Source organism: Molothrus ater, chromosome 13 (genome assembly GCF_012460135.2).
Source record: "Molothrus ater isolate BHLD 08-10-18 breed brown headed cowbird chromosome 13, BPBGC_Mater_1.1, whole genome shotgun sequence".
Lineage (NCBI taxonomy): Eukaryota > Metazoa > Chordata > Aves > Passeriformes > Icteridae > Molothrus > Molothrus ater.
The window spans coordinates 10,471,164-10,585,678 of NC_050490.2; the positions used below are offsets into that span (position 1 = coordinate 10,471,164).

At 40.7% G+C, this 114,515-nt stretch overlaps 5 protein-coding genes across 9 annotated transcripts; 4 read left to right on the forward strand and 1 right to left on the reverse strand.

The window, feature by feature from the left end:
* Positions 1 to 3,041: 3,041 nt before the first annotated feature.
* USP50 (ubiquitin specific peptidase 50) lies at positions 3,042 to 6,718 on the forward strand. Its single transcript, XM_054516271.1, is given in 5 exon segments — positions 3,042 to 3,229; positions 3,637 to 3,832; positions 4,448 to 4,645; positions 5,131 to 5,273; positions 6,333 to 6,718. Coding segments are annotated over 5 exon segments (1,095 nt in total). The 3' UTR covers positions 6,703 to 6,718.
* A 1,289-nt stretch (positions 6,719 to 8,007) lies between these two features.
* USP8 (ubiquitin specific peptidase 8) lies at positions 8,008 to 29,253 on the reverse strand. Of its 2 annotated transcripts, XM_036389709.2 has the most exons (20): positions 29,147 to 29,253; positions 24,455 to 24,625; positions 23,651 to 23,795; positions 23,053 to 23,138; positions 20,405 to 20,549; positions 19,753 to 19,810; positions 18,882 to 19,026; positions 18,459 to 18,621; positions 17,152 to 17,296; positions 16,769 to 16,962; positions 15,039 to 15,650; positions 13,714 to 13,803; positions 13,013 to 13,093; positions 12,382 to 12,644; positions 11,558 to 11,770; positions 10,891 to 11,101; positions 10,327 to 10,563; positions 9,666 to 9,808; positions 9,166 to 9,298; positions 8,008 to 8,947 (listed from the first exon to the last, which is right to left on the reverse strand). In XM_036389709.2, exons 2-20 carry the CDS (start codon positions 24,556 to 24,558, stop codon positions 8,762 to 8,764), a joined length of 3,354 nt encoding a protein of 1,117 aa, XP_036245602.1. In that variant the 5' UTR covers positions 24,559 to 24,625; positions 29,147 to 29,253; the 3' UTR covers positions 8,008 to 8,761. The 2 variants fall into 2 exon arrangements, with proteins under 2 accessions (XP_036245602.1, XP_036245603.1); XM_036389710.2 differs by lacking the exon at positions 13,714 to 13,803.
* A 3,553-nt stretch (positions 29,254 to 32,806) lies between these two features.
* GABPB1 (GA binding protein transcription factor subunit beta 1) lies at positions 32,807 to 52,998 on the forward strand. 4 transcript variants are annotated; one of them, XM_036389807.1, is made up of 9 exons: positions 32,807 to 32,828; positions 39,503 to 39,610; positions 40,421 to 40,588; positions 41,050 to 41,244; positions 42,333 to 42,444; positions 42,824 to 42,937; positions 44,562 to 44,747; positions 46,031 to 46,146; positions 51,190 to 52,998. In XM_036389807.1, the coding sequence occupies exons 2-9, from the start codon at positions 39,503 to 39,505 to the stop codon at positions 51,340 to 51,342; spliced, it is 1,152 nt and encodes a 383-aa protein (XP_036245700.1). In that variant the 5' UTR covers positions 32,807 to 32,828; the 3' UTR covers positions 51,343 to 52,998. The 4 variants fall into 4 exon arrangements, with proteins under 4 accessions (XP_036245700.1, XP_036245698.1, XP_036245702.1 ...); XM_036389805.2 differs by lacking the exon at positions 32,807 to 32,828 and adding an exon at positions 32,993 to 33,066; XM_036389806.2 differs by lacking the exon at positions 32,807 to 32,828 and adding an exon at positions 34,620 to 39,163.
* Positions 52,999 to 55,762: 2,764 nt separating this feature from the next.
* Positions 55,763 to 65,349, forward strand: HDC (histidine decarboxylase). Its single transcript, XM_036389681.2, has 12 exons — positions 55,763 to 55,790; positions 56,555 to 56,727; positions 57,759 to 57,872; positions 58,620 to 58,742; positions 59,545 to 59,679; positions 60,574 to 60,717; positions 60,964 to 61,030; positions 61,840 to 62,002; positions 62,103 to 62,193; positions 63,358 to 63,456; positions 64,132 to 64,233; positions 64,419 to 65,349. Exons 1-12 carry the CDS (start codon positions 55,763 to 55,765, stop codon positions 65,178 to 65,180), a joined length of 2,001 nt encoding a protein of 666 aa, XP_036245574.1. The 3' UTR covers positions 65,181 to 65,349.
* A 12,538-nt stretch (positions 65,350 to 77,887) lies between these two features.
* On the forward strand, positions 77,888 to 90,641 carry GATM (glycine amidinotransferase). The gene is made up of 9 exons (XM_036389929.1): positions 77,888 to 77,977; positions 78,420 to 78,635; positions 82,821 to 83,016; positions 84,158 to 84,348; positions 85,613 to 85,750; positions 86,041 to 86,205; positions 87,865 to 87,928; positions 88,029 to 88,145; positions 89,596 to 90,641. The coding sequence occupies exons 1-9, from the start codon at positions 77,909 to 77,911 to the stop codon at positions 89,706 to 89,708; spliced, it is 1,269 nt and encodes a 422-aa protein (XP_036245822.1). The 5' UTR covers positions 77,888 to 77,908; the 3' UTR covers positions 89,709 to 90,641.
* Positions 90,642 to 114,515: the final 23,874 nt, after the last annotated feature.

Sequence of the window (114,515 nt, forward strand, 5' to 3'; positions counted from 1 at the left end):
TAGCTCTTCACAATGTTTAATTATGAGCTGCTTCTTCTGACTGCATCACCTCCTGTTGCTGGGAGGGAATGGGCAGATACTCCAAATGTACTTGCACCTTTCTAATGCCAAGTAACAGCAGCACCGAGTCTGTAAGTGTGAGTGGCTCTGCAAATTGAGAGATTTCCAGAGGAGTCTCTGGTGTTTTGAAAATGTGACCAAATTTCAGTGTATAAAAGAAGAAAAACATTTTGAGAAAATTGCAAGTAAAAGCTGGCAAACTTTGTTTCTTGACAAATACTTAACTACACAGTTATTTTTTAGCTGTGTTACTGCTCTTTGGTAGTTCTGTTTGTGACTCATTTCTTAGCAAAATAAACAGATGTGACCACCTTGTGATGGGTGTGAGTGATCATGGGGAGTACTCCTTCTGCTCAGTCTTGCAGTGACTCAGGCTTGAAGCTTTTTCAAGACCAAAAGGGACAAATATGGTTGGGAAATGCCTGTAAGATTTGGAGTGGTAACCACTGTTCATATTTCTGTACATCTGCCTGGCATGAGCAGTAGCTTTCTCTGTGTGACTTACAGCTTGAATTACATGAGAAGTGTATGTCTAAACTGAGGAGGGAGAAATGTGTAACTTTCAGAAGTGATCTGCCTCATACTTGCAGGGAAAAAAATCAGAAATGTCAAGTACCCTTTAGGGAAGGAATTGGAAAAGTGTGGTGGCAAAGGACAAAAACAAGTTGGTTTGAAAAAAAAGCCTGACTCTGTTTGGACAGTGCCACCCACATCCTGCTCCTGTTGGGCAGTAGGAACATGAAAACTATTCCATGGAATTCAATTTATTTGAGAACATCAAGTGTGGCTCCTTTGCTGAAACCTCATCAGTCTTGAAATGCTCTATAAATAGGGGGAGTTGTGATCTTTTAGCTTTTAAATTTCCTTTACCAAAAAGGAGAAAAGTGATGGAACTGGAACTTCTGATAACTATTCAAGAACTAAAGTATTGGCATGTCTTCTTAGAACCTAGCTTTTAAATAGAGGGATATAATTCAAACCCTCTCTAATTATTTTTTAGTCAAAATCTGAAATGCTTTAGTGAGTTTCCAACTAGGAGGGTATTTAAAAGGGTATTTATCCTATAGGGAAGCAATTAAGCTACATAATTTAGACTTTGGTGGATTAATTAAAAGTCATTGTTGACTGTTTTCTTGCAGTATTTAGGTGGTGAAACATTTCAGAGAAAGCCAATCCCAAATGCATTGTGGCAAAATATATACAACCAGCTCCTGGGGAACTGGTTTTTTAGCTGCTGCTCAGCAGCCTTGTGGTTTGGAAAAGGAGGAGTTTGGTTTTTATGCCTGACAGTGGTTTCCTACATGTTAAATCTTTGTGATTGCATCTCACTTAATGCCATAACTCTTAACACTGCAGGAATTTTGAGAGGGAAAAAGACTACAGCTGGAGACTTAGTAGTAACAGTTCATATTTACTGTTCCTAAAAGACCAGGTGGGAAAAAATAGGACTTTTTAATATGTAACAAGACCTCTGAAAAAGTTCTGATGGTTTAATATTTCTTTTCTCGATTAACACTTTTCCTTGCAATAAGGCACTTTGTGGTGAGAGTAATGGGAAGTTAATTCTCAGCCCCAGAGCTTGCAGTTGGTGGCACCCATGTGGATTTGTGTATCTTGTTACATTAAAATAGTAAGTCAAAGTCTTGATTCAGATTCCACAGAAAGTGGGAATAAACATATCCAGTTCCATTTACAAAACTGAACCAGATTTTTAGGGGTCAATAGCAGTAACAGCTGTCCCAGGAGTGCTGGAGACATCCTTTGCTTGAAGTTTAACAAGATGATTAGGAGGTTTTTTACATCACTTCATGGGCCTCTTCTGTGGGTACTTGTTACATTCCAAGTTGTTAAATAGGGAAAAACTGCTGCTCTTCAGTGGCATATGGAATTTAGAGATGATCTGCATTAACATAGCTAATTAAAAGCCATTTGCCATACCTTTTTTTCTTCCCTCAGGGAAATCCTCATAACACCCAGAAGCTAATTCATTATGATGTTTTGAGGTAGCTCCATCCCTTTATGGTCAACACCCTCGGTCATCACTGCCCTTCCAGCAGAGCATGGCAATAATAAATCCTAATCAAAGTGAGCAAACACGGATAAAGGTGTTGGGCCAAAGCTCCCTGCTCAGTGGAATGGGTGGGTGCCCCTCTCTTCCCAAAGTTTTCTGTTCTGGCTGGCTCAGGGAAGGAGATGGAGGCAGGTGTGGCCAGGTGTGTTCCCTGGCCAGTGTTACCAGGTGACATCACAAGGGGCTGGGGCAGGAGAAGCTGGGGTGACAGGATGGAACACGGGACTGAACACACGGGGCACTGCTCGTCTTTGCTCTACGGAGCTTGCTGCGGGTTTGGAGTTCTCTGCCCTGCCTCAGAATAGAACATCAGCCTCTAAAAAAGAACAGCAACATTGGTGAGCAGATGGGGGTGGTGTAGAGTCTGTGTTCAGCATCTCAACTGTCTCACTGGGGATGGGGACACTTAGGTCCAGGACAGACTTTTGCAGCCAGAAAACAAACATACTAAAATTTTCCTAACATGAATTAAGTAACATTTTAGAGCAAAACTCTGAAGAACAACCTGCTTCTAGTAGCATCTGGACTGCAACCAATGGTTTTAGAAAATAGGTGAGTACTGTACCTGAGGAAATTGAATATAATGTAATATGCACTATTAAGCATTTTGCCCTAGAGATGGCTATTCACAAGTGGTGGTAGTTTTTGAGTAACTGAATGGAGTAAAAGACTGAATGGAATTTTAGGAATAAGTCTTAAAACCTCATGTATTTAAATAACACCTCATAATGATGTATCTTACCATACTGGAAAGAGCTTAGTGGGGAAGATGAAGAGTCTTCACCACTATAAACCTGGTGAAAATAAATGTGAAGAAGAAGAATAAATGTGAGGAGTAAATGTGAAGAAGAAGAAACGGCAGCATTTTAGATTTCCACTGTTGTGGATTTTTCTCATAGTAGGTGGAAGGATGGCATGGAAATGGAAGTACTCCCCCAAGGAACAGCTGGAGGATATGAGCAGCCTGCACCCAGGGCTCACAGGGCTGCAGAACCTGGAGAACACGTGCTACATGAACGCAGTGCTGCAGTGCCTCTGCAGCCTGACCCCGCTCGTGCAGTATTTCCTCTCAGGGAAGTGGAACACAGCCCTGCACGAGTGAGTTGGTTTGTTCACAGTACTGAGGGCTTTCTGCTTGGCACTATTTTCCTGCCAAAGGATATGTTGCCATGAGAATGTCCAAGGCACCTGCCAGCTTCCCCCAGGCAGTTCCAGTCAGATTGGCCACCAGCTGGTTTCCTTCTCCTTTGAGAGCCCAGCCCTATTCCTTGCTGGTCCTTCAGCCACGATACTTTTCTTCCCATATTGATGGTAATACCTCTTAATGTTGTCTTGATGATGATTCCTACCACTTTCTGGGATCTGCAGAGTCCCTCAAGCCAAGTGACAGCTGCCAAAGTTGTACTCTACCAGCATCTGTTTTCTGAGTTTCTGTCTTGTGCTCCCACTTGAAGGCAGACACTATTTTTTCATCCATCACCTGAAACTCTCCCCTTTTTTCCAAGGGAGATTGGAGAGTCTGCAACTGCCTTTGGCTGTTTGGTGTCTGACATGTGGCTTGGAGAGTTTGACTTTGTTTCCCCTGAGGCTTTTCACTCTGTCTTTGGGAAGCGGTACCCAGCTTTTAGCAGGAGGACTCAGCATGATGCACAGGAGTTCCTCATCTGTGTCCTGGATGACCTCCACGAGGCTTTCAAGCAGGTGAGAGCCCAGCTGTGGTGCTTTGGGAACTACAGCTGTTTCCTCTGCATTTTATGACTTAGCATTTCATGTAATAATTGCCTATCATCCTCTTCTGAACTCTATGATGGGGCCACTAATAACTTCCCTTTTCTACCTTTATTTCAGACCCATGTACACACAATTATTAATTTGCTTCTTATCTAATACTCCATCAAACTGCAGCCCCATCTAAATGACAATGCTGGTGTAGTTTCACTGTCCTAACCTCTTCATCTCCTTTCTCCTTCCACAGTTAATGTTCTACCACTTTCTCATCTGCCTGAAAACTTCACGTCTGCCATGCCCCCATGACTTTATCCCCTCCAGAGCCACTGATAAAGAGCTTTTCAAGCAATTAATGCTATCAAATGTCTGAATTGTTTTATTTTTGTTACTTTTCTCTCAGAAAATGAATCAATCTTACTCTACATGTATGAACCCTCAAGTAAAGTAACAGCATTTTAGAGCCATGTTCTGTTCAGACTAACAACTGATCAACCCAGGGAGTGGGCAGTACCTATTAAAACCCAGTGAGGGCACTTCTCAAAACAATTGCTTATCTACATTTTGTCAATTTTTTTTCCTTCTATATAGCCAAGCCAGGAAAGACAGAGCTCTGCTGCAGGAGCAAGCACAAGGAGTAGCAGTGGCACATCTATTATAACACACTTATTTGAGGGACAGCTCAGTTATGCCATCAGGTGTCTGACGTGCAAAGCCCTCAGTGACAGACCCGAGAGCTTCACTGTCCTCTCCCTGCCCATCCCTTCCACCAGAGTGTGCTCTCTGCAGGTACAACAGCCAGCACCTTCCTGCTGGTTTCTGCTTCATCTGGGAGTAGAGGCTTAGACTAATAGGTTTTATTGAAAAAATGCAGGGCTTTAGTTACTTTGGTCTCCTGGGCACTAATGGAATGTCTTGGATCTGTCCCTAGATGTGGGGTGTCTTTACTGGTCTCAGAACCATGTCAGTTGGTAAGGTTACAGGAGCAGTGCTCACGAGGTGCCAGGGGATGAAGGCTATTGAGATCATTCAATAGAAGCCATGAAGGTTTCTTCCAGTCATCCAAGTATTTCAGGCTTCTCCCAGTCATCCAAGTGTTTCTGCCTTGGTGGGGAAAATGGAAACCAATATTGGCTGCTTTGTCTTACAAGTTTGTAATGTCAGCCTTGCTGCATCACACTTCAGTTAGGGGGAGCAAATTCATCTCTTAGCACCTTCATGGGTGGAGGGAGATGTGTTCAATCAAGTGATGTTTGGCTTTTTTCCTTTGACAGGACTGCCTGGAATGCTTTTTTCAGCCAGACACACTGACTCAGAACAACCAAATCCACTGCTACTGGTGTGGAAGCAACCAAGATGCAACAGTAAAGGCCTCCATAACCAAGGCACCACAGATCATCATCTTTCATCTAAAGAGGTACAGTCTAAGTGAGGTAGGACATAGCCAGCTCCTGGGTATTGTGAGTCATGAAGGACAGTCATTTGTGTTTGCCTGAAAGGAAACTGATCTCTGCAAATAAGTGGGTTTAGTACTTTAGATACCTGAAAGCTAAAAGGGCATTTATACAAATACAGCTGTCAAACATGCAAGTTGCATTCCTGAATTTCATGTACAGTCTTCTGCCTGTGTCCTGCAGGCCATCAAATTTCTCCCTATACTTGGGATCTGCTCTCCAGAGGGAAGAGAACTCCAGCAAGCAGTGACTGACTACAGCCCAGTACAGTGGCTCATCCAGTCCCTGAATGATCCCTGTGAATCAGTTCCTGGGGCAGCTCAGAGAGCCTGTGGCTTGGGTTCCAAAAGCAGGACTGACACAGTGCTTTGCTTGCTGCTACTGCAGTTGAGACACTCTGGTTTTGTTTATCCCTTTACCAAATCAGAGTGGTGCATCAGCAAAGGAGCATCTGGGTTAACAGATTTCACTAGCCACACATAGCCAGATGCTGAATTTATTCTAAAGAATTTTTTTTCTTAACAACTTTCCACCTATAAAGAAAACTACTCTGGGATGATTTGACTTCCCAGAACTATGTTATTTGAAGTTCTTATTTAATTTTCCATTCAGCATCTGCTTTTCTCAACATTCTCAAAGGACATGTGGTCCCCAGCTGCAGCTCTTGGCCACACTGCAAATGATTAAAAAGTGCAGTGATGTACTCAAAGTTACAGAGGAAGAGGGATGAAGTCTGGCATGAGAGAAGAGCTGACACTGGCACTGCAGTCCCGTCCAAAATGTTTAGGACACAGAGAGTGACGCACAGATATGACTTCAGGCTTTGGCTGAAGGATCAGGAAGCAAGAGCTTTGCTTTTCTTGCTGGACACCTGCAATACACAACATTACCAGAGATCTTTCTTTCAAATGCTGGGTAGTCAGTTGATGGTTTTCCCTCCTCCTAGGAAAGTCAGTTAAGCAATCACCACAACACAAATAGAAGCTGAGGCTCATTTAAAATAGTCCAAAAATTCATTTCAGGTTTGCCTGGCAGGACAAGCACCGAAGGAAACTCTCGACCACTGTCTGCTATCCATTCAGCGATCTGGATCTCTCTCCCTACCTCTCCACATCGTGTCACAACAATACAGAGTACAGCTTGTGTGCTGTAGTGGTAAGCATTGCCCTTCCTGCTTTTATTGGGAGTGCCCTGCCTCATGGAGCAGATGAAGCCTGTGTTGGTTTGGACTTGATGTATAAAGATTTATAATTTAATATCTGTTTTGTTGTACGCTTTTTTCTACCAGCCATGGACATAATCCAGTAACAGTACGTAACTGAAGGACAGAGACATTATTTCTCCTTCTTCCCCAACATCCCAGTTTTAAAAGAATGCTCTCCTGGCACATAATGCCTCTTCAGAGTAAACTCACAGGCTGATCCAGCATGAATCCTGGTTTTAAATAAGGACATGGCTCACAACAATGGGGTCCTCTTATAGTGACTTGTACCAGGGCTAATAGTTGGGTTGCAAATGTAATTGCAAAATAAATAAGCATGATCATCATCCATTTACTCTGTTTGAAAGAATTTATTTGAATTAACATTCCCTGCCCTAGGCCAAAAGGGGCTAAAACCCTCTGTGCCATCTTTTCCAAGTGCATTCATAAAACCATTGCCAGTTCCTAGCTTTGCCTGTAAGGAGACAGAACAGGAGTTTGGTTTTAACAGACTGTGTTGTTTGTTACAGAACCATGCTGGAGATCTGGATTATGGCCACTACACGGCCTTCTGCAAGCACTCGATCACCCAACACTGGTACAGCTTTGATGATGCCCAGGTCACCAAGATCCCAGACTCTGCAGTGCAGGCTGACACAGCTTACCTCCTCTTCTACATCTCCCAAGGCTACTGACACCCTGTTAGTCTTGAAAATGAACACTGGGTAGGGCAGCACCTAGAATTCACCAGCAGCATTAGCCAACTCCAGTTTCATCAATAAACTAGAGCATGTGCACCACTGATCAGCTGTCGTGGTCTTTCAGGAAGTGACTCCTAGAAAGGACAGTGACAGCCCTAAGCCATGAAGGAATGTGCATCTGCTCCATGTGCACAAGGGCCAGGGTTGTTTTCCATGACAACCTTCTTGCACCCCTCAAAGCAACACAGATGTTGAGCACACAGATGCACTTACCTGGAAATTCTTGTTTTTCTGCTGGTTAAGTATAGTAGGTTGTTCTAAGCTGCCTTTCAGGAACTAACAGAAGGATACCAAAGTGAAAGCACACAACCAGACCAGACTGTGCTACAGAAGAGAGGATGGAGTGACCATTAATACAGAAAAAAGAAAAAGGCATTGCTCTACTGATGTCATTTTTGTCTCTCCAGCACTTCAAACTTGTTTGCAGCTTGCAAGCTTCTGGAAAACAATCAATATTGGTCTTAATTCCATCAGCAAGACAGACACAGACAGACAGGTAAAAGCTCAGAATTTAAGACTTTTGAATGCCAGCCTTATCAGAAAAGGAAAACTAACCCTAATCCATAGCAGAGAAATATGTAAGATGCAACTAAAAGTTTTTAAACTAATCACCTCTATGCAAAACAGTATTTTTATGTGGAGAACCTTTAAACTGTGTAAGTATGAGTCAGACTGTTACTATGTACAATCTTGATCATTACATAACAGCTGAGAATGAAAAACCAAACCCAAACGTACATTTAACAGGATATATTTTTAAATAATTTCTTCATTAAGGTTTTTAATGCATGTGTACATGAAAATTTATATTAAAAAATTAAAAAGGAAAATCTTGTTTAGAATAACTCTGAAGTGCACAAATATTGACAAAAGCTAACAGAAAAAATAATACAGCTCTGCTTTTTTATTAAGTAGTGTTGCTATTACTTAGAGCTGGCAAATAAATGCAATCCTCTGAGTTTTAGAGATTCTCACAAAAAGGACAACATTTTATTATATACATAATTCTGATGTGCAAGTATGCAATCAATATGTACACTTACATTCCTAACTGTTTACATCGTTCTAGAGTATTCACAGTAGAGTCAAGCTTAAGGTTAGAAATGTGAAAAGGCCATTAACAGTGAAAGAAAAAAATAAACCAAGATATGCCTTGGGATTTTAAGACATTTTAAACTACTTGTTAATAGATTTCAGATGACTAAGCTAGAATTTAATTTTGGAGCAGACTAAAAATATAGTTCTTTTTTAAATAAACAGTAATGCAAGTATGCTCGTAAATGGTTCCACAGATGGCAGTATGACCACAAGCATTGCCCATTGGTCTCTGATTGTGAAGCACTGCTACGGCCCCAGCGAGCCCTGCTGGCAGACACCCTGCTCCTCCCACCCAGTGACTGGGTCTGCTGCACTTCTGCATATTTATATGCATTCCCAGGCCTACTTTGCTCTTGAAGAAAGAAAACCACTTTCCTTAAGCCACATTCCTTTACGTGGCCATGTCTACTGCTCGCTGTTCATAGGAAGTATAAAAGAGAATGTAAGCAGCTGAGGACTTCACCGAGGACGCCGAGATCTCGGACACTTCGTGGTCATCAAACTTAAACCAGCGCTGTTTTGAAGCATTTTTGCAGTAGGCTGTGTAGTGCCCCCCGTCCAGCCCACCGTAATGATTCTGTGAATGTAAGGCAAGGGTTAGTGGTCTTCAAAGCTGCCATTTCTTCCCTGGTTAGGGAAATAATCTAGAACATGAAATTTTTACTAAATCCCAATTGTTCTTTTTCAGGATGCAACTTAATCTGTAACTACAATGCAGCCTGGCTGAATCACACAGGCCACCCTGAGTCCTGGCATAAAGTGCAGCTGGAGTTTGAAATGTGACTGGTTACTCACCGATACTGAGAACAGATTGTATCTCTTCAAGGAAGTCTTTGGACCAATAACATACTGAGAGAGGTCAAGAGTTTCCAGTGGAAAATCAACTGAAGTTTGAAGCTTTTGTTTCCATCTTCCATCGTAGGAAAATCTAGAGAATTAAAAAGCACCATGAAAAGTTACAGGCTGTTCACAAGCTACTCCATTGTATTAAGCATATTCGTTTTCCCTGTTTTTAAGCAGGATGTGATCTCAACTAAAGCCCCCAGTTCTGTTAACATTTGCTCATGTGTTTCTTAGCAAAAATAACAAGAGATCACTTGTGAAAGTACCTTGGGAGTTACAGCCTCATAAAAGAAGCATCAGATGAAAATCAATTTCTTGCAACATTACAACTGGTAATGTATCTGTGACCTTCTCTAAGTTAAAATGCTCAGCCACTGCCATGGAACAATCCAGTTCCACCAAAGCCTGGTCATTTCATCCTAATTAATATCCACCAATCACCATTTCCTTACCGTTTCAAGTGCACAAGAAGAACAGGTGGTAATTTCCAAATTTCTATTTTTTTCAAAGAATCCCTTCGAGTTTTGCAATGGCTACAGTAAAATCTATTGTTATCAGTGAGCTTTTCTTCTTTGGAGAACAATCTAAGGCATTCCTAAAACAAAATACAGAGATTGTGAATAGTAGGTGTTTTTGCAAGTATAATCAAAATGCTTGTTTCCCATTTGGTTGTTAACCTGCATTGGTTACCTGCATCCTCCATTTCACTGAGGAAAAGTGACTTAAATCTATGTGTGGAAGCAAATTTTACTGCAGATATTAATTAGTGTCCTTCAAAATGTACAGACAATATTTTGTTTAAAACCACAGAATACTTACATTGTGACCTACCAAGCAAGTAATATACCAAAGCAAGTAATATACAGGCTGCTATTGCAGCTTCAGTATTTCCATCCTGCTGCTAACTTAAAACTTTTAAGGAATGACCTATTTCTTTAAACTTTAGAAGAATTGAAAAAAAAAAAATGCAGATTCAGATCTGTTCATGTTTCAGGTCAATGCAAATTAAGCAGAATGCTGACCAACCCCTTCAAGCAGAGGGTGAGCAGCAGCAGCATCACAACCAAGTGCCAGCTGGCACTGCAGGAGCAGTTTCTCTCCAGTTGCCCATACCTGCAGAGTGCATTTGCTGGAGGATGCAAGTGGTAATGAGAGATACATGAAAGCCTCGAAGGTTCGGGACCTCTTGTGACACGTCAGACACTGCACGGTGGATTTGAACTGCCCTTGGAACAGTGCCACAATGATGGACTCGTTGAGCTGTTTGTGCTTATGCCAGGCTATTTCTGCTGCACTTGAGTCATCCAGGTGATCGTTATTTTCTTCCTTGTATCTTTTCCTGTTGTCAGCCTGGATAGCAGAAGTTTAAATACCACAGCAATATATTAGCATATATGTAAGTAAGAAATCTCATATAGGCAAGCATATGATTGATTATTCACAAGAATATTTAAACATGTCAGTGTAGCCATCCAGTTCTTGTCTAGTGAGGCTTCTTCTGTGACTCCCTCCACCACCTTATACTTACTACTTCAGAATTCCTACTTTAATTCTGAATAATCACATTTCTCTATATATAAGGTTAAAGTAACATAATCTTATGGAATAAGAAAGTTTTTTAAAATTTTCTCTTGCTCTTCTGACAGATATATAATTTCTTTTAAGTGTATTGCTTACTTTATTTAGGTCCTCATGCAAGCCATCCATTAGAAAGAGAAGCAATTCTTGGGAGTCCTGTTGGCTATATCCTGCAAATTGGTCATTAATTTTCCCAATTGTAATTTTGAAGTCTTTTGGACTGATATATTTATACTGTCCTGCCCATAAAGCTTTCATTATTACACCAAACTCTTCAGCCACTTCACCTTTATGTCCCAGAAAATTTGACCTATAAAATAAGAAACAAAAAAAAAATCTGAGCCATTCAAATAACTAGGTTTTAATATTAATGTTTTAAATTCAAAACATGGTCCCAATTTTAAAATAATTTCTTTAGACTAAGGAAAACTGGCTATTAGACTGAGTTAAATTTTCATCTATGTCAACCCTGTAATTTGGTACCATATTCCAGATGGAAGGTACAGCTGTTTTCAGCATAGTTTTGTGAACTATTTAAATATTCAGTTTGGTTTTAAGAGACTCTAGCACGCATGTATTTTATGAATGTGGTGACCATAATATAATTATCACAGTCCAGTAAAACCTATTTAGTGACACAAATGAATTTTGAAAATGTCAAGGTGGCCAAAAGTTACCATTTGGCTCCTACTTAAAAAAAAAAAACCAGCCCCACCAAGTGATCTTCTTGAATTGGCCAATATAAAGGCAGATGAGAGATTGTTACCTGTTAATATCAGCTTGATACAAGTTTCTGTTGAAATACTCAGCCAGGTGAGGTGCATTGCACAGACACTGTAATATGGAATTCATGTAGCAAGTGTTCCCTAGATTACGAAGTCCTGTCAGAGCTGGTCCCGATCCCCCAAACACAGGATTGAGATTGCGAATCTGCGATGCAGAGAGCCTGGAAATTTCTGCTTTAGTGTAACAGGCAGGTCTATAAGCAAAAAATTATTTTTTAGGAGTCTCAGACTTGACAAAGTTGTGCACATAAACCAACAGACACCACACCTCACCCCACCACCCACAGGGACTGGACCACCCTGGCACCAAATACCATCATTTAGGGTACTCAAAACCAGCCAATGCAACAGTGAGAAATCCATATACACTGGCCTATAATGAGGCTCAGTTTTAGGCACTATCAGTTGTGAGATTTATATATTTTTTTCCTTTATTTCTTTAATTCACAGATGAAGAATTAGCTGTTTAATACAGTTTAAAATCTGCAATCTTGCATTTCACAAACTGTCAGAAGATAGACTTTTAGTATGTTAACACAAATAACGGAACTTCAAATGCAACTGTCATCCAATTAATAGACTGTGGCCTCTGAAATTCCTGCTAATACATAACTATGATACTGATTTCCCAATGAGAACTGCTCAATACATTGAACTTCTAGCAACAAAATTTCAGTCTATTACTCATGCATCCTTTCAAACCCACTTAGAAAACAGTAAGGAATTTCAGTTGCTTAAACACAAAGAAAGTCCTTTGTGCTGTCATACTGCCTGAGCTGTGATCTAACTTATCAAACAAACATACTTATTGTCACGATTGACTGCAGGAGTGACAGGAATTCTTTTCTTGTCTTCCTCCTGGATGGCTTGGGTGATATCTGGGGACGAGTAGGAGCGCTTGAGCTTGGAGTGTTCCCTCTCCCGCTCAGCTGCCACCTTTGCCTTGGCTTTCCGGGTGGGAGGGGTTGATGGAGGAGTGGCTGCAGGAGCCATTTCTGGTGGGTACATCTGAACAGTGTTGGTTGGTGAGTGATAGTAGCGATAGGTTCCAGTGATGTCATCCAGGAACTTGGGGGAAAAAACCAAAATAGTTTCAAACTCAAGTGAAAATCCATCATTAACTTACCTATTAACAACAGCACGAGTTTTTCAGACATTGGGATATTAAGTTGTGACTGGCCTCAACACTCAATGGATTAAATTTAGTAGAAGGGAAATTTTCATCAAAATGCCTATTAAACAGCAAAAACCAGGAACAGCAGATGAACTGTCCTAGTTTCATTACAAATAATATTAAAATTCAGAAAGTAACTGTGTGGAAGTTAAAGGGGAGTAAAAAAAATGATACAAGGTTTAACTTTAGAAGTAAGACACAACTGAAATACAGGACAAAACGACACAGAACAGTTTGATTTTCATTTCAGAAGAGGAGTTACCTTTACCCAACCTGCAGGCAGCCCTGGGACTATCCTTCCCATCTCCTCACTTCGTGCTCTCATTAATGGCTCCCGCTGGGACTAATAAACAAAGAGAAAAGTAAGGTATGTACAGTTCCTAAGCTGCCTGTGACTTCTCTATGGAGTTACATGATTCAGTGCAAACAGTACAATAAATCCTTGATTATAGATAGAAATAAAATGTATTGTAATGGTAATTTAGTATTTTATATTGCTCAATCTAAACAAAAAAACACTGGAATCTAAACAAAACGTTTGCTGACGCATTCCAAAAAAACAAGAAACAAACCAACCATTTAGTCTCATGAAAGTCACAAAACTCAATTTTTCCCCTGAAGAATCAGGAAATAGTAGGAGTATGTGCTTCTGTTAAACACATTAGGCTGAGCTTTTTTCCCTCTTAAAGTAGCACTTGAAGGTGTGTGCATGAGATGATGAATGCATGGAGAATGTTTGTTAGTGCCACCAGAAATACATCAAGACTTATAATGGAGGTTTCAAGTATTTTTCATATGAATATGACCAATGAAAAAAAGCAAACAAACACTGTCAATATGGCATAGTCTTTTCTTAAGATGATGACTTTCAAAATTGAAATGAAATGGAGTTTAACATAATATAATAATCATAAAGCATCTGTGCTTGATTATTTTGACTACATACAATACATTTGTATTTACTTTAAGTCTTTCAGTATCTTGTTCAGAATCCTCTCTAAGGGGTCCTGGCTTTTGAGCTTCACTGTCTGGTTGTCCTTTAACCCCCATTTGCTGCAAAAGATTTTGAAAGAAGGCTTCAATTTTCATCTGGCATGTCAGTAAACAATGCTGATAGAGTTATAATTTCTTTTTTGGTTGTTAAATGCATGTACCACAACAAAGTGGTTAAAGCAGGTAATTTTTATTCCATCTACATACTATAGGCAATTCACTGGAATAGTTTTTGAAACTGAATGTTGTATTACAGTTTGTTCTGTAGTTTCAACAGCTCAGAAATAAAGTGCAGAACTTCCACCTACGCTACTTTACACCCTAAAAGTTGTGGGGTTTACAATTTGTTGTTAAACATCAGGCTTTTTTCCCTTTCACTCTTCACTTGCCTTTTCCATGGAGAGGTCAAACCTCTCCATGGAAAAGGCAAACTGTGAAGCCAACATGAATTTGGTTGATCATAGGCCGTCATTTTGGGATTATGTGACATTTCTCTGTCAGTCAAAAGCTCATGAATGACTGTGCTAAATTTGCACAGGAAGATTTATTTTTGCTTTCTTGTTCATTTGGATTAAACAAGCATCAGAATATGATCAAATCACAACTGCAATTACAAAAGCAGAGAAAAATATTTTAATTCAACTTCTTGAGAAGTGGTTGTAAAGACATCTGTTCCATTGTTGGCTTGCAAGTGGTTCCTGTTCTATGATCACATGATTTGCACATTGAGAAATTTTGCAATTTTTTTCAAGAATGAGGAAAGAAAGAACTGTGACACTCCTCCCTTCCCCCCAAGGTTTGGAACTGGACTGTTTTCAGCAAAAATCCTAGATGAGGATGTTGCTTTGCTTCCTGTGCCAGGTAACAAAATCCTGTTCTGTCAGTGTTTCTACAGCTGGGGGCACTAAAGGGTTCCTTATGACACCATTGTGTCCTTAACACCTCATACAGGACCAAGCTGGCACAAGAGATTAAACACCACCAGGCTTGTATTTTTGAAACGGAGGGTTGCAGTCTATGAACCATCATCCCTTCTAGCTCCATGTGAGTGGGAAATTTTGTTATCCCGTGGGGATTACATGCTGTCCACCTATAAGAAAGAAACAAGTTTGCCTTGGGCAAAAAAAAATCTATTTGTGTCTTGGTTTTAACTCTCTCCTCTACTTTTATGTAAAATGTGGTCTAAATACATATCCAATTATGTATTTCAAATTGCTAGATTAAAACTGGACTATTCAGAATGATTTAAGTGCATTACTACCTCACACTTGATGATGATTTTCTTTTTCACTGACCTTGCCTGGAACAGTCACAAAGGTCTGAGATGCATCACCCAGTGCCCGTTTCTGTGTTTCTGGTGTTCGAGTTCCTTTTTCTCTTTCTTCCATGGATATTTTGTCAATCTCAATTCTTTTCACACCAATGTTTTCTGGTTCATTTTTATTTTGCTTTTTTGCTTCTACTGCTTCTCTGTGTGCTCTTTCTTGTTCCTTTTCCTCCTGTTCTCTTTTTATTTGTTCATCTCTCTCCTTCTGCTCTCTGTCCTCTTTTGATTGCTGTAGCTTTTCTTTGTGTTCCTTTTCCTTCTGTTCCTCTTTTGCCTTTTGTTCTTGTTCTTTTTGCTCTTGTTCTTCTTTTTCTCTCTTGAGCCTCTCTCTCTGTTCCTGCTGTTGCCTCTCCCGCAGTTCCTTTTCCCGTCTGTTTTTCTCTAACAGAGCAGCAGTTTCTGCATGGACCCGACTTTTTTCTTCTTCTGTCAGAGTGTTCCTTCCATCATGCACAGGCTTTGTGGAGCGGTCTGGAACTATTCTTCCACTCTCACCAGACTGGCTGTCACTGATTGTACTTGCAGGTTTTGCTCTGTTATCACCATGGATTTTTAGTGAAGGCTTTTTAGAACGATCCACCTGTAACACAGGTGCAGAACAATTCACTACAGCTACCACTACTCTCTTTGCTAAGCTCTTCCTAAGTGAGATTTGTAAGAGAATAAAGATTATATCAAGTTGACTTCTGCCAGAGAAAGAGATCTTTCAATTTCATTAAATCTTCTCATTCAAACTGCTTGTTAGTAAAATTAGGTATTCATTCCAGGTGTGAACTAATAAACAAGCCCTAAAGAATCATAAGGACAGCATTATGCACTGATTACCACAACCCTCTATTTTTGTGTTTTCAAAGGTGGATATTTTAGGGCAATCAGGCAGCCTAATTTGGGCTTGACCCTCTCAATCATGTGACAAAGCACACGTTCAAGGCAGATCTGCTTGATGGGAAGGGGTATTTAAGAATGGCTTATGCTCAACCGTTGCCAGTAGGTTGTTTTTGAGGCTGGAGTGAGTGTTCTGAAGAAATAAAAGCTCATCTGGTTCAAGGACAAGCAGAAATAAGGTCTCTAAATTTTACAGTATAGGGTCTCTTGAATGAGATCTATATTAAAGGCTGCATATAGAAACTGAAGAGCTTTTAGCCATGTCTACTAAGGTAAGTATTATTTTGGTGTAAGAACTCTACATAGGTGTTTTTATAAAGTCTTATTCACATGAAAGGAAGAAACAAATTCCTATACTTTCACTACTGGGCCCAGAGTGACAAACCACCTAAATGTTTTATTATTTGAATGAAGACACAGTGGCTGGAAATCAGACCTGTGGAACAGCTAAGGTAAACCATGGCTTAATTGTCCTCTCTGTATTTCATCCTATGTTGCTTTAAGTAGAAAGATTATATAAACTTTCTGAATTAGTGATCAATTGCTGACCTTGAATTTCTCACATGCTCACATAAAAATATTTATGAAAACTTCTGCAATTCTGTTGAGTGTATTTAGTTTCATATAGTTCTGTAGATCAGTTACCACAGCTTCACAGACCACCAAGAGTCTCTGTACCAATATACTCATGTACAAGGCTTAAACAAATGTATTGAGTATGTTTACTTGTGGATTTCAAGTTCTGGGTGTGGTGGGTCTCTAACACATTAACCATATACTAACTGAAAGAAAGGAACAGGTCAAAAAGCTTACCTCAGGGATACTTCTTGTAACTGACATGGGATTAACTACAAAGGAACTGTCAGATTTTGGAACAGCAGCATCTTGTATGTTTGGTCTGTTAAGTGATTTTAGTCTCTCTTCCAAATTATCTCCCATTTCTTCATTTTCAGCAACAACAGGTAGCACAGGAGCTGGCTCTTCCAGAGAAGGATATGTAAAATCCACTGCAGGAGGGAGTACAGGAGGGAACCATAAGAGAATTCTCAAAACAAAACCACAAAAGCAAGATAAACCCCCCATTCCAACCCAAAATTTAGCTTTTAGCCATAATAAAGACTTTCCTAAAAACACCTGAATGAAAGACTCATCCAGTAAGTACAAATGCTTGGTGGGGTGTTATCCTTTATACTTACAAGAAACAGTCACTGCTTCAGTCCTGCCATGCTGGGGTGGAGTTACTCTAGCATTTGTTGTATACTGTGGAAAACAAAGGAGCCAGTTTTCATAACCTCCCTCTAGAATTAAAGGCTCATTCTGCAGGATGGTTTTGCTTTCCCACTGTACGGAAAAAAAAAAGTTTAAAGTTAATTGATTTAAAATAGAAAGTAAACTTTTAATAGTGTTGTTTAAATTCCTGTGCCTAGTCGTTAAATTGAGAGATTGTTTTTTGAGATTTTTAAACAAGACTTGGAGGTTGCAAAAATAGGGATCCTCTCTGTGTTTGGAGAATGCCCAGCACAGTTGGTTCCTGGCTCTGCCTACAACAGGGTGTGAATATTTCTAGCAGAGAAAGAACCACTTACTGCTACTTCACATAACAATCCTCCATGCAGAAAAGTATTTTTATTACAGTATTTGCTTCAGTTTCTTATCTGGTATGTTTGCTGAGGGATTAGTGATTTAGAAAGCATAACACTGACTTTCTGAAACCCCTTGAGAGTTCAGGGTTCAGACTGCCCTCCTCCTGCTGTCCTCAGTACTAGTACATGAACAAGGCAGTCTAGAGAACAGAGTCTCTAAAGCAATTAAGATGGAGAACTGCTGAACTATCTCTGAAGCCCAGCCCTGAATGTCAAGGTAACAAAGATTTGCAGTCTTTCACAAGAGCCACCACTGTACAGAGGAGAGACAACACAGCTACAGAGAATTTGACTCGAAAATGCTGGGCATCTGCTCACTGTGGAGTCTATAAGCTTCCTGCACTATTGAAACTCAAATTTAATTTAATGTTTACCTAAAAGTTATATTCAAAAATGCAGAAAAGTTAACTGTGCTGAAAATATTTCTGGAGCCTCCTTCATTGCAGCCCCTCCACTGTAGGAAGTACCTGGCTGATAGGACTGCAAAGTAGGTGGCCAACCACTTTCCAGGGATTAGGAATTACTGCTGCTAATATAGGAGAGAAGGTGACTGTTCCTGGGAGACAGGACTGAAAGTACTTTCCCAAATAACTCTGTCAGCAGAGAACTGTAAGTTGATGAGCTGCTTATTGAGGAAGTGAGGTGAATCATTCTGCTGTTCACCTGTTTGATAAATTATACTGTCATCTACTAGAGTACAGTATGAAACTTCAAACTACACTTCTGCTATCAAAACAAGCAGGTTTTGAAAACTCAACCAAGTGTCATTAAGGCCTCCATATACACACAAATATAAGTGCTTCAAGGCCTTATTTACTAAGATGAATTAATTAATGAATGAAAAGACGAAATTTGCCAACCTTAAAAAGTGCATCTTTCAGGCTCTGTAGAGTTGTTCCCAGCTTTAAGTCTTCAGCAGAACTAAACCAGTCTAGCAGTATAACATAATGGAACTGTCCTCTCCTCTTCCATGAATCCCTAGACTCCTCTGGGAGTCTAGCTTCAATCAGGTAAGCAGTATCTCTGAAATGAATTAACATGCATTTAAAGATTCATGTACAAGTACCATTCTGTCCAACAATAAATAATCTATAGATGTTTATGTGCTGGGATAAAATAAATATGCATTGTGTTGAAGTCAGTACATGCAAGAACAGAGCTGTGCAGATACATCTCACCCACTGGTATACAGCAGGGATTCTGACACTAGGTGTACAAGCTTTAAAAGCATGTACTTTTTTAGAAAATTAAATATTTCACTCTCATTTAACATCATGTCTTACCCAGGATGGATAGCTTCTTCTGGGACACTGATGGATTTTGGAATACAGGATTCCTGATAGTCCTTTGATTTTCGAGCATCCATTATAAGCAATTCAATATTTTTGTCTGACATCATTGCAAACAGTCTCTCAGGTGTGACTGCTCCTTGAAAGAGAGAAGCAATTACACGTAAGAAGCCACATTATAAATGAAGATAGCTATGAATGGCTATGGTATCTGACTGGTGCAATCAAGACTGCAAACAGATGACAGAACTAAGAAATCCCACAAAGTCATGGAGGTGAGATGTTACAGTGTGGGCCTTTTGCTCCCACTGCTGTAGTGATCAGCCCCTGATCTGTTAGATTAGACAAATACTGAATATTTCAGTGATAAACAATTTTAATGTATTGTGGTCTCATTTAAATCAAGCTATATAGGCGAGCATTTGTGAACTACATGCTGCAGATATTCCTCTTGAGAACTCTAGAGAACATTTTCACATACTCATTACAAGAACAAAAAGCAGAAGGTTGTAAGGAGAATGGAAAAATTTTGTATTTAACTGAGTAAGATGTCATATTTCATCCTTGCCTATCAGCAGTAGAGCTGTTTTTCTTTCTAACCTGACCACTTCAGGACTAGTTCATCTTCCATTACTGAACAGTTGAAAACTAACTACAGATCTCTAAGTTTATGAGAAGTAACGAAGGCTTTAATACAGAGTTTAATGAATTACTGATTTGTTATAACTGAAATGCAGGATACTAGAATTTCATCAAAATATTTTAACTGTGAAATAACTGCTGAGAAAGACTGCAGCTGTGAGGTGATTAGTGCACAGTCATACAGAAACATTTTTCACATTTGTGTGAGCACTGCATCTCTTACCACTCAGGCTATCAGACTGATCTTTTCTTTCCAGTGAATGCTTTGTCTCACCATTAATCTGTATAAGGGGAAAAAAAAAGTTTAGCATGTAATACTGAGAACTAAGGTGGCTAACAAACGAAACTTATCAGACAGTTAAGCCACAGGAACAAACATAGCACAAGGGAGCTGCTTCTGAAGATGTGCTGACAAATGTACTCAAAAGATACTGAGGTTGCTGCCCTGCCTAGACAGAAAACAGTAGAGGTAATATAACCTAGGATACCATCATCTAACAGAAGAAATTCTTTAAGTATTTGTGGAGAATTAAGTGTTAATTGTTTCCACATTACTGCTAAAAAGTCAACCTTCCCCTAAAATGGAGACATGTTATCCTTAATATCAGTTTGTCACCATTACCTTGGGTTTCTTGCACTAATTCTGGCATAAAACAGAATTTGACTTAATCATAAAGCTCAGTCTATCTTACACAAGACTTGGAGGCTACTAGGACTTCACATATTCCAAAGAAATGTCAAAGAAGGGTTATGGAGAGTGTACATTACTTCAAAAAACCCCCGCCTTGATTCTGAACTGGAAATAGCTACTAGTAGAGACTAAATTGAAACTATCCATTCAGATTGAATTAGAGTTTGTAAACATCTTCACTTACCCTTTGGCTTTTTCCTTTGGAATCCACAGCACTTTCTGAGGAGTTTTTGGCTGAGCTCTTTCCATCATCTTTTGGTTCTTGCTTTTTCTGTAGCTCCTGTCTGTCCCTCTCTTCAAGTTTTTTCCGAACTTCGGCTTCCTCGTATCTATTGGGGGAAAAAAGTGCCTTTTTTTTCAATACTGTGGTTTTGGCTAACCTTGGATTATTAATATCAAAATCACTAAGTCTTCAGTCAAAAACTTTAAAAGAAGGATTTAGAATTTTAAAAGTAAGTATTGCCAGTTTTTGTATTCCAACAAACTCCATTTTGCTTCCTAACTATGTGGTCTTATTTCTCCCACTTTTGGGTTGGTTTTCTTATTGTTAAATCTTGGTTTGAGTCCTATTACATAGCCACTGATTGTAAAGCTATTTTTTTCTTAAAACCTGGGGTCATGCTTAGCTATGGTATCTCTGAATGTTTTTCACTTTCCATAGACAACTATAGGTACTGGTGACTTACAAGTAAACTCCAATATATTACAACAGTCATCCCAGGTATTTTATTTCATTTTGCAATCGAGCCAGTGAAGAGTAAGTTAGCTCAGATATCTAAATTTGCTTTTTCTGGGAAGTTGGATCAGAACTGCTTTTACAGTAATCACCTTCAGAATGTAAGTTGACTCCATGATGTGCTCACCTGTGTGCCTGGTGCTTGTTTCAAACACTGGGCCTACAGGGAAGCCAATGCAAGAACTGCAAGGAGTTTTGGGGGGTGAGGTCTTGCATACACCTGTCCTTTTCATAAAGCCTCAGATTTGAAAATTACCCTCCCAGCCTTTCACCACTGGAAGGACAATCATGGTATTGTAAGCCATGATTGATCTCCAAACTACAGTTTTCAGATCACCACTGCAGGTTTGTACAGTCACATCACTGTTCAATAGTATTCACTTACATTTAATACAACTGAGTAGGTTAAGGGTTACTAGTATCATAAAACAAAAATAGAATGTTTGACCTAACAATTTGGATGACTGAAGCAAGAAGTAAAACATGAACTCAGAACTGTGTTAGTAATTGCTCATTTTAACCAGATGTTGCGTTATGAGGGTTAAAATAACAGTGACAATACAGCTGTATGTTAATAACCTAGATCATTCAAATTCCACCTCCAAGTCTACTGCACTAATTGCCCACTAAGAGGAAGGAGGCAGCAAGTCTGTAATTTTATTTTCAAACAGGCTTCTTGATTTGGCACAGCCATTGTAAGTTAGAACTGAGTATTTTGTTCCCACTTGGAGTTAATGACACTAAAGCATATTTCAGATTTTAGTTTAATTTGGTCAGTATGAAATATTTACCCATCAATTTCCTATTTATACTTCTGAAGCACGTAGTAGGTCATTCATGTAAGCATTCCTGCCCCTATACAAGTTTCATCAGCTCTCCTTTTAGTTAACAATTAACATTCAAACTATTTGCTGGCCTACTGCCTGGGGAAGAAATTATACAAATAATTTCCTTGAAACTACTTCTGTAGTTACACAGGGAGTCATGTTTCATTTCTGTTACCTTTAAATATTTACACATTTTGCCAGAGTAGTTAAAAGTTACTGCATCAACTCCAAAACTCCGTTCCTTTCATAAAAAGACATAAGTTACTTAAACAACAAGTCTCTACATTTTGGGTTTCTCTGATTCTATCAATCTTTACTCTTAAGAATGAATTTGTAGCTGTGTTTAATTTTAAGACTCACCTAAACAAAGAAAATCTAAAGATTGTTTCATACACAGTGTCATGAGCTCTTTGTGAAGTCACTTTTCACATACATGTAACTACACTCACAGTTCACCAAAACTAACTTTATAGATTTAGCACTTTGGAGGTATAAAATACACTTTCACAAGAATACTTCGAAGGAGGGGGGTGGGACATGACACTTGTGAAGGGAAATGTGCCCAGCTGCAGAGAGAGAGAGTGAGAGTTGCTAAGGATGCAAGAAGCAGAGAAGGCTGGAAATAAGAACTACTGTGCTAAATATCACCTAAAGATAGACCCTACCTTGCAACTTACTAACACAATTTCGTGGCTTATGGCACAAAGATTAACTTGTCAGCTGATAATCAGGTACCCAAAAGCCCATTAGCATCTGCTCATCTACATACTGGCAGAACTGTGCATTCCATACACACATCTGCAAGCGGCTAAAGAATCAAAACCTGGCATTTCTTAGTGGAAACTACATCCAGACTAGGGGGATTTTGTAGGCTATCTGATTATTAGGAACATTCATTAATATATTTGGGCTCAGATGACCTTGTGATTAAAAGGCTGAGGAGGAAATTGCTCTTGATCATCTCTCCTGTATATGTACTTCAGACCTTGTGTCTTTTTATGTCAATTAACTAAACTAGGAGACACTGTCAACAAACCAAGGAATTAGCAAAAAGTGTACAAAATGACAAGTTATTGGAGTGTGTGGTAGTGAAAATTATCTCTAGTAAAAGACTTCTGGGAATAAATTTAAGCTCTCAAGAGTTTCAGGTACCTATGGTTTACTCAAGTGCAATTGCTTACGACTAAATAGCATGAAAATCTGCACTTGGCACAGATACAGGCTAGAGGTAAAAGGAACAATGTTTTAGCCATCAACTATATTACATACCTGAGTTTAAGGCTGTCTGACAGTATTTCAGCTTCATCAAGAGCTTTTTTTAAATTTGTAGGTCCCAGAATTGAATGAAAATAATCCTAAAATGACAAGCATCACATAATATAAATATGCAGTTTAACAATGCTTACTTCTATGCGTGTCAAGAGTCACTAATTGTATGGAGAACTGATATTATAATGATATTAATGCTAAAAAAAAGAACTAGTTTGAGTCAAAACATTTTCCATTGAAATATGAGTTTGTAAGAAAGACTAAGTCTAAGTCTAAGACTTACTAAAGACTTACTTGTCTAGTCTAAGGACTAGACAAGGCAACTTCACCAAAGAAGTCTGACTGGTAAAAATTACAGGAATACTTTTCCATGAAAAAATATTCACAGATCTGACAATTTGTATAGTTCATACATAAAAAGAAAACAAAAAAAAAAATTAACACTAGACTTCTCAAAATCAAGAAAGAAAAAAATAGCACCATAAGTGAGACAGTTTACTTAATATCAGTGTGATCCTTTGAATGTGAATTAGTGTAATTCTCTGTACTTCTCATACTTTGACCAATGCAGAAGAGATTAGCCAGAAAGCTTTTATACCTGCTGCTGCTTAAAATCAGGTCTCTTTCTAATAAGGTTATAAACAGCCACATATTTCATGTATAGGATGTAAGCTTTTTCTTCATCTCCATCCAGTCTGCTTTCTTCTGCTGCTTTGAAAATCTTAAGGGCACTCTGCACATAACTGAAACCAAAGAAGAGGAGTAAAGTACATAATTGTTGACTTGTCCTCAAACACCTTTTCATTACAAGATGCCATCTTAAGTGTTTACAGACTTCACCCATATATTAAGTATTTGATTTTACCACCTTAATAAAAGGCTTTCATTAAATATGAATTGCAATCATGTTCCTCCAAATAATGTTTATCTTTGCTAGTTTGTTTACTAGCCTTATTTAAAGTCTTCCATAATTAAATATCATAGTGAGATATGGAAAAAGGTACTCTTCCCTTCTAATAATAACTTTCTTTCTAGGAAAAATTAAGTTATAGTAAGACAAAATTAAATCATTGATTGTCTAAAAATGCTAGAGGGAGGCAAAGCATTCAGACATTTGCTAAAGGTTTTGTTATTTTTACAGATTTGCATTTATGTAGCCTTTCCTCTAAGTATGTGGATTTTCGTGGGCATTGTGCTCTGTCCAAGTCATGCTTTGTCAGTATGCCAAGTGACTTCTGAAGGGAGTAAGCATATCCAATGTGACAGTTGAGAGCCATACATAAGACTATTGAAGATTTTGTATCTAGCAGAAATAATGAAGGAAATTTAGATCCACAACAAATTTGTTCTGGAACCACTAATATTTTAAGTATTAATTCAAAATCAATTATAACATATATACCTTTTTGTACTGGTCTTTTCAGGTTTTACTTCTGTCTTCTTGTTGAGATCTTTCAATGAAGTAGAGAGGTAGAGCTCCTTAGGTACAGATGCCACAGCAGGCATGTTAATATTGTTACTTATGTCCCTTCTAGGATGTTACAGCTTCTTAGAAGTCTCTACCAATATTTTTCTGGAGGAGGAAAAACGGTAGGAAGAGCCAAATTATATTCCAATTACTTTTAGTACTGTAGTTATAGTTACCTGTGTAGGTTTATTACCTAATTTATCTCACCTTATGTGAGCTAGCAAATAGAGTGTCTGAACAATTAATAGTATAAATTAATCTTTCAAAGTGACAGAATTATTTGAAATCACTTCATGTATTGATCAAGAATGTCTAGCAATATCTGTGCTAACGGAAAAATTAAAAAAAAATGCTGACTCATGAATGTTCAAAATCATCATATCCAGCACATTTATTCTACTGAAATGCCAGCAAGTATACTATCAAAAAATAGCTGACTCCTCTGTACTCTGCAAATACACATTACCCCCTCTGAAAAATGACTTCTAATGTCTTGCTAAGAGATAAGCTGAGAACAGAGAGGCTGCTACCATTAAAGTCTACTGAAACATCTCGGACACCCTGCAGGTCTTCAACTCCTGGGTGCCATTGACTTTGTGCTTTCATTTGGAAGCGCTCTCCAGGCAGCCATGAAATAGTTAAGCAGAATTTGGTCACAAGGGACTGTTACATCATGTTATCTGAGAAAGGGAAGTCCAGGAAGTCTCCTGCAGACAGTCTAACTAAAACTCTCTGCATCTAGTACACAGTGAGCTATTTTATTTTAGCCTTGGGGGTGGCAGGGGAGGAACTGAGCTCCCTCACAAGCAAGAGGGGAGACATTCAGATGTGAGCAATACTGAAGGAATGAAGGGGACTCATTAGAAGACAGACACTCAAATGATATCAGCAAGGAAGTTATTTCCTAGTAGAGAAAAGCCACATGGCTTTTGAGAAGATGAAGGTAGAGCATTTCTCTTTCACTCTCAATGTGATCAGCATCAAGTGTGACCAAAAAAAACCTGTCAGTGACCTCAGAGGGAAGTTTCACCTGACCAAATTGATCAGTAGCCACTCAATGAGGTAGTCCCAATCTCCCTCCCTCTTTCTCATGCTGGTCTGGTACTTCTCCAACCTCTTCTTGAGCCAATTCATCCTGCTGAAGAAGCAGAAAGGCTACACAGCTTGTGCAAGGGCAGCAGTTGGCATGTGCAGTCAAGAATGAGAGGCTAAGGTGGGAATGGGATCCTTCCAAGGCTCAGAGCTGTTGTACTCCCTGAAGTATTACTGCACAGAGCATTGCCAGGCTGACTCTTGTTGGGCTAGGAATTGGTTATCAAACAAAGACACTGAGTTAACACAAACATTTGGTCTAAGGTATGCCAAGGTCAGACTAACCAATATCTAGCAAAATAACTTACTGCTTGAACACAGATGCTGTATTTGCGAATTTCCTTGATAACTAGGTATCAGCTTTTTAAAACTGAAAATTTTGTTTAAAATCCTCTCTTAGTGGACTAATTTCCAGATAATTCTATAAAGTAAGTACTGAAGTCCTCAAATACTATCTTTAATACATAGAATTAAAAACATATCCCATACCTAACTCATCTTAAAACCTTGTCTTTTGTATATGATGTGTCATTCATTCAATTGTAACTTTCAGGGGGATACTTATGAGCTGAAAACAAGGCAGATAATTCATTAGAACTGTATGCAGTAGAAACAAAACACAGACATTCCCTGCCCCAAAGAAGACCTTTCCAGTACAAAAGCCTTTTAGCCTAAAACAAAGACATACTTTTTGCAACCTCATAAAGAGAGGCTTCACTCTTATTAAGATTTTAGTATTGCTTGTCTCAGTCTACCTTCAGAGCATATCTTTACCTGGCTTTTTTTTTTTTTCACCATGGAACTGTAAATAGACTTTTCCTTTGAAGCTTTTAAGTCCTTTCCAAATATATCTTCAATGTTTGCTCTGTTATGTAACCAGTATTTTCTTAATCTTAAGTGGCAGCATTTGGTTGTGTTCTGACAGAATATTGTAACTAAATACGCAGTCTGAATAAGATATGCACATAGCATTACTGTGCTGTGTGCATATGAGCAAAAAAAGCTCAAGATTATGTGGAAGATGAACCATTTAATGATGTCAGTAAATTCTCAAGTGTTGCTGACATACCTTGAAAAGGACATATCTTCTGGAACATCATCTGTACAAATCTAGAACTAGTAAGTAAAAGCCACCTCTGAGCTTTGGCCTGAAACAAAAATTGTCTTTCCACATTTTCCTATGGTCACTAAGTTATAACTGCAGGTCTTTAAACTGCCATGCAAGTTCACTGCTGAACTTTTATTTTCTGATTAAAAGAAATTTCTATGCCTTTTTTAAAACATGAGCTTCTAACCACAGTAGCTGATGAATGAGATATTAATTACCCTTTGACCTCCCACAGCATCACAATTCATAAAATATGCTGCATGGAGATGAGAAAGAATGGATAAGGAGTAACATTTTCTGAACTTTTTAAAAAATCAAATTCTCAACCACATACTTAATCAAAATACAGCATATGTGTTAAGTTGTTATGAGATTTCAGTGGCAGTTTTTAAGACATTTTTCTATACAGAATCTTAATTTTGGATCTGTAACTAACATTTTCAGGTTTATCCATCACAAATGCCCCAAGTTGATTTTAGTTACTACAGACTGACCATTGTTGACTGCTCAGTCTTAGCTTGTAAGAACCCTTTAAAATTCTTAAGCTTCTACTAAATTTTAAGATGCGCATTACCTTAATTTTCCTCATACTCAAATGAACATGGTTTATTTCCTTAATTTTTGAGCATGCTTTGGGAAGACTATAATTTCAGAGTCCAAATCAGGTCCTTCATTGATAAATATTGCCATCTGATTTTGAAAAAAATTTTTTGCAGATATCAGATTCTTAACTGGCCTAGTGTCAGTGGAGAAATCCAGTAAAATCCAGTTCCACAAATGCAGTTTGGAACTAGTCAGCATCAAAGAAAACTGGATCATAAAACCATGAATAGAAGAGACTGAAGAAGTTGTAATAGCTAAATCTACTATTAGTCGACCCATGAGGAAGAAGCAACAACCTATTTCAGGTTTGTCAACTTTTATAATAAAAATTAAGATCAAACTCAAAACCTGACACCTTTTCTACTCCCAGCTGAAGTATTATCTCTGGGTCCTTTTTCATACCTATGAGTGCTGAAAACAAGGCCAATATCCCAAAATATAAGTAAAGTCATGCTTGTATGACTATAGGCAATTGACATGCTTAGAATGGATAGTTTTACCCTGACAGAGAAACATACCTGTTGGTGACAGGTTTTTCAACATGTAATTATCATGCCAGTTTTACTAAGGATATGAGTAAGCTTTAAGTGGAATGACTACAGAAAGAACAATGCACTGAAGCAGTTACACTGCAAGCAGTGCACACACTAACACATTGTGAAATACTGACACAAGTAATGTGCATCACCAATTCAGGTATATAATCAAGTATTATTCACTTATTTTTCTCTCTAGCACTTGGGCAAATGAGAAATGGATTTCTCGTGAGCATTAAGTTACTCAGTTTTCTCAGAATTAAGTTGTACTGTCTGCACTTAGTACACAAGAGTTGGTTTTCTTTAAGATTATCAATTTGAGTGTAGAGACCAAGAATTTTTCAATGATTGAACTACACAATCAATCAGCATATTTAGTTCTGTTAGTCCTCTAGCTCTCTTCCAGGCTCTGGTATTGTTAATACTACAGGCCTTGGTCCTGTAACCTAACGTGCATAGGATGATTACAACTATTGGGGCTTCTTATGGCAAGTTCATTATGTTCACAGAGAGTACCCAAACTTGCACTGTTCTTCTGGTTCCAGAGCAGTAACACATCACGGGTCTCTCTCTGGCCACGTACCCTGCTGAAACCTGCAGCAGCCTGCACTGCCAAGCCTCACAAGGACTCTCTCCACGCAGTGAGAAAACCCTTTGACAGACAACCATCCCACACTATAAAGTTTCTTAAATACACTGGATTTTCTGCAGAAGTTTGAAAGTTATTCTAAGTAAAACCACAAATAGTTCCGCTTGTTATTTAGATAAATGAACATTTGCAAGGCGTAGGCAAACAGCAGAGGTGATAAGAAGCCGGGGAGGTGACAGGGAGGCAGAAAACTCCTTCAAGTTTCTAAGCGGGCGGTCAATAGCGCTGCGGCGGCCCGGCCGGGCTGTGGCAATCTCCATGACACCGCAGCTCGCCGGCCGCAGGAGTGCGGCACTCTGGGAAGCGCTGCTTCCCTGCCATCTTCCTCCGGCCGCTCTCGGGCTCGGCGGCGGCTCCGCCGGCCCCGCTCGCTCCTCACTCGGCCGGGCTAAGGCTGGGAGACTGCGGGCTGCCCAAGGTCACAGCGCCGGCTCCCCGCCGGGCCAGGCCCGATTCTCCTCGCGCGGCCCGGACCGGCTCCCTGCCCTCCGCAGCCCCTCGAGGGCCGCTCCCCCCGCACGGCGGGGCTGGGCCCGGGGCTTCCTCCAAGGGCGCCCGCCCCTCCCGTCACTGCCGGAGCCCCCTCCCCGCAGGCCTCGCTCCCCGCCGGCCCAGAGCCGCCCCGGCCGCGCACTCACCGCCGCGGGGACTCGCTGCCTCCGCCCGCCGGCCCGGGGCAGGCCCATGTCCGAGCGCGGCTGCCGAGGAGACGCTACGCGGCCATGGCTGCTGGGGCGGAACTCGGCGGCGTCCCTCCCTCCCCGCTTCCCTCCCTCCTGCCGGGCCTCCGATCCCCGCGGGGGCGGGGACTGTCACGGCCCTATCCGTGCCGCGGGGCCGGCTCGGGCCGCGCGGGTGCGGGGCGGCCCCGCCGCTGTCCTGCGGGCCCTGCGGGGCGAGGCAGCGCTGGGGCGGCCGGGGGACGCAGACCCACACGCCGTGGAGCTGCCTCGGAGCTGGGGTGGCTCCGGGGGCGGTGTGAGAGGAGAGAGACGCGGTGATCTCGCCCAGCAGCAGCCGGCGGCCCCGGAGAGCGCTCCGGGTTACCTGCCGTTACCTGCCGTGCCCTGCCGGCCTCCACGGGCTGCTGGCCCGCCGGAGCTGGCTCCTCGCCTCGGGAGCGGAGATTTGTTACTGTGGCCAGGGCACTAAGAGCGGGCTCTGGGGGCTGTCACAGTCTGTAGGACATGCCAGGGTTTCTATGGGGTGTTATACTGGCTCACTGCACTGTGCAATCTGGTGTGGGAACCCCAGACACCTCTCTTTATAAAAATATCGTTTTTACTTTAGAGAAAAGTGGATTGCTAGGGGACACTCCAAGTTTTCTGTTGATGACAGTGTTTTCTGTGCACCTTGTGTTACTACAAGCATCGTATCTGAGGGATGGCAGGGATGTGTGGATGTGCTGGTACAGTCATGCTAGGAAAAGGGGAGAGGCTGGTCCTGCCGTGGAGATCTTACACAAATGGAGGAGATGCTCTGTGCTGCCACAATCCTGACCTGTCCCCCAACTGTGTTGGAGGGTGAGGGGATTCAACAACTACATTTCAACCTGGTACTCAGTTTTGCCAATGGAAATGTCTTGTGAGCTGGAGCAGTTTCCATCAGTGACTCTAGAAAACAAGGAGATCTTGGAGCCTAAACAGGGAAGTTTAGAAAACATGGAGATGCCTGTCTCCATGTTCCAAAATACTTCTGATTCCTTGCCCAGGAAGCTGAATTATATCATAGCACCTAGCACAGTAACATTGGTTGGTACTGGCCACATGAAAGGCTCAGACAATTTCTCTATCTTTGCAGGGTGTGTGAGTGATAGGCATGTGAAAGGTTCTGGGAGAAATTAGAACAGTGATATGTCTCCTTTATTGTGCAGAAAGGTGAATACCAAAGTAAATCAATAGATTCCAACAACTCTAAGCTGAACTGAATATTAATAACATCACAGTCTTTTAAGTGCCTTTTTCACACCTGCTCTATGTGTTTTAGCCAGGGTGGGTGATGCCAAAAAGTTATGACAAGATGGAAGGGGTAAGTCCACTGATGTCAGAGCTTGGGATTACAAATTAATGTTGACTCTCACACTCACTGCTGTCCAAACTGGACTCAGAGAACCCCTTTATTGTTTCTCTTATATGAAAAAAATTGTGTGATACAATCTTTAGTTTTACTTGTATGGGCACACCCCAGCCATATATAGAAAAATGTTTGGGGAGGAGTTGCCTATGCAATTAGCTTTACCCCACTCCAGAGCTTGTTAAAACATGCTAATAATGTTGATTAAGTTATCACATGGTGTGGTTGCCTCAGGTTAGAACACATTTCCCTATCAGCATGTATGTTCTTGTGTAGCAGTATTAAATAAATAAAGAAAAGAATTTTAGTAGAAATTGGTGTGCTTTTTAGTAGAATGTATTAGATTATTTAGCTAAAAAAAAAATTACATCTACTAAAGCAGGGTAAAGTAGAAACCATACTTGACAGATATGAAAGGTGTTCTGACTTGCCTACATCAGACATCTAATGTCTCTCTCTTACAATACAGTTTTGCTGAATCCCATAAAAAAACTAGACATGATTATTTTGTGATCATAATAATGAACTGATATACAGTGCTAGTGGATTAAATGCAGACTGCATTGTTCACCTCTATGAAAGATTGTCATTAATATGGAAAGCTTGGCTTTTCTGTAGCACTGCTGCTAACACCACAGTCTTCCTGTTTTATCGGCACACGTCTGTGAGGACATTGTAACATTTTCTATGTCTACCATTACTGCGTAAATGAAAAGCCATAACATGACATCATAAATCCTCGTTAAGAGATACAGACGCTTGTCAACAATGAAAGAGAGGTGTGCTGAAGGTTGGATTTAAGGTTTCCATGCCCTGGGTGACCAGCGGCAGCCCCGAGGTGCTTGGATTTGTTCTCTAGTGCCGCCTTCTGGCTGAGCACGCCCAGAAAAACCAGTCCACAGGTGACAGGAAGAAATGGTTACTGCTTGGAATAATGTCATTTGTATTTTGTACAAAGCTGCATTAGGTAGGTCAAAGGCAAATAATAATGGCTCTGTAATCAGCGTTATAACAGGTATTCCTCTAATTATCTAGTGGGTATTATAATCTCCAAAATAACAGACTGGAATTTTGTCGTTGGTATGTTTTCCTGAAGGATGACGATTATGAGATCCATGCTTCACAGTAGCAGATGTATGACTTGGAACAGCTTTAGGGAGAATGTGAGCACAACCATTTTGCATTGTTGAAGCAAAACTGGGAGAGAAATGTTTCAGGGCCTGGGCTGTCAGCTTCAGTACCAGCCAGTACCTGGGACTGAAGGCCGGAGCCCTCTGAAAGAGCAGCAACAACTGAAGACTATTTTGGAGCTGTCATCCTATCAAGTCCTATTTCTATGATCCCAAAGTGGAGCTTCCTCTGTATTTGCAACTGGTGAGGCCACACCTTAGATACTGAAATCCAGTGCTTAGACCCTTAATTTAAGGACATTTTGGGGCTGGAGCTGGTCCAGAGAAAGGCAATGAAGGTGGTAAGGGACCTGGAACACAAGTCCTGTGAGGAGCAGCTGAAGGAGCTGGGGGTTCAGGCTGGAGGAGGCTCAGGGTGACCTTATCACTCTCTACAACTCCCAGATCCGAGGTTGTGGCCATGTGGAAGGGAGTTGGTCTCTCCCAGGTAACCTCCAAGAACGGGAGGACATAGTTTGGAGTTCCACCAGGGAAGATTTAGGTTGGACATTAAGAATTTCTTCACAGATAGGGTTATTAGACATCGGAACAGGCTGCCCAGGGAGGCAGTGGAGTTACCGTCCCTGGGGGTGTTGAAGGAAAGACTGGACCTGGCACTCAGTGCCGTTGCTCTAAGGTGACATGGCAGCGTTGGGTCACACATTGGACTTATGATCTCTGAGGCCTTCTCCAATCGATTTGATTCCGTGATTATCTCCACAGCTCTGCCTCAGACAGGCAAGGCCAGCCAAGTCCATGCTCAGAGATCGTACCCTCGCCTGGGAGCACAAGCAGAGCTCCAGCAGCCACGCTCCTCCACCACACTGTGCCACAGAGTAACTAGGGACAGCGACCCCTGTCCTTATTCCATAAGCTGCCTCTAGGGAGGCCACCCGGGCCCGCCGAGAGCGCGGGGCCGGCCCTGCCCCCGCCGGGCGGGCAGCGGAACGGAACATGGCGGGGCCCCTCCAGCCCGCGCTTCCCCGCCTTTCCCCGCGGCGGCGCGCATGCGCGCTGTGCGGCGGTGAGGCCGTATCCCTCCGCGCGCCCCTTTTCCCTCGATGTCTGTGTTAATAAGGTAATTCCCGCGCCCATGGTAAGTGCCGGGCGCCCCTCCGGGCCCGCCCGGGGCGCCCCGCGCCGCCTCGCGCCCGCCCGCGCGCCCGCGGCGGGGCAGAGCCGCGCGGAGCCGCGCCACTCCCCTCCGCCCGCCGTGTCCCTCCGCCGGGCGCGGCGCGGACTCTCGTGTGGGGCTCTCGGCCTGCGGAGCCCCGGGTCGGTGCGGCGGCGGCGGCGGCGGCCGGGCCGGCAGCACGGTAAGGGCCCGTCCCCGCGCCCCGTCTCTCCCTCACCCCCCCCGGGCCGGCCAAGCTTTTCCAGGTCAGTCTGCGCCTTTGTATAGGGCCCTGTTACCGGATGTGGAAGTTGATCTCTTCGCTGGTAAAAAATAATTCCACTTCCCCCGGAACCCGGCGCCGCGGCTCCCTCCGCAGCGCCCAGCCCAGCCAGGATTTCCTGTCGGGGAGAGCGGGCGGCCGGCCGGCCTTCCGGGGACCCCGCCGCGCGGGGGGCGCGGGCGGCGCGCTGGGCCCCGGCGGCGGCCTGGGCGGCCCGCGGGGCGCGGGCGAGCGCGACGCGCCCGGCGAGGGACCCGGGAGCTGAGGGGCAGAGCGGGGCTGGGCTCGTCCCGCGGGTTTCTCCGCCGGGCAGCGCGGTGCGGGCCGCGTGGGCATGGTCCCGAGCCCCGCGTGGGCCGGGGGGGCCGGCGGGGCCGCGGCCCGGGCTCGTGAGGCGGCGGGGCTGCGTGCGCGAGCTTGGCGCCAAAGGTGCCCTGGGGAGAGGCGGCTCGGGCGGGAAGGGAGCGGTTTCCCCTCACCCGGAGTCTGTAACTCTTGCTTTGGACTCTTAATAAAGCGTACGATGGGAGCATAAAAGTGGGATACGATGTGTTAGTGCGGATTGTCGTTTTTTTGTTCTGATTTCCCCAAATAGTCGAAGTAGTTTCCGTTGGTTGGACACTGGTGGCACGTCGGTGAAATCCCCTGTAGGAAGTCGTCTGTGGTAGTTCTTCAGGCATTTGTGTATTTTCCTTTAACCTGCTTGCTAAGGTGGCTTTGATTTAACGGCGAATGCTTCATAGTAGAGTTAAACGTGCTCAGAGTTGTGAATGCATACTCTGTAGTTCTTCAGCCTATTTTAAGTTATTCGTTGCTTCTGAATTATTAGTAAGACTGTGCAGTTAGCTGAGTTTTCTGTGCATACGAGTATTTGTAAGGGAACATAACTGTGCCGTGTAAGTAAGGTTAAGAGTATATGTAGCAGATCAACATACTCTAAATAGAGACTCTTGTTCATGACCTACTTTCTTTGCTGAAAACACTTTGTTTTCCAGTTGAATTTTTTTTTAGGCCTGTGTGCCAGACAGAAACTGTCGAGGAAGATTCCTCATGATAAAATGGATGTTGTTGGTAGGAGGTGGATGATTTTGATTTGATGGTATTTTCAAGCTTAATCAACCTGATATAGTCTCCTAAGGCTGTGGTACGGTTCAAAGGCTACATCACAAGCCCTTGGATGCTTCATGTCAATCACAGCTGCTGCAAATTAACCTTTTTGGTATCTAGTGCCAAATTTATTTGTGAAAACTAGATTGTTGGCAGTGCCAGTCGAAATCTTGGTGCCAATGGTTCACCCTTGTTGCATAACACTCTTCAGATGTTACAGATTATGGCCAAATCTGTGCTCTTCTTTGTAAAAAAAGATGTAGAAAAGTCTTTTTATTTGAGTTATTTGAGTTCATTGTTGATTGGTGCTTAAGTTAATGTGTGAGGCTAAGAGGAGGACAGACCTGCATTACTAACAGGCCTGGCTGTCTTTGCCACTAAGCTATTCAACAATGTTTGCTTTTCTCAGATCAGGTATTTTTCATCTGATGCATGTCTGACATGAAGGTCATGTTGCTGTTCAAGCAAACTAGAGAGAATTTAATTACAAATACAACAGTCAGAGGAAAGCGGAAAGCACTGGAATTAAAGCTGACTGCAATTAGCACATTAGTGTAATTTTCACTATCATGATAGAAATGTGGATAGTCTAAGCCTATGATATTTATATTAATATTTGAAGCATTGCTTGTGAAATCATTGTCAAAAGATGTTTGATTCATGTAGGAAACCAGACAGGAACTTTTTGAGTTTATCCATGTAAGTTGCTATAATCACTGGTAATTGATATGTATGTTAAAATTATTCCAAACTGTTCATGAGAGCTAACTACTCTATGCTGAACTTCAAAATATTACTGACCTTGGTATGGACATAAAATTAGCTGGAAATGGCTATTCTGAATTTCTAGCAATACTGTGAGATGTTAAAATCAGTAGGGTGGTAGCATTTTTGAAGGTCAGGTCTGAGGAAGCAGGTTAAATTGTTTTTTTAAGTAGTGGAAAGAAAAAGACATTCTCAAAGGGTGTTATTTTTCCAGATATAATGGATGTAAGAGATGATGGGTCTCCAGCCATCTTCTAAGTGCAATTCTGCCATCTGTCATGAGCAGGGAAAAGTGTTTAATGAGCCTTTAATGGAACTTTGTGATTTCAAATCCTTATCAGAGATACAGCATGTATTGATTCAGATACCTTTGATAAGTTGCACTGCTGCAGTCCATGCTCCTCCAGAGGAAGGATGTCCCTTTTCAGGGACAGCCTTGGGACAAACACTGGGTTGGGAGATCTCCATGCTGCCAGATGTTCTGCAGCAGCTGCTTTGGGCCTGTTGATCTTGACCAGCTGATGCTCAACACTGCAGTGGTAGAAGAGGAGCAGGTGTGGGCTCTTGGGGGCAGGACACCACTCTGAGAGATGCTGCAACATTTTGAGCCAAACTTGATTTTAATTTGGACTGCAGTCTCTGCTGCTCTGTTGTCTGTAGACTGGTGTGGTAGCCAGGCATCCCAAGTTGCCAGGTTTTTAGCTCCACTCGCTTCCCACAGAGCCTATTTCACACATAGTTCCACCTAAACTCCTGTTGAGTGCTCTTCTACACCCTTCTGGTAACAGTGTGATCTTCAGAGTTCTATAGAGGGTATAAAAACCTAAATCTAAGATGGATGCATAGAAGTAGCATAATTTTCCTCTGAACATAAGTAAAATAGCAATAATAATTTGATGTTATTTTTAATTACCAGCTAATTGTGGCATCTGGCTAATGAGACTGTGCAGAATACATTGCAGTAATGTAGAAGTTCGGGAGTTGATTAAATCAGAGAAATCTAAACCCAGCAGAAGCTCTTCCCTATTTACTCAGTTGTAGACAAAACCCTCTTCACACATTTGTGTAGGAGCTCATAGAAGTCTGAAAACATTATCACATTGCCATAAGAGTAACTCCAACAGTCTCAAGTCTTTATTTCAGAGCCAGTGATGTTTTTATTCTCCAAAATGTCCTCATGCAAAGTGTTACACAGCTGTCATGCTAGCAGAGCTTGATGGAAATGACACAGTGAAGAGAACCCTCAAACAGTGTTCAGCAGAGTTGATTTTAGCACTGTGGAGTAGCAGCAGACTGCTCTTTGAAATAGCAATCTCATTTCAATTTTAAATGTATTATTGTATCTTGCTTGTGATAGTATCACTGCACTACTGTGGTGTTGCTGAGTGATCTTGAGAGAGCAGCTGGGAAGGTTTTGTGGGATGGGAGGCTGGGACTCTGCAGACCCTTCTCGCTCTGGCCAGGACTCTGGATGAGTGTAGGGGAGGTTGGGTGCGTTGTCACTGGGGGGTTTCTTGCAGTACCATTCCTTGGAATGGGCTGCCAAGTAGAAATCAGCTTTGGGTTGACTTCAGAAATTTGTGAGTGCTAGTATTCGTTGGTTAAAAGTGACTAAATGTGCATGAGTTTTGTTGGAAATGCCTCTTTGTTTGCTGCTGTTAGTGCATCAGTGATGTGTAATGGGATTTTTATTATTTTAGTTGGACAGTGGAATTTTGTGAGTTTTTTTTCTTTTTTCCACTAGATGGCCCAAGCATGCTTCCAAGTACCCCATGAGAACTGAAACTTGATTCATTTCTCTTGTAACTGAAGTAAAAACTCGACATTGTGAGGCATATACCAACCTGTGTGATGTTTTGTGTTTGTTTAAAATAAAAACACCTTCTATCAACCAAGAGAGCGTTGGTTAATGTTAGGAATACGCAGTAATGAAAGGTTATTTTTTCCTTGATTAGAACATGTTTTATCAAGTTTAGTATCAAGCTGTTTAGTTTTGCATTGAGAAGAGAACTGGTGTGCTTTGATTGACTGTGCTCCACAGTAATTCAGGGAGTTCAGGGAGGCTCTGAAAAGATGTTGATCTGAAGTTTGTCCCTAACATCTCCTGGGACAGAGACTGATATTTTGCAGGCCACCATAATTGATATTTTTTTTGGGGGGTGGCTTAAGTTTTGCTGCATAGGGTTTTCATAACAGCTTTGCAGTTGATTTCAGGAGTGTATAGATGTGGGCAGTGGGCTCTGAACAGGCTGTTAAATGTACAGACTAATTTAATTCAGTTTAACAGACATTAAGTGTAACTTGTTATCGTAGTCTTTTTGGTTAGTGGAGGAAGATGGATATGTACTGAAGGCAGCTCCTCCATGGGGATGGTTGGACACTGGAATGAGGCTGAAGAAGTGGTAGGATGTTCATCCATAGGGAGACATTCAAGACTCAACAGGACTGAGCCCTGGGCCAGCTCTGACTGGGATATTGAACTACGTGATCTTGAGAAGTCTCCTTCAGCCTTAATTATTCAGCAATTCCAAAATGAGATTTTATTGGTTCCTTTGCTCTACTGCTGTTTAAATCAAAAATAAATGGAAAATGGATAGTTGTCTTTCTGAGCTAGTTGTAACCTCCCTATTTTGAATTAACTTCCAGCTTCCCTTTACTTCTGAGGGCCTTGATGTGGTGGTATTAGACCCCCAGAAAAAGGATGTCTGTCTGTGAGCGTACTTTTCCTCCTTGACTTGCAATCCCCACTGGGGAAAAAAAAAGCCATTTAAAGGGAGTGCTCTATTCCTTCATTTCACTGCTGCACTTGCCAAGTGCCATCTCTTGCCTTATGTTTGGTATTATTACTTCTGGTGTCTCTTTTTAACAGGTATGACCAATTTTTTCTTATTCCATTTCTTAGGATATTTCCTAGGTTTTCTCTTTTGCTTTTTTCCTTTATGGAAAAGAGACAGCTGTTGTCCCTTCCTCTGCATCTGACTGTATTCCTTTTTTCCTTCCTTTCCCCATTGTTAGTATTTGTCCTGTCCTGCCACCTTCCTGCTTCTCTTCCCTTTTCTGACTGGAGACAAATCAGTGTGTTCACATGTACCAGAAGGATGGACATAAATGGAGTATTTTGGTGACAGGAATATTGCTGCCTGCAGTCAGTTCTGCAGTCAGTGGTAATCTGCCCTAGTTCACAGCCCTACTGATCTGTGTTCAGTACTGCTTTTGCAGTATTTTGGTCTCCTTTCTAGTTTCTTCCAAAGTCAACAGCTTTCAGTTCATTGAGCAATGTGCCAGTTGAGCCAGGTACAGGGAAATTTCTAAAGATACTGGTTTTGTGATAGATTTGTATGTTCAATGGGATTTATTTCCTAGACTGATACACTCTTCACTTTGTGTAGGACATTGGCTGCATGGCCTCACAACTGCTGTTATTAGTAATACAGGCTTAACTTTGTGACTGGAAACTAAACTGATGAAAGCAATTCCATTTTTAGCATCCTGGTAGTGGAAAACATAGCTATAGGTATACTAAAATGTTAGTAGTAGTATTTCCTGCTTAGTAGCATAAGTTATGGTTTAGTTCTAATTTTTTTTTATCAAACGAATTTAATAGCAAGTATGAAATGGGGCAAGTTTAAAAAGTTGTGTTTCTAGCAAATCTTTGATGCAACAGAAACAGGTGTAATTTGTCTACATATATTCCAAGTATTATATGGAACCTTGGTGTAAAAGGGACGTTATCCAATCATGATGTGAAGGTTTTTCAGCTAGTGTCTCAGTCAGGTCTCAAAACTTTGCACTTCACATGGTTTTAGTAACTGTAGACAGTTAAAGCAGGCAGTAATACTTGTTTTCAGGCAAAGGTTTTATTTCATGTATCTGTTGTATGTAGGACAATAATATGCTTATTGTGTAGTTTTGCACATAGGGATACAGAAATTATATTTTAGGGTGAACAGAAATAGTGATGGGCAAGGTGTCAGAATGGTGTTGTGTTTCATACCTGTCTCAGTGTATTTACATAGTGGTACCCCCTAAATACATTTAAGGCATTTTGGATAAGTGGATATAGTGCCTTTGGGTGCATGACACAGCAGCCATGATGTAGAACTGTTTGAAAGCTGGACCAAGCTGCAGAAGGTTGCAGTATCAGGTGAGAGCTTTGAAACCACCTTCTGCTATAAAAATGTTCATCCAGTTCAGTTTAAATTTCGTTTAACTTTACAGCTGCAGTGGTTACAGCATTGTCATACTGGAATCTTTGCACCAGTATGAGTTCTGGTTGGCTGGCAAAAGTAATTCTAAAACCAAACTGCTTATTGCAATCAATAAAATAAAGCTTGTTCTCATGGCTAAAATATCAACTCCAGTTTCTGAACTTTTCAGAGTAGTTCAGAAATAATAATTAAAAAAAAAAGGAAAGGCAACATGTATGTATTTAAAATAGTGTTAATGTTATTTTGTCTTTATGTTCCTTTATGTTCTTCACTAGATGTCACTAGTAGATTTGGGAAAGAAACTTTTAGAAGCTGCACGAGCAGGTCAAGATGATGAAGTTCGCATTTTGATGGCAAATGGAGCACCTTTTACCACAGACTGGGTAATGAACACTTTTACAGTGGAGAAAGTCAATCTTACTTTTCTCACCTGAAGAAAGAAATACTGTTCTTACAATTCAGTATTTATATTACAGTTCTCTTGGAATTCTGCATTCACATTATCTAATGTCTAATTCAAAATTAAACGTGTCTGTTTCTTCATATGACCTCCTACTGATTTTAGTAACAGACTGTGAATGAGCTCATTCTGGTGACTTTCAAAATGAACTTTGGAATGGTTAATGGGAAAAAGCAGCAATCATCCTCCTAGTTACTGTGTTCATGCACTTAGTATAGTAAGAGGTCTGAATTATGAAAACAGTCCTAACTACCTAATATGTGCAGCTGAGAGTTCCCTGATACAGGGGTACTGAGTTGTCTTTTGGATATGCTGATTTTTGAATAGGTTATAGAGAGGGGTCAGGTCCCCAAAATTCCTAGGGCATTTACAAGCTCTTAAGGGCCTTCATCTGCTTAGTGACCTAACTTCCAAATTAACTCCGTTTTGAGCAGGAGGTAAATTGGACTTAATTGACTTCCAAAGATTCCTGTTGACCAACACTAAAAATGGGGTTAGACCCCTTGAAATGTTACATGTCAAAAAGACAAAAAAAACAGAGTAAAAAGAAAGCAACGACAAACTTCCCTCCCTCATTCATATTGTGTAAAAGCCTCAACAGCTTCTCTCCTTGAGATACAAGGGAGAAGGGTTTTGAAATGGCATCTTGACACCTGCGTTTGGTATCTTCAGAGTAAGAAGAAATGCTTTACCCTGCCATCTGTTAGATCTGCATGTTTTGTGTTCATTACAGCTGGGAACATCTCCACTTCATCTAGCAGCACAATATGGACATTACTCCACCACAGAAGTGTTGCTGCGAGCAGGTGTGAGTCGGGATGCCAGAACCAAAGTGGACAGAACTCCATTACATATGGCAGCATCAGAAGGCCATGCCAGCATAGTAGAAGTCTTACTTAAGGTACAAACTGATGAAACAAGTCTGAAGTGGGGTTATTGCAATGGTTTATGATCAGATATTTGCAATTTGCTTTTAGTCATGAAACCAGCATTGAAATTACATGAATAGTTAAACTGTGTGCATTGGGAACTTTGTTTTCCAATTGAACAGTAATTTATTTTACATTAAAATCATCATGCTTTCAGGTGAATTATTTACTGCTGTTTCAAAATAAGAATACTCCCTAATTTGATACTGTGTTTAGTAATAGATTTTAGAAGTAATATGTACTTTAGGGAATCTGTAATCCTTTTGAGGTAAATAATGTATTTGGTAGATGGATTGGATTACTTTTAAAAATACATAAATGTAAGGTAACAGCGCATTCCTCATGGAGAAAAACAATTTAGGGCTTCATTCTGTGACCAGTGTTATTTAATTGAGATGTAATGACATAATTTATGCAATGATCTTGTTTGTAGCATGGTGCTGATGTCAATGCCAAGGACATGCTCAAAATGACTGCACTTCACTGGGCTACTGAACATCACCACCAAGAAGTTGTAGAACTCTTGATAAAGTATGGAGCAGATGTTCATGCTCAGAGTAAATTTTGCAAAACGGCATTAGATATTGCAGTAGACAATGGAAATGAAGACATTGCAGAAATATTACAGGTAACTTTTAATTCCTCATGTTAAGGGAACTTGCAGCAAAGTACTTGATTACCCGTGTCCTAAACTCAGCTTTTACTGTAGCAGCTGTGACACCATACTTGATAATGCCAAACTCCAGTCTAGTTCATTTCATGAAATGAGATTAATGTTAGTAAACATTACTTGGTCAAAGAACATTTTCACTACCTACAAAGTCAAGGATAAGTATTCTTTATTTTCTTAAGTATGAGTGATATAATACACAGAGGTAGGTGGACTCCTTAAAATTGAGGTGTAAAAAAAAACCTCCCTTCTCTGACAGTATATTCTGACTATCCCCTAGTATTCAGTTAGCTTCATATATGGATATTAATTTCCTAGTTGGACTTCAGACAGGACAGCAGAGATGCCAATTTTTCCAGAATTAGAAAAGCTAAGATTGAATTGTTAGATAATTGATTTTAATGGATAATTCCATGGAAATGTGTGCTCCTTGTTCAATAGTGTTGTTAAAAGCAAAGTAAGTGATAAATCTTACTGAGAAAAGAATGCAAAGCAAATGAAAAATATCATATGCCACTGTATAAATCTGTAGCCTCCCTATGTCTTTAAATGTCTGAACTTCTGGTGTGTTCCTGTAGCCTCCTTCTGATTGCAGAAAGGGTGGAGTAAACAGAAGTTAGTAATAATTCATAGAAAGACACAAAGGCTGCCACGTCCATTTCGTGGCAATCGCAGAGCCGTCAGAGTAGCTTTTCATGATATGTATCTGCCCCAGCAGTCTTGGTTCTTCAGACTTCTCTTTTAGATAAGTGAGCTTGCATATCTGCAAAAGAGCCTTGTCCTCATTGTTTACATAACTGGTAGGGAGAAGTAGTGCTGTTGTTAAACTCTTTCACTCCAATAGATTTTCTGTCTTTAGATTTCAACCAAAAAAAAAAAAGTTTCTTATGTACTTGGAGATAGGACATGATGTATGTGTATTGCATGAGTGCAATGAGGGAGCTCCTCCTTGTTTGTGTGAAGCATGCAAGAATTGTAGCTCTTACACAAGTCAGCAACTCCTTTGTAGCTGCAGTGGGAATGATGTTGTTCCCTTTGTGTCCCAGATTGCAATGCAGAACCAAATCAATACGAACCCCGAGAGTCCGGACACTGTGACGATACACGCAGCCACGCCGCAGTTCATCATCGGGCCTGGAGGGGTGGTCAACCTAACAGGTCTGGTATCTTCTGCAAATACATCCAATAGAACAGGTATTTAGATGCCTAAAGGATAGCATGGGATTTTATACTTTCACTGATTTTCACCATTTAGTGGAAAGGTGTGAGGAAAAGCAGTGGTAAGAAGAGTTACCATATTCCTCGTCAGTGGTTTTTGTGTGTTGTAAATATGTACGTACCTAAAACAACGATCTTCACAGTCGTAAATTATCAGAAATTCTATTTGCTTAACAAACCTCACTTCAGAATAGCACTTTGGTTCAGCAGAATGCTGTTGAAAATGGAGTGTGTGCTAGAAGTTTCAGTGCAATAAAAATAGAAAAAGGGGCTTTGCTGGTTTTAAATTTATCAGCTAATTTTTTTTTCATCCTTCTAGATGAAACAGGAGTGTCTGCTGTACAGTTTGGAAATTCATCAACATCAGTATTAGCTACGTTGGCAGCTTTGGCAGAAGCATCAGCTCCACTGTCTAATTCTTCAGAAACACCAGGTTAGAAAGCTAAGTCATTTAAACTAATTTAATAAATTTAAAGTACATAACTTCAAGTTTCTGTCAGCTCGTGAAGTAGTGCGGTAAATAATGATTCTATGGATTTAGATAAGGATGGAGAGCAAGGAAGGAATAATGACATTTTTTTTTTCCTTTTTATATAGAATAGCTTCTTTTTAGACAAAATCTTCCATTTTCTTTCAAGATTTGAAGAAGTTCTAGCCATGTTTCCCTCCAGAACTAAAACCCAACACTGAGTTTGACACTGAAAGATCAGAGCTGTTTGCCACAGCACCTGGTATTGGCACTTCCAATTGAGACTTTTTTGTGACAGTGGCCTTTCTTACTGCTGAGCCTGTACTTGGAAGCCAAATCAAGTTCAATACAACACCACTTATTCATGTGGGAGTTGCTTTTTTGGTTTCCTGAATAAACACTCTGTGAATATTTAGGCAGTGTTATAGTAATCTCTAAACATAAAGATCTTCAGAAGACAGTGTCTGCAATCATTATTTCAATTACAGAGTGATTTTTCTGTGTATGTTACATTGTAATTAACTTAAAAGATGAAAGCTTCAGAGTTTTAGCTACCTTCTGTCATCTTGAACATCACAACACAGTCTATAGGGTTTTAATTTTATCTCTGCAGATAGAGAACATTTCTAATGTCTGTTATTTAAATCAAAGGCTTTGCTTTTACCATGACAAATTGAAAATAAAATACAGAGCTAGTGTTCTTGAGTTTCCCTGATTGTGGTACCAGTGATCTTGCTCTTTGTCTCAGCATCTTGTTGGATGGTAGCACAGCACCCCATTTGCAGCATAGAGTGCAAGCTGGGCTATGTGCTGTAGCTCTGAATGCAGGCTTTCTTGTCCTGCCTTGATTTGTAGAAGTGATACAGAACTGTGGGAGTTCACTGCTTTATACTCACTATTGAATCATGAATTTGAAATAGTTGAGCTGGAATTTTTCACTTTTACCTATAAAATTATATACATACAAGGTTTATTTTACTTCTTAAGCTTTATCTTTCTTCTTCGAAGGTGTAAAAATGTCAGCTCTGCTGAACTTTTCCTTTAGTCTTGTTTCATACTTTGTATAAGAAATAAAGTTGTTTGAAGTACTCATGGAGTATACAGACAAAACTTAAGATTCTCTAGGGGTCCTTTAGTCTTGAAGACCATTATATTAAGTAGAGAAATCTAAGCTGGGTCCTGACATACAGTGGCAAGGTAGTATTACAAGTTAATTTTTTTTCATTCTGCTATTAGTGTAACTTAGTCCAGCTTGTGTACAATGCAGAAGTTCATTGTGTTGTTAAAAGCAGCTGCTGTTCTTGATGACCTGTTAACACTGACCCCAAAGCATCAATTTTGAGTGAGGTATATCAATATTATTGTATTGAGCAAGGATGGTATTGCATGTAAATGTCAAAATGTGAGTGCTTTATGTTGGCCTGATAAAAGACTCTATTTGAAATATAATACATAGTAAAGTATTCATCGGGGGGGTCAAGTTATGAAAGCCATGGAATGAATGTTTCTTTAGCTGTACCAAAATGCATTTGAAGTTATAAAATTTCATTTATAAATTGACTTAATTCCTTTACTAATCTGTTGCTAGTTGTGGCCACAGAAGAAGTAGTGACTGCAGAATCTGTGGATGGGGCCATTCAGCAAGTGGTCAGTTCTGGAGGGCAGCAGGTTATTACCATAGTTACAGATGGCATTCAGCTGGGCAACCTGCATTCCATTCCAACCAGTGGCATAGGGCAGCCCATCATTGTGACCATGCCAGATGGACAGCAAGGTGAGTGCACACTTGTATGATTCCAGCTTGAGGAACTGTTTTAGCTGTAATAATAACAGTAATAGTAATGACTTTTTAGGTGCAAATAGCTTGGATCATTTTGTGTACATTTATGAATTCTTATATTAGAGAAGGCTCAGACATAAGCCTCTGCAGTTCAGTGGGTTAACATGTCAGCTGAGCCTCTGCTTTAGGACACAGAGTAGAAGAGTTACTAAACTGTGGAGGAAACATGGGACATTTAAGATTGCTTTGCCTTCAGTAAGTTTGATTTTTGCAAACTTGTTACAGAAACTAAATGATGGAGTAAAACAAAAACCTTCTTCTAATTCTTACACTATTGCATTGCTGGAAGTACTGTGGGGAGGTGAGGCTTGGATTTAGAAATCTGATACATGAAGCAATCTCTGCAAGTTCCATGGAGTGTCAGTACACTGACACACTGACCTGACAAGTGTCAGCTCTTACATGCCTGAAGTTTAGAGCAGCACTGGCAGAACCAGTGAAGCCAGAGTGACACAACTTTTTTTTTTTTGGGCTATATGTACTTTGTAGAAGCTGCTAGTGTGATAAGTCCTTTTTTGTGATGTGTATGCTTTGGGTGGTTTCTTTAAAGATCCCCTGGCATTATTTAGATAAAAATTGTCCCTTCTCTGCTTTCTTCATGAGGACTCCCAGTGTGAAGCTTGAAGAGTTGTACACAGGAGGCAAATTATTTGGTTCCCAGGTTGCCTGAGCTAGTACACCTGTTATCATTATAAGTGAGTGGCTGTAGATGGCAACTGAGGTGACAGTTACATTTATTTGTCAGATGGCTGTGTGAGGAATTAGAGTATGACTTTACTGAGAACCCTGATTTTCTTATTCATGGCTAATTACTGGATTTTTAGGTTACTTAATGTGTATTAAAACAAAAGCAAGATTTGTATTTAGCTTTTATTCAAGAAATATTATATAAATGGTCTGCTACAGAAGTTAGAGTTGACAGGCTGGTGACTCTGCTGCAGTTATCTGCCACGTCTGTTTACTCAGAAAAATGGCAGTGATATTCCACAGCTAATTACTGTAGGCTTTAATAATGAGGAATTTTAAAGTTCTTAAGTAGCATACAAGCAACTAAAGTTTTTAGTAGATTTTCACTGAGCTTATCGTGCGGTTTATTATATAGGTGTGTTTTCACAAGCGTTTTTTGCTGTTAATAAAATTACTTAAATAATACAAGTTTTATGTAGTGTAAATATTGTTGGAAATAAGTGTATTTACATGTACAAATACATTTTCAGTTTTAACAGTTCCAGCAACAGACATTGCCGAAGAAACTGTAATAAGTGAAGAGCCGCCAATGAAGAGACAGTGCATTGAGATTGTTGAAAATCGTGTGGAGTCTGCAGAAATAGAAGTAAGGAGTATGTTACGTGATCTGTGTTGAACAGTGTTCAGGACTGAGATCTGGTTATGGTTTTTGTATTGTTCAGGAGGTTAATTTCTGTGTTACCACAGAATGAAGTGTGTGAAATGTTCAACTTGTTCAGTCTCTCCTGTAACTGAAATTCATCTTTTACAAAGTTGTTGTAAAAAGAAAATAGGAGGACTGTTTGCTTGATCCTCTGGTCATGCACGTAAAAGTGACACTTGTTTAGGTATATGAGAACATTTTTTTGTTTTTCTTGAAGATCACTAGCTGGGTTTTCAAATTGGGTGCTGATACATTATCGAGTGACTTGACTCTTTCCACTAGGAGTGAATGAGAGCCCTGTACCCTCATCTTTCTGTTACAGCCACATGCTTCTGATTGTGAGATCATTTTTAGCAATGTTTCCTTTCCATTCATGGTATCTAGATAACTGTTGATGGAAGTGTGAAACAGTAAGATTCTGTGTTTGTTAATTTTTATCTGTGTGGTGTCCCCCACCTTTTTTTTAAATTCTGAAGCAGTTTGTTACTACACAACTTTGCACCATCTGTTTTTTTTAAAACTATACTGCAGAAGACCTAAGAATGTTGAGAGCTCTTTCCTTTTTATATGACAAATGGTTCAGTTTAAAATTGTAGCTTTTTTTATATTAGCCACAAAAGGTCAACCATCTCATTCCTTTTCCTGTTACTTCTAACTGTGCTGACCAGTTTTGGTCAAAAGTTTATGAAAATTGCTGTCTGCTTTGACTAGACTGTAAGTTCTCATTTTGTCAACTCCATGATACTTCATTTATCCAAGGTTGTATTCTCCAACTTCTGTTCATATTATCAAATTGTGCCTAATTGAATACTTTTTGTTGTACAGTATGTGCTATATGTTATCCATGTCTAATAACAATAATTACCACCTCTCATCATTTGCTTTCCATGTCCCTAAGTTGTTGCATCAAATACTTTTGGCCTTTGCAGCTTTGTGGTCATTACAGATTATCCTGACAGTTGAAATTTTCTTGCTGCATTTTTTAAAATGTATGACTGTTAAAATAAAAGCATTTCTTTTGTTCACACTTCTAAAAATCTGCCTGAATTATTCATAAAGGAAATTACATTTCCTTAAGCATTTTAGTAATTCTGTTAAATTAATTTTTAAAAAATCCAGATTGGTTAAGGGATAAATTGATGCGTTCTTAATTACAGATAATTGGTATAAAAATACCAAGAATTCTTTTTAAGGGAATTACCATTTTTATTTATATATGTTAAACATATTTCTCAAATACTGAAAGAAGTAGATTTAGATGAGGTACTTGGTCTTTTACTTTTAAGTGGAAGTTTTGATGACTTTCTTGTCTCTACCTGTTCAACTGGAAATGCACATACAGACCTCTGCCTCTGTGTGAAGGCCTTGTGGTGGTTCACAGGGGTATGGTGCCACCTTACTTTAGTAGCAGTGGATACTGCTGCTAAAGAAGTGCACACAAAATTGGTTCACTTCAAATTTCTTCTTCACAGATAGTAGTAAATATTTAAATTTGGAGTGGGACCCTTCCCCTCATTAAAATATTTTAAAAAATATTTTAGAATGTGGAAATACAGAAAATGTTTGGTTTTTTGCCTCGCTCTAATTCATTCCTTTATTTTATTATGAAGGTTGATTCAAGGCTGAATGCTTTTTTCAGCTGTTTTAAGTTCATTGTGTGTGAACAGTTCACTGTAGTTGTAAAGCTTTTGTAGTTGAAAATCCTCTCATCCATGTGGGGTGACAAACTTTCCTGTGAAAGTATTGTGAAACAACCAAAGCTGTAGTGGTGTTTTTAAATTTTCTATTCTGGGTCTGTTAAGTTAAAACATTTCAGCTCATTTTGTAGATTGACAGCAGTTTTCCTAAGCAGTTTGATATTTTAAACATGGGATGGCAGCAAAAAAACCCTGTCACACAGATACTCTGTTTTTCATTTTCATGCATAATTCATTAACATATATTGATCTTTATTTTCATTCTTTAATTTGACTGTTTCTCCCATGTTCCATGTTTGAAATGTGACATGCATTAGAACCAGGACAATCATTTGATTAGACTAAAAAATAATCATAATTGTGAACTAATTATATTAATGGATTCATACCCTGTGTCCTTGTGTTGTTTAAAAGAGTGGTTGGTTATTTTAGTTATAGGTATTCCTATTGTCAATGAAAAGTTACATGTATGAAGAAAATTCCCTGGTAAAATGGAAGATTTCTTTAGAGCACTGAGCATCCTCTTATTTAATTTTTGTCTGGGTAGGTGATACACAAGGACTCCAGATCTCTAGAACACTTCTGGTTGTGTTCTGAAGAATGTCCCAAGAACACTTTCTGGGTTTGATTGAATTGGTAGATGAGATACAGTCCTCCTCCCTATTCTGGATGTCAAAGTTAGAGAGCCAGTTTTGACCATTGAGTCCACAGTAGATGTGTTGCTCCTCCAGAAGCATTGGGCTCTTGCCACTGCCAAGCCACACAGACCAGTTGGCTTCATCTCCTTAACTCAATCCCAACTTAGTTTGTTGGGACTGTGACAGTCTAAAAACTCCACCTGTTAGCTTCTGGACTAATCCCTGTGCTTTGAACTGCTAGTGTGTCTGGTAGATACTGGTTTTATCTTCTGGCCATGCCTTGGAGGCTTGGGTTTTTTCTTCCATTTTTTCTTATCCTTTCCTTTACATGCTGTACTGCTTTTGGGTATGCAGCTCTAGTTCTCTCTTCTGTGGGAAATACTCTGAAAATATTGTTCAAGGACCTCCCCACCCCCAAATGTTTGCAGTGTGCCCTCACTCCACAGCAGTGATTCCATCCCCAAATGTTTGCAGTGTGCCCTCACTCCCCAGCAGTGATTCCATCCCCAAATGTTTGCAGTGTGCCCTCACTCCACAGCAGTGATTCTATCCCCAAATGTTTGCAGTGTGCACACTCCACAGCAGTGATTCCATCCCCAAATGTTTGCAGTGTGCCCTCACTCCACAGCAGTGATTCCATCCCCAAATGTTTGCACACATTCCATAGCAGGGATAGCCCCTTGCTGTTTGTAATGTACCACAGGACTTCTTGCCAGTGAACTACCAATGGTTCTTATTTCTGTGCAGGCCAGCAGATAGAGCAGCTTTGCTTCTTGACAGTATTAGGTTTTTGATGGTTTTTATGAGACCGGTTCATGGGATAGATAATGCCCAGCTCAGATCCTCCCAGCCTTCAAAAAGGAAAGGCTGCTTTCCACATGTGGAAGGTTCTACTGTTTTGACTAATTCACTGGGAATTGTCTTGTAGCTCTGTTCACCAAGGCTCTAATTCATGAGGCTGTTTTACATAAGCTGTTGGTCCCCTCATACTACAGACAGAACTTTTGGCTGGGCTGATGCTGGAGGATCATTGGTGTGTTTCAGATCCTCTGAGGTGTAGGCTCTGCTGTTCATTTGGCATCTGCCATGTTAGTTGCTACATGAGCAGACCATCTTTAAAGTTGCCTTAAAAGCAGAATCCAAATTTTCAGAGGTGGAAGCTGAACTTCCTTTTCAAATAAGTAGACAAAATCAGATGAGCTCTCATTTTGTCAGCATATGCTCCAAATGAAGCAAACCCTAGCCTGCTGCCTTCAGCTCTTAAAACCCGTTTGAAAATCAAGTTGTACTTACTGGAGTTTGTTCTGTGTTCTAGCTAATCTCTTTATAAGCTGTAAATATTATCTCCTTCACCTGCTGGTTTTGCTGTTAGCAGTGATCTGACCACCTCTGTCATTGTATTTAAGCACATTCAGCTGACATGTGACTGCTCAATGTGACTGTGACAAGTACTGAGAACAGGAGCAAGCAGAAGGGAGGCAGAGTATTTTTCTATTTTTCTTACCATGAGAATATGTGAGTGAAGAAGAATAGGGATGCTCTTAGGAGAGTGTGGGGCCTGAAACTTCTGACAACTGTTAGAGGTATTAAATGGGAATGTGATATGGAACTGCTGGGATGGGAATATGGTGAAAAGACGACTTGCTTTCACTGGACCCTCAGTGTTTTGATAAGTTGTTTCTCTGGGAGATGGCTTGTTTCTCTGGCAACGTTCCTTACTGTTCCTACTTAACTACAGTGGAAAGAATGATTTTTAAAATCCAATACTACCTTACTCATAAAAGTATGATGCACTTCAATGAAATGGTATTTGATTGAATATTTGATCAAAACAAAACTATTTCCTAAGCAAATTGCTTTTTCAATTGGGCTCAGAGCAACATCAGACAAAATGACAGTACTTGCATCACTGGAGATGGAAATGCGTTCTCCTCAGTTCCTAAGGCAGCTTCAGAGGATGTGGCATTTCTTCTGTCATTTTGCTTGGAAACCATTTTATATCCACCCTCAGCAAACTTGTATGCAGGATTTTTGCAGCTGCTTAAGGATTTCTTTACTAGCTGCTTTTAAAAGGAAAAAAAGCTTATCTGGCTAATTGCCTGTTAATTGATAAAGATACAGTGTCCTTGGGGATGTGGTTCGACCTCTGGATTGCAGAGTATCAGTCCCTGTTTGGAAACAGTTAAGTTTATGCTTTGGTCAGTGGGCAGCTGACATGACACTCTCCAGTGCAGATGGCTGATAGGTAACAGCTTGTCATTTTACTGTTTGATTAGATATACAACAGCAAGGGACAAGCCTGTTAGATGGAATGATTGGGGAAATGTTCATATATTCTGTTAGTTTTTAATCACCACACTTCTGCTTTTTTCATTTAGCTCTTTTTTGGTGAAGATTTGCATGGTACCTTTGCAGCTCAGTAGACTGGGGTTTAGTGTCTCCACACTTGCAGCCCTGTGTGGGGAGTTGGCTGCTTGATAATTGGGGTCGAATTTGCACAGCAGCATTCATACAGGTTTGCCCGAGTGAGAACTGAACAGCTTCTCCATGATACCCTAACACTTGAACTGCATGTAAAGGAAAAGTATTTGCCATTTTAGCTTGTATTTGATACTTATTTGACAAAATATTGCTGGTTCTGTTTCTAATAGGAAAGAGAAACTCTTCAGAAACAGCTGGATGAGGCAAACAGAGAAGCACAAAAATATCGTCAGCAGCTTCTAAAGAAGGAACAAGAAGCAGAGGCCTATCGGCAGAAGTTAGAGGCAATGAACCGCCTCCAGACTAATAAAGAAGCTGTTTAATAAAAAATGAACACACTGCAAAGCCTGTTACTTTCAAAAACCTGCAGTACAATCTTGAACTGTACACTATATAGGTACAGCCATGGGATTTCATGATAGAGAAGATGCTACAAGTTGATAACTGGACTTAAGCCGTGAGCTCTGATTGATTTCTTGTAACATAAAAACTCTGAATTTAGAAATTGTGAAAAGTATTTAAAATTAAATACTGTAAATAGTTGGTTTTTTTACAGTTTCAAAATGAGTTGATAAATCTTTTTGAAGGGATCCAGAAACATGAAAAGCCAATGTTTTTGTGAAATTTTTGATTTTAGTATGAATCTAACTTCTGAAAAACAGAACAGTTTTAAGGGTGATGTTGATTTAAGCTGACAATTTGAAATTTGATTATGTGACAAAATTAATTAACAGTTATTTCTACACGATAACAGCTCAACTTCTCTGAATAAGACATTTCCAGGTGGAAATCTTTGTACAGCTTTAAGTAGTTGTCTCAGATTCTCTGAAAACCATTTTTGGTTTTTTTTTTATTTTAGGTGGTGAAATTTTTATATTTAATTTCAGATATATCCAAGTAGATTTACATGTATATGAAGCTAATATTTTTTAAACTTTTCAGTTTGTACATATGCTGCATGTTTTTATAATTTCTACACATACACCTTGCATAGGTATTTTTCAGCAAAGATGAGAAAAATTATGAGAAAAATGTTTAGCCTATAGGTCATTTGAAGTAAGCTAGCAGCCAGTTTTATTGTGGATGGTATATTTCTTGGAAGAATGTAATTTGTAATTAAGGAGAACAAAAAAGTATCTTAAATTACATATTAAGAGGCAAAATTTGGTAGTGGAGGCGTCGAAACTTCACTTTGTGTGTCTTACGATTTTCCTGTACAAACATTTTAAAGTTCAGTAATGAATAGAAAGGAATGTCTCCACTGGAACACAAATAGTAGCTATTTTAGACTATCCCTATTGGTCTCTCTTCCCCAATAGCCTTGAAATGACTTCAGTGATACATTTTTTTTAACGGACTTTTGCATTTTAATTACGCAATTGGACGAGTAATTTTTTTTATGTTGTAGTGATGCTCTTCCTAGCCAGCATCATTGTTCCTCACTGTGATACTGTGTTTGTGTGTGTCTGTGCAGTGATCTATTATGCTTAAAATTTATATGGCACGTTACATCTTCAGAGCATTGTAAAATCTTTTAAAGAACCCTTACTGCTCTGCCTGAGGCAGGTAAGTGAGTGTTATTGTCTCAATTTTATAACTGGTTTAAGTGCAACATGAGGGAGTGAAATGACTGGCTTACCACCACGTGAACCTGTGGTCACCTGGGAATGGATCTCAGGAGTTCCTGGCTTCTAGTCCTGTGCTTAGACTGAGCTGCCTTAAGATTGTTCAGTGCTGTGTTACATTAAATTTTGAACTACTGTGCAGATCCGTTTTTTGTAAGATAAAACTCTTTGTGCTTTGCTTTGTTGTTCCATGTTCACTGCTTTTATGGAATTGTTTATATAAACTTAAGCAAAAAGTCTGGTTTATCTATACTGTACACGGAAGAATTACCCTTAAAACTGTACTCTGGCCTACTTTTTCTATTTTACAATTAAATATCTTTTCCACATATATAAAGTGTAGAATCAGTTCAATTGGTTTGTGTGTGAATGAGAAGGTCAAAGCTGTTCTGTGTTAGACATCTGGAAAAACATGAAAAAATAGTTTTGGGTATAAAATGGCTTTAAATGGTAGGGGGGACGAATGGGAAAAGAATTGCATTGTACCGTACAAAACTTTGTCAAACCGGTCAAAATCTGACTTGGGTTTATAGATTTGGCAGTTAGGAAAAATTCTTAGTATATTTGTATTGTTATATGTTTGGTAAATTTGATTTTGATTGGCAAATTCAAACTAAAAATAATCAAAAGAAATGGGAAATCTATGGTGATGAGTTTTAGAAGAATTGTTTTCAAGGACATCATCATGTTAGTACTAGGACTTGAAGCAAATCTTGTGCAGTGGTTAACTGGAAATTGCTCTATTTTAGGGATTATTTCAGGAACTATCCATTATGTCATTAGCAGATTGAGGAACCAGTTAACCAAGGGAAATGTGCTGCTTAGGCATTGCTGCAGTGAATTATGTTGTGATGAAAATAATGTTTGTGTCCTCACATCCCACAAATTTAACAACAGTGTAATCTCAGTGATTTCTTAATAATGATAAGAGTGGCACTGTTTGAGTGGTGATAGTGGCAACATCCAAGTGGAGAGTTTCCCACGGTTGTGACAGCAGATGTTGGCAGCAAACAATGAAATGAACCTTTTCTATTAATTCTGTTTCCTGTGAGCAAATATTCTATTCCTCATTGTCCATAAGAAAACCCTTCTGAGTGCAGTGTAGCTATAACAAAACCTTATTTATCACCAGCAATATTTACCTTGCCTGTAATCCATTATCAGCTATTTTATTTTAGTTCTGAACAGGACCTGCTGTTTGTTCTCTTCTGCACAGAACAAGAGATGAACCCAATGAAGCCGTCACCTGTGAGCTCAAGTGTAGGGTATATGTTACATTAAATATTTCTTATATAGTTTAGCTCTGAAAACATTGTTAAAAATATTGTTCCTTATTTGCTGTTCCAAATTAAAAATATAAATGTAATTAGCTACCATCTGTTTCTTTGAAACATATTTCAAAGAAATTAATCACTTGTAATGAGCTAAAATCAGGGGTTTTGAGGACTTTGGGCTCATTTTGACTTGGTCCTGTGCTTGATGCCTGTCCCTTCTTAGCTTGTTCCCCTTTGTGGGATCATTTACAGTGCTGCCAAGATGTTCATAAATTCCCATTAAGCTCGTTGACAGCTTGTTACTTTTTTCCTAATGTTTCCAGAGCAATATGAGATAAAACAAATATGCATATAGTAGTTTTTTGCACTTTTCTCAATGCCTTTTTATCAATTTGGGGTTTTTTATTTCAGTCAGTACATTAATCTGATGTGTGTGTATCAGAGCATCTTTCTCATATCTATAAAACAGTTCCTTCTCAAGTATCTATTTGCAGCAGAAGCTAGAAAAGGTTCCACACTGTTCTGTAGACAGTGTGTGTGAGAACAATGTAAAAACTTTCTAGAACTATGTAAGTGGTTGTGCTGCATTACAGTCCCTGGGGCAGAGAATCAAAGCTGCTCTGGCAGGCAGTTCTCTCCTGTGACAGAACAGCAAAACTGCTGGGAGGTACCAGACACAGGGTCTGACTAGCCTGGCATCCTGTCTCCAGCAGTGCCAGCCCCAGGCAGGAGCCTAAGGTATAGCAAAAATAGGCAAGAATTTATTGTATGGGAAATAATTTCCCTTTCTGGTGCTTCATGGACAAGTCCTACCTCTTGTCTTTTCCCAGGGCTGCCTGGTGCAGTGTGGAGCAAGTGAAGATGGATAAGGATTCAACATTGAGCAGTGTCAAAGACTGTGCTGCCACAGAGAGGTCAGGATGTGTTTTCAGGTCCTAAAACTGGAACAAGAGGCAATCTGTAAGGCTGTTCTTTCAACCTGAGAATGATCCAAGTGGAGGACTTGGAGGAATTCTGGAGAGACAAGACTAAATCCCAGTGCTTATGCATATCATACAGGAGAAAAGAAAGCAGTGAGGGAAGAGGTGTCTTTTCCCAGCTCAGTGGTCTAGGGTGATATCCCTGGAGGAACATCACCCTGCTTAGCATAACCTGCTCTGCTCTGCTCTGATCTGAAGGGCAGGACATCCACAGAGGATCGCTGCTGCTTCACATTGTAGTTCTGAAACTGGCAAGAGCTGTGAAGCCTTTCCTTTTAGCAGCATGGACTGACAGGATAAGGACTGAACACTTGTGGGAATGTAGGTATACTCTCTTTTTGGGAAAATAAAAGAGTTCTCAAAACAATTCTTAGGAAAAGTTCCTGTCTCCCATATCAAATCTGTTCTGTGCTGGTACCTTGTTTTCATGGCTACTGCTAGCACAGTAGCCGGCTATGCTGGTCTAATATCTGCTAGCTTTTATTTGGTTTTGAAAGCTCTTGAACTTTTTCTCTCCCATAAGTCTCATGTTAATATGCCTTATATTCATGGCATGGATTACTGTGAGGCTTCTGAAAAATTGATTGAAAATGGGAAAGTGCAGAGGCAGCTCCTCTTAGTGATACACTATCTTACACATCAAAAGAGCACAGATGAGAACATGAGAGATTGTAAAAACCCTCAGCTGGGAGGAGTTAGATAAACACCAATGACCTGCCTGTTAAACCTTTTCCAGAATGTGTGAGTCTGAGAGATAAAGGGAGCTATAAAGGGGGAAGCAGCTAGCAGGGCACCACCAAACTGACCACAGCTCCCAAAAGGTTGTGGCCCAGGTTTGAAGAGGTGCATTCCTAAGGAATCACTATGGAGCCTGAGGAGTACAGACAGAGAGGTGAGTGATCTGTGCCTCTTGCAAATAGGTAACATCTACTCATGGAGATCAGCTGTTGTGGGGCTGGGAGTGATACCCAAAATTAGGATGGGCTATATCCTCTTTAAGTGTGCACTTGGCCTTGAGACTTGGATCTGCTGAGGCAAAAATGTGTTCCAGGGTTGAGTTTAAACTAATGGATTTAGTGTCTGTGGGTAACTTAGCCTTATTGGTCTTACATCTAAGATGCTGTGGGAAAGCTGCAAAACTGTAATTCTGAGTAAACTTGTGCAAAGTGGTTGTGCACAATAGCTTTTCACTGGCTTCACACCCTGAGACTGCAGTCGTACTTGGGACAGATTGCCTTAAAAAGTGGAGAATAGGTGTGGAGCAATGCAGCTGATTTCAGAGGATGCAAAAGTAGGTTTGCTATAATGACAAGGAAGTGTAGGACATGAAAATTTAATACCTGTGAAATGCAGTTTCAGTTAATTTGTAGGCAAGAAAATCTAACCTTTCAGTAACCAAACAAACTGTACTTGTACCATGATTGTGTTTTAAAGGTACATTTGAACTACTCAATGATGGCACTGAAAAAGCCCTGTGAGGCTGTTTTAGAACATTATTAGATGGGACAAGTAGGGTGTGGGAGGGAGGAGCTGGGAGCAGTATTCCAATGCTATTAGAATCTCTGTCCAATGCTAAGGACAGATTGTGTGGAGTGCCTGTACTGCTAGTTAGTGTTTCCATAATTGAAACTGAAACCACTGGTTTGCCTCTTGCAGGGAAAGAGATGGTGGATTACATTTGCCAGTACCTGAGCAATGTGAGAGAGAGGCGGGTGACTCCTGATGTACAGCCAGGTTACATGAGAGCCCAGCTGCCAGACTCTGCCCCAATGGACCCAGACAGCTGGGACAACATCTTTGGAGATATAGAGAAGATTATTATGCCAGGGGTAAGAAATAAAATATAATCATGGCAGGAAAAAGCCATTACTACTTGGGGTGAACACCAAATCCTGGGAATGCACAGCTTCTGCAGAACATTGTTCTAGATAAGTAAAGTACCCAAAAATGTAGCATTAATCTTGTAGATGTTATCTTCACAGTTGTGTTCCTAACTATAATTTTAGGGGTTAGATTGTGAGTGTATTTTTAACTACTTTGTATATAACTCATTTGCTATAGGGAAACCAATTCAGCAGTATGAGAAAATCATTAGCTTCACAATGTCTCTACCTGCTGAACCATATAATCTTAATTTCAGAGATGTGGAAACTGGGCAGAGCAAGGTGAAACAACTCTTGCCCGGCTTCACGCACATGCAAGGCTTGTTTCCTGTGCTTTGAATGTAAAAGTCTACTTCCTCTTGTACATAAATACTGCAGATTCTGCTAAGAGAATTCATATTACCAAATTGCATGTTTTATGTAAGAAACTTTTTCAAAGCCCGTTCTCAAATTTTTTTGTAGATGCTAGCAGAAACTTGATCTGATGTAGGAGAGGCAATCAGATTACATGTAGTTATGCTGGTGTCCCACACACCAGCTCATTCAGGTGTATAGAAGGGTTTATATAGTTGTAAATTGCTGTGCGTAGCTAAAGGCAACTTGTTGGTTGACAAAATGAGCAACTTTGTTGCAAGGATTCTCTTTATAAAGATAACTATTTTGATAAATCTTTCTGACTCTGGTCTTTCAAACACGGCACAACATTCTTTCCTGTTCAGAATCTTTGTCTGCCTGCTTAATTCAGATAAATGCTTTTTCTTTTATTTGCAATTTATCTGTTAATAATTCAGTGTTATAATCTGCTAGTGCTGCTCCTCTGTTGGTATTATCTCTGCAGCTCTCTGCTGCAGATATATTGTTGCACATAATGTGTTGCTGTAATCCTTTTCTCTCATTTTAAACAGATAGGAACCACTACAACTCATGCAAAGTTTTGTGACATTTTCAGACTGAACTTCTACATAATTCTGTTCTAGGTAGTCCATTGGCAAAGTCCACACATGCATGCCTACTTTCCAGCTCTAACTTCCTGGCCTTCACTCCTTGGAGATATGTTGGCTGATGCAATTAACTGCTTGGGATTCACATGGGTAAATTTTTTGGGGCTATTTTAGACATTCTTCTCCTGTGTGTAATATGCAAGAGCAGGTCTTAGTCATTCTTTCTTGTTCTCTGAGTCAGTATAATTATTTGTTTTAAACAACTGTATGTTGTTGCATAAATGAAAATTGTCACTTAAAAAAAAAAACCAAGCCCAAAAGAACACATAAGAGTAAGCATACTACCTAGTTATAAGAGGTGAATGAAGAAAATATACTAGAAATGTCTATTTTCAAATTCTTTGCATATCCCACTGAGCATTGTTCCTTGTCATCTGGTCTCAGTGCCAAAAATCTTACACAAGCAGTGTAAGCAATAGAGCAGCCATCATCCATGAATGCAGGCTAGATTGGGCTCCATTCCAGTTCTCCTGCTCCTTTGAGAGAACACACTTCCTATTTTTCCTCTTGTGAAAATAATTGTTTGGTATCCTGGGCCAGAATATCTGCGTATTTGTATCCTCCTGCAGCAGCTACAGAGCACTACTTGCTTATGACTCTGCACACCACAGTAGTTTCTGAAGCCAGTGTTTTCCACAGTGCCAAAGTTGCCCAGATTTTTAGATATGTGTCTCTGTGTAAGAAAGTAGAAGCTCATAAACCTGTAAGAAATTGGTTGGTGTGGTCTCCATGTAGCTGTATCAGATTAGCTCATTGCCTCTCTTAGCTCTCAGCTGGACGAGGGATCAGTGCCCAGGGTGAATTACAGCCTGATTCTCCTTTTTCAATTTTTTCTAGGCCTCCAGCCCAGCCTGTACAGAACTGGAAATGAATGTGATGGATTGGTTGGCTAAAATGCTGGGCCTTCCAGATAAATTCCTGCACCACCATCCCGACAGTGTGGGTGGAGGAGTATTACAGGTAGGGGAGATTAGAGACGGCCTTATCAAAGTTTGTTTTCAAGTGAATTTCTCTCAGGGTGATAGTTTTCCTAGAGACAAAACCAACAAAATTTTCTGTATGGCTCTGAATCCAAATTTGGCCATATTTTCCCAAATTTTAGTATTAAATGCGGTAGATTATAGAATAGAAACTGCTGTTGCTTTTAGTGCTGTGTTATAGACAAACAGCAGGTATTCTTGTGGCCTTTTTAAGGATAAATGAGTCAGATTTCATTTCTTTAATCTGTTTCTGATCTTTCACATCACCAAATTTTGCACTAAAATGATTCTTACATAATTAGAGAAGGAATCCTTGTCACTATCCTTCTGCCACAGTCCTTAGCCACACAAGAAGTTTCTTTTCCTTTTTCTCATGTCTACTTTTTGTCTCTGAGAGGTGCAAAGTCAAGGCCTGAACTGTTACCTCCTTCCAGAAAGTGTAAGCAAGAGTTCCCTGGAATCAATGCTGCGTCTTTGTTATTATAAGGGCTTTGATCATGTTTGTAATTTTATGGGAAATACTATGTTTATTTGTAGAACAAAAGGAAAATGGGGTTTATTTACTCCCCAGAACTCAGTGCTGCACATTAAAATATACAGCAGTTAAAGGGCTTTTTTTTGTGTTGCTGGCCCAGAGAGCTGCTCATCAGCTAATGACTCTCCACTGCGTCAGAGAAAAGCAGGAGTAGCGATAAAAGAGGGGGTGGGCACTGGGCACTTCACTGATTTCAGCAGATCCCTGGCAAAATGGCAATTGCAGTAAATGAGCAATGTCTTTGCAGAGCACTGTGAGTGAATCAACCTTGGTTGCACTGCTGGCAGCAAGGAAGAACAAAATTCTGGAGCTGAAGGTTTCTGAGCCAGACACTGATGAGTCCTCACTCAATTCTCGCCTCGTCGCTTACGCCTCTGATCAAGTAGGTTCTTATGGTTCCAAGGAAGACAAATTGTTTCTGTTGTCTCACTCAGCCTTTGCCATGTGAGGTCACATTTCTGTACAACAGCACAGGAATGCCTCACAAGCATGGACCCGTTCCCCTGCTGCTGCTTTCTGCAGATGGGGAAACGGAATCAGTGTGAGGCGAGGTTTTTAGGGTCTTGGCAGTCCTCAAGAGATTGTTTCACATGACTGAGTTCTGCATTTCCTTCCTGTTTTTCACAAAGCCTTGATCCAGGAACTATGTGCTGAGCTCATGCTGCTTCTTCTCGTGTTTCTTCCCAGCCTCCTTCCCCTCAGAGACAGGCATGCTCAAGGCACTGTTACCTAAATGCTGCTCCTGGCTGTGGGCTCCACTGTTGGCTTTTGCCAACAAACTTGTTCTGTCCTCAGCCTCCTGAACTGAGCATTACATTCCCCTGGGAAAAATACCACAGGAGAGGCACTCATGCTCATTCTCTCTTAATCTAAAAGGACTGTATCTTGTAAGGTGTGTTTTGCTCTATCCAGAAGTAAACACACTTCGGGGGATTTATCTTCTTATGGCAGGGAGGAGGGAATAAACGGAGGTTGATTCATTCCTAGAGGCTCCTTTAAGAACTGAGTTTTGATAAATGTCCCTCCAAACACAAGATGAGGATGCCTGTTATTATATTTTAGAAACCAGTACCCAAGTAAATGAAGCATTCTTTGGAATTGCAGGGTACAGTTTCTTACAGTTACAAAGAAGATGCTTTCAGACTTGTATTAATAGGGATTACAATAAGGTTGTTATCTCTGTATTTCTTTCCACCACTGTCTTTAATAAAGCCATAATTTATCACAGCTGTTCAGCCTCAGAGCTTGAATTCTTACTGTTTTTCTTATTTTAAAGGCACATTCCTCTGTAGAAAAGGCTGGCTTGATTTCTCTTGTGAAGATAAAATTTCTGCCTGTGGATGAGAACTTTTCCCTCAGAGGTGAAACTTTGAAGAAAGCCATTGCAGAAGACAGAAAGAAAGGCCTAGTGCCAGTCTTTGTATGTTCAACTTTCTGGTTGGGGGTATTGACATAGTGTTATATTCTTAATGTCAACATGAAATTACATATAAAAAATTTCTTATTTTGTTGAAATACATTAGCTGAAGATTCAAATGTATACAAGAATTTCTACTTTATTAAATAAAAAGTTTTTTTGTTTTGACTGCCTGCAATAAACTGCCCACTTTTAAAGTGCTGCATCCAAAAGAAACCAAATCCGTTATAACAGATTTTTTTTCCCTAGGTTTGTGCAACTTTGGGAACAACTGGTGTCTGTGCTTTTGACAATCTCTCAGAACTGGGTCCAGTTTGTAAGTGTCTTTTTTTTCCCCTGATTTTATTCTATGAAAGTATCTAGAGGATACTCTAGTATCTAGAAGATACTCTTAGATTTTTTTATGCCAAAATGAAGGAGAGCTGAGTGTTTCAGACATGTCTTAGGGATGGCTGAAGTCAGTACAAGACTACAGCAATTTCTGTAAGATTTAGATTAGGATGCTAAAATGCATTCTACTCGAGATGGATGAAATTTGCCAACTGATAAATCTTTAATGTGATTATTCAGGAAATACAGACTGTGTGGTACTGTTGTAGGATGGACACATTAATATTTAATCTAGCAAAGGAGTTTTGAAGGTAGATTCTGGTAGGACATCCTCTGGATCAATCAGTATCACAGGTAAATTTGACATGGTTGCAAAGTCTATTCCAGCATAAATTCTGACCAGTAGCTGCTGAAGACCAGAGGAGCTTTCTCTTATGGGTCAGAATGTGGCTTCTATTTCTGGGTCCTTTTTTGCTTGCCACTATATCTTTATTTTGGCTTTGTACAACTGAGGGGTACTGGGGAATTTCACTTAGTGAAAGGGCAGGTGAGAGAAATCAAATGTTAAAAAGACTCACATGAAATATAGAATAGTGAATTTTGTTACAGAGTCCGCATGGTTTCAGCATTATCCTATATTTTAGCATTATGGATTCACACCTTTAGAATAAAACTAGATTGTCAATTTTTCGTCTGCCTCCTCCAAAACACTGTACCTGGTTTGCAGAGGGGAGAGATTAGCATGCACTTTGATTCCCTATATCCCTTACATAACAACAATCTCAATTCCAACAGGTGATGCTGAGGGACTCTGGCTTCATATTGATGCTGCATATGCAGGAACAGCATTTGTATGTCCTGAATTTAGGTTGTTTTTGGATGGAATTGAATATGCAGATTCCTTTACTTTTAATCCTTCCAAGTGGATGATGGTCCATTTTGACTGCACTGGATTTTGGTGAGTATAGTCAAAACACAAACATCACCAAAAGGGTAACATGAAAATTGCAAAGTTTTTCTCTGCACTTTGCTAAATCTACTTCCTTCTACAATCATAGGGTTAAAGATAAATACAAGTTGCATCAAACCTTCAGTGTTAACCCTGTGTACCTCAGACATGCCAATGCAGGAGCTGCAATTGACTTCATGGTAAGTTATTATTTAAGCTGATATTTTGTAATGCCTATAAATTTTTCAATCAGACTCTGAAATTTCTCTCATATTCTGGAGTATGCTTATCTTATAGCTGGTCTTACTATGTAAACCAAATTATACTGAGATCCTAATGCAGACAAAATAGCAAAACTTTGCAGTAATTAATCCTAGTTATGAGGATTAATTATAAAATTGTTTTCAGATTGAAGTAATTAGGATTTTTACACAGGTGCAGATCCAGCCTTGCCTTTCTAATGCAAAGGGTCATTTCTGTTTATTGTGTTGCTGAAGTAATTCTACTGATGCCATTTTGGCTGGATTTCTTGTGTCTCTGATATGTAATAAAAGAGAGAAAGGAGTAAGCAATGGAAAAGCCATGCTCTGAAACAGCAAGAGAATGAATTACATTTTTTCTTCAGATTAAGGTATTCATAGGAGAGCTAAGAGGCATTTCACTGCAGACACATCCTACAGCAGATTTCAGTACAGTAATACAAAGGAATATTCACTGCCAATTATTTCTGCTATGATCTCACCCTAGTCCTGAAAAGATAATTGTTTTCTTGAAATCAATAGTGCTTTTCACTAGAGTGGAGAGAGGGAGGGATGGAAAAAAGGATATTGAGTCCCTCTTGTGGTGAAATTGGATTCTGCACGTGATTGTGCAGCTTCCCTGAAATATTCCTTTACACGTTTTCTCACTCTTTTCCTTGGAGTAGGTGTTATTTTATCTGGAACTGCCTACCCCAGTATCAAATCTTGCTGTTTATAATTGATTTGGGAAAATATTCAGGAAATTACAGGAGCTGAAGTGAGCACTAGTCAGTCCTAAAGTGTAAATGGCCATATCTTAAATTGATTATGCTCTTAAATGCAAAAAGTTGTTGTTATAAGCTGGTAATTAATTTAAAATTCTAAGCATATCTAAGCCATAAATTAAGGGGAACAGCCAAAATCTTATTTTTGCAAATAATTGAAAAATATGGGGACACAGTGTTTCTTTGATGGCTGTTTCCTAGGCTTAGCAGATTTTCAGTAATATGACACTATTCATCTCAAGAGAGGTCTCTGACCTGAGTCTGAAGCAGGAGATGTAGCAGTGGAAGGAGAACTCTCTGTTGTTTCTGCACTCACTGTTGCCCTGTTCTATTTTCACAGCACTGGCAAATTCCGCTGAGTCGTCGATTTCGTTCTCTGAAGCTGTGGTTTGTGCTTCGCTCCTTTGGGGTGAAAAAGCTTCAAGCTCATGTCAGACAGGTGTGTGAGTTACCAGAGTGTTATGTTCAGTTCCTGGTGGGTGACATTTGTACACTCAGAGATGCAGAGATGAGTAACAGAAATCCTCTCACACTCAAAGCTTGTGTGAATTCTAAATGCCTGCTGGTTTTACTCTAAAATTATCTGTAAAGATTGACTGTGTAGACAAAACATTTCCTGTCCCCTTCTTGACAGCACTGGACAATGGAAAGGGACTTGCTCACTGCCTTCTGCACTTTACTGAGCCATAATCTGGAGAAGCTTTCTTTGAGGTCAAGTGGCAGCTGTTTGGGGCAGGCTGTGCTGAATAACTGAACCCACCACTATGAAAATGTACAGGCTTAAGTCTCTGATGGAGTGTAAATAGGAGGGGTCACATTGTGGATCAATGGTTGCTGCAAAAGAACTTTCATCTGAGAAGCCACATTCTGTTTTCAAACCTCCTATAGAAAATCCCTATGTATAGGCCAGTTACTCATGTTCATTGTCAAGGCTTTGGGCAAATAGAGACAGACTTTAAAATTCTTAGCTTTGATGTCATTTTTCTGTTTGCTCTTATTAATGCATTGGAATGATGTGTTTTAGTAAGGAAAGGAATTCCTTTTAACCACACAGTTTAGCATCTTACAAGTGGATTTGTGACAAACAGATAACTTTTTTCCCCCTTAATTGTAGGGTACTGAAACAGCCAAATTCTTTGAATCCTTGGTTAAAAGTGACCCACTCTTTGAAATTCCTGCCAAGAGACATCTTGGGCTGGTTGTATTTCGCCTAAAGGTAAAGACTGGCCCCTTTGCACATCCCTTTGGAATGAACTGACCACAGCTGACCTCTCCCCAGACAGTTAATAACTGTGAATATATTTCCATTTAAGAATTTGTGATTGCAATTCTGAGATATGTTTGGATGTCACTGGAAATTCTAACTATACTATTTTTTTTTATTATTCATATTTAAAACAGGGTCCCAATTGGCTGACAGAAAAACTCCTGAAAGAACTGAGCAGTTCTGGCAGGCTCTTCCTCATTCCAGCAACCATCCATGACAAGTTCATCATTCGCTTTACTGTGACATCTCAGTTCACAACCAGGGAAGATATTCTGCAGGACTGGAGCATCATTCAACACACTGCAGCCCAAATCATCAGCCAGAATTATGGGTTGCACTGCATCAATTCCGGTGATGGGGCAGGAATCCCCACTACAGTAGTTCAGCCTACTTCTGATGTCATTAGCAATGTTCCTCAGCTTTACTTAGATGGAGGGAAATATAAAACACCTTCCAGAAAAACAGTAGTACAGCCTAAGAACTTATCAGTAAGTCCCAGTAAGTGTGTGATTAGTCAGCAGGTGAAAGGTCAAGAGGATCCTCTGGATGACTGTTTTCCAGAAGATGTCCAAAATGTTACCAAACATAAATTAACCTCTTTTTTATTCAGTTATTTATCTGTTCAAGGCAGGAAAAAGACAGCACGTTCCCTTAGCTGCACCAGTGTGCCAGTGACTGGTAATCTGGAGCAGTGTAACCCCAAAACAGCAGCCACTGACAAGAAGGAGCCTCGTGCAAATGCCAGAGTTCTTTCCAGGCTGCCTGAAGACATGATGATGTTCAAAAAAGGTGCCTTCAAAAAACTAATTAAATTCTACAGTGTCCCAAGTTTTCCAGAGTGTAGCTTTCAGTGTGGCCTTCAGCTGCCTTGTTGTCCTCTGCAGGCCATTGTTTAACAAGTAAGAGAGCTTGGTCCTTAGAAAGAGAACCAAAGTTTGCTTATTCACACGCAATACTACATGTTCTTTTGCTCAAAATGTAAGCTGTGGCAATGACCACTGAGAAAATGCCTGTGCTTTTACTGGTGAAAACCTCCTGTATTTATAGATTAAAATATCAAATAAATCTTATAGGCCTATAACATGAAACCTTCCGTTTTGTAGACTATGGTAAAGAAAATGCCAATTTCTACTTACCAGTGCTGGTAATGGACAGTTTCCAGCTGGTAGGCTGGAACCACTTTGACAGAGTATGCTGGCCCCAGGAGGTGATAAACAATCCAGGTCTCTATTTGCACCAGTGGTTTTTGGTTTTGTGGTGGTCTTTTTTTTTTTTTTTTTTTGGAGGAGGGGGGGCTTGATATCGTGACTTTAACTCTCTAGAGTGATGTGAGGATCTGTGTGTGCAGTCAATGCCAACATCAGTTTTGAACAGTGCAAAAAGAAGGATATAACCTAAGAGATTTTGCTGCAGCAGGGCAATTTTCCCAGACTTAAACACAGCAGCCCTTCCAGTCCACCTGTTCTAATCAGCTAAGGAAGGCTTTGTGCAACCATGTTACAAAACAGTTGCCCTTGCAAAGCACCTGTGGCCTTTCTCAGCATTACCTAAGGTCTGTAAATCACCAGTTCATGAGGAAAGAGAGGAGGAATGATATTTCCCTCTCTCTCATAACAGAGAATTAAAGGGGCATTATAGAATAAAGGGTCTTTATACAGCAAACAAATGTTTTGCTACAAGAGACCAGTGATTTATTTATATAAAAACTTGGGGGGAGGGAATCTATTAAGGACAAATTTAAATTAAGGAATAGTACAGTTGAGCCAGGAAACATGGTGGTTGATGGACTTTATTCTGGGAAAACGCTGCTAGATGCTCAATGCTTTTCTTGTAGCTGTTTCCAGACACCTACAGTCACCTTCAGGCAGTGCACTCAGACAGATGGATCTTCCCTCTGATCCAGAACAACTATTCCCAGGTTATATAAAAAATGAGCCTAGTTAATGTCTAGGCCCTTATACAAAATCAGCTAAGATGCAGGTTCTGCTTCATTAAGACAATCTCTTATTCACACTTTATTTCTGCTAAAAAATCAATAACCATGTTTCATATCACTTTTAATAGTGCTATTAAATCTTTCTGTTTACACAATAAAGCAATAAACACACAGTGAGGATGGCAGTCCCTTTGTGCCTAGTCTTAGATGTTTAAATTTATGTTCAGCAATAGGAAGTACTGTCCTGAGTCAGACACTTGTAATTTATAAACATATCTAATGTGCTCGTGAGTAACAAAAGTGTGATAGAATTTTAGAAAATTATGGAAAGGCTTTTCCCCCACTTCCTGTCCTTTCCTCCACCTGTTTCTTTTATTATGTAATTTAATATTATTTTATTAGACACTAAGAATCTTTAAAAATATATATTGGCTTTTTAACTTGGAATACTTCCTTGAAAGGATTAGACTTTTCTGTCAGCAACAGACTAGAATGTGTATTTATGCAGAATAAGTATGTTGGCTCTATGTCTTTCAGGAAATACAGGGCAGAGGGCAATGCAGTCGATGGTAGAAGCCAAAGATGAGCATGGAATGCTGGAATTGCAAAACACTATTTCAAGGAGTGGTTAAAGAAAGAAATCTGAACCATTGAGCAAAGATTTATAATGTGCATAAATTGCAAGGAGACTGGACCTGGTTCTCTGTCCTGGCTTATGATTATCATAAGGTGCTGCAAAGACTGATTGATCCCTCTTTCTTTACTAAATTCTAACTGCAGTTCTACTACTGTGACATTAATTTTATGCAAAAATATTTTTGAAATGAAGGAGGAACTGACATAATTGCAGTGATCCAAACCATCTATGAAGCACCTATGAGTAGTTACCCCATGCAAACCATAGCTTAAGTGCACCACTCTTTAAACACTCACATTAACACTTTCACCTGGGGATCACCTGGCTTGGGTTAGGATATTTTGGCTACAAAACCCCCAAAACTCACACTACCCAAAACACAGGTCCATAGGTTTCTGGAGAGCTGCTCCTTTTTGGTGTGCAGCTGAAGTGCTCACATAAGGTAAGTGTTTTCTCTATCCATTGTAACAGAATGTCAGTTAATGGATTGCCCTATTTTGCCCTATGCAAAAGAATGATTAATTCAAGCCAAAAGCTCCTTTGTTTTCCTTGAAAAAAGTTAATGTTAGTATGCAATGTGACATTACAGACCTCATTAGGAAAGGTTTTTGTTGGGCTTCCCCCTTTCCCTTTAGGGGTAGATTTTCAGCAAAATGTAACAAATGTTCCCTGTTATTTAGTTAGCAAACAACAAGAAAAGTTGTTTAATGATGGCTGTAGCACACTGTGTAGCTTATGCAAATATCTAATGACCTGGCACCCTAGAGGTAAATAACCCCCAATAAACTTTCACTGAGATAAATAAACCTTCAATAAACTTTGAAATCCATATTTTATCATAGAGATAAGTTACTTTAATGACTTAAAAAACTCTATTATTGAGTTCAGCATAGTTATTTCCTTAGTTACTCAGACAATCTTGAAGCAAACTCCAGGAATTTCACCCTTCTGACTGGACCGAGTGACCAGGGCTCAGTACTTCCTGGTTCTAAACAGCCATTACTGTGAATAAGGATGGCTTTCCTTTCTTACTTTTAAAAAAATAATTATTTTTCACTTTATATTTTGCTATGTGCCACTAAGGGGACAAATTCCTTCTCTCTTGTTCAGCCTTCTACTGCCTTTTTATGTCAAATCTGATACCTTCCAGCACAAGGTGAGCAGATTCAGGTCATTGATCTGCCAGGAAACTTTTTCACTGCAGCCTTTCTTTCCCCTGCAGGATAAATTCCCTTTGCTGCCAGGTGAGCTGTGGCCAGCTCTGGTGCAGCACCAGCCCGGGATGTGTGAGCAGGGCGGGTGGGAGCAGATCCCTGCACTTCAGAGCTGCTCAGAGCTCCCTGCAGCTGGAACCCAGGGATTCAGGTGGCCCCAGCCAGGGCTGCCTCCCCTGCTCCCACACTGCTCCCAGGAGCCAGCCTGAGAAAATTAACTGCCTTGTGTCTAGGATAAATTTGGACTAGCACTAGGCGTTAGCATTTGGATAAATTAGAGGGGTTTTACATTTCTTCTCTAACAGAGCTACGGTTTCAAACTGGTGCCACAGGAATTTTTTAGAAATTGCTGCTCAGCTGTAAACACTACAGAACATTTTTGGGAGCTTTGTATGTGATGGCAACTGCCTGGTAAAAGTGGGAGAAATGAGTAGACCCTGTTAGCTAGGATCACAGTATTTCCAAAGCATTGCTGAACTTCCATAACTAATTCCAGCTTCCTGCTCAGAGTGTGTAGCAGTTTTGTGCTATGCTCCTTCAATGGGCTTTCTGAAGAGGTTTTTCTGCATAACCTTTCCTTCTTCAGTTACATCTCTGACTTTCTAACGTGGGATGTGGCATTAGTTCTGTGACTTCAGTAGGGAGTTGTAATCAGCAGCCTGGAGAGCTGAAACCCTCAGGTTTATTGATTGTGAATGTGACATTTTGAAGGACCATTATCTGCCATTATTCAGGGCTAATTTGTTTTAAATCTTGTAAATCTTCACACATAAATACTTGGTTTGCTTACCAGCTTTTGCACCATATGTGCAATGTTTTTCCAAGCTATTCCTTGACATAAACATTTTCCACTGTTCTCCAGCTACATGTTTCTCACAAAGGTTTTCAGCTCAGGGCTTTGCCAAAAGGCAAAGACATCTTGCTGTGATCCACGAGATGCCACCAGAGGGCAACAAGTAACTGGAAGTTTGTGTTAAATTTGGATTCAGGCTCAATGAACAGTTAATTAAGAGAAAGGTACTTAGAGAGTATGGGAAAGCCCAGCACTCCTCATGCTGGCTGGCATAGGATGCTCCAGGCTGCAGCATTTTCTGTGCAGACAGCCTCTTCTCTTCTTTCTGTTTTGTTATGGTGTAACAGGAGCCCTCACTGTTCAAATCAGAATGCACCATTCCAGCCACCTCAAGGGACAATAATCACAGCACAAAGCAACACTTACCTAATTGCTGATGAATGGCAGAGAGATGGGACTCAGACTGGTGGCTTCAGTGAACCAGTGTAACAGGTCAGCTGGGTTTGTTCTTTCTTTGTTTGTTTCACCTGACCATTCCCATGGAAAATCCCAGCTGGGTATTTTTCAGGATTGCTAAATTGAAGCCTTCAAGGTTCATTTTTCAGTTTCAAATGTCCTTCTGTCACCTTTTAAATTATATTAAAGGTTTATTTGCAGATTTACCACAGTTTTTCTCTAACATTTCAATCAGATGAGACAGGTTGACCTGATCGAATTAATTGGTGCTGCCAAAAGGGGTTTCTGTTTCCCTGTCCTCCTTGTGTGACTTTCTAGTTCCACTGCCTCCCTTGCTCCAGCTCTGATGCCCTTCTGACAGTTTAGTGATGGATTCAGCTCACTAAGCCAGCAAAAACCTCTGTTTTTGGGGTGAGTTCTCTGTTGAATCACTGAGTAGAACTGGCTTATTGAGGAGTCATATTAGTACTAATACTAGAATTAATACAAAGGAAGGAATAAGGAAACAATAAACTTAATCTCCCTTTCCTACATACCTACGTCTCAAATTCTTCTTCTGTTTCCTTCCCACTTGGGAAGGATTGTAAAGTATCTATTAACCAAAATAATTTTTGTAAATGTAAGAACCAGGTTCGCAGTCTGTGCAGAGATAAACCAACGAATGTACTCACAGCAGAGTTCAAGCCATTCCATTTTCCCCCTTGGTGCCTGGCAGAGGTTCAGGAGATGAAGGTCAGTACATACATGCTCTGGCACTACTGAAACTGTGCTTACATCAGCAGTTTATTGGTATTTTTCCATATCTTTCCCCACTTCTGAGGATGATGCTCACAAATCTGTAATGCATCAGGATTTCTAGCAGGTCAGCCAGGGGAGTTGACTTGCTGGTCCAGTTGCAGCTGATTTGACATTACTGGAATACTTTGCAATCACCAACCTCAAAAAAAGTCTCCTTCTAAAGGAGTGAGCCACTCCTGTGACTAGAATTTCCAAGGAAGTCTTGTCTAGTGGATTACCCAGGTCTTTCCTAAAATCTAGAAATTTAGATGGTGCAGGGTGCCTTTGCTGCATTCTGTTACAAGCTCTTTTATGTTCCTTTATGTTAATGACATAAAATGGTGTAACATGGCTGGGAATAAACACGTCATGGCTCATTAGACAAAGTCATATAGACAGTCCAGATTTGTGTGTTAAAAGTGGAGACAGGCAATCTGCTACACTCCACAGAAGATGAGAGGTGTGTGACTAGGGTAGCACAAAATGACAATGCTATTACTGTGTATGCATTTACTAACTATGGATCTCAGCTACTCCGTATCATGATCTGTCATTCAGCCCACTGCTCAGAGGATGGAATCTTTGATACTATGGTGATTTCTAGGCTACTGAAGCTAAAATTCTTCAACTATTTTAGATTGAGTGGAGAGCTTAGATTTAGATCTCTGCTCTTTTATGACTGGCTAAAGAAATTCTAGGTGAAGCTGAGTCACAGTGAGACTCATCTTCTGTTGCAGAGGTGTCAGAAGGAACTGCTATGAAATTCTAGGAATAAAATTTTACTATTCTGCAGTGACATGTGAGAGATTCCTGGTGCTGGATGGTAACTAAATTCTTGGCACTGAGCCCATCTTCATCTTTCTTGGATAGACATGGTTGGGATTCATCAGAACAGATGTGCTCTCCAGGATCAGAGGAGGGAGGTGTCAAAGCTCAGGAATGATCTCCTCTCCTGATAGAGAACCTACTAAAGGAGCCTTTCTCAATTCTCTTTCATGAAGTTCAGAAAATGCTTGCATCCCATTAATAGATTTTGAATTCTGTTGGTTCATCCCAGACACACAGTGAAGCTCATTCCAGAGCCACACCAGCAGAGTTAGCTCAGAGTTCAGTCAGCTGGGTTAGTACAGGTACCCCAGTCACAGCAAGCTCTTTGCTGTCTTGGCTGCTGAGAAATTACCTGTAAAGCACTGGAGTAACCATGGGGACAAGAAAGGGTAGGGATTAAGCAGAAAGCTTAGCTGAGAATTTTAAAGTATTAATTTCCACCAAATGTTGACTTTGCCATGTTTTCTTCATTTGTGATGGAAGAGTAATTGACATCCATGTGTCCAAGTCCAGTGGTTTTTTTTAACCACTCACTTAAGCTTGACTCAGATTCAGCATGAAACTCTCCATGAATTTATTAAATCCTCTGAAGGAGACACTCAAATTAAATATATATGTATAATTTTGTTGTTAACCTACCATCAAGCAAGATTATACTCAGCAAACTTTTCCAAGGCACTACAGTATGAGCAATGTTCCCATCTGCTGCCAACAGCAGCATCAAATGACAGGGTGTGCTTATCAAAGAACAGTGATTTCCTAGAAAGAGGGGTGGAGGAAGAGGCTTTGCTCTCACAGCCTTATTGCCTGGCAGCAGCAAAGTGAATAGACAAGCTCTGCCATCAGGTTTAGTGCAAGGGTACTTCAGCCTCTTTCACATGAACAAACCCCTTCAAATTATGAGAGCAGTAGCTTGCTTACAGTTGCCACTCACACAACAGTTAAAGGAGCCAGAATTTGTATTATGTGATATGGCTGCAATTCTAAGTAGTGTGAGTGAGCAGAAAACTAAATGCAGTTGTTATTTCAGGGGCACAGCAAAGCTATATTAACAATTTCTATAAATATCCTTTAAGAAAGATGTGAAGCAGTTTTCAAATTTTAAATGCTTATGTAAAACAGGCTGCATTGCACTGCCATAAATTTGAGATTAAAGAAATTTTAAATGTCCTAGAGCCATGAAGTTCACTTGGCAGCCTTGAGAGAAAGTATTGTCACAGTACTGACCCTAGAAAATGTTGGCAGATCGTGTTACTGTATGCATGGAAATACTGGGCTGGAGGAAATCTATCTCACCAAGTGATGTGCTTCTTGCTGCATGAACCTCCAGCATTTTTCAGTAGTCAGCACTGCCCTGCCTCTGGAAATCACAGAGTGTAAAATGTCACGGATTATGGCCACCAAATTCTTTGCCTTCATAGAACTTCTTTCAGCTCTGTCACCTTTCTATAATAGAAACGTGACATCTAAAATTAAAACAGGTATTTATATGTATGCTGAAACTCATCTTTATATGCACATACAGCGCAGCTAATCAGAATGTAGATTTCTGTAAACTCAGGGAGGAAAAGAAATTAATTATTAAGTCAGTCATTTCTTTGATGTAACATAGTTTATGATTGGCCAGAAGGACAGTGGAAACTCTTATCTTCCTGAAATCAGGTGGATTCAGTCAACAAGGACTATTTTATTTGCTCAAAGTCCCAAACTGTTTTTTTACTACTTTTAAGCCAAAAATTTAGTCTAACAATTATCTCACCATGGCTCTGTCATTGTGTTTTCTATTTCATTGCAACTTCTATCTCCTCACTGGCTGATGTCCTGCCCCTCAAAGCCTTACTTTGAGTGGGGCTACATAACTGCATGTCTCTATATCCTTTCAGTATTCCAGCTACTTGGCTCCCAAAAAAGGAGTTAAATTATTTCCTAAGTTATCAGACATGCTTGAAATTCAGTGCAATGCATATTCACACTGATATTATTGTGAATGATATATGTTGAAATGTGTTATATATGTTTTTAAGTGCATTTTGCAGTTAATTTCTAAAGAAATTTTAACAGATATGAAGAGCAATGTTTGCTTATATAAAATAGAAAAATGCACTAAGAATTGCCTCATACCAACAGACTTACAAAAATTTGATCTATTGCTACCTAAGTTTTCTGTAGAAAACATCTACAGAAGTCATCTACATTCACCAAAGGATGTTTGATTTCTCAGAGACAAGGAAGGTTTTGGCCTTGCTTCCAAGAACAGGGGGTTACATGGCCATGGCTTGTGTATGTGCATCTATATGTGTCCGTTCTCTCCTTCCCTCCCTGCAACTTGAACCTGCTGGATGCTTTCAGGCACGTTTGGGAAAGGGTCATAGGTCTCAATGGTATTAAGTTTCTATGAATTTCATGATAATAGCTAGCTGGACAGGAATAAAGAGATCCCTTAAATGCCCTAGCAAAAAGGGGCAGAGCTATTAGATACCAGTGTATCCATATAATGGAGATTTCTTATAAACTCTCATCTGTGATTGCAGTAAATGTGAATGTAGGAAATAGAAGTTTATGTTTCTGATTTAGTATTTACCATATGAATTGTATGAAAATATAGGAGCTCAGTTTCATCTTAGCTCTTGTGCTCACAGGGGTGTTTCATTCTGCAGTCAAAACTGCATTGTAGCAGATTGTGTCCAGTCTGATGGACAATCTGGCATTATCATGTCACACAGGAAGGATGTCCCGACAAGGAAGAGCAGAAAGTCTTCCAAGAGGTATCCAGAACTGGCATCTGGGGAAAACTACAGGACCCTTCAATAACTATAAAATATTAATAGGCAGAAGCTATGTTGAGTTTATTATGAAGTTTAAACATTAAATAGGGTTTGGTGAAGCTGGGATTAGGGAGAAAGAATTTCCTGCCATTTTATATATGTAGCTTGTTTAGTTGGATACATTTAATTTTATCTTTTGAGTATGAAGAATGATAAAGCAAGATTTGTATTATTAAATTAAAATAGAAATATCTTTTAAAGTACTTGACAATAGTACAGTGGTTTAGCTCTATAAAAAGTCACAACTTAAATATATTTCAAATTAGAGAAAATGTTTTAATTGTGTGTAACAGTATTTTTACTGTTTTAGAGCTCATAGTTAACCACAAAATTATAAGTTTAAAGGAGGAGGGGGGAAAGTAATTTTAATGTTTTGAGTAATTTTAATGTTTTGAGGTGCATTTATTCTTTCCATTTGGAACAGTTCAGACTTTTGAACTTCAGGAAGTTTGAAGCTTGCTTTCTAAGAAGCATACTGGATTCTTCTGTGTTGTTTCTGATAGCTAACAGATAAGATTTGCTGGGCCAAATTCTCTTCCTGGGGGTGATAGTCTGTTGGAATTTAGCAAGCAGTATCCTTGACAAGGCAGTAGAAAGAAGAAACTGAAGTCTCTTATGTTTGTATTTTTGAGCAGATTAAGTTTCTGTAAGTAACATAAAAACTGTTGGGTAGCTGGAAATGTTAAACCAGCTGACACTAGATTTACCAATTTTTTCAAAATCAGTAATATAGCAGAAATCCTGGTAAGAAAGGGTAAGCTGTTCCTCAGCCTTTAATATCATATCTCCCAAGTCACACATGTGGCTGTACCAACACTACAAATCAAAACAAAAATTGAGGACCTCAGTGGAAATTCATGTCTAAGGAGCAGTAAAATCCATTGAGACTTCTGTTTCTCTAAGTGAGATGTGTTTGAGATAAGATGGGTGAAGGTAAGACAAGATACTGTCCTAAAACATGGATGAGTTTATACTTTGAACTGCAGTAACTCTGGTTTTGTTGCCAAGGGTGACTTCTCTCTGCTATGCCTCCTGGTGCCTTTTCTAGTTCTGTAGTTTTAAACTTGAGTTTTACTGCTTTGTACCTTATTCTCTCGTGCTGTTAGGCTAGAATGTTGCTCTTCAGTAGCTGGACCTACTCTGTTTTAAATGCATTACCTAGTTGTGAGAATGAGGTGGTTTTACATAAGCCATTCAAGGCACCCTTGTGTCATTAAAAAATGATGGATAGACTATTAAAAAACATGCATAGAGCCCCTTAAAAAACCACAACTTTCTATTTAATATTCATAGGCCAAATCTCAGCAATAGAAATGTGAAGCTCTTTCTCTTGTTTCAAGTTAAAATTCTATACTAAGGTGAGGTTTGCAGAGGAAGAAAGTATCTTTACTAGATCAGCACATAATTTAAAAATAATTGGCAAGCTTTTGGTTAGTGAGGTGAGCTTTCAAGGTGTTACAATCATTCTAGCAATTTTGTGTAATAAAACTAACCATGTCATCTTTATAAAAAGATTTTTGACCAGAAAAGTTCTGTGCCTGCTTAGACAACCACATGTTCAGATAAACATCTTGTATTTGAATTAATGAACTTGGCTTGCTCTAAATTTGAATAATCATTGCTGGTGTTGTGCTCCTTGATTTATGTCTCTATTTAAATATACACTGCTAGATCAAATCCTTGTTGTAGAAGTAGAGGAATAAAGAGCTGCCCACCATACAAAAAGCAAGAGGACTCTGGTTTTAATGCCAGAGGGAACTGTAAGGAATGACACTTTTGCACACCACAAATGCAAACTGATGATGCCTGTATTTGATGTTAAGGAATAAAAAGATGTAAGCAAACAAACAATAAGTAACTGCTTAAGGAGACAAATGAGGGGTTTTTTTTCCCAGTGATCCAGAAGATGGTCAAGTGAGGACAGAAGTGTAGTGATAGCTCTAGAGTGCACTGTGGATGGTTAGGGCAGTCTGGGGGTCAGAAAGGGAGGGAAATGCTATTTACCATGAGTCAAGGCTTCATGGCCAGACTGCAAATGTGCCAGCTAGGAAAAGGAAAAAAAAAATCTGCTTTGATTTTACTTAGGTGAAGATTGGCTTGTGCCCGTGAGGAGCTACCCCTAAAAAAGGAAGAGAGACCTATGAGATAGGGGAAAGAATGTTTCCACCAAAAATAATTCTGAGCAGAACAAATGCAACCCAGAAAAAAATTTAAAAATGTTAGAGCATTCAGCAAAAACTTGTTACACTGATGGTGAGGACTCTATAAAGCATCAGACCTATGTAGTAAGTGGGGAAAGAAGTGCTGTGCAGAGTCAGAAAAACTATGTAAACTGAGTTGATAAAGAGTGATTCAAAGGTCCAAAACTAGCTGATAAGTTGAAAAGGACAGAAAAGGAAGCAAGACCTTTGGATTTAGCCACAAGCCAATCATTAATTTTTTTAGGTCAATGTGAGTAGAGTGACCTTAGCAAAATCAACTGAATCAAAAAGCAAGAATTTGAGCAGAACTAGCATAAACTTCATGGGAGTTTTTGTATTGTTTTTTAATTTTTTTAAAAATTAGATGACAAAAAATGGTAACTAGGAATTAAAAAATATCAAGAAAATTTCTTTTTGAAAGTTGAAAAAATAATCCTGGTGTACTTTTTGGTACGAGAATAGTGTTTGATGTAATTATGTTACAAATGAGTCCTAACAAGCTGAATGAGTTATGGGAAAATTCTGCAATTGTATGAAACAGGGTAATGCATACTTGGTATTATGCCAATTAAAATAATTAACTTTTCTCTGAGAACTGTGTAAGTTCATGGAGAACTCGTATTGTGTTATTTGTCCTGGGAAGCTGTAGTGTTCACCTGTGCCAAAAAGACAAACTGCTGAATGAATAATTACCTAGCAGAATAAAACACAGTTACTTGTGTATCTAAGGCATGTTAAAACTGTGGCTGATTTGCTGTATTCTAAGACCACAGCTTATGTTTTAATGCATGTAACCAGTAGTGATGTTTACCTTTTCCTGCTATAGAAATGTGTGCTGAGTTCACCAGCACTACCTGCAATTGTGCATGTAGAAATAATGTTAAATATTGTGTCTGTTCAAGCCCCAGGGTAGGAGCCCTGGAGAGCAGAGCATAGGCTGGAAGAGTATTGAGCAAGGCAGTGCATGGATGATAAAGGCAGAACCAAAAATCATGTTGGAAGAAAGATACGGATTTTTTACAACTTTAAACAGAATAATTTGGATAAGATTGATTTTTGGTATGTCTGCTTTTTACATGGCAAAGTGAAATTATTTAAAGTGAACTTATGTGTAAAGTAGAGAAAATGCAGAATAGGCTAAGTGGAATATACTGAATATGAGTAGAGCTGGTTGCAAACATATTTCTTGCTGTAGACTGTTTCTGTTGAGATAGAGGTATTTTTGAAGATAAGTTTGTTGACTTTACCATGGAGAGCTTTTTCAGGGAAACCTATTCATGGTCTACTAGGAGCTAAGCCGTTTAGGTTTTAATTTTAGGATGGCTTTTCATCATATCACAATATGGATTTTGAGAAGCCAGAATTTGAAATTGTTTGGGATAATCTTGAAACACCCCTTCAGTAATTAAAGAATTCAAATATTTTTTAGGTGAATCACAAACTCTTCAGGTTGTAGTCTAAGGATCTGAATTCTTAACGTATGAAATATTGGAATTTTTGGTAAAATTGAATTTGTCCACTACAGGCTTAATGAAGAATATGCGTGCTTGATGACTCAAAGTAACCATACGATGCACTTCAGTACGCATTTTAGAGAAACATTTTAAAACGTGACTTTCGCCAAGCCAGGCTGCTGCTGAAGAGCCCTGCGTGGAAAAGAAATCCAGGTGTGTTGGAAGAAGCCGTCGGTCAGCTCCGGGTCGGGAGCGGGGGAGCCCTGCCGGGCAGAGCCGGGGCAGCCGAGCCGGGAGCGGGGGAGCCGAGCCGGGAGCGGGGGAGCCGAGCCGGGAGCAGGGGAGCGGGGGAGCCGAGCCGGGAGTGGCGCAGCCGAGCCGGCCCCGCCCGGCCCCGGGCGGGCGCTGCCCCCGGGCGGGGCGGGCCGGGCCGGGCAGTGCCGGGCAGGGCGCGCATAAAGCGGGGCCGGCCGGTCCCGTCCCGTCGTGTCCGGCTGGCGGCGATGCTGCGAGTGCGGTGCCTGCGCGGGGGCAGCCGGGGGGCCGAGGCAGCGCATTACATCGGCTCCAGGGTTGGTGCCGCGCGGATCCGGGGCCGGGGATGCTCCCGGGGCCGGGGATGCTCCCGGGGCCGGGGATGCTCCCGGGGCCGGGGATGCTCCCGGGGCCGGGGATGCTCCCGGGGCGGGTCCCGCCGCTCCCTTCGCCGGGCGCTCGGAGCCGGGACGGGACGGGAGGCTGAGGCTCACCCAGCATCCTCCCGCTCCAGTCTGCCAATGCCGTGTTCCGATCTCCTTACCCTTCTAAACTGAGTGTACCTAAAGGCAGAATTTCCTTTAAGCATCTGCGAGGCTGTAAATAAATTAGAATTGCTGTAACAAGACGTGTTTCTGTTAACACTTCAAATGATGTACATTGCTTTGGGATTATAGCGTTAAGGCTTTTGTGGGTTGAGCCATAGCTTTTAGTCTTTTGTAAGGGAAGCATAATTTTCGTTCTTATTTTTATTTTAAGCTTCGAGGAGCCTTTACAGGATGGGTGCAGCGAACTTTCCAGAGCACCCAGGCAGCAGCGGCCTCGCAGAACACCTGTGCTGCCGATGACAAGGCTGCCAGCCCTGTGCCCAAGGACTGTCTTGTTTGCTCATACAATGAATGGGACCCACTGGAAGAGGTCATCGTGGGAAGGGCTGAAAATGCTTGTGTCCCACCTTTTTCTGTGGAGGTTAAGGTAAACAACAAAAACTAACCTTAACTAGAAAATGTAGATTTCATATCTAAAATTTACTTAAGCTTTACAATGCATAAGGTGTGGTGCTTACTCTTGGGAATTCTTCTTTCAAGGTAGTTTTTTACACTTGTGAAACGTTACAGCATAGCCATATTAGTGAGGGATGTGCTTTTTTCTTCGGACTTTCAACTGAATTAGCTGTTTTAACAGAAGTCACAAGCAGAGACAACCTCTAATATATGTAATATAGCCCTGATTTTACCAAAGTACACACACAAACTTTTGAGATGATTGGACTGATGAAACTTTAATTTGGCTTGAAGCTAAGTAGGGTTACAATTTGAAAAAAAAGTGTTGTTTTCTACTTAATAGTCTGAGCAAGACTGAGCTCTGTAGCCGTAGACCAACAGGACTCTTGTGTCAGACAGCTCTTAAGTGGTTTACTGAAACTCCTGTGTCCTACAGTAAATAATTTGTGGAAATAGGTAGTCCACTGTTCTTTCACAGTTTTTCTGTGCCAAAAAACTGCATCAGCAACTGACATAAATCCATGATTCTTTGTTCTCTGGAATCTTGTATTTAAAAGAGTAATACTCAAATAATGGGCTTGCTCCAGATTTTTGTGTTCTTCACCTGGACTTTAAAATTGTTGAGTGTGTGTGTTACCTGCATTTGTGAGCATGTTCTTGAATCTCTCATTGTTACAGTACAGCACTACCTGCAGGGCAGCATGTAATCCATGGCTATCACAGCAAAATGAGCTGGCACATGGTTTCTACCCAAGAGACCTTAGTAAAAATTTAAAGGATAGCCTGACCAAGTTGACTCAGTTAAAAAAAAAAAAAAAAAGAATTTTTATCTGACATTGAAAGAATGGCAAACAAAGATACTGAAAATAAGTTTAAAGTGCTGCAAGTGGTTGTTTACGGAAAGTTTGAGATCTACTTGTATAGAAGATTTCTCTTCCCTTAGCCCTATATCTATATATAAATATATATTTCAGAATCTGTGTTATGTTTTTCAGTTATTCCAAAGATATCCTAACAGCTTCAGAGAAGGACGTGAATGAGGGTTAGCATTTCTAATATACAAGTGTGTGTATGTGCATTTATGTAGGACTGACAAAATGAATGTACAGAAAGAGTAAGGAAAAAAATATCTAACATTTTACATTGTGATATTAAATGAGGCAAAATTCAGTTTCTAAGCAGTGGTCAGGGGCTTGCTTTAGCACCAGAAAAAATATTTCAAGTGTGTCTAACTTGCTGAAGTGCCACATGCTATACAGGTTTTACTGCTATTAAGCCATAACTACTCACAATAGGTCAGAACTTCATTTTCTTGTGATATCAAAAGCCATGAGGAATGTCAAAGGATAGGATTGCCTCTGCAATTCAAATACCTCGACTTAGAGTTAAAGCATGATTTAAATTTGCTTTATGTCAATTGCCAAGTCCGCAACACGTAATGGGAACAGAGCCAGTTTGAGATGTAGTTCCCTCGAATTTTCTCTGCTTTTGTCTTAAATATTGCTGTAGAAACTGCAACAGTAACACTGGGAGGGTGTTGCTGAATAATCCAAGCAGTATTCCAGTCCTACCTCAACATTATTACTATTATTATTAATTAATAGATACATGATTGTTTAACTCTCCATGTGGCCAAGAGGTGAGGTGTGTCCTGTTCCTGCCCCTGTGAGCAGCAAAACCAGAGCTGATGGGTATCATGTGCTGTCTGCCCAGTGCATGAGGGGCACTATTTATGAAAAATGCAGCTTAAAACTGATGAATTCTACACTTATAAGGAAAATTCAAAGCTTTGGACCTGAGACACTCCAAAAAATGTATCTCAAATCATAGCAGTTTGGTAAATACTTGTGTTGAGATTGTGTTTTAAGATTGTATGTGTGTTTATTTGCTAAATATTTAAATGCAGGAAGTATGGCTGCATTCAGCACTCTTTTCTACTTTGAGACAAGGGTTTGGTATACTCAAGTGTTTTTGCTGTGATGTGTTTGGCATAAGAAGGAGGAAGGAAGGAATTGAATAAGGAGCCCTGCATCTCTGATGAATATTAATGAGCTGACACTTTATTGTATATCCTTTTCAGAGCTTGAAACAGGCTATGTAGAGGTAAATACAATATTTGAAAACTTGAAAAATCTTAACATTAATTAGGAAGATGTCCTGTTTGAATCAGCACTACAATGAAAAATCCCAAAATTGAGATGTATTCTGAAGCAGTTGAGTTAAGCAGTTGAAGTTTATAGCTTTGTATTCTGCAATGCTTTTCAGTACATTTTGTGAATAATAATGCATTTCTGGCTGGGGAATATTATTAACACAGATCCTTATATCTTGAGTAAGAAGATGAGATTATGTACATGTGTTAACTACTGAATAAGGCAAAAAGAATTTTGATCTGAATTTAGGTTTTAATAGCCTAAATTTATTAACTGTCTTTACCAGGTTAATGGTACATCTTTACAATGTTAATTATTTTCCATGACAAATGTTTAAAGTAAATACTTAATGATAGGGAACAATAATGCTGTTTCTTAAGAACAATCTTTCCTGAAATATTGTTTCTGAAAAGAAATAGTTTGTTTTAAGTGTTGTCTTTTCTGTGTCCCATCCATGGTCCTTTTTGAACATTCTGAACTGACTTGTATGTCTGTGACCAAAGGGGCCTGAAATGTCAACCCTAATTTGCTATGAAATACATGTCCCAGCCATTTACCCTTTTCCCAGTTATTTGGAAGGCAGGGAATATGAGTAGTGTTACAGTGCTAACCTTTACTCTGTTGTAACTTTAAGATTACACCATCCCATTAGTGCAACACAAGTGTGGTTCCTCAGGTCTGAAAAAAAGCAGAGAGGAGCTGCACTTCTTAGGGATTGATGATATTCACATACACCATGGCTGGCTCTGAAAATAACCAGCTTCAATCCACAGGAAGAATTTATCTCATTAGCAGAACATGTCTCCATAGGAATGCTGAGCACTTCATGTGATCTGCATGTGACTTCTGAACAGCTGGCAAGCTTGAGGTGCTCAAATTACCCAAGACCTCACTCACAGAAAAAGAACAAATTCCCTCAGGAAGGATGGGAAGAAGCTTCAGTACTGGAGGAGCAGGATGGCCATGCTGAGGCTCTCTGTGTAAATGTTAAGGCTGAATTTTCTTTCTTCTCCCTTACCTCTGTAGCATGAGGCAAATCTCCAGAAACAGCAGAGGGAACAGCCTGGATTGTTAAAGGGGATCAGGGATGCCTTCAGATGGATGGCCTTGCCTGCTCAGGGGCAGTGCTAGCACAAAGGAACATCATCACTCTGATTTTGGGGGAATGTTGTATTCTAGGAGGTGGTCAGGACTGCAGTGTTAGGAGACAACCTCTTATTTGGAAGGGCAGGTTCTTCTGTGTCCCCTTGCTGTCCCTCCAGCTTGCTGTCATTCCAGAAGGGCCCCATATGCACTTGCATCTCAGCTAACTCTGACATGACAGAGGAACATCAGACACATCAAACTGAAGCAGCATCATTTGTTTAGGTTATATGTCTGGTTTTACTTACCCATGAGAACTGGGACATTATTTTGAATTTGTTTTTTATTTAAGAAGGCTATTACAGCATTTCAGCAGAGGATTTAGGTCTGTAAATGTTGAACGTGCTTTAATCCAATCCTGGCAGGTGAATTTAGGATATTTTGCCTTTTCTGGACTGCTGCTGCACGTGGAGTATGGCTCCTTCTGCCAAACAAGTCATGTTACCTGTACTTGGGATGGCTTTAGAATTTCTGATGTCACCATTGTGACATTACTGAAGTGAGGTTGTAAGAAGGTGACTACAGATGTGTGCATTTTGCAGATGAGCTCAAGGTTGTTTTAATTTAAAAACATGTCTGATAGCCTTATTAAATAGAGAGTGTTTGCCATATTTGGTGTGTTTGCAAAAGTGTTCTGTAATAGGGACCAAATGGTCACTTGGCAACACTAGCCACTCAATACTTACTGAAGTGTAATGTAGTCAAAATATTGCAGGAACAGATAAAATGCACACTCCAACATATTAGGATCAAGAATAAGAATAAGAAACTTTAAACTTTAAGAATTGCATCTTATGCATCTGTTTTACTCCAAAATAACTGGTGCTTATTCTTTGTCACTTCATGTCCTTTTGTTCTAGGCAAACACATATGAAAAATATTGGGGATTTTACCAGAAATTTGGAGGCCAGGGTTTCCCCAAAGACCATTTAAAAAAAGCTATTGCTGAAATTGAAGAGATGTGCAATATTTTGAAGGGAGAAGGTGTTATTGTCAAGAGGCCTGATCCAATTGACTGGTCTGTGAAGTATAAAACACCTGATTTTGAGTCTACAGGTAAATGTTTTTCCATTATTGAAGGTTTTTTCTGTTTAGCTGTCATCTGAGACATTTTGGATGTTATCTAGTCTACCTTCCAGCTAGGAGCAGGATTATCACCAGCATTAAGTGAGGTCAGTGACTGTTTTCTGTAGCTAAGACTTGGAAGATCTCCAGGGATGGAGGTTCTGCCACCTGATTTGGTGATTGGTTTCAGTGCTGGGTGAATTTCCTGATGGAAGACCTTTGCCTGACACCCAGTCTGAACTTTCCACACCAGCACCTCTTGCCAGGTTCCCTCTCTATGTTGTCACTGCCACTGCCAAGAAGTGCTAATCTGTCATGGCCCTCAAAGTGGCTGTAGAATGTTTCTGCTTTGTCCCCTCCATGAAAGTCCAGTGCTCAAAGCCCCTCTGACCCTCTTGATAGATCTTTGTTGGATCCATCTTAAACTATGGAAGACAAAACATTTGGAGGCAACACTTTACCTGGAAGATCCTCACTAGTGTCAAGGAAATGTGAATGTCCCTTTACCTGCAGACATTACCCCATGTATGATTATCTGCAGTGAGAGCACACTGGCTCACCAAGCTTTGCATCAAGTCTAGTCCTCAGGCTTCTTTCATGTAAAATATATTTTAAATTTTTTCTAGTAGAATTCAAATTAATTGAGGAACAGATAATGTTAAGAAAAAATCTAATGGGACTGCTTTCTGCACTAGTGCTGTATTCCATCAAATTCCTCTTCTGTGCTATTATTTTTTAAAAGGATAGTATATGAAGAAATGCTGTTCACTTGGAAAATTTGCTGCCCATCATCACTTTTTAAAGTCATCTGGGTAATGCATAAGCCTTGGTCCAGTTAATTTTCATTAGCCAAATTATGAAGTGGAGGCTTGATGGTGGATGGCTTTAATCTAGCTGTGAATCTGTTATGAGTGGGGCTTTATAGCAAAAGTTCCATGTATTTTGAATGAAAAATATTACTTTGAAAAATTACTGAAGAATGTAAGGACCTGGCATTATGTGCTGGATTCCTCACATTGCTTAGAATTATTTTTGCCATTATTTTGGATAGAAATAATGGTAAAAAGAAAGAGAAAACTGCCTGAGCAGAAAGAGCTGAGAATTGTCTCATTAATGGCCACTTTCCTTTCAGGTATGTATGGTGCCATGCCAAGAGACATCCTGTTAGTGGTGGGAAATGAAATTATTGAAGCACCTATGGCTTGGCGTGCTCGGTTCTTTGAGTACAGGGCCTACAGACGACTAATCAAAGATTATTTCAACAGTGGTGCTAAGTGGACAACTGCCCCAAAACCCACCATGGCAGATGAACTCTATGATCAGGTACTGGCCTAAGTTTCCTTCAGAACTTCAGATCTCGTTATACAGAATTTTGTTGGTAGTTTCAACCTGATATTTAGGATTCACAAAATTGTGAGGGGGAAATGGCACAAAACAACTCTGGAGACTTTTTTCCTAGTGTATGCAAACATGCTGCAGCCTTTCCAGCTGAAACTCAGGGAGTGAAGTTAGAGAACAAGGAACAGGAAGTTGTGTCTATTAAATTCCTCAGCTTTGAATTGTTTTGGTTACTGGCTGTAACTGAGCATTACTAAAGAGGAAGGAATGCTAGAAAAACATCACAGAGATTACTTTTAAGAATAAAGATTCCCTGAGAATGTCCATATGTCCTGGCTGCATTGGGAAAGTGGAAAGTAGTATATATTTTGTTACAGTAAAAAACCCAACTGATAATCCTTATTTTGCATAATGATTGGTATTTTGAAAGTTACATAAAATAAATAGTGAAGGATCTAAACTGTATTTACCTTCCAAATATTTTAGTGAATGGTTTCTTAATTTTTTTCCTAATAATTTTGACTTGGACAATTTTGGTAGTTTCCTATACGCTCCCAAATGCATCAGGACCTTGGTGACAGCATTTACAATAAATGCAGTGAACTAGCTGTGAAATGATTGCAACTTTCTAGGAACAGTGTCATCAATGATACAAAGGAGACTTTGTTAAATAAAATTACCTTAGAGTCACCTTCAGTATTAGAAAACTTCTAGAGCCTGTAATTATTTATGTGGTATTTTTAATTTGTGCTGGATTTTTAGATCTCACTTGTTCTAAATTGCCTTGTTTAATTTTAAAATTATTTGTAATAATAAAGATCCATCTTCTAGCTTAAAGTTCTTCTCCATTCCAAAATGTGGAAAAGTAAGGAGTCCACATCTATTAGGAAATAGATTCCAGTCCAGTATTTTTGTCAGTGTGCAGTGATTTGTTGGACTGGTATTAAACTCCAATGGTAATGAGTACTTTTGATCTGGTTCTGAAGAGCAATTAATTTCTTGATATAACTCTTGTCTCTTATCTCATGACCTATTCTTGAATGTGCTTAAAGCCTTTCACTTTTATGTCCACATTTAGATTTTCTTTTCTATTCTAATAAGAAGTAACCAAAACCACCTCCAAGGAACACACTAGCTATCAATATTAACACATTTTCCTAATTTCAAATTATTCCCCACTAGCAAATTATTTGAGAACTTTCTTTTAACATCTCCAACCTAAAGTTATTGTTCTTTTCTCGACAACTAGAATTATCCAATCCACTCTGTTGAAGACAGGCATAAACTGGCTGCTCAGGGAAAATTTGTAACTACTGAATTTGAGCCATGCTTTGATGCTGCTGACTTCATTAGAGCTGGAAGAGATATCTTTGTACAAAGGAGCCAGGTAAACAAAGCTTTCTTTCAACAGTTTTGGTATCTGTCTTAGAGACTGGTGCTTTGTCTTTTAAAATTGCTGAGCAGCATTAAAATAAGAGAGTTGGCAAAAGAAATTGCTCTTCATAGAATGTTTGGCATACAGGATAGGACTGCCTTCCAGGTAAGGGGTTAGCTGAAGGCACAAAATTCTCTATTAAATTTGCTTTAGATATTTAAAGAAATAAAACCTTGGATAAAGTAAACTTGGATGCAGTTTATATTATAGCCTAGTAAAGCTTAATTTGTCCTGCTTTTCAGGTTACAAACTACATGGGTATTGAATGGATGAGGAGACACCTTGCACCAGACTACAGAGTGCATATTATATCCTTTAAGGATCCCAACCCTATGCACATTGATGCCACTTTTAATATCATTGGGCCTGGTCTTGTGCTCTCTAACCCAGACCGTCCCTGCCATCAGGTGAGTGTACAAAGGGGGTAAGTGCTTTGTGTCTAAAAACCACTCAGCTGAGTTCATTCCCTGCTGGGTAATTACTGTTCCACACATTCCACTGTGTGCTGCTTCCCAGGTCCATGGTGAAATATGATGGAAGTAATCTAATTTTTAATGATGTATCAAAGCAAGCACTTGGGATATACTACTTCTCAGAACCCTTCCACTGCTTAAATATTTTTATTGTATCCTAAGATAAATTGAAGGGCTTCTGCTGCTCAGATGAGAAATCTCCCTTTTTAGTCCTATTTTGGAAGCCTCTCCTTGGTGTTAATCGAACCAATGGCAGAAAGCTGGTAATTGCTCAGGCATTCCTCTCTGAATACCTTCTGAAAAAGGTAAAACCTGCTACTACACTGAGAAAAAGCTAATATTGCTGAGCAGCACAATGAATCAGAAATTAACTCTGTTACAGTTGTGTCACTGCCCTGCAGTGCTTGAGAGTTTTTGTGAGGATCCCCATGGTTCAGAAGCTGTACAAGCACCGGGGAATGGCTGAGCTGACCCTGAGTCAGGCACAGAGCTGGGTGCTGCCCACTCTGGAGCCATGCACAGAGCTCCTGAAAGCAGCATTGGCCTCTTCCAGCAAGTGCTTTCAATGCCAACGGGCTGATTGCATTACTGCCTCCTTCAGCATCCATTCTGAGAATATCATTTTTAAAACAATCTTATTTTTTCCTCCCCTTTTCCCTTCCACAGTTTTTCATAGTGTTACTTGGAACAGGATGTTCTTCTTGGTCTCCTTGTCTTAAACCCATGTTCTGGGACTTTTTTCAGGGAAAACTGCTGTCTGTGTCCATAGAAAAGATAAATGCAGCTTGCTTTCACAAAAACTGGTTTGGCCGTTCTGGGTGACGGGGAGCGGTGAGGGTGTGTGTGTGAATGGTGCCGATGAAAGGAGTTTTTTCTTGAATGGTGCTGATGAAAGGGAGATTTTCTTTAAAATCCTGACAGGCCGGGCTGGTTATTGAGGGTTCGGGATTGGGGCTCCACCTCGTGGTAACGCTGGAGCACTCGCCAATACTCTTCCAGCTATTCTGACAGTGAAGATGAAAAGTGTTTTCCTTCGCCAAATTATCCTCCTCTTAATTTTAACTTAATTGTGTAAAGCTTAGAGACACAAATTATTCCTTGGGACGCCCTTACACTCTTTTCTTTATTAAATGAACTGCATAATTATTTTCTTATAAAGTGTGAAGGAAAGGTAATTTTGTGTTATTTCTGATGGGCTTGTTTTTAGAAACATCAGTGTAACTCATGGCTTTTATAATCATATGGGAAGAAATACACAAAACCAAGATAGTTGAATATGTTTCAGTTGTTACCAATACATTTACTTTACAAGCTCCAAACTATAAATGCTACCTTTTGTCTTTAACATATCTAGCATATAAAAAACCAATAGAAATAAATGCTATTGGCATGCAAAATCTAAAAAGACTTTTGAAAAATGCTTGTATGAAAGCTGGGTTTGTAGATGAAGCCTGAAGGAGGGCCAGAATAGTGAACTGAGGGCAGGGGATGTCCTGCATATTGGATTATTCTGGGAAAATCTGGCATAGCTTGGAGGACATAATGTGATACTCTAAGAACTCTCTTGAGAATATATTTAAATTGCTCTTCCAGATTGAGCTCTTCAAGAAAGCTGGCTGGACTGTGATTCAACCCCCAGTGCCACTCATCCCAGATGGTACAGTCACCCTTCCTTTCCCAAGGATTCCAAGAGTACTCTTAAGGGTATTAATAAGGAGTAACACTGGTACAGTACAAGGTTTATTCTCCTGTTTTAGATCACCCTCTGTGGATGTCTTCTAAGTGGCTCTCCATGAATGTCCTAATGCTGGATGAGAAACGTGTGATGGTGGATGCCAATGAGACATCGATTCAGAAGATGTTTGAAAAGCTGGGTATGTCCTAACACACTTCTACATACACTTACAAGAAAATTATTGTGCTACCAGCCAGGGCAAATGGAGGTTTCACTCAAAGCAGACAGCACTGGAAAAAGTATTCAAACAGCTGGATTAGCAAGTAAGAATAATTCAGTGATTTTTCTCCTGAATACTCCAGTTGTAGAAATGTGGTCTTCTTTTGCCCCCTATGGCTTGCAGCACATAAAGGTATGAGTAGCAATTAAGTTATTGCTAGGATTTTCTTTGAATGAGCTTTTTAAATGTAAACTGTCCAGTTTGAGGTCAACATCTGTCTTGCAGAGGTTGAGTGCATTGCTGAATGATATAGAGCTGGGAATCCATCATTGCCAAAATTCTTTCAGATTTTTCTAGTTGCAAAGCCATTGTACTTTAAAATGTCAAATTAAGATTACTTAACCCAAGTATTTCTGCTCATTTATGGAGAATCTCAGTCCTGTGAGATGTAACTTCATGATACCATGGAATTCCTTCAGATATGCTGTGACAGGAGAAGTGTATTTGAACATAAATATGGAAGTCTTATTATGCACAGCTGCTCAGTCTTAGGTTGTTTTATCGCATGAGCAAAGAGTTGAGTATTTAAAAATACTTGAAAGTACTTAAAGAATGAGGCTATTAATGCTAATCATGACTTATCTTTCACCCTTGAACTTCACAGTCTATGTAAGTTCTAAATATTCTGACAGTTCAAAGTTCTGACTGCTCTGGTAGTCAGAAAGTTTGAAGGACTGAGATGGGTCTACTGGGAGCAAAAGTATTGCTGACCCAGGAGGTAGATTCTACTGAGCTGCTCCTGAGCTCCTGAAAGTGCTGAGAAGCAAAAAAGGCAAACTCTGTAGCAGAGAAGTTGTCTGATCCTTCTGTTGGGACTTTGAATTAGCTGAGCCACAGCTGAAACATCCATCAGAGCTGAAAAGAACAGGTAGGAAGCTTCACCTGGGTAGTGAGAGCCTCTTTTCCCTTTCAGAGAAAAGGGAGTCAGAGCTATCTACCTTGAATACTTCTTTTCTTGAGAGGGACTTAAAGGAGCACATTCAGTGTCTGAATCACAAATGCTTACACATATTTATGAAAATGTGTTCTGATCATATATTATAGCAGAGTTTCAGCTAATTCTTCACATACTGCAAAACCTAAATTTATCTTTTTAGTACTGGCACATTATAACATCTCAGACACTGGCTGTGCTCCAGGCCCTGTGTAATCCTGAGGGTATCACCAGAACAGACAAGCCAGATGTGTTCCTAGTTTGTTCTCTGCCTAGAATCTGGGAAAACAAATTCCTAACAAACTAGTAGCAAATACCTTCCACATCTACATCTAGCCATGTGATCTGACAGAGTATCATCTAATGTTCTGATCAGAGCTTGCCATGTGAAGTTGGGAATCCAATTTTAAAGCGTGCCTTGTATGTTTCTTCCAGGCATTTCTACAATCAAAGTGAACATTCGCCACGCCAATTCTCTGGGAGGCGGCTTCCACTGCTGGACGTGCGACATCCGCCGCCGTGGCACCCTGCAGTCCTACTTTGACTAGGAAAGAGCCCATAGCTAGCAATGGTTCAGCTTCTAAAGTAGGCATAGGAAATGAGCAAATCACTGTCACTCTTGTTAAAATGACTGCATGAGCTCTAGTGCTTGGTAAGTGGTGTCCTCATCATGGTCTGCGTAATGTTTTATTCTTAAATACCCTTCACTTTCAGTAGGATGATTGAAACTACTTCCATCAGCAATACAGGTTTTCTGGCTGCCTTTTTGAAAGACATCCTTCATCTGTGAAGCCTTTTCTTGTTGGCTTTGAATGTAAAAGCTTGACAGGATAGCTAAAAGGTCTTTTTAGAATAGCTTGGCCACTAATACTGGATATCTACCTCTGTCTAGTTACCTTATCAAATAGGCAGCTTGAAATGTGAAACTTGAGTAAACTTTTCTTATTCCTTTTAACCATTTCAACTTTCTAATATATTCATGTCTAGTGAAGTTGAAATAGATGCAACTGTATACATCTCTTAGGGAACCAAGTAATTTTATCATGTTTTTCATATCTAGCCATACAGATATTTACTGAGAATTTTCAGTATGATCTAACTTTTAAGACAGGTTCACTTACTTGCCATGTTCTTCTATATTTTCTTCTGATGCATGTCATGCACTTGAGTACTTTTTTATATTGCTTTTTGTATTGCTGAAATTGGGTTTTATTTAACTTTTAGGTGTACAAATGATAGCTAATATTCTGCTTGTACAGGTTTCACTCTGAGTTGTTTACATAACTTAAAAAGAGGCACAAAATAAAAACCCAACAATAACTCCCCCCCAACCTTAAGCTTCTGACATGTTACAACCCAGACTTCCTTCAGCTGTAGCAGATACAGAAATATGTATCAAACATGCCTGATGCTGTGGAGGAATTTCAGTTTTGATTCCTGAATATGTACTTTTTATGCTAATAAAGTTTTTTGCATTCTCAGTGTGTTGCCCTTCTGTTAATCTGTAAGTATGAAATGTCTGGACAAATACAAAATACACATGGAATTTTTTTCCCCTGTAAAACTGGTAACATCTTAAACTCTTGTACAATGCAAAAAAACTTTGTAGTGTTATTCATATACCATGTTCCTACTTCTGTTTTTCACAGAGGTATGACTGGTGGGGGAAAGTACCACTGATATTTCTTGCTACACTGTGGAGGAATCTGCTCTTACAACACAGTGTACCTTGACAGAAAAGATGTCAGGCAGAACATGCTCACATACAAGCTGTATGGCCATAATTTAGAGTTGGGTAGGGCTAAACAGGTCAAATATCAACAGTCTGGAATGCTTTGACATATGGAAAGAGGTAATTAGGCAGCTGCCAGCACTTAATGAGCACTTATCCATGGATCTCTTGACTGGTTTGGGAACAGATTTGTCTCTCTTAACATTCCAGTACTCACCTTTAAGGAGTTTTGAATGTTCACCTCATCTTTTTGGGGCATTGGATGCTGCAGTGACAAACCCAGTGTGATTAAAATTATGGCCTTGTCCCACGTGAGGCACTTGGAGAAAAGCATATTCTGGAAATGGCATGGAATGGGATGAGGGCTGGGTTGTTAGCAGCTTTGGGTGGGAGTGTCTCTGTGTAGCACTTAAGGCAACCCAGTTCTACCTGGGCTTTCCCTACAGCTGCAGGGAATGAGCTGGGAAAGGGTGGTGGTCACTGTGCCTTGGCTGCCTTGCAGCTGATTTTTAGGAGAGCATGAGCTGTTTTTGTAAAGTCATGCTTAACTTTCTTCTCCTCAAGTTCGGTGTCTCACCCACCCTGTTTCACATGCTCAATCTTGCCTTCATCTTTTTATGTTCACCACAGTGGCAGGTGAGTATCTAGCTCATTTATGTACCTATTTTGTTGTGACTGTGTGCTGGTTTTGGCTGAGACATTGCTAATTTCTTCACAGTAGCTGGTCTTGGGATTTGTTTTGGATTTGTGCTGGAAACACTGTTGATAACACAGGGATGTTGCAGTTATTGCTGAGCAGAGCTTTGACAGGGCCAAGGCCTTTTCTGCTTCTCACAAGGAGCTGGGAGGGGACAGAGCTGTGGCAGCTCATCCCAACTGGCCCAAGGAATATCCCAGACTATGTGGGATATCTATCTCAGCATAGAAAGCATGGGGGGAGAAGGAGGAAGAGGGTGATGTTTGGAGTGATGGTGTTTGTCTTCTCAAGTCACTGCTAGGTTTGATGGAGCCTTGCTCTCCTCAACAGCCTGCTCATGGAAAGTGGTGAATAAATCCCTTGTTTTGCCTTCCTTGTGTGCAGAGCTTTTGCTTTACCATTGAGCTGTTTATTTCAACCCATGTGCTTTGTCACTTTTACCTTTCCAGTTCCCCACTTTCACCAGGGAAAGTGAGCAAGAGGCTCTGGGGGCTTTGTTACTGCCTGGGGGTAAAACACAGCAGTCTGACAGTTGTTATTTTGGGCTGTCTCTGCATTACTTGGAGTCTGTGGGAGCAGGCTCATTTATTTTCCACTGAACAACCAAAAAATAATCTCTGCCTTTGCACTTCCATAATTTGGGAGTTACGGGGTGTAGGTGCTGTTAACACAGCTAATTGCAAGCTCTCTCTTAAAATATTTGTAGTTAATGGTGGATTTTTCTCCACAGCCATCTATGTCTCATTTTTTCCATAAGATGATGTTGGTATTCTGACCTTGTTGTGAGCTGTGTCTAGGACAAAAGAAGTTTAATCCTGACCCTAAATGACAAATTTTATTCAGGAAGCGCTGGCAAAACCCAGTGACAGCAGCACTAGAGGGTGCTGCTGTGACGCCAGTAGCGCTCCTCCAGCCTATCCTAAGGGATGTTTTAGAACCATCCTTTGTTTACTCATCTTGTTTCTGATGACGTTTTGATCAAAGTCCTTGAAAACACCTCAAGGTTTTTCCCATCTGTAGATATAATTTGTGTGATGATACATAAAGTATTATTTCTCAGCATCAAAAAAGTACATATCTATACACATGCAAACAATGGCTCTGAGTGTAGGGACTCAGATGTTTCCTTAAGGGCTGGCTGGATTGTTCAGGCTTACATAGGATGTCAGAAATCAAATCGGGGCCAAATGAGGATAGTTGTTGCCTTTTTAATCCTCCCTCACATGGGCTGAGCATCACATGTTCTGACATACCTATTAACTTTAAAATTATGGCCCAAAAGTCACATTTATAGGGTCATTCCCTGTTCTTTTAGATAACTTCTTGGGGTTCAGTTATGCCTCCTTCTTTACAGGAAATTAAAACAAAATACTGGTATTTTATTGGACCCAAAACAGGTGAGATTTCTGTAGATGGTGTAGTCTGCAGTTCATATTCTGTCAGATTAATTCAGTTAATAAAAAAATACCACTTGCTCTTAAAATATAAAATGTATTTGAAAGAACTAGAATTTAAGATTAACTAGAATCTATTCCCATTACCCTTAAGGAATTCCAACTCATTAGGACAAAATGCAATTTAAGTTTCTACAGAAGCAGGAATTGCTTGCAAATTGCACATTATTTCTTTTGCAAGTTGAAATATCTTCTTGGTAGAACCTCATTTATGCTGCACTTTTGAACAGCAAATTTGAATCTAGACACAATTTCTCCTGTTTCCTCTTTTGTTCATATTACTTCTGAGTCAGCAAGGCACTGAAATAATTGCTGGGTTTATAGGGGTGATGTTTATAGGGCTGTTGGGTAGAGTTTGGGCCTATCTAGCTGTAATTCTGAGCTGTGTTCAGGGGGGCTACAGCTCAGTGACCCAGGTTTTGTCACTCAGCTCATGCAGAGCTGGTGAGGTTTTGTCCTGCAGCTGTCTAGTGAGCAATACAGCTGCATGGGGCATCTGTGTGGAATAGGAAGTGATAACACATTTGGGGTTTTTGAAATATCATTGAAAGTACCATCACTTAACACTTCATCAGTATTTATCTAATACTTAATACATAAAAGTATTTGGTTTACCACAGGCTTTTCTCTCGTGGGAGAAAATAGTCATTGCATCCTTCAGTGTGGTGGTGGCAACAGAGGGTGTGGGCTTGCTGCTCTCAAGAGTCAGAAATTTTGGAGATTGAGAAATTGCATACATCCCTCTTCATTTCAGGGTGAGAATGTGTGAAACCAAATCTCTTTGGTCTTGTGGTGGACTGGAGTTTTCTGGGGATTGCTGACATCAAGAGCTGGCAACTCATGCTGCAAGGTGTTATGGTGCCCTAGGGAGCCCTTGAAAAGAAGGGTGAAATGGGACTGATGGTCTTGGTTTGAAACAAGGCATGAAGAAACCTCATTCCTCTGCAAAGCAAAGGCCTCCTAAAGGAGTCTCCTGCAGCACCTTGTACAAGGTACCTGACACGGCTTTCTTTGAAGGGACAGGTTTCTCCCCTATTCACAAAGCCCCATTTCTTGGGAGAACTCAAGGGCTGTCAGAAAGATGGTAAATAATGTCATGAAAGGAGGCAAAAGAATTATTGCAAAGACTGAATTACTTGGCCAAAGGTGAAAAAGGAAACCAGACTAGACATGGACATAAATTCTCTTTTATGTGTGTGGCTTGTACTTTAACCACACTGCCATTCTTTTTTCTATATATCCAGTAATGTGGTAATTGGGATGCTGGCCAAGGGGAGGCAGGGAGAGGATTGCAGCAGTTGTCCTTATCAATTGTTAGGCAATGATTTCACAATTGTAGCTCATTTTCTTCACTGAGAAGCTGAGAGACAGGCTGTAGTGCACCACTGCTGTCTGCAAACACCAGCATAATCATATCCTGCTCCTGCTTCTGCTAAAAGATAAGCACAATATCATGAAAAATGAGATTTCTTTCCTAAACAAGGAAAGATTTATAATGGTCAAGCACTCAAGGTATGCCTAGCAAATACCAAAACCTAAATCCTTTGCAATGGTCTTCAAGCTGCTGTCATTTCCCGGATAACTTGGGCCCCAGAGTTCAGCTCACAGCCTTTTGTAACTGGAACAAACAGGTTTATTTCACTATACCAAGAGTCCATGTTTTCTCACAGCAGCCCTGATCCCTGCCTTGCAGCTTATCTTGGGAAGGAAAAAAAATTAAACCTTTGTTTAATGTTGGCTAATAGCATTAAAGTGGCAGCAGGATGTCTATGAACTGTTCTGACACATCTGCTTGAGGCAGCAGCTTGGAAGTGCCAGGCCAGGGCAGCTTCCATGAAGGGGAGCCTTTCCAGGGCTTGGGTCAAGGGCCTGTCAGACCTGAGGTCCCAGGTTTATGTTTGCACCCACCATGAGCAGCTGAAGATGCAGTTTGGTGAGGTCAGAACAGTGCTGGGGTGTCACTGATGGCCAGCACTGCCAGGCTCAAGGCAGCTTGGAATAAACCTGCCCCAGATTGATGTCAAATGCCCCCTGTCTGTGACACTGGTGCCTTCCCTTGATGGCCTGAGCTCAGCCTGGAGCCTTCCACTCTGGGGATATTGCAGGACCTCTCTGGTCTGCTGGACCACCTACTTTTGTGAGCCTGATGTTTCCTCTCTATTGAGTTTACTTGAATCTGGCCCAATTTCAAGGAACTCAGGCAGAGCCCACAAGCAATACAGTGCAACTTCCTTAAGAAGCAAAACAAGGAACAGTTTTTAGCTTTCCTGGCTGGTCCAGAAGTAGTAAAAGTAATTTCAGACACGTTCAAGGTACTTTCTGTTTGCCTCTGCATTAGAAATGCAAAGAGCTGTTTTGTCTCTGTGGCTCTTCAGTTACCAGCAGCTCCTGTTCTCCTGCAGAGGTGAGTGTTGCTCCTGCTGCTTTCTGAGGCACAAACTCCAGCAGGCTGTGGGCGATCCCAAAATAAAAAAGGAAACTGATACCCAGCTGCAATTACAGCTCTCACTTCCTGATCTCCGCTCCTGGGCTGTACTTCAAAGCCATCTTTAGACCCATTCTGCACTTTCCCTTTTCTTTTTCATCCTTTATTTCCTTTCCTGGTGGACTTTGACATCAGGACTGCAGATGCACACATGGGCTTGGTATTGGGGCTACATCCTCCAGCTGCAAGTCACCTCCAGATGGGGGAAAGAGCCCTTGCCCCTGTTACAGGGAAACCAGCAAGCTGCAGAGACAAATGTGTCTGGCCTGTCATTGCCCAAGAAGCTCGTGACTCATCCATGGGGAGAGTTCTGATTTCCTAAATTAGTTTGGAGTAAACCAAGCTGTGGGCTATCCTTCCTGTGATCTGACACAACTCGAAACAGATGTCTGCTTTACACTAAAGGTTGAAGCTGAAAATCTTGTGAGTTTGCTTCTCTACAGCAACCATAGGAAAGTTTATCTTATGTCATGCTGCGTATGTGGAAAGTGTTTCCTTTGATTGCTGTTTTAAATTAGAAAATGGCCAATTCAAAACCAAAAAAACCTGTGAAAATTGCTGCCACAGAATGTCATCAAAGCAAAAGACATAACATGGACACCTACGTGGATAATGAGTTACAGAATTTTGCCTGGTATTTAATGCAAGCAACCTTCAGAAGGCTGGGTCTGCCTACTCTGGAACATAGCTAATGTGTCACTAAATGGGTGACCTGTAAAGGGAAACCAGAGAAAAAACAAAATGCAAAGCAATTCGATATTTCAGGCAGGCCCTTGCCTGCTCTCTTAAAATTCAAATGGCAATTAGTGATCAGAGATATTTTGCCCAAGAGAATTAAAGGAGTGGGGGGGGAAAGGGTCCCCGAAGCTGCTGCAATAAACAGCCCTTGTGAATGATTGGGGCAAGGAGTGCTACAGTCCCTTCCCTGTTCCTGTCCCACAGCCTGTGGCTGAGCTGACTCCAGCTGGGCAGGGAGGGCTGGCCAGAGGTGCCCTGGGAGCCAGGACTGAGAACCCTGGGCTGGGAAAGCTCTTTGGCTCTCAGAAAATGACCTGGGCACAAAAAATCACAGAAAGGGACATTTAAACTTTGTGACTATTTGTAGCAGAATCTTCTAGCTGGGAAGGGAGTTCCTCACCTGGTTATCTGCTGGTTTGGATAGTGAGTTTGTGTGAATGATTTCAAAAGAGACAAAACTGGCTCAGCTGTGCTGCTGCAGTGTGCTGAAGTGTGTTGCTGCACTCGTGCAAGCCAGCTTTGCTTTTCCTTGAGTTTCTGTGGGCAAATCATAAAGTAGCCTGCCTGTCAGTAGAGAGAGGTGCAAGTTTGTGAAGCCATTGAACATCTCCAGTGCATCATTTGCTGGTTTGCTGAACCAGCTGTGGTTAAGATACTAATGCTGAGTATTGCTGGTCTCAGAGCATAGGAGGGGAAACTGAGGCACAGGGCTTTTAATTTACCCTTTGAAATCACAAAATCAGTGGTAGAGACAAGCTAAGTTGCTGGTTTCCCAATCTGCACTCATCTTTTGCCTTGCTCTCTCCCTAAAGACACAACTATGCCCTCATGATTCTTGCCTTTTTTGTCACATTTGTCTTCACTTCCCTGACAGAAATACATAATCAAGCAATGTGTGCACTGGGCTCAGTGGGATATACCCTAATGTTTGAGGTTCTGTAGCTATTATGTCCCAACAAGACAGACACTTCCAGTTACTGACAGTTTTGATAAAATGTAATCTCAAACTACTTAAAAACTGTTGAGAAATATCTCATGAAATCCTATGTGACTGATAATGAGTATAATTGAGCATGTGATCTCAACCAAATCACTTATGCACTTTGTGTGTTGGTGGCAGAAAGAGGTCTAAAAATCAAATTCCTGTATGGCTAATTTTTAATGATGCTGCCAATATGAGCATTGGATTAGAATATTTTATATTTGAACAGAATTAACTTCAATCTTCCTGCACAGTTGCCACTCTCCCCCTCAAAAAAAAAAAACAAACCCAAAAAAACCCCTTTCCTGCCATATAGAAAGAAAAGTTGTATATCAGAGAGGGGGAAAAGTGGCCTTAATTTTCCAGAGTAGCCAGTGACCCTGGATTTCTCTCTTTGTCTTTAAAGAGAGGCCTTTCCTGAGACAGACCAAGTGGCTGCCCTGAAAATGAAGCCATGTTTGTCTTTGAATAGATGTCAGAGATCACAGTTGGTTTCGAAATTTTAGGGCACCAGCTATCTGCAGTGGCACTGCCTGATACACAGTGCAAACAGAACACAGAGGGTCGATCATTTGTTATCTGCTTTTATTTATATTTATTGTAGCCCTTCTAACGTGTGCGTCTGTTTGGAGAGAGACGTCACTTCCTAAACTGAGTGTGCTCCTCCAGGCACGTGGTTTCTCCTGAGGAAAACACTCCATTTGATTGAGAAAGCTCCTCTATGCAGTCTTATGGTATGACCTGATTTTTACTGACTCTGGCAGGGAATGGAGGCTATTTTGTAAATTCATCCCTATTTTATGTAGACTTTTGAGCGTGAGTGGAGCTCTTTTAAGCTGAGCATTTGGCAGATTAAAGTCTTGTGGGCACCTGGATGGGAACTTGTGGTCTCTGCTGAAAAATATCCTGTGGGCATTACCCACCCAGCCTGTTGGGGTACAGGGTCTGTGCATCCTTAGGGGTTTGACCCCACTGGCATTCACAAACAGAGCCTTGTGGGTTTGTATGTGGCCTGTGAATGTCTGCTGAAAGCTTTGCATCGATCAGAATTTATCTATCTCAGCTCAGAGCAGTCAGCCCCCTGCCATCTTCTCTGGGCTTTCTTTTATTAAAAATATTTATCTAGCCAAGCAAGAAGTTGAATGTAAGTTGGCTTTATTACTGCAGTGACGTTGGATGGTTGGTTGCTGGGTGACCTTGCTTCTGATTTTATGGTCTAGGCCAGCTCTGGCAGCAGAGAGGTGTGGCCACGTACTTCACTCTGCTGTCAGCTTCTCCTGAAATGATCAGAGCTTCAGTCAGCTCTCCTGGGAAGCTCTTTGCCATTTGTTATGTGAAAACCTGCATCCACCAGGAAGGGCTGAAGGAGATAAATGCCTGACAAGAGGAACTATTGAGGCTTAAAAGAAAGGCCAAGCTCTATGAAATCCAGCACGGAACCAGGATCTGCAATCTTGGATTAGACCAGTGACCATAAAAGCAACATGTGACTTGTTGCAGGGCTTTCACAAACTGGGATACTGGAGCCTGCATGGTTTGCTTTGCTTTTGCTTGGAAGATGATTTAATGTTTTTCATTGGAGAACGAAGTTTTGCAACTATTCAGACATGGAAGAATATGAAGGAGCAGATATTTTGGAAACCAGCTCTGTCTCTAATGGTCCTTGGTGCAAGGTGAGAACTTTTATTCCCCCTCCTCCCTCAGTGACAGAAAATATTATCTTTCTGCTGTTTACAAGTGACTTCAGTAAACCATTGCCCTTGGACCAGACTGAATGCAACCTCTGCATCAGCTTTGTAAACAACTTCACAAATTCCTTAGAGCAAGGCTGTGCTAAACATTAGGCACAGAAATGAAATGGTGATGTGTGTGGTTAAGCGTCTGTCATCCACCTCACTGGAAGTTTCAAATATCTGAGTAACTGTAGGTTTCTGTGCTGTGGAAACGACCAAAATAGGTTTTTTTTTCAGTGCTTGGAGAATCCAGAAACTCCATATAATTTTAGCAAAGCCACTGCTTTAAGATTTGCAGGTCAAATATGTTGAGTAAAACCATAGCAAGCACAGGGTAAGATAAGCATTAACTTGTGCAAACAAATTGACAATTTAACTGCGTGGAACTCCATGTCCAGCAGCAATTCCTCCTATTCCCCCAGAGCTCACTGGAGAGCAGTCAGCCTCCCGAATGGGTCAGCTGTGCTTCTTGTCAAACCCCAGCAGTGACGTTCAGAGATTGTTTTCTGTTTGCTTGTGTTTGTAATCTGATCTCATGTAATAACATTGTCCTCGGCTCACATATAACCACGGGGGTAACTCTGACATCCTGCCTGAAAAAAACACCTTGTTGATTCCTGTGCTTGATGTTTGAAAGATTTCCAGTTTGGGCAGGTTAGCCTGTTTATATTAATCTCATCCTGTTACTTGAAATTAAACCGTTAGCATTTTGGAAGTTGGACCTTCCACGTCCATTTTGGTTCCCCCCAAAATACTGGGGTTTGTTTCTTCCAAAGTTTTGGAGGGCACTGGTGGAAGATTTTCTGTTGCCTGTGCTGAGGCCAGGATTTCAGTCCAGCCGTTTGTGCTATGGAGAAGGAGTCTGGGAGGTCATGTCAGAAATGTGCCAGTTTAGATTCAAGCTCAGTATTGTCTTTTCTTCATAGGAGTTACTGGAAACTAAGAGAACTAAGGAAACTGGAAATCTGAAAATATCTCAGTGCTTGTGACCTATTGAAAAATATTCTTAGTGAATACAGACATGTGTATCTAATGAAAAGAAGTCTGAAGAGCTGGTCAAGCAGAAGAAACACAACCACCTTGTCCTGTTGGAACATCTCAGCATTGATTGCTTGGTGCATGTCCCATGGCACTGCCCAGACAGTCATTCTCATCAGTGCTGAGGGTCCTTCACTTCAGCCTGTCCAACAAAAACTAAAAAAACTTCTGCTGCATTTGCTGGTTGCCATGCTTATTTTTTGTTTACAAAGTTGGATATCCAGTGAAAAGGCAGAAGCAACACTCAAAAAAAAAAAAAAAGAAGAAAAAAGGCACAAAAGAATGAGAGTAGTTTGTAAGCATGAAGGCTGAAAATTATTCACCTCAAATATTTGGCAACAATAACAAAATATGTTCACAGAACTCTAGAGCACTTCGCAATCAAAAAGTCTGTGTTTTTCTAGTATATATTATTAATCTCAGATCCTGATTTCTGTGGAGGTGGAGGGCTAGAAGCTGATTTCTGGGAGTAGTGTGCTCAGTCAGTTTTTGCTACATCTGCAAGTGTGCCTATTGGTGCTTTTTTAGACACAGGTTGTAATTCATGGGAGCCTGGGCAGGCTGCATGGTTGTGGCAGGAGAGAATATTTTGAATAACAGTGTGCACTCTATCATGGCCTAAAAGTTCACAGAGTAGGTGGAGGTTTACATACTATTGTTTTGTGGCTCATAGAATATGGTTTTCTTTCTGTGGCCCTGATATTTTCTAGTTTTTCCTTTAAAAAATGGGAAAAACTTCCCCCTGCCCTGGGAAAAATCTAGAGGATTTTTTCAACCATATTTTAGTTATATTGGTTGCAGTCTTAAAATTTTTACTTCACTATGATAGCACATTTATTTCTCAATAAATATTGAGAAATAATATTGAGAATAGCTCATAATTCAGCTGTTCAGCAACTGCCTTCGCTTCTTTGAAGTGCAAATTTGTGTTTGCAAATAACTTTGTCTGCCTCTCATTGTGGGTACAAGTGTTACTCATTAGAGCTTTTTGTCAGCATCCCAAAATGTGGTAATTGAAGAGCCAGCTACAAATATTTCAGTTTGTGTTTCCTATCTTAGTGTTTAGTTTAAGAGGGTTGAATCTTAAGCAAAAGTGTGTTGATGTTCTTTTGTTTATGTTTATTATAAAATCATAAAATCCTGTCATTTTCTGTGGTTAGCCCGGGCTGTGCCTGTGCTGTGGCTGAGCACAGAGACCTGCATGTGGGCTGGCTTGCACCAGGGCCAGCAGGGCCCTGCTGTCATACAATTCTAAATGCACTCAGGGGTTTTTAAATGAAAAAGAACGGGTTAGTTATTAACTTAAAGAAATATCTGATTTTAGAGAACAGAAGATTACAAAACAATTGGATTTTCACCAGCTCCTGAAGGGCAAACAGTGCACTACTCTCCACATTTCCCTGCAGTGTGTGTTTGTGTTGAAGCTTTTTCACTCCCATAGTACTTGATGTAAATGTTAATTAGCACTCCAGGGGAAATGTGTTAACAAATGTACCTTTGACACAGGTCCACAGCTATGCTTTGCTCTGTAGCTGCAGGCTGGAAAGATTAGCTGGCAAAGTGGCTGGTGCAGCTTTTGAGGAAACTCTTCAAGCAGGAGTTCAGGGGAGCTTGCTGAGCTCTTGGACTTTGCTGCTCTGCTGCAGCTCAGGCAGCTCTTGCTGCTCTGCAGAAGAGGTGCTGGATAAAATATGAGCACTTCTAAGAAAGAAGAGCAAACTCCTCGAAAAAGGATATTTCTAACCATTCAAAGGCTTCAAATGAGACTGCCTGGGCTATGGCTTTCATGTGATGAAGAAAAAATGACTTAGCACAAACTTTGTGGCAGAATTTATTCCTTCTCCTCCCCCAGTGCTGAGCTTGATTAGCAATAAATAAGGGTGGTAAAGTAATTCCTGTGAGTTGTTAAAGTAGAAAGGTAACAGTAGTGCATTCATAAACACATTTACCTCATCACTGTACTTCTTTGCCTTTCCATAAACAGCAGGGCAGAGATTCAGAAATGGAAATCATTCACAGGCTGGGATTTTTCAGCAGTATTCAAACCTGCCTCAGCTCAGGTTAGCATGTAGATATATTGGTGGTTTCTGGCCTGATTAATTCCAGAGCCTGCCATGACTTCTGTGAAAACATATGCAGAGCCACTTCTCAAGACTTGGGTAGTTCAGCTATTCATTTCTGTGCAGCATCAAGTCCTGATTTCTCCCTGCTGAGGAACAGCTCATATTTAAGAAACACTGAGAAGAGTCCAAGGTTTTTAACCACTCTCTGGAAATGAGGTTGGTGATTTCAGCCCAGCCCTCCTGAAACTGGTCTGGGGTTTGCAATAGTGATGAAAACCCTGCTGCAGGAGCCTGCCTGTGCCTCCAAGAGCAAAGGGAAAAACTGCTGTCCTTCCCTGGAGCAGGATGTTGCATGATGGATGCTAGTGTTATCACATGGCTCTTGATCAGCTGGGCTAACCCTGGCACCCTTCTGGTGCTGCCCTCAGTGGGGATTTACAAGAAGGGTCCCTCATACGTTTTTCTTTCCTGTAAAATGGCTTATTTCTGGATTTTATGGCCCTATGGGGAGTTTCAAACCAGTGAGCTGTTGCTGCTGAGGGGCCATCAGCCTTTGTTTCAGAGCTGACTCTGAGCTTTTCAGGGACTTCAGCAAGAAGTAGGAGGGTGAGCAGAATGTGAACCAGTGCATATCTGAGTGGTGAGCAGCCCACAGGACATGGTTCAGAGCCCCTGGGCAAGCCTGACCCCTAAGTAGGTCAGCCATGGAGAAGATTGCTGCTTTCTGCAGGCCACAAGTGTGAACCAGGCTGTGCAGAGTGAACTTGGGCTCTTTGTCCCAGCCATGCCTTCAGCTTGGCTTGGCCTGTGGGCTGGGACAGCCCTGAGATGGTTTCCTGGCAGAGGGAGTTCATGGGACCACTCTTATTTTGAAGCGCATGTGAAAGAAACACCAACCTTTTTCACAGTGGGAGATCTCCTCACTTTGAATTGCTGCTAAATAAATGTGGCCTTGACTTGGTTAAATATGTCCAAAACTGGATGGGAGCCCTCTGGCAGGGTGCTGCCTGAAGATGCTGCTGCTGCTTGGGATAAAGAGAGTTTCACTGTGTGAAAGTGCTCCCTCCTTGCCCCATGGGGCAGGGAGCCCCCCAAACCCACGGAGTGAGGCACTGAGCAGGGATGGGAAGCCTGGGGAGGCACCACCACCCCACAGCTCCTGAGCCTGCCCTGGACACTGACTCCAGCAGCCCCCCTGTCTGCATGGCTGGATTTTGGCATCATCCAGCTGCCCATGAAGCGGTGACAGAGGTCAGACCTGAGCTGTGCTGGTTGGTGCTATGGATGTGTTAAATCACTTTATTAAGAATATTGGGCTGGATTAGCATCTGGCCCTGCTTCTGCTGCAAAATTCTGTGTGGGAGATGCTGGGCCTTGGGTTTAGCTGCCCAAAGAGGAAACAGCACATTGGCAGCTCCAGAGCCAGCTAGTGATAGGTCATAACCAAGTAGACTGTCTGCTTCTGTGTCCTCTGGCAGTGACAAAATAATTAACTTTTATTGTTAAAAACCTCTTGTTTCAATAGCCCCCCTTTCCACCTGATTGCAATTAGTTTTCTCAGCTGCTATACTTTTGCTCTTTGTTTCTATATTCATAAATCTTGTCTTCCAAATTTTAGCAACAATAGATATACCGGTCAGCAATTGTTTAAGATCATGTAAAAATTGAGACTTGAGAGACAGCAGTTCCACTCAGAGAGTTGCTGTCTATCTGGCTGCTTTGGTTTTGGCTCTTGCTGTAGGTAATCTGACTCCACAGTATCCAGCCAGGGGTTAAAATTCAGTTCAAGACAAGTGCAAAACTCTCTCAGGGTTTGATAACTTGTTTGCTGTCTAACTCAGCAATAATCTGGTTCTCGCATTCGAGTAAACTGATCACCCAGCAGGACCTGGACTTCTGCCTTGCTGAGGGATGAATGTTGCTTTAGTTGCTCAGAAGGAAAACATACAAGAAATGCAGAATCCTTGTTGACCCAACAACTGAAAGAAACACCACAACATTTCCTAAATCAACACATGGCAATTCTCAAAACAAAGTCTGAACAGCAGCCAGAAGCTTACAAGGCAGGGGATGAGGCTGTGACCAAAATGAGACCTTGAATCTTCCCTGCCTAAGCCATGGGGGTGAGCTGGGAACTCTGTCTGGTGATGTTCACTCGTGTCTCAGAAGAGCTGCTTGTGCATGAACCTACTTGCTTTGCAGTCAGGAAATTTAATTATTGCTTCCACAGTAGCCCTCAAAGAGTACCCTGTGCAGGAAGTATGCATTCATACCTGATATGTCCCACAATTTCTTCTGTTTCCGCATATGGAGGTAAGGTTAATGTTCCATACACTCTGGACAAATAGTAGTTGTCATGGCTACCATAGCCTTGAATTTCCTGTCTCCTGGGTGATTAAATTCCCCACAGTAATTTTACTTTATTGGTTTGTTTCTGTAACTCCTTATTTCTTTGGTTTGCTCTCCTTGAGGACATTTCTCAGGCTGCTTGGATCTCCTCAGGCTTTTGCATTTTGTACACCAGTTTTGGGAAGAATTAAGTGTTTTTCACAAGGTGTGTGAAGAAGCAGAGTGGAGTGAAGGCCCCCAGGGGCTCAGTGAGCCCCAGGCTCTGCAGTGCACACCCAGCTTGTTGAAATCTGTGTTGCTGGAAATCCCAGCCTCACTGAGCAGCCCTGTCCAACACCTGTGCAGCTCCAGCATTGCATTCCTGCTGTCTCTGTGCTGTGCAGTGCACCTCCTCATGTGCTGTCTGCAGGAGAGATGCAGAACAACTTCATCTGTTCTCCCCAGGAGCTGCTGCTGGTACCAGCCAGAGTGAGCGGTCAGCCTGCCTGCTGGAATTCACCCAGAGAGTCAGCAGGAATCTGGTGGGCTTTGGGAGTTCCTGTCTCTAGTCCTACAATAACAAAAGGGCTACATTTGGCTGATGGGATTTGGGGGCCTTTGCAACACTGCTAGCTGCTCTGCCAGTGCTTTACAAACTGTTTAGATGTTTAGGTTTATTCCATAATCCTGGCCCTCCAGAAAATGGCATAAAATAATATTGACATGGAAACAACAACCTGTGAAAATGTAGCCTTAGCTGGTAAGTAAAATGAGTAAGTAGCTGTTAAATGCTAAATTTTATGCAACAGGCATAAAAAGACAGTGGGAGCTTTTGCTGTTTAATATGAAATGTTCTATAAATAAAGCTAGGTGGCTACATATTGACAAAACTGGTCACCCCTAATTTAAGGCATGTCATAGGCAGTGGAAAAAGTGTTCCCATAGACCTGACTAATGTGGATAGAAATAGAGAGCAATTTGGAAAACTGAAGCTAGAATGGCATCACTGTGAGCGCAGACCCTGCAGGCTGGATGTCAGTGCTGCCAGCTGAGCAGCCTTTCCTTCCACAGCCTCCTTATGTGGTACTGGGACTGATTCACTGGCACTGCTTACCCTGAAGTCCTGATCATTAAAGCTGGAGTGTCATCTGCATTGTAATTAATATGCTCCTCTGCACCTAATTCATTCTGACAGTATAGATTAATGATGGTAAATGACCAACAAGGATTTATCATGAGATGATTCTTGGTTCTACAGGCTGCCTCAGACAATTGCAGGAAGCGATTGTTAACTCCAGTCTATTGTCCTGGTGTAATCGTGCATGTGCATTCTCAGCCTTGTTTTGCAGTAAAACCCATCCAAGGACTTCATAAAGATCCAGTTATGGCCCCTTAGAGGCTGAGCCACTCTTGTCAAAGTGGGAGAGGGGAAGCACAGGCTGGTGATACCGCGCTGATTTTTCAGTATCCCAGAGCGTGTGGTCTCTGCCGACACCGGCAGGAGCTGAGACTACAAATCGGATACTTTTGTAAATATAATTGTGTTGGGAGGTTGGGCAACAGTGTCAGCTGAGCAGTGGGGTGCAGAGCTGGGGCTGGGCAGCCTCATTTGTTACCAGTGCTCTTCCTCTGTGGCAGTGCTGGTGTCCCCATCAGTGCCATGGGGGGGAAGGACCTTTTTCTACAGGACCCCAGTAACTCAGCAGTCCTGTCTGCCAAGCACTGCTGTGCACCTGAGCAAGAAGAGCCTCAAGAGTGGTCATTATTCTGAGCTACCAAAACACACTATATAGAAGAGATTCCCCCTCAAAAGGAAGGTACTGAGCTCAGAGCCTCAGGAGATTTCACTAGTCAGGCTTGCAAAATCTTGACTTTCAAGCCAAACTGGGCACAGCTGGGGGACAACACCAGGTCATGCTGAGCAAAAGGTCATGAAAAATGATGTAAATGAAGGGAAATTTTCCTAAGCATATAAGGTGCTTTTTGCTTCTTGCAAAAATTGGTTTCATCATTACATTTTCTTGTAATAGCTTCCTTGTGTACACAAGGAACTTAACCTGGCTTATTTAAACTGCATCACGCTTTGCTGCAAGAATACCTGATTAACAAGATGATCAATGTGTGCTGTTCCACTTGTCAGTCAATAGGAATTAATATGCAGCAGACTAGTTCAGAAATGAGAGATTATAATGGACGTTTGCTTTTCTTTGTGCTAAAGTGTTGCTGCATGAGCGAACAAGGGCTGATATGATGAGCTGAGCTCCGCTGCCTCCCCTCCCTAAGGCTGGCATTTTCCTACTCCTTGACTCTTCCCCCATTTGTTCCAATCCCAAACTCCCTCCTAGGAGTGCTGAAGCTCCTTTGTGCTCGTAGTAGAGGCCTAGGATTCTTTTTTCCTCTGCCCTGAGGATGTTCCTGGGATGCGCCTCCTGTCAGTCCCATCCAGCCTCTGCAGCACCTTTTGCAGTGCTTGCCACGAGCATGTCATTGGCTGAAGCTGTCATTGACCCCAAATGGACCCGAGTCAGTCTCTGGTGTGGTTGATCTGCCAGTGTCATGTACTCCCATGCCAGACTAAGCACAAGGTTTAACTGCAAGTGGTTTTAGTGTTTATCGGAAAATATTGCTCCGTTTTGCCCGTGCTGCCCTGGGGACAGGAGCGTGATCCTGGTGGCTGCTGGTTGTGCAACAGAGCTCCCTGTGCTGCCTCTGCACTTGAATGACATCCTATCTTCCACAGTGACCACGTGGGGCAGATACCAGACCCAAGCAAATAAGAAAGGAGGGAAAAGAATGAAAAAAAGAAACACCTTTTTTTTTTTTTCTTCCCGCCTTCTTCTTCTTCCCCCTAGTAACAAAATCTATTGGTAAGTGGGTGTAGCTGAGCTGTCCCTCCTTCCCCAACCTCAGCGAGATGGTGATGAGGTAGCTTTGGAGGGGAGGAGTGTGTGGAGGAAAGAGGAGGTCTCTGGGGCACCATGGCCATGGAAACATGCAAAGTTGGTGTTAGTGTTTGTTATTGTTGGCTGCAGAGATGCCTGCTCTGCACCTCCAGCCCTGAAGGAACCGGGGTACATCTGAGAGGGTTTATCTGTGAATAAGAAAATAGGGGTTTGAGAGCAGAGCTGGAGCAATGGTGAGTTTTTATTGTTTGCCCTCTGACCCTTCCCCCTCAGCTTTGAAATACAAATATAGGTCTAATGAAACTAAAAGCAGAGGTTGCTTTGGAGAAAATTGAGGAGGCTTAGGAGGAAAATTCTTAAATTTTGCAAAATGTTTTTATTCAGTCCCAAACAAAATGCCTGCAGTTGCTTTGTAAGCGGCTTCTGTTTGTCCCCTTTCATTTTGGAAAAGAAAAATCAAACCCAACCCGTTTCATTTAGAAAATACCAAAGCAAAACATTTCACAGAACCATAGAATAGTTGAGGTTGGAAGGGAACGCTAGAGATCATCTAGTTCAACCCCTCAGCTCAAAGCATATTTGAATATGCTATACATTTCTGGTTTGAATTTTTATCTGTGTTCACAGTAATTTCCCAAATTTGGCTTGGATTTGTAAACAGATTTGTGTTCCCTCCCCAACTATTTTGGGATCAACTTTGTGTTTACTACTTTTTATTTTCTTAGTCTTCTGTTTGGGAAGTCTATGTCCTCTGTGCTGGGCTGGCAATGTATGCTGTCTTCAGAGTCCCTGCAGAAATCCAGGTATCATGGATTCCACATAGCTTCTCTTTTCTTCTTCCAATTAGCTTTATATAACCACAAGTGTTTGACTTTATATTTGCCTATTACAGCACACTTGTGGCTTAAAAAGATGTGGACTTTAATGGGAGCAAAACATTAGCATTTATTATAAAAGGTAGTAATGTACTGTCTGGTTAGCTTCCTACCTGTGTCCATACATAGAATCAGAGGCATTTAGGTTGGAAAAGACCTTTAAGATAATCAAGTTCAGCCATAAAACCAACAAGTCCACCACTAAGCAGTGTTCCTCTCATCTCAAAAGGCTGACCCATGTCTGCCAATGATTTACTAAAGGGACAAGGTAGTGTCTGTCATTTATCCAGTAACTTTTTTTTGCCAAGTTAAAATAAAAAGCAGCCCAAAAACTGAAAGAAATGCAAAACGTTCATAGTTCATAAAGAACAGCTGAGGATGCAGAAACATGAATGACTAGTATGCCTCAGACTTGGATGTTCCCAAAAGCTTACACAAAGCCTAGGAAAAAGGTTGCTTTGTGAAGTCCATTTATTGGTGCCTATGACAGTGTCCCCCATGGTGCCCTGTGGGGTTTGACACCTGAATTCCTGCTGCCTGGGGGGGAGTGCACTGTCTGAGCTGCCATTTTGGCAGAGATGTTCAGTGGTAATTGGTGTGATTTGGACACTGTCTGGAGCAAAACAATTGGATTTGTCCCATTTGTAGTCACAAAGTGCTGTGGTTTGGGACTGTGGAACTGTCACCTCTGTATGAGAACTGCCCTAATGTCAACCTCATGGAAGGAAACCCCTCACTTCCAGTACAGCATGAAACTTATCCAATCTTTGTGAAATGGAAACACAGTAATCAATAACAGAAAATGTAACTCAGCCCTTCTATAATTTTTTTTTCTTTCATCAAGGATTTTAATTTCCTTTTCTGCCCTTTCTTATTGCAAATTTAAAAAAACCCAAAACCTTAAACTTCAGGGTTCCTTAGCAAAACTATTCCCTCATGCTTTCAGCTGGAGCAGTTTTCCAACAGTGACATGAGCTCACAATATGTTAGTCTGACTCTAAATAAGATTTTCCAGAGTTGGCTGAAGGTTTTGGCTTAGTTCTAGAATAAACTGCTTCAGAAACCATTCTGGAGTGGATTGGATAACCTGGCACCATTGAAAGGATTAAAAACTCATCCATAATTTGCCCTTTCAAAATACTCAAGGCTTCTAAATTTCTCACCCCAGAAAATATCTTTCTTTTCATCAAACATCAGCTGTTTCCAATTGCTTAGTTCTATTTTGGTCACTTATTCTCTCTTTTCCTTCCCATGCATGACTAAATATCTCCTTTAAATCAACTCGCAGCCATTCGTTTTTCCATTCATCCATTCGGCCGTGCTGGTTTCTTTCACCCTAGGAATGCCCCATGAATGTCACACACTGAAGGAGCAATATCATCTGTGCACTCCTGGGTGCAGGGTCCTTGGCTCCAGTTCTGCAGCTTGGTACATGGAAACCAGGGCAGCTGCTGGTTCCTGCATGCTTTAACTGGTTCATTCTCTGCAGCCCTGAGCAGAAATGGCCAGGGCAGCCCCACACAATGATGTGGTGGTTGTGGTGTCATGGTCAGCATTCCAGCTCAGGGCAGTGGGACTCATCCTGCCTCAGCTTGGCACTAAGCTCAAGCAGAGTGGTGCTCCTGAGGGTCAGCAGGCTGAGCCTGAGCCAGGACAGGCTGCTCAGGCCGTGCTCTTGGGAGGGCTCCTGAGCCATGGCTGCGGCTCCCAGCTCCTGGTGTGGCTGTGCTGGCCGGACAGAGGGACAGGCTCTGTGCTGAGCACAATTCCTGCTGTGGGTGTGGTCTAGGAACAGCTGACCCAACACACGGGGGACTGGATCCCTTGTTAAAGTGCACTGAGGTGCAGGTGTCAGCCCTCCTGACAAGACGGTCCATGCAAGACCTGCATCAAATTCCAGTGACCAAAAAGCATCTGCAGCTCAGTCCTGCCAGCACTGAGGCACCCAAATGCAGTCTTGCATTTGCTGGATCTGTACAGCTGATGAGCAGGCACACTGCTCTTCAGCAACCTTCTTTTGTTGTCCTCAGGTTAGAATGAAACCTCTCCAACCTTTGATCTCCTGTGTAATATACAAACACCCACCAGATTTCTGACCCATGTGTGCGTGACACAGGCATTTCCCTTTCAGTTGACAAACACAGAAGCTGAAATGATCCAGAAAAAATAAATACCAAGGCCAAGCATAGGCATAGGGTTTGTTTTGGTTTGGTTTTCTTTCTTTTGGTGAAGAGAATGCTGGAGACAGATTTGACAAAGTGAGTGACCCAGATTTTTGTGGCAGTTGCATCCCAGCTCTAGCTGTCATAGCCACAGCTGATCCAAGCTCTGCTGTGTTCTGTGAGGGAAGGAGTCAGGTTCAGACCTGCCAGAAGGGCCTGAGCACTAAACCCTTCTGTCCAGAGTGGGATATGTAAAGCTGCATTTCCTCAAGACTGCTGCCAAATGATTAATCTTGGACACTTCTAGGCATTCCAGCATGTCTGGTTAGTGGTTACTCCAGCCATCCTATGTGTTTTTGGGAACCAAATGTCTTGCACGCTGAAGCAAGGTGCATTTTATACAAGGGGTTCCTATATTAGATGTAAGCAGAGTTAGTGGCCAGTGCACAGTGGCTTTATAGCAAAGATAACCTTGGGAACTGGGAACATTATGTGCATGCTCAAAGTCAGACATGCAGGGGAATCAGATCCCTTTCTTTATGGTTTACTTAGGAGTCATGGGCAGGGAGGGATTTTTAAGCACAGGTTGAATGAATTAGTCCATTAACTTCTGTTTTCCTTTCCATGCAAGTGACGACTACCTGTTATGGCCAGAGGTGAGCTAACAAGGCACAGCACTCTGCAACCAGCCACTGGTCAGACCAGATCACACTATTTACAGTAAAAGAGAGGTCATGCTTTCTGCAAAGAGATCCCAGGCTCAAATATTCTTCTGCTACCTAACCTTGTTTGTTTGTATTCACTGAGGGACTCCCTAAAACTGGACTGTGGTGACTCTTTCATTGTGTCTTGAGAGTTGTCTCAAGGTATGCTCCAGGGAGCATTCAAGCTTCATCTTATGGAAATTTCCTTTTTGTTTAAGGTGCAACATTATTTGTTTTCAAAACATAATTACGTGTCCAGACCCTGACTATGTCCTGTATGTATTTGGATGCTTTCCTGCAGGCAGGACATCTCCCAGAGGCTACTTCTGGTTCATGTCCATGATCTTTGGGCTTTCACTGTACTTTTTACTTCAATGATAAATTATTGTGGTTTCCAAAGGTTAATCATTAGTGCTCTGCAGAAAAGATGTCCTGTCTAGATAGTGTGGTTTCCTTTTAATTGTCTTTTTAGATCTAGCTTTGTTCTTATACTGTGGGATAATGAGCCAAAGATGGCAGTGTGCAGGCTGTGTTGACGAGTTCAACTGTGCTACAAAATACTCCTTTTGATCCTGCTTCTTTTTTTTCCTGAACTCCACCAGCTCCTTTTTTTTTTCCTTATATAGAAGCCCTTTGCCTTGTATCTCCTGTTTGGATCAGGGCTTGATGGGTTGGATCAGGTCACAGTACTTTCTCATCTGACTGAGACAGGATGGATAGCCAAGAGGATGAGCTGACCTCCATCACAGCCAGTGAGGAGGGAGCCATGCACCAGTGAAATTGGCTTCCCAGCCCCAGCTAATACATTGCATTGTCTTCTCTTCATAGGTAACACTGAATTTTCTTATAAATCTCTTCAATTTTATGGCTACATGAATCTATTGTTTGAATCTTTGCTGAGAATTACAGTCAGCAACCAGTTGTACCAGTGCAAGGAGCTATTGTCATGTCCTAACCTGCTCCTTAAAATACCAGCTGTCTTCACTGAGGAGGCTTCAAAGCTCTTTGTCAGGGTCCATGCACTGTGGCTAGCTAAGCCCAACTTTAAACTCATCCAACTCTACACTGTGAAGCACCCTTCAAAAGAGGACTAAATGCCTGCTTTAGGTGGGAAGAAGTAGGGTGCCACCCAGCAGTTTCCTGCCTGGCTGGCTGGGCTGTGGAAGGGTTGGGGATTTTCCCCCTGAATGCCACGTGCCAGGCAGTGCAGGGACCCATCCCAGGGCTCTGGACAGCCCTGCTTGGCCTCCCTGACTCCCACCAGGAAAGGGAGGGAGTGCTCCAGCTGCATCCGGCCCGCCCGCCTGCCCACGGGAGGCCCTTGAAGTACAGAACAAAATAAATTCCTTCAATCCTAGCAACTTTCCCCAAAGCAGATCAGCAGGCAGCAGGCCTGTGTTCTGTGGCTTGCAGTGGGCATCTGTGAGTGTCCCAGGATGCCTGTGTTTGATGACTGTATCCCAAAGCCATGTCTCTGGTGTTTTTCTGTGCCCACAAACAGCATCTGAAAGACATCACGTGGAGAACCAAAATCAGCTCCAGTGGCTTCAGTGGAGTTGCTCCTGATCCAGGAGCTCCTTGCCTGGGTACCAGCACTCAGGCATTCCCGGTGGTTTGGCTGCAGGAGCACACAGCACACCTCTGGGCCTGCTCTCCATCCCGCCAGGAACGCTGCTCTCCAGGCCCCCCTTGAACAGGAACTGAACTGATACACAGAAAATGCCAACAGTTCCATACTCAAACAAGAATTAGGAAGTCTTTTAAACAAGCAGAGTTAAGAAAATAGATGGAGATGAGAATTGTTTCCTTGTACAGCTGTGTAAAGGTTCTTTCCGGGTTTCTGAGCTTCCTCAAAAGTGTCAGGTTATTCCCCAAATACAAGTCAGATATGAATAAGCTCACTGCATGTGCCTCCACAGCCACCAACTCCTTTTTCTGCAGTGGTTCCCCATTAGTAAAAAAGCTGGGAGACTTTCCTTTCTAGGAGCAAACCTGCTACACTAAATGTCATCTCAATTGACTGTTACTAGCATTTTCCTGATAAACTGACCTTCAGAGAAATGCACTCTTATCAGAAAGCTGTTTTGTTTAAAACCTTTTAGATGATCATTAGTCAGCTCAAGCTTTTTCACTGCTGCAGAGCAAGATGTGCTAACTCTAGGAGAGGCAAAGTATTACTGCAGAATCATATGTTATGTTATATGCACTTGAAAAATATGGAATTTTACTTGGCTATACTGTCTTAAATATATGATTTCCCAGAAACAACTGAAGCTTCAAAAGGTGGAGACTTTGATGAAAGAGGTCAGATTACAGCCTTGCTTCTTGGCAATGACAAATATTTCCCAGGTCATTAAGAGCAAATCACTCAATATTTTCCCATCTCTAAGGAATTAGGATCATAAATCAACTAGAATTTATGATGTGTTCCACTATGTCTGTGATAGGGCCATGTAACTTTAGATAAAAGAGAATTTACTTTTATTTGTTACTAAGAGAGAAAAGGAAGCACTACAGCATCTTTTCTAGAAGAAATCCATGGTTTCTATAACCTTTTCTGAAGTTTTTTTTCTCACTGAAGTGGTTAACAAAGCTGGGATGTAATGTATTCTAACCCAACGTGCCTAATTTAGCTGAACACTTTAAATTCTTTCAGTTATATGGCTCCGGTCTGTCTGTTTTTGTTTTACCTTTTTTTCCACTGCTGAGCTCCATAATTGTTCCTTTTAGCCACAGTCACCTAAGGTCAGGCTGTACCTTGCTAAGGAGCCGAGCTGCAAACAAGGCTCACTCAATCACGTGTCCCCAGCCCATTCCTGTTATTAATCCTCCCAACTTCTGGACCTAGCACTTGGCAGAGCAACTAAAGTAAACTTTTTATCAGAAGTTCACATTCTCCTCAAGTGGAGGAAGAGCTGGGTAATTCCTGCCTTTATTTTTTTTTTCTTTTTAAGAATATTGTGATGTGGGAGCTGCCTCAGGTTTATTTCAATAATGCAGGGGGCACAAATGTATTGGAAAAAAGCATTGTTTGTGCAATGTGAATTTAGTCTGATAAAATTATGTTTCTCTTCCCAAAATGTCTTTCAGAGGGCTTTCATCAGTAAATATGCTGTCATTGTAACAAATATGATGCTGGCTTTAAACTGATGAGAAAATGGCCAAAGTACGTGCAGTTTATACTCTGACAGGAAGCTGGTCTGGGGATTTTGGTTTTGTCTGAAATCTACAGCACTGCAAAGAATTTTTATTTTTGTTTCAGTCTCTGTGTAGAAAAGTCCTGCTTAATTTACTTTCTCTTACTCATATAATTTTCGAAGTCTTCATCTCTGCATCAGATAAATGCCTCAGATGGGAAAATATAACTGTAATTATTAATGTCTTGATATTATCAAAAGGGTCCTATATTAAAATAATAAAAATGTGTCATGTGACAAAAGAGTGAGAAAATTTAAAAAAAG

What these genes read in the sequence shown, in the direction of transcription:
- GATM (XM_036389929.1), top strand. Translation starts at nt 77,909, where the DNA reads ATGCTGCGAGTGCGGTGCCTGCGCGGGGGCAGCCGGGGGGCCGAGGCA. An exon ending in CGCATTACATCGGCTCCAGG is followed by an intron (nt 77,978 to 78,419) that starts GTTGGTGCCGCG and finishes TTTTATTTTAAG; the next exon opens with CTTCGAGGAGCCTTTACAGG. An exon ending in AGTGCCACTCATCCCAGATG is followed by an intron (nt 87,929 to 88,028) that starts GTACAGTCACCC and finishes CTCCTGTTTTAG; the next exon opens with ATCACCCTCTGTGGATGTCT.
- HDC (XM_036389681.2), top strand. Translation starts at nt 55,763, where the DNA reads ATGGAGCCTGAGGAGTACAGACAGAGAG. An exon ending in TGAGGAGTACAGACAGAGAG is followed by an intron (nt 55,791 to 56,554) that starts GTGAGTGATCTG and finishes TGCCTCTTGCAG; the next exon opens with GGAAAGAGATGGTGGATTAC. An exon ending in AGAAGATTATTATGCCAGGG is followed by an intron (nt 56,728 to 57,758) that starts GTAAGAAATAAA and finishes ATTCTGTTCTAG; the next exon opens with GTAGTCCATTGGCAAAGTCC.
- USP8 (XM_036389709.2), bottom strand. Translation starts at nt 24,558, where the DNA reads ATGCCTGCTGTGGCATCTGTACCTAAGGAGCTCTACCTCTCTACTTCA. An exon ending in CCAAAGGAAAAAGCCAAAGG is followed by an intron (nt 19,811 to 20,404) that starts GTAAGTGAAGAT and finishes CCCCTTATACAG; the next exon opens with ATTAATGGTGAGACAAAGCA. An exon ending in CCAGCAAATGCACTCTGCAG is followed by an intron (nt 9,809 to 10,326) that starts GTATGGGCAACT and finishes ATTTTGTTTTAG; the next exon opens with GAATGCCTTAGATTGTTCTC.
- GABPB1 (XM_036389807.1), top strand. Translation starts at nt 39,503, where the DNA reads ATGTCACTAGTAGATTTGGGAAAGAAACTTTTAGAAGCTGCACGAGCA. An exon ending in TAGTAGAAGTCTTACTTAAG is followed by an intron (nt 40,589 to 41,049) that starts GTACAAACTGAT and finishes TCTTGTTTGTAG; the next exon opens with CATGGTGCTGATGTCAATGC. An exon ending in ACATTGCAGAAATATTACAG is followed by an intron (nt 41,245 to 42,332) that starts GTAACTTTTAAT and finishes TTTGTGTCCCAG; the next exon opens with ATTGCAATGCAGAACCAAAT.